This window comes from Xiphias gladius, chromosome 7 (assembly GCF_016859285.1).
Source record: "Xiphias gladius isolate SHS-SW01 ecotype Sanya breed wild chromosome 7, ASM1685928v1, whole genome shotgun sequence".
NCBI lineage: Eukaryota > Metazoa > Chordata > Actinopteri > Istiophoriformes > Xiphiidae > Xiphias > Xiphias gladius.
Genome location: NC_053406.1, coordinates 22,333,976 through 22,478,154, shown reverse-complemented (window position 1 = coordinate 22,478,154; position 144,179 = coordinate 22,333,976). Strand labels below are relative to the sequence as shown.

The 144,179-nt window shown below is 41.9% G+C and overlaps 4 protein-coding genes across 5 annotated transcripts in view; 1 reads left to right on the top strand and 3 right to left on the bottom strand.

The window, feature by feature from the left end:
- Positions 1–139, bottom strand: part of tiam1b (TIAM Rac1 associated GEF 1b) — a 50,170-nt gene extending 50,031 nt beyond the window's left edge. The window contains exon 1 of the mRNA XM_040131307.1: positions 1–139. This exon is cut by the window's left edge and continues 46 nt beyond it. The gene's annotated coding sequence lies outside the window, so the exon portion shown is untranslated.
- An 835-nt stretch (positions 140–974) lies between these two features.
- LOC120792300 (SR-related and CTD-associated factor 4-like) lies at positions 975–25,054 on the bottom strand. Of its 2 annotated transcripts, none has more exons than XM_040131383.1 (18): positions 24,772–25,054; positions 23,267–23,350; positions 22,305–22,349; positions 22,016–22,177; positions 21,803–21,920; positions 21,458–21,591; positions 21,184–21,330; positions 21,013–21,086; positions 19,652–19,748; positions 19,263–19,346; positions 18,869–18,954; positions 18,228–18,415; positions 17,110–17,210; positions 16,895–17,008; positions 16,629–16,785; positions 16,442–16,536; positions 2,118–2,256; positions 975–1,842 (listed from the first exon to the last, which is right to left on the bottom strand). In XM_040131383.1, exons 1-18 carry the CDS (start codon positions 24,799–24,801, stop codon positions 1,409–1,411), a joined length of 2,289 nt encoding a protein of 762 aa, XP_039987317.1. In that variant the 5' UTR covers positions 24,802–25,054; the 3' UTR covers positions 975–1,408. The 2 variants fall into 2 exon arrangements, with proteins under 2 accessions (XP_039987317.1, XP_039987318.1); XM_040131384.1 differs by lacking the exon at positions 24,772–25,054 and adding an exon at positions 24,233–24,742.
- A 5,197-nt stretch (positions 25,055–30,251) lies between these two features.
- urb1 (URB1 ribosome biogenesis homolog) lies at positions 30,252–43,771 on the bottom strand. Its single transcript, XM_040130965.1, has 39 exons — positions 43,483–43,771; positions 43,128–43,267; positions 42,869–43,020; positions 42,656–42,785; positions 42,459–42,555; positions 42,290–42,375; positions 42,077–42,202; positions 41,866–41,996; positions 41,584–41,779; positions 41,339–41,476; positions 41,025–41,198; positions 40,796–40,928; positions 40,561–40,683; positions 40,367–40,479; positions 40,133–40,252; positions 39,451–39,567; positions 39,168–39,306; positions 38,904–39,062; positions 38,425–38,624; positions 38,113–38,331; positions 37,847–38,032; positions 36,873–37,710; positions 36,544–36,748; positions 36,277–36,463; positions 36,133–36,191; positions 35,838–36,025; positions 35,636–35,746; positions 35,480–35,543; positions 35,226–35,394; positions 34,736–34,838; positions 34,480–34,640; positions 34,286–34,397; positions 33,949–34,055; positions 33,566–33,709; positions 33,266–33,375; positions 32,929–33,135; positions 32,484–32,725; positions 31,410–31,988; positions 30,252–30,599 (listed from the first exon to the last, which is right to left on the bottom strand). The coding sequence occupies exons 1-39, from the start codon at positions 43,607–43,609 to the stop codon at positions 30,415–30,417; spliced, it is 6,777 nt and encodes a 2,258-aa protein (XP_039986899.1). The 5' UTR covers positions 43,610–43,771; the 3' UTR covers positions 30,252–30,414.
- Positions 43,772–60,165: 16,394 nt separating this feature from the next.
- On the top strand, positions 60,166–141,636 carry dchs1a (dachsous cadherin-related 1a). The gene is made up of 21 exons (XM_040131723.1): positions 60,166–60,351; positions 66,261–68,081; positions 121,149–121,337; positions 122,038–122,269; positions 122,396–122,632; positions 123,030–124,058; positions 125,040–125,227; positions 125,318–125,414; positions 125,977–126,134; positions 128,141–128,987; positions 131,506–131,745; positions 132,680–132,805; positions 132,966–133,175; positions 133,306–134,172; positions 134,285–134,398; positions 134,480–134,691; positions 135,016–135,167; positions 135,750–135,880; positions 136,189–136,475; positions 136,604–136,745; positions 137,219–141,636. Exons 2-21 carry the CDS (start codon positions 66,282–66,284, stop codon positions 139,801–139,803), a joined length of 9,843 nt encoding a protein of 3,280 aa, XP_039987657.1. The 5' UTR covers positions 60,166–60,351; positions 66,261–66,281; the 3' UTR covers positions 139,804–141,636.
- Positions 141,637–144,179: the final 2,543 nt, after the last annotated feature.

The following is a 144,179-nucleotide window of genomic DNA, read 5'->3' as shown; positions in this document are numbered from 1 at the left end:
GCACGGCGAGCCTCATACTTGGCACGCCGGTGTCGCCCATCCGCGTCTGCGAGTCCGGCCGCCTCCCCTCCAAGGTCTGCCCGTCTACGGACCATGCGTGCTGCTTCCACGCCGCTGACGGGGGCGGAGCCCACGGGCCTTGGAGACGGAGTGCAAGTGGATCACGAGAATGCCACTTATTCGGTCGGAGAGCCAATCGGCTGCGGCTCACGTCGGCACTCAGCGACCGAGACGCACAGTTTTAGGTGAAGTGTTTGCAAACACAGAGAAATGTGCGTGTGTGTGTGTGTGTGTGTGTGTGTGTATTTAATCCTAACGCATTATTTAAATGCTCATTGGTGCAGTCTGTCTGTTCATCCCATCCCCTGCACAAACACACACACACACACACACACACACACGCACACATATACATACCTTTTCACAAATGTGAGCAAAGAAATGTTGCACAGACTGAACCCCATTTGACCAGTCAAAAACAGAAGACGATCATGGTTTAGGCATCAAGATCAAGATCCCGTAACTAGAACCCGGGAAATCCTGGGCATGTTAAGTAGGTCATTTATACATTGCTCTTTCTGAACAACTGCATGTTCCACAGAAGGTGCCAGAGAACTTTATATGCTGAGCGATGTTGTGAAACTGATAGCAACCTGTCATGCAGCACAATTTACCCAGCGTGGTTTTCTTACAGAGAGCTCACAAGTGTCAGATTGATCAACACAAATTAAAACACCTGATCAAATGGAAGCCCCTCTTTTTAATATTCACGGCACACGATCCTATAAGGTGGGATCTTAATGTACAACAGAGGTTGGCCATGGTAACAGGCATTACTCTACCCTCTACTGGCAGGACATGAAACCCTCTTCTGCCTCAAATGAAACCCAACTTCTCTGGTGAAGAATTAAATATCAATGTGGTAGAAAGGAATTTTACTAAAAACAAAATACCAAAAAGGTATGAATTATAGATTTTTTTTTTTAAACAGTCTTCTTCCATACACAAAAACTCTGGTGAGGGAATAAGCTCAAAAATACAGACTTTGTTTTTTTTTTTGTTTTGTTTTTTTAAACCAACTACCAAGATTACAGACTTAAGCATAAACTACACAACTTCAAATATACAAAAAGATAGTAAACAGCTACAAGCACATACAGTATTTACAGCAAAGTCTCTTCTCTGTTGAACTCTACGGAGCATGGACCACATTCAGAACACCCTTTCTCGTTTTTCACTGTTTATTCGTAACTACGAAAAGGTTCTGGTGGTGTAAAATAAAGTCTGAACACAAGCTTCGGCACTCCCAGTGGTTCACATCAGTACTTGTTGAATCAGACGTCCCGATGTTCATTAGTATCTGTCACAGTGGTTTTAGCGTCCTCTCCCCTCAGGTCCAGGTCAACCTCTACCACCTCCCTCTGTGGAAAGGTGGGCACCCGAACCCCGGCCTCCCATTTCGGAAGTGCCTCTCTTCCCTGTCGTCCATGCCCTCTGGTCCCATGGAAGGATGTCGATGGAAAGCAGGGCCACGAGGAGGGAAGGGCATGGGCATTCTGAACCTCTCCGGTCGAAACATGGGTCCGCCGGGCATCATTTGCGGGGGCATGTGTGGCATGTTGGGAGGTGAGAGGAATGGAGGTAGATGAGGATTTCCCATGCCAGGGTGAGGCTGCAGAGGCGGCATACCCGGTCTGGGACTCTGTATGGCTGCTGGGCCTGACATGGTCATCGCCGTTGCTGAAGGAGAGCCCAGCTGGTTGTCACTTCCTACATCTGAAGGTGTGCCTTTGTCTCTTTTAGGATCCTGGATGGAGTCCTCTAGAGGTTTTACACTGCCTGCTGCAAAAAGGATAAGGTTTTATGACCCCCAGTGGGAAATTAAGTATTGTGGCAGCACAAAATCAAATAAAGAAATAAATAAAATAAACAGACCAGAGAGCAAAAGATTAAAGAAGTAACATAAAGCAAAGAACAGTGACAACATTGCAGCATAGATCTGTTCATATTATTATCAAGTCCAAAGAGATCTTTCATTAAACATGACTGCAGTCAAATACCCCCTTTAGATGAAGGCAGAAAAATCCACAGCATTGTCTCCTATATAAATGTCTCACCTGGTGCCAAGTTCGTAGGGTCAAACTCAGTGGGGATGAACGGGGCTCCTCCATGAGGCATGGCTGTAGGGGACAGCATGATGGGACCAGGGAAAGCAGGTGGACTCCCAATGGGTGCTGCCAGTTGAACCGCTGGCACCTGGAAGACAAAGAAACACAATGGCATCCCAATTAAGATTAAAGTTTAAAAAAAAAAAATCAAGAAAGCCCTCTTGGAGCAGTGAACTGAAAGAAGACACTGTATTAATATCTTCTGACTTCACACCATGAGGCAGCATCTCATTTGTATTTATTTTTGTCATGTTTGAAGATGAAAAAAAAAAAAAAAGTCCTCCCCAAGAGTCCCCAGAGGACAGTATTAATCATTCATTATAATACTCCAGAGCTAACCAGTCAAATTACATACACACAAAAAACAAAACAAAACAAAGCCAGACGTACACCATCTCAGGCGTCAAGAATCGTAAGAAGGTACACAACTGTGTGGTGTAGGGGTCAAAAACGGAGGCAAAGACACTCTCAACAGCAACCGGAGGCTTTGTATGGTAAAACAGTCTTTTTTTTTCATTTGATATAATCTGCAACAATCTGTAGTCAGAGTAGAACCATTACTTTTACTTCTCGCTGTATTACATTCTTTAAAAATACTGGAGCAAATCTGCTGGAATTCAGCTCACCCTAATTTATGGACACACTTTAATATTTGGATGTTTACTCTGTACATACAACACTGTGACATGGTGATGCATATTTATGAGGCTGGATGGACTCAATCCCACAATACTTTGCCAGAACACAGAATGATTAGACGACATTACGGTGTCACCAAATGTATCGGTCTTTCACTGCAAACACAAAACCGTCACCAAGTACGGCCAAGTATGTTTACGCAGGACATGATGAATTCTAGATATTCCATTTAGTATGAAGGAGGTCCAAATGCTGAAATAAATCTGTATAAAAATCAGGATTTTCCGTCGGAGGGGAAGAATTTCAGGTTCCAGACAGTTGCACAGCTTTGTAGTCATTTAGTATCGTACTGAAATTTACCGCTGGATCAAAGTACATGCAGCCGCTGTGCTACTTACCCATTGCTTACGCTGACCGCAGTTTGTGACACAACATCGTAACACCAGGCTCGGAACATTTTTTTTTTTTTTTCCTACACGCAGTATTCAGTCCACTGCCGTCCTCCCTCCTGGAAACAATACCCACAGACCCTTTTTACAGATTACAAATGTGTGTATTTAAGACAAAGGGTACAACCACCCCTGACAAACAGGGCCTGCAGTTGTATTTTTGTTAAAAATGTATTTCATTTTGTGCACATCCCTGCATCCCTATTGATTTGTAGACACTAACAGAAGTTAGTAGTCACCCTACATGGTAGGACGTTTGCTATTATGGAGGCAAATTGTAACAGGAGAGTTGGGAGTTTTAACTGGTGCAGCTGTTGGTGACTGCTGAAGGAAACCGACACTTGAGGCAAATTATTAGGATCAAGGATCAAGGAAATTTTATTTTCACATGCAGCAGGTACAGCTACAGTGAAAATTAGCCCCAACCCACCACCTGCTGATAAAAACAGTTGGCCAATTTAATAAACACACAATAAAACATTTGGGAAAAATAGAATATAAGAGGTGTTAAAAGGTATATATGTATAAAATTCCGCAAATACACAATGAACCCAATTCCCAGGGTGCAAATCACCAGCCTAACAATGCTGAACAATTCATTTATTTCCTATAATAGCCCCAAACAACCAAGATGTTAATCTAAGTTTCTTGTTCGTACAAGCATGCCTTTAGGATTTGACAGAGTTTTCCATTAGTTTGAGTTACAGCCAACACAATGGCTTTGCTCCCAGGTCAAGATAATGGTGGAGACCTGGGTAGGGAAGTGTTAAGTTCCTGAAAGGGTACAAAGTTCACAGATTCCTTGACTAGTAGATGAAAACAAACATGCACACACACACACACACACAATAATATAGAGACACGGCCCCCAAACTGCCACTAACTTTAATAGAAATGTATTTACATGTCTTGAGATATCCTGCTGACCGCCAAGCTAAGAATGAACAGAAGCTATGGCTCCGTGACTGAGGTCAAGGGTTTCCTTTTGTCACCAGTGTCTGATAATATCACTGAACTGCCATACACAAACACTTCAAGAGCTACATTGCACAGCCACGCCAATTACTTCCTTTTATCACTGACACACCGTAACTGTACCTGTGTATTCATATTGAGACAACTTTAAATGTATAAAACTCGTTAATACTGTAAAACTTGCAAATACTGATTTGAATGAAACTACCAAAAGTATTGGTAAAGCATGAAGCAACGCAGTCATTTTCTTCCCGGGCCTCTTAGCTGAGAAGATTATAATTATCCTATATCAAGAGAACACAAGCCTTATGCAAACATCCGACAGTGACTTCATGAAGAATATTCAATTTTGAAACATAAGAATGTAATTTATGTGTATATCAAATGGCATGAAACATACACATTGTTAATATATAATCAAATCTATAAATAAAAAGCTATCAGTGTTTGGCAAATGAAGTTTATACTGTAGTTATGATGAATGACTAAAGGATGACAAATGTTAGTAATGAAGTCACCGTGAAATCATATCAAACTTTTCAAAAGTAAACTGAACCACGTTCTGTTATAAAGGTCAGAATAAAGTATGTAAAGTAATTAAACTAAGAAACATTCATTATGCTGCATGTGCTGTACCATTTACTGCACTCATGGGTTATTCAATTTGATAAGAGTTATAATTACTGAGACACATATGATTTAAACATTTATGTAAGAACTTGATGCATTCATTTAATTCTAACTGGTCATTACATCCTAGATGGAAATAACGTGTCATGCATTCAACCTACAACCCCGAATCTATCATTAACACAAATGACATTTCTCTCCATGAGTGCGTGATAACTGCTAAACTCAACTCATAGCCAGATCAGATGCCGAACGATGCCTCAAGTTTCTGCCTTGAAACTCACTCCCTGGAGCCAAAGCTGGCTGTAGGCACACTGGCCACGAAGCAAGTTCACCTATAAATCTTCTTACTGATACAGATTTGCAACATGCTGTGGCCTGTCTGACCTCCCACTGCAAAAAAAAAAATCGGGACAACAAATACACAAAACTACCCCGACTGAGGCATGTGTTGAAAAATGAGCAGCAACAACGGATGTGTCTCGTGTCTGCAAGTCAAACAAATCACGCCTTAGATGGAAAGCATCCAATTCTGATCCAGCTAATCTTGAGCATGTGTTGTGGGATGAGCTGATAAAAGCCATCATTACTGGGATGATCCACAAAGTAACCGTTAATTTTTCATCAACCATACATATTAAAACTAAAGGAAATATTTACAATCCTGTCTGTGTTATTTGATAGAAATCACTTTTCATCTTGACTACTTTTAGTAAACTGACTGCTCTGAGGGGAAAAAAAAAATTAACATCTATAATAAGCCATTCAGAAATATTGCAGCACCTGACTTCTTACACCCAGTCAGGACTGTTCTCTGCAGGGAGATATTGTATGTCAGCTGCCTACCATGAAAGCATAGAAAGCGTGTTTGATCTAGTAACCTGTCCCACATCAAAAGATGTGTGAAAAAACAGGCACAGACACTCAATATACTTTTTGTTTGAACAGAGAATTTGGGGATTTCTGTTATTTCAATGACTATTTTCTTTCCCTGGAAACATCTAGTGGCCATTAGAGGAACTGCAGGTAAGGGTACTTACATTGGATTCAGAATTTGGCAGAGGTGGTTATTCCTTCACTCACCAGGAGCCAACCTCAGGTCAGTAAGTCAACTAGTTCTGATGGCGCAAGCTTTGTAATCTTTACAGTTAAAAAAAAAAAAAAAAAAAGGCATCTTTTTTCCCTTTGTGAATATGACAATAATAGTAGCCTGAAGAGACACGGTTGGACATTGCAGATAAAGATCGGAGTTTACTGGATTTGAGTGTTGCACTCGCTGAAGAATAAAGTGATGTTCAATCACCCAGTTTTCATTTTGATAGTTTGTCTGTTTTTCTGAAATGCCTTGTCACGCTTGGATAGCGGTGTACATTTCTGTCTGTCACAATGTCAGTTTTAAATCCGCCATTGGGGGGCACCAAAGTTGGAAATTTTGGAATCCTACACATAGTGGCTTTAAGCTTGACACTTGTACATGCCTTAATGTCATTTGAAGGGAGGAGGCACTGAGGGAGGGAGTGCAGGTTTTTTTTTTTTTTTTTTTAAGTTTCGGCTTTAAAGTTGCCTACAGCAGCTTTAAAAGTAGAGTTGTTGTTTTTTTTTAAATAAATGACTATAGCTCGATGGATGTGAAATGGATCCAATTCAGATTTTACCAAACTCAAAGACAAAGACTTTGCACTAAATGATTCCAACTCATTACCTGGAAGTATGAGATTATAGAGTATCATTTAGCTACCGGCAGCCAAGAAGTCAATCACAGAGGCAACATAATGACAGATCCCAAGCACCTGTCATTTTTTTTCTACGGGTCCGACCTTTCATGCTGTTTGACAACTACAAAGACACAATTGAATGAAAAAAACAAGCACTTTATAAGTCAAACGGCCTAGATCCAGTCAGTAATCTGGGGTAGCAACAGAGAGCTCTGCTCTTACCCTGGTGTCTTGCTCCATCAGCAGAAAATAGACGATACCAGCTGCTTCATTTCTCCTGCAGGTTAATTCCACAGAGGAAACCCCAACAAGCCAAGTAGCTGGGCGCTGGATCTTTGATCAGGACTCTGATGGGTTTCAACTCAGTGCATTCACTCGTCAATATAATTCCTTTGTTCTTTGTTTATACCTGCTACTTGTAAGCCATGTGAGAAGACAGTAATGAGGCAGCTCTACAATAACCTGGCATGGAGATCAAATATCTTTGATTATTCATTAGTGAAGAAAATGACATGGGAAAATTCAAAGGTCCATTTCATTATGAATGAGCCTTTCATTACCTTTCAACCATTCCACAGTATCATCCAAGAGCGGGAATCCCAATATCCAAAGATCATTTCTATAACACTCACCTTTGTGAGGACTCATGTGAGTCTGATGTTCTCCACACCTGGATATAGACCACTGTTGTATTACTTGATGTAACTGAAGAATTCCCCTCTTTCCGTGAAATGTCTTTTCACATGAAAACGACTGAAAGGAGAAGACTGCTCAGATTTTACATTAGAATCAGTGTTAATGACTGAGCTGCCTGAACCTAATCAGTAAATGTACGAAGGCTCCGGGGGTCAGACCTGTGATGTCTACAACATGTAGAATATGGAGCCTTTTCATGCATGAAAACATGTTCAAAAAAAGTATTATAAAGAAAAACACCTTAATCACTCATTCTCTTTACCTCTCCTGTGTCTAACACACATTCACAAATACTATATATTCATACAAAGCACAAGCGCAAATATGTTAAAGATGCAAAACCTTGAAAACGTAAATCCAAAAGTCAACCAAATGAGTAACTACTATGATATAGTAATTGATGATTAGAACAGTTTTAGTTTAAGCATAAAACTGTATCATAAATCTAAGTGATGGGTCATTTTAATCGTTTAGAAAATGCTGAAACTTTTGAACAAAACTTTTAACTGAGCTACATCCAACTAAAAAAAAACACAGGTTGAGACTGACTTCGCAATTTCTCATCAAAATTCTTCAGCTGCTGGGTAGAAACATCATAAATGCGATTTAACGTTTGTAATTTATGAATTTCAATTTTTAAAAAAGTACATGAACATTTATAAATGGACGGTCTATCGTTTAAGAGCCAACTGTTTAATGTAAAATGTGTATTACTTAATATTTTGAAGATTTAAGGGTTTTACAAATCACATATATCCTGTGATGTGTTTTTTTAAACAACTGTTAGGGTCCAAATGAGAAATGCAAGTTTGATTTATTCAGTTACAGAATGCTAGATTACTGGCTGCTGCATTTTGTAACATTTTATAACTGTATTATTTTACATTCTATATGTCCTTAAAGTTCATGGTGCTCAAACAAAAAAACAAAAGGGGAGGGGGGGGCTTAGGATGCAAAAAAAAGTGACAGATTTTAATATGCTCAATATGTGCACAAATACAGGCACTACATGGCATGTAGAACACAGAAAAGGCCTGATCAGCAGCTAGTGTGGATTGCAATGCTTTTTCTTACGGCTCCCTCCCCCTTTGTTTGAACACTTTCATTGAACTGCATGGGCCTATTTCTCCACTGTTGCTTCATGGCTTCCTTAAAATACAGAGCAAAACACGTTTGCAATGCTGCTTGATTTATTAGTTTTTTGCTGACTATTGCTCTTTTTTGACAGTTTTCTTTGCAGCCCAATTCCATTAACATATATTAATTTTATGTTTTATTTCATGATTTTTGTCTTTTTATTATAGACAGTATAAAAAAGGGGGTCCCAAAAGAACAAAATTATATCAAAAAGGAGACGTGCAAGACAATTTAAATACAGGGGTTGACATTTTGAAATACGGTCCCCGTGTATATAAGTTAAAGAGGTGTCTACTATGTGCTAATTAGCAGTAAAAACTTTTTATGCTTGCCTTGGCTTCCAACTTTGTTTTTTTTACCTTTTCATTCCAGCAGTTTGTGAAAAAGGTCTGCCATTACATTTTTTTGTGGTATCCGCTTTACTTCAACGTGCCTGGTTACCTGTAGGAGCAATAGCAGATAGTTGCACTGGAAATGTCCTGTGATGTTGTCTGTCTGGTTATTTAGGGCTCGGAACATTGTAGAATACTTCATCATCATCATCATCCTCTTGATGCCTCTGTACCGGATGAGGAGCCAATTTTGGCTTGAAATGTTGTGCTCTTTCCAAATGTAATAAAGAATTTTTCTTTCCTTAAAGGGCGAATTCTACAGCAGAAAGTATCTAGTAGTCCTTGTAAAACAAAGTATCTTTGTTTTTTTTTGGACTGAGCACCTTGACATGAAAGATGTGCGTGTTTTGCACATCTGTTTGGTTATTTCACTATGGAAAATTGATAAATACACTACCAAACATGTACCCAGGGATGTAGACATCCAGGGTCATGATTTCTTAAACAATGTCAGTACATGAAAGAAGTTGTTTTAAATTTTCTGACCTTCCAATGAAATGCTGAACTTGTACAAATGAGCTTTGATTTGTGTGAGCTCAGACGCAATCATCTTCAAACAGTGCAAGCGCATTACAGCCAAGATGTGAGGAGTGATGTTTGGCATCTGGCATGAGATTAGGCAGCGTAGGAAGTTGTGTGCAATTCGCAGGATAGTATCTTGGCCTTGCAGTGAAGAACAGATTTTGGTACCAAACAACTCTCCAGACATTTTTACAAAGCTCAATCCTGCAAATTGAGGTGGGACGGGAAAAAAAACAAAAACCCTCTAAAAATGAACCACTGTTGGGGGTCCAGGGGAATACTTCTGGGAAGAAAGGTTTTACGAGTTTAACATGTCAATGGAGCATTCTGATGAATTCTGAGTTGAAAATATGGAATATGGGTAAAGATAACTGCTGTTCTTTTCAGTTTTTTTTTCTTTAAGCTACCGTGGGTACCTTGCAAGAGGTTTTTAAAAAAGTGTCCGAAGCTGTTGTCCCACTGTGTGAGCAGTTATTGCCTGAACACTTAAATTCGACTGCATGCTCACGTGGCGCTGGCTGCTTAGCCTTGTGTGTCTTTCTTGACACTTTTTCGTCCTTGATCACTTCTCTCCTCCTCTCTGCTCCACTTGAAGATGGCTGACAGTGAAACTCCATCCTTTTAGCGGAACATACACTGGCCAAGTCTTGTTCGTTTGTGTGTCTTTTGACTTCCGTACCACACACCATCATGCTTAACAGACAGAGGAGCCAGTCAAAAGTACAGTAGCTGGGATGTTCTGATCCAGGGAGCAAAGGTGATGAAATTCCAGCTTTTCTGGGAAGTTGACACGCACTGATGTTGGATAAAGGACAGCGACACGTCATGTGTGACACGACACGTAAATGTGTGCCAAGAGATTGTTGGTGTGTGGGATTATGTAGATACAAACATAGAAAACAATCGGTGTGGGTGTTTTGATGCATGTCAAACAATGCAGTTTGAACAAACAGTGTCACTGGGCCAAACAAAGCCAGAGTTAGCTGCCTTGAGTGCTCATGCGCCATGTCTTTCATCTAAAATGGCGAATTTTGACAAAAGGTGATATTTGCAGGTATTAAAAGTGGTTAGCCTGGTAAAAGCAACTTTTTGAAAAGTGTCTTAGATCCAAAGAACTCAAAAATCAAGAAATTTGGAGAGTCACTCTGTGGCTATGTAAGACTGCTGCCACGGAACTTTTTGTAGTGATTTGACCAAAATAAAATAGTGGTACACCTACAGACTTGAAAGGCTGACACGTGCAGATTTCTGTAAAATCCCATATTGCACAGATTAAGAGGGCAATTTAAAAAAAAAAAAAAAAAAAACGAAGGAGGCTTAACACCACAAGATTTAACTATGTATCATTTCCAAATTCACATTTTCTATGTTTTCCCAAAGGAAACGCTGTTATATCCAAGATTTGGACAGAAAATATGGCAGCTTTTCCCGCCGCGTCAGATCCAATAGAAAAACCTAAACAACAACATCAAGACCAGTGAAAGCATCTCATCCTTTTAAAGGGATACTCCCTGAAGGTGCTGTGATGAAATGCAGTTCTATATGGTGGCTGGCCGGATGTGACCTTCATAAACAGTAGAAAACGCAAATGTTTCAAATTGTCTTCAAAACAGCAACAAATAAGTGCTTCACTGAGACAAGTCTTTACTGCTTCCTTGTCCATTTTATATTCTGTAAAATGGCTAAGTTGATACATATGAAGGTCCAATGTGCAGTTTACTGATGCCATGTTTCCTGTTATTTTTGCAGAGATAAGAGGGAAACAACTTGCAACATGCATGTGCCCAAATGACTATGAACTTTGTTTTCCCTTTTGCTCCTGTGCTGGAGCTGAAATATTCAAAGTAGAGGTCTGGGTGAGATTACACCAGAAAAGTGTTGAGACCCACAAAGAAGTTTAATTTCAAACCCATTTGATTGTATGCTGCTCAATGAGGAGCAAACATGACAAGGTTTGAGGAAGTGTAAAATAATTAAATATCTTTGCTCATTAACCGCCCTGAATTTGCATTTTGCCATGAATGGCACTGTGATCGAAGCACTGCGGTAAGTTTGACAAAGACCAAGTCATTCATCCCTCACAGCTTCTAGGCCAGGTTTAGCACCAAATACATCTTATTTTGTGTAATATTATGATTGTGCAGGCAGACATTTGGACACACATCCCTATTTGCCCATAGACATTTGGTTTTATTCATTATTGCAAAAAAAAAAAAAAAAATTCATAATTTCAAGTGCTTATTTGAAATTTTGAATCTAATTTCAAGCTGGCATTTCCTTTCCATGAAATACCACTGTATAAAAACTTAAAACAAGTCCACAAAAGCATAGTGGCATCAGTGTCCCCCCCAAAAAATAAATAGTAGTATGCCTGGTCCTAATCATATTCTAAACTGATAAACTATTGCAAATGTTTGAAAGGCTGCAAAGCTGTCGGGCAAAGTACAGCCAATATCTTTTACTGATCCTTTCCAGTGTGACAGAGAAATTGTCATAGCTCACTCACCTGCCTCACAACTGAGTTCAAGACGAGAACAAAAAATGTTCAAATTACCAAAATCTAGGATTGTAGGAATCAGTTATGCATACCTGACATTTGTTGATACCTACGATTATGCCACGTGATATTGGAATAGTTTTGCTATTAGGGATTGTGGAGTTTTTCCCTGATTATACGATCAATGGTTCATGCTTGAGATCCACGTCCAGTATAAAGAAAGGCATATATAACTGGTCAACTAAAACCTGCTGTATGTACGGCAGCACATGGACAGTGAATACAAAAGAGACAGAAACAATTCTGATCCTCCTCTTTAAGAAAGCTTCTTGGGAGTGACAGATGTGATTTGATTATAAGTAACCATTTATCCTTTCATGAACAATGACCCTGGCATAGTTTTGTTGAGCAATATTCCCCTTATCGAAACATGTCTTTAAAAAATTTAAAAGTCATATCTCCTGCCCAGTATTCATTTACAGTGGTTGGTTGGCTGGTTTAGAGCCACATTAGCATAAGTTGCTAACAGTGCTGTCGGCTTACCTTGTCTCCCACTTTGACACTCTTCCTCCAAATTGGACCTTTAAGTCCCACCAGCAGCCTACAGTCAGATACTGTCAGCCTCATGACATGTAAGCAACATTTCTTCCAAGTGAGTTGCTCAGTTTAGCAGGCCTGCTAAATACGGTAGATTGCACACAGTCCAGCTGGATCATGTTTTATTTAAGCCAGTCTGTGGACCATTTATTCACCATTTGGTCATTGGAGGACTTGGGGAAAAAAAGTTTTAAAATTGTAACAAGACTGCTGATTAAAAGTTAGATTTTCACGTCAGGTTGGATTATCACCTGAACTGTTGCAAATACTAATTTTTCACATTTACTCTGTTGCTTCAATAGAGTTATTGCAATCACATTCACATTCATTTTGTATATCCAATTATATTTTATCAAGTTTAGGGTTCACTCCCATTGCAAGAAAAACAGATAACCAAGAAACTGGTCCATCTATTCACTCATTTTCATATTTTTGTTGTCATTTTCTTTTTGATTTGTTGTCAACCACTGGTGGGTGGTTCAGGAAAAGTTTTTTGTAACAGATGTGAAAATATTTCATATACAATTACTGAAAACGTTGCCAAACTCAGACATTCTGGATAACATAGGTTAGTTACTGAAAACAGAGAAAGAGTAACAGAAATGCTTCCCTCTACACATACCACAGTAATTAAAGTTTTTTGTATTACCCACTTTATTTGAATAAGTTAAACTGCACAATACAAGGTTAGTGAGGGAAGATGCAAATATTTTGCAAAGAAAAAGGAAAAACGGATGGATAAGCATTGTTGAATTCAATGCTAATCAGCAGAGGAGCTTATCTGAATTGTGGCAAAGTCGATAAAAACCACCAGATTAGATGTGTCTGCTTATTTTATGACTCTGAAACAACCCTTATGAGGCAAAGAAAAATGTGAGTGACATTGTGGAAAACCCTATTACAGAGTAAATAACCTGATATTAATTAAAGACAGAAACATGAAGATTTCTCTTTCCATAAAGCAGTTAAATTCAGCACTCCAAAATACTATCATATCCCACATCTGTTGCACTCACCTTAACTGAGAAGGTTTTCTAAAAGCACAGATCTTGGGCAGCTGTGACATGAAACCATTACATGACTTCGTTGAGAAAGTGTGACGATAGTTGAGTTCAGTGTTCAAGGCCAAGCCACGACTACACAATGAGAAGAACTGAGTGCTCCCAAACTCGCTTAGAAAAGTACGTTTCTCAAAGCTTCAACATTTAAGTTTAATTATTGACGGGTGACAATTATTGAGCATTTTTGATCAAGTTTCTCTGTAGGGTTGGGTGAAAGTGTGAATAAATCTGATATCTATAATACACTGAATTTATCCAATTTATACTAAATCATAATCAAAGTAAGTATCTTCATATTTCTGCTTCATCAGCATTCAAGGTATCAAATACAACACATATAATTAAACTCTACACGAACAATTTGTATACCATTGTGTGGCTTTTCAAACTATCACATGGGTATATGTTCCATTTAAAAGGATTTGTACACCACCACAATGGATCTGAAATGAATCCATCACAATGCGATAGAAGTGTAAACTTTCAGCTCTAATTCAAGGGGTTCAACAAAAATATCCCATTAACCGTTTAGGAATTAAAGCCCTTTTTGTACACAGTCCCTCATTTTCAGAGGCTCAAAACTAATTGGACAATTGACAGTTTATCAGTTTCATGGCCAGCTGTGGCCTCTTCCCTCGTTATTTCATGACAAGTTAAGCAAGCATAAGGTCTGTAGTTGATTCCAAGTGTTGAATTTTTATTTGGTAGCTGTTCCTGGGAACTGTCAATATGCAGTCCAAAGAGCTGCCGATGCAAATGAAGGAGGCCATCATTAGGCTGAAAAAGCAAAACAAACCTATCAGACAGATAGCAGATACTTTAGAAGTGGCCAAATCAACAATTTTGTACATTCTTAAAGAGAAGGAATGCACTGGCGAGCTCAGCAACACCAAAGGCCTGGAAGACCAGGGAAGAAAACTGAATTGGATGACCGCACAATTCTTTCCTCGGTGAAGAAAAGCCCCTTTCGAACATCTAGCCAGGTCAAGAACACTCTCGAGGAGGTAGGCATATCATTGTCAAAGTCTACAATCAAGAGACCCCTTGTTACCATTGGTAATACTTCAAGACAGACAGGCCAGATTAGACTTTGCCAGAAAACATCTAAAAAAGCCTGCCCAGTTCTGGAACAAGATTCTTTGGACAGATGAAACCAAGAACAACATGTACCGGAATGATGGGAAGAGAAGAATATGAGGAAGGAAAGGAACAGCTCATGATCCGAAGCCACCACATCATCTGTCAAACATGGTTGGAGGCAGTGTTATGGCATGGGCATGTATGACTGCCAATGGAACTGGGTCGCTGGTGCTTATTGATGATGTGACTGCTGGGAGAAGTAGCAGGATGAATTCTGAAGTGTATAGGGCTAAACTATTAGCTCAGATTCAGGCAAATGCTGCAAAACTGATAGGACATTGTTTCACAGTACAGATGGATAATGACCCAAAACATACTGCAAAAGCGAACCAAGGGCTTCTCAAAGCAACAAAATAAAACATTCTTCAATGGCCAAGTCAGTCACCTGACCTCAACCGAACTGAGCATGCTTTTCACTTACTGAAGACAAAACTGAGGGCATAAAGACCCACAAACAAGTATGAACTGAAGGCAGCTGCAGTAAAGGCCTGACAAAGCATCTCAAGGGAGGAAACTCAGGATTTCGTGATGTCCATGGGTTCCAGACTTCAGGCAGTCACTGACTGCAAAGGATTTTCATCCAAGTTTTGAAAATAATTCTTATATTTATAATTATGTTAGTTTGTCCAATTACTTTTTAGCCTCCAAAAATGCAGGCACTATATATAAAAATGGCTGTAATTCCTAAACGGTTAATGTAATATTTTTGTTAAACCCCTTGAACTAAAGCTGAAAGTCAACATTTCAAATCACATCTTGATGGATTTGTTTCAAATTCATTTTGGTGGTGTACAGAGGCAAAACTACAAAAACTGTGCCACTGTCCAAATACATATTTGCCTGACTGCACAGATAAACCCAAATACTGGCCAACAGGTAAATTTAACATCAAATCAGCTGTCATTGCTGGCTGACTATTTTATCTTGGCCTCGACCTCAGCACCCTATTTCAGCATAGGTCATTCACAGTAAAAGGGCTGATACAATTAATACTGACCAAGCCAGTGGGTGATAGCATCACCATTAAGCCTTAATGTTAAATTCTACAAGATCACATCACTATAAGCTTTGATTGCACTTTGTCAAGTATTCTCTTATCCTGACACCCTTTTTATATCACGACTGAAACTGAATATCATCATTCATTTTTTTTAACCTCTATTTTTGGCTGGCATGGTGAGTATCTTTGCTTCAAATGTCAGTGGGTTTAACCATTGGTGAATTCCACCAATAACATAGCAGAAGCATCAGTAATGTTACTATGGTTCTGTATTGGAATAAGATAGGTTGAGCATCAATTTACTGTATAACAATGATTTGACTGTTGACTGGAACTAGGTTTCAAGTGTACCAGTACAAATTTTTTATAAATACTTTTAAGCCAATTAGGACAAGTTATTTCCTGTGCCCATGGTACATGTCCCGATATAAGCTTTCTAAAGCTAAGTAAGCCTTAGAAAGGTGACATGTGTGCACCTTGAGTATTTTTCACTTAATGGGACAGTCTTCAGTACTTTGTTTTCCTTACATTGTACTGAAACTAGAACTTATCACATTACTGAGTGATTTCAAAGATTTAGTCATTCACCTGGGCAACTTCTTTGAATTTAAACTTGCAGTGACTTGTGAGTTTTTTTCGAGAATATGATGAGAGGGTTGTTCAGATAAGCTCCACTACTCATATGCAACAATCATTTATTTTCCTTACTGCCTCCACAAATAAGACTGTGAAGTAAGCCTCCAACACCAAGGTCCTTAAACCAATAAAATAAAAGCACTTGTAATATTAAAAAGAAGGTGTTTAAAGACTGTATTAACATTACCTGAATGTGAGCAGTGACCGTTCCATCTGCTGGTACACTTTCCAATGCTCCATTTACAGCTGCCTGCTTATTGAGGTCCATGGCATTATTCCACTCTGTCAATAATGGAAAATGTAATGACAAAATAAGGAAAGCTGCATCTAGCAGGTGAATCTTGCCCATGCTAAAGGAACAGCTAAGTGTTTACCTGGATTAAGTGTCTCTGTGTCCAGCATACCCCCTTCCCGATAGCTCTCCAACTCCTCAAATTTGACTTTGCTCCAGGGAATGTAGGTAACTCCCCGCTCCACATCCCAGAACTTTTTGTGGGCCGATTTTATACCTTTGTTCAAAGCCCAAGCAATCTAGGCAAGAATGACATTAGGTATATTCATCAAATTATCAAACAAAACAAGTTATACAGAACCAACATATAACTGGAAATAAAAGTAATATGCATAGGGGAACATGTACCTTAACTGGCTTCTGATTGACTTTGTATGACCCCCTACTGAGCTTGTTTAAAGCTGTATAGGCATCTTGTCTGTGAACCATAACAATATAGGCGCAACCCCTCGGAGGAATCATCTGAACACAAAGAGCAAAAAGCAATAGTGAAATACAGGATAACATTAGTTTTAGATCATAGAGGCTTACAAGTAACTTGGATGTGAATTATCCAAACTTACATTGATGGACTCAATCTGGCCAAACTCTTCCAAAAGGGACATCACATCAGATTGCTGAGTTTTCTTGTCTAGCTGCCCAACCCAAAGCGTAGTGCTGCAAACTACAACCAAGAACAGATTAATAACAGTTTTAGCATGGGACTTTTAAATGGGACTACTTAATACTCAGTTTTTATTTTAAAGGAATATGTTGGACAGAGTTTACACTGGAATTTACAGTTTAGTTGTAATATTTTATCATTGTCCATGGGCAACCAGAGAGCATGAAATGGTTGTCACATCTAGTTGTCTGGCTCATGTTAATTTATCTTGTTTCTTAACTTTTGTATCTCTAGAAAACATGAACCAATAGTTTGAAGTAAATTACACTTTATATAAACCCATGTTTGTCTTTACATGGATTTGTGATAGGACAAACCAAAAAAAATTACGTTCAAGAAAATATGTACATATAACTACTTTTGATGTCACTTTGATGTGTATAGACCGGTTGCATGTTATCATTGTGCCCCAAATATGTGAGATTACACTTTGGCAAAAAATTCCATTGAACTGCAACCAGATGTTTCCATGCCAAGCATCAATTTCAATTTCCCTTTTCCTTTTGGCCCTGAACATCTTGTCTTGTCTAGTGCCTTTTGTGTCAAATATGTCCACATTTTAACCATGCACAGGTTATAATATCCTTTGGTACAAGAGGTGAGCTGATCCTGAGAAGTGGACATTTAGATCACAATACAGAGGATTACCAAACAGCAGCAGATTATTCTTCTTGTACAAAATCCACAGTCCTCGTTTTGTGTAAAAATGTATTCCATTGTTTATCTGAAACTAATATTAGGCCTCAGCTCTAATTCAAATTCAGTATAATTTCTGATGCACAAATAAATAGATAAATAAACCAGTTCAGAAATTTCTGATAATGGCAATTGTTTGTTACAGTTAGATACACAGCAATGTTGTTTCAAAATATTATATTGATCACTTTTGAAATCAAAGTGGTTCTTGTCTACATGGTAGATATTGTAGCTGCAACTTGCATGTAGTAGTGATTCCAGGAGTTCTATGTACTGCATCAAAGGTGACATTGACAGGTTTGTTTCGGTTGTAGCACATACCGCTGAGTGTCTGGGTTTTTATACTGGGAAGACCTTTCTGTCTGCGCTCTCTGTCCTTCTCTCTTTCGCTCCTGTCTTGAGAACGAGAGCGAGATCTCCAGCGCTGTTCTCTGGAGTGAGAATGAGAGCGTTGATGCCTTGACCTTCTTGAGCGGGATGAAGATCTTGACCGTCTTCTCCTGGGAGATCTGGAGAAGAGGAAAAAAAAAAAAACCACACACACACACACACACACACACACACACACACACACACACACACACACACACACACACACACACACAAACACAAACACAAAGAGCAACATGGAGTCACCAAGTAATTATGCAAAAAAAAAAAAAATTTAAAAAAAAAATTCCTTTTCAATATTTGCTGAGTAGGGAAATGACAACATGAATGTCCATGACAGCAGCTGAGAGTATCAGTGCCTTCCCTGCACAAATTTGCTCCATGTTATCTGATTTGTCATTTACCCTTCAGCAGATTATCACTCTAGCAGACAATCAAATTATTTCTTAGCCCACGGTGACAAAATAGGATTTGGCAAGCGCAACACATGTCCCAGTAAAAACATGACTGCATTTGAAAATATCTAACTGAAATATTCTTCACCGTTAACTGTGATTCGCACAGCCTCTTACCTGGAACCAGATCTGGATCTTGATCTCCTGCCATAGCCTCTGTGTCTACTCTCCCGTCTCATATTTGAGTCTTCTCTTGAATTTCCCTAATACAATGATGACATAACAATTTAATTTTTCCAAAATTAATGACCAGAGGGTTCCAAGTTCCAATTTAAAGAGCTCACACCACAGGTCTCAAATTCAAATGTGGTACAACACAGAAACTTCCTTGCCGATTAAGGCAGCCATAGCATTGTCTTGTTTCAGCTGTGCCAGTAAGAAAAACTAACTTGTGGAAAAAAAGTTGACATTCAAATGCAAACACAGTGACACTTAAGCTGAAAGCTGAAAGTCTCTCTCTCACATCGCAGACATTCAATTAGGTTCAACTAAATTGGGTCTGAAAATTTACCCGCGATTGTGAATATGCCTCATTTATGGAATGACATCCATCTGGCATCATATAATGTTCACCATGACTCATTCCTCCACCTTGCTGCGGGATGACAAAAGAGACAGCCACAGAGGAAAGGTAAAAAACAGACACCAAAGGGCCACTGACCACAGTACACTCTGCTTGGAGCTCCACACAGTTGATCCTTTATATAATCAAAACATGAAAATTTGAAACATTCGTCATTATAACTTTATTTTTGGCATGACACCTCATAGGACGAAGTTTGAAAAGAGCAACTTAATTTGCTTAAAGCAATTTGTGGACAGCATGCTGTTATTGTACTAAAGAGTTGCTATATTTTAAAGTTAGTTGAGTTATCATATAAAGTAGTTATAACTGAATACCTCTATACCACCAGTCTGTCCCATCATATGTGGATGAACGTTCTCTGTGTTGGGCATCTGACCAGGAAACTGGTTAAATACATTTTCAGGAATGCATCTGTCATGATAGAATATACAAACAGTGAGTCGGGATTTTACAAACCTACAATTACAATAAAAACACATTAAAATAAAACAACACCAAAACAAGAATAATTGTAAGCCTTTTGAATGGCAGACATTTTGACTTGTTGTAGCGCAGATAAGGTTAATAACATCCATATTCATTTGGGGATTCCAGTTCCACAACCTTGGAGTTGTGAATGTTGGCTTACTAAGAGATTGTAATATAACTGAGTGATCAATAATGTTCTCAGTTGCACCTGTGCTTTCAATGCTGTGACAAGTCAACATCTGCGTAATAGGCCTATTACCACTCACTGATGTATCAACTGGTTTTATGCACATTATGTATATATATATAGAAGAACAAAAGAAGGTTCACTGGAGTATAAAAACTTGACACAAGATGTGACATTGTGGATGCTGTTTTGTTTATTCATCCATTCTCTCATTTTCTCTTCTTTAAATTACATCTAGTACTATTTCCCCAATGAAAAAATCCAGAATCAATTAATGTGCAAATATTTTTTGTTTCAAACATTAACTACGAGACACAAGCTGTCTCCTCCTTCACTGAAAAGTCCGTTCTCTGTGTCATTTGCACTGAGGCTTCAAGAGTCCACATTACATTTGTTTAAGTTAAATACTGGATCAGGACTGGCCTTCTAAAGGATTTGTTATGTCACAAAACTGAGATTTAAGGAAAGCAAAGGGTAACTTTCTCCCTTTAGCAGGTGAATGTAAAAACAGCCTTCTAGTGTCTGGACATACATCGTTCTGCACCGTGACAGTAAAACATCAAAGTAAGGGAACAACAATAAACATAAAACTTTTTTGAGTTAAGGGGGACTTTAACCTGCCTCTGCTCAACCTAAAAGCCCACAAAAATGTAGATCAATAAACATAACATTTTCAAAGTATCAACATAAGAGAAATTTTAGTTTACAGAAAGACACAATGATTTTCTTTCTGTAAACTTAAACTCTGGATATACTGGATTCAGTTTAGGACATAACAGTAGATATTGTGAAAACAGTAGTGAATATTTTACTAGATGTTAGCTGCAATGACTGCAAACTAGATATGTTATTTCAGCTGTCAAAGGTGAAATACCTGCAAAGGTGAGATACTGTATACGCAACATGCTTTTAATTGTTAACCTAAAAAACAATGCTGTGTTGTTGTCCCTGCACTTACATAAATACATAAACAGAACACACAATAATTGTATCGGCATAAATGCATTTTATGAAACTCACTGTGACTGGGCACTCTGGTCTTTAGGAGTTATATCCTCAGGTTCATCATCATAGTCAAAACGATCAAGGAGTTTCTGAGGGAAATAAATAAATAAATAAATAAATAACTGACAAAAGTAATTTGGAAATGTACGCAACAGGTTATGTTGTGACACTGAGTTACACCATTACCTCAGCTAAAGAGCTTTTCTTTTCTGTGTGTGCACTGTACGGTTTGAGCTGGGCCACAGGCATCTGGGGAGGGTGTGGTATGTCGTTTGCGATTGTTGTTGCCAGGGTCTTATCTGTCTGCTGGAAGTTTTGGAGCATCCTCTGTAGCTAGAAGGGAGAGGGAGGGAAGGAGGGGTCACTCAGAGTTAAAACAATTCTTTACCTGCCATGATCCAGTAACAAGTGTACGATATTTGTAGAACTGCCGGAGTAAATAAACCAATTTACTGCTCACCTCCTGACCATGGGGGGACTGAAACAGCTGTGCCACAGCAGCTAAGGCATCAGGAGTGGGTAGCTGGGGCACAGCAGTCACAGTTGAGGCACTTGTGATAGGAGGCTGTATCTGTGGTTGGGGGTCAGCAGGAACTGTTAGGATACAACGGTATACAGATACAAGAAAAGGATTAACATCTTTTCATAATTGCATGCAGTTTATGAAACAGTGGACAAAGTACGGGCTCACTTTCCTTGATTCTCAGGTAACACTCAAGTGCATTGTCTCTCACTCACACACACACACACACACACACACACACACACACACAATGCTCAAAGATAATTATATTCATTTCTCTACCTTCCAATGCAGGTGGAGGTACAATGGCTCCATTTGCCATATCCATCAGAGGCTGAATGATGTCCATGTCGAACACACCATTCTTCTGCCAGAGGTTCAGGACACGGACAATTTTGCTCTGAATTTAAAAGAAAAAAAAAAATCCCACTTTTGAGATATTTATTATAATTCATTTTAATTATATAAAATACCAAAAGCAAAAACATAGAGTACCTTATCATCCTCTGGGCAGCGATAAAGATTTTGGAAGGTATCTGTGAAGTTCTTCAAGAATCTAGGCCCAAATACATCCTTGTCAACACCAAACTGATGGCGTGATTGTCGAACGATGGAATCAACCACATACAAACCAGGGACTTTTAATTCTGGCTTGCACTGATGGAAACAAAAAAATAAAACAAAACAATGACAATATATTCATACTGTGTCATGACAAAGGGAATTTGTAAAGTGCACTCAAACGTTTAATATAATGTACAGTAAGGAGCTTTATAGTACCTACCTTCTTGATGAACTTTTCAACTATCTGGACAACATGTTTGTAAAGCTAATGAAAGAAAAAAAAAAACATCAGTCACAGCATATTAGATAATACTTTCATCATCCCAGGTATAACCATAAGGGTCATGAACAACAATGAAAAACTTTGATGATAAAATTGTCCTTTACGACATCAATTGAAAGATTAGCCTGAAATTTTTAGATTAGATGCTAGGTTATCATTTGACATTAAGTTAGATAAAACAATTAATTTCCAAGTTCTTCAAAATGTTTCAGTGCCCATTTAACCCACACAAACATCCCATTACCCAGTCATGTTCAGCTTAATGATGCCCTTGGAAATATCACATCTCAAAAAAAGAGATTGGTTTGCAAAACAGTAAGTGTATTATTCAAACTCTGAATTTTTACATCATTTACTCACAACTGTAGCCTGGAATAATGAAAAAAAAAAAAGGCATTCTAACATTATGCCATAGAGAATTAAGCTTTCAAAGGATTCGGACATTACCTTATTTAGTTAAGCTGAATGAAAACTGGAGACCCATTATAAAAATAAAATAAAAAATAAAAATGTTTGCAGAATTTCTTCAAACGACTAGCACCACAGATTCCAAGAGATATATCTCCATTTGTGTGCTCAATGAATCCAACAATCCACACTAGTTGATATGAAAACGATAATTTATAATTATAATATTCCTTGAGGTAATGCTTATCTATCCACAGGAAAAGCTTTTGATTTTTGCATGAAGATAAATATCAACATCTAGGACAAATCAGGTTAATTCTCATTATTCAGTTATTTACTCTATATTACAAAACCCACAGTTGCTTGTATCACAAGTCGAAATGTTGTGTGTAATGACAATGTCTTATTCTAAAACAACGAAATCAGAATGTCCCCACTTGCTTTTGCCACTCTTTAATATGATAATAAAACTGATACAGTATTCACTTTACCTTGATAGCTTTGATGGCTGACTTTGTTACAGACATCATTTTAGCACGGGATATTGGAGGCTTCATGTCAATCATGGAGAACAACTGATGGGTTTTGAAAAAGAATTATGTCAGTTAATTTTAAAAGAATATATACTTGTTTACAGTAACATTGAAAATCATGCTGTGTCCTGCTTTATAAAAAAAACTAGACAACACAGACACCACAAAACTAACAGCACCATGCAGCCCTTCCTCACTAGTAAATAAATGCGATAACTTTCCTAATCTGAGAAAACAGATGTCTTAAACAAGAATTTTGCATGTGATAAAGCATTGTATGTGTATTTTTTTCATTAACCCACAAATCCAAACAATTTCACATAGAGATTGTCCCCATTCTCACAAGACCTGGTCTTTTGCAACATTTCATTTACTGGAGATTCAACATGTCTGCTCTACAGAAAGGATTTCTGATCTTAGTTTGTGAAAAATTGAGAACTCACACAAAATCATATATGTCTGTAATCATATTCAAGCATCTACGATTGAGAACTGTTATATCCATGAGGGTGACACACTGACAAAGTTTATTAATTACCTTAGGCTCCACCTACATATACAGACATGTGAGGCATTTTTGACCTTTGCTATAGCTTGGATCTCAAAAATGTTAAGCAACTCAACTTCTAGAAGAATGGGTAAGAAATAAAAGTCATATATGACTCACTCACTAGTGGCGAGCAAATGTTCAGTATCTTGATTCATACATGGGGTGTGTGAATCAAGATACTGTGTCGTGCTAAGTTGAAAGTAGCACATAGGTTAATATAGCATGTACTCAGAGGTGACACTTAAAATGCACCACTCCCAATTTCATGCATGATGTCCAACCAACACAAACACACACAAGAAACACAGCAAGGCAAGACGACATGCCTCAGGTGCTAACTAAAATGTATTTACCAAACGTTATGCTTAACTTACTCATGCTGGTGTGGTGTGCGTTAACAACAATAGACTACGATGAACTTCCTCAAAACATGCAACATGAGTTGGTAGCGGGACTAACGTTACCGCCAGCAAGGACTAACGTTACCGCCAGCTTTATTTGTAAACCTGATAGCATGACCCATGACGTTAGCTAGTTATACAAGAGTGGGGTGTAAGGCTACAGACGCGGTTGTTATCCTGTATTCTTCTTGTGACTTTTCACCGTGGTCTCAGTGGTGTAAGTTAATAGTTAGCTAGGCACTGAAATCAAAGGCCTTGTAAGATTAACGTTTAAGCGTTGAACTCGACTGAAGCTAGTGGCTAACAAATTCCAACCAAACCATGTTTACGTTTAAAGCGACCACGTTCGACATATCTAATGTTACTTAATAAATTCAGTTGTTTAAGTTTAATATAGTTACTGTTGACGACAACATAAATTAGCCAACTTAAACCAGCTGACATTAGATAGCATTAACGTTAGCACTTGGGTCTAGCTCTTCGGAGTGGACTAAAACACGAGCAAACTTTACCTCCATGTTGAACGCGTTCACTGCATCCATAATGGTTTGTTGTATTGAAAACCGGGTTGACGTACGTGTATATTTCGTTACTCTACCCAGTCATAACCGTGTGAAGTCATATAGCTACCAACATAACAACCAGCAACGCTTAAATGCTCAATTGTGATTCTAATTTGGTCACATTGCTAGCCAAAGCTCTGCTCTGCTATGATATGCTATGCTATGCTATGCTAGGAATTGCTACTACGCGGTTCCACCCAATGCGTGACTGCGAGTCCGTCGGGGTGTGACGTCAGGGGGGTAATGCTGCGTTCAGGGTTTTCGGAAAAGGGTACTTTGAAAGTATTTGGATACCCTTTTTGTAATCGCTCGCCTCCCAATTTGGTATTTCTTGATTGCCAACAAAGTGACCAACTTCACTGTGCTCTTCTCAGTTAATTCTTAAAAAAAAAAAAAAAAAAAAATCATAAAACTACCTGATAAACACGGAAATTGAACGCGTCGGTCTAACCACGGTTAGACTACCAAGGAGCGACCCTGAACGCGGCCTGTCTGCGTGCTGGGTGCCAATTCGTGCCCGTACGTTTTCTGTGCGTCCCGGACCGTTCCCACTGCAGAGGCGAGGTCAACTTGCCTGTCGCCGTGCTGTTTCTTTTGCGGCAGCGTATATGCGGGAGGTAAACCTTTGAACCGGGGCCCGTTTTGCTCATGTAAAATGAGTGATCTGGGATTTGTGTCCCTAATAAATATAATTGAGAAGCATCAGTGTAAAATGCTTAACCCCTTGCCAACAATGAATTAAACGTGTACAATTAAAGGTTTTCACTCCACTCTGTGGGAGACCTGGGTCAGCAGGCGTCAGCTTGTGGTTTCAGTTTACGTGGCATCCAGGCAACAAAGTGAAGCTCTGTCCCTACAAAGGATAAAACAGGGATTCAGAGGAGGCATTACTATGCGTTGCTTTGGATCATATTAGGGAAAAAAAATAATAGAAGAAAGAAACAAGACGCTGGGTACACGGTATGCTCTCCACCAGAGAACAACAGCGGCCTCGAAAGTCAGATTTTTTGAATGCCCACAGCTGGGATTAGACCGAATACTGTCATCTGTTTCTATTTGTTTTAACCAAATACATTTGTGTTCCAGTTTCACAGGCAAATCACACTCTACAGAGAGCGGCGGGACCTCTGACAGTAGAAGGGGCGATAAGCCTGGCTGTGATGGGCTCGGATCCCCTGGGTTCCCCTGGTGTCTCAGTAGTGTCCCTGCCTGTCTATAACAAAACCGAATACTACTGATGTGCAGTAGTTTTATTTCGGCGTAGACAGAGAAGCATTAAACCCTGGGTGGGCTCTACAGCGACCACTGCTGCATCACTGAATGGTCGAGTGTTTTCTGTCACCCTGAAAAGAGCCCAACATTGGTTTTGGCTTTCAAAGAAGGTTAAATCAATATACTCATTAGGTTCCCAGGGGGTTTTGAACATAAAAAAAAAAGGGATACCCTGCAACAAATCATGGAAACCTCCTTTTATCAAATAGAGTAGCACATAAACAATGCAGGTGTTTAACAACCACTCTGTCCCCTCAGAGACTCATTATCGGAAGGACTGGCCGTGACACTACAAAAGAGTTTTTCAGTGCCTTGGCAGAGTGCCACAGGCAGTGGATGGCGAGGGAGCGGGAAGCTGAGGAGGGAAGACTGGGAGAGGGAAGCTGAGGCTGAGGCGTGAGGAGATGCAGCGGGAGACGGCTTTAGGCCGAGGGGAGGCAGAAAGGGAGGAGAGGCTGAGGCGTGAGGAGATGGAGGCTCGAAGCAGGGACAGTGAGTTGCTTACCTCTTGCTTAATGCAAATTGCAAAGCTGATTGCGACGGACCCCGCTGCTTTGTGAGGACGTATGCCTCAGGCTGTTTCATGAATGGCACATTTTTTATGGCTTTTGATGGATTTATTTTTATTTTTATCAACTTCGTAGCCACTAACGCATTCTTATCCCACTACAGAACAGCAGCAATGGACTGATGGTATTTAGTCAGTTACTATTTATTCTGAACACAGGTTTATGGCTTTACTTGACAAACGTCACTGATAAAGATATACTTTCCCTTTACTTGAAAAGAAATTAAAAACTTTATTTAGTAGTTTAGTAGTTTAACTCTGCTATAGCAATTATGTAAGTGTTCTTAACTGTGATTAACAGCTTGTGTACTAGTACATTTTATACTCAATGAATTAGTTAGTCATTCAATGCAACGCCCACAGCTGTTCATGTTCCCAAGGTTTTTTTTGCTTTTGTTGTTTCAATTTTAGCACCATGAAATTGTCCATGTGACAGTTTGAAAGTCACATAAGTCATTTAATGTTGTTTTATAACCTAATGGATCGGGAAAACTATGTTTGAATAAAATATTAAAATAAAGCTCTAATCAGTCTGAACTATTAGTTCATGACATTGTTTTGTATAATTGGTAATTAATATGTATCTTCATAACTGGGAAAGACACAACAGCCATAACTGAAAAAATTTATTAGAGAAATTTATAAAGATATGTATTTATATTTTTCATAGGCCACAAGAACATAATCTGCCTCTGGCACAGTCATTTCGTTGGCTGGGGTAACTCCACCTACTCTTCAGCCTCTCGAATGCACGCTGGCCCACGCTGAGTGCTTGACTGGTCTGAGTATTAAACAGCTCTTGGTCCGCAGTAAACCAGCTTGTGTCGGAGTGCTGTTTCAGAGGCCAGTGTTGTGAAGGATACCCTGCATGGCCGAGAACACAGCAGCCATTAGCCGATCCACGGATGTTGAGCATCCCAATGGGGAAATCGTCATATGCCCATGACCCTCCAAGTCCGCTGGAATCATCCAACCATGTTGGGCAGCTCATGCTCAGATCCCAGAACACGCCTTTGCTGTCCACAACTGCTTGTAATAAGATAGGCAAGATAACCTTCTCTCTTTGGTGGCTCAGTCTGGCGGTGTTGTTGTTTGATGATTGCAATGCGCACACTTTCTGGTACGCCAGTACACTGAGGAATCCCACGCGTGTGATGGAAAAGTCTGCCGTTTTCGCGAGCTCAGAGTCGTTTGGTGCCACGACAAGCTGCAGTTTGAAGTGCTCTGTTGACTGCTGCGCAGAGCTCGTGCACACAGCGGCAAACAGACGCCACCCCCACCGCGAAAGAGGTCTGCTATAGTTTTGTAGACACAGGGGTTAGCCTAATTATAGAGAGCCAAAGCCACTCTCTTCTGTAGGGGGGGATGCGGAGGCGATAAGTGGCGTCCTGCCCCTTCAGCCGTGGCTTCAGTGTCACGCAGAGACAGGGAAAAGTCCCTCTCGATACCCTTAACTGCTGCAGCCACCGATCGCCTGTCAAAGTAGCTGTATTCTCCCACCACTTGCTGGTCCCAGGACACTCTTGGTCTTCGTCGCACACAATCCTCCCGGAAGGCGACGTGGTATCCGGTTGGGATGAAAGAACAAGCAAGTGATTGGCACAGGAAATTACAGGAAAGGACACAAGTTATACCCCTGAACACATAGAACAGCATGTTGTACTTACAATTACTGAAGGGCAGTAATGAAAAACTATTGTCAACCATGATATGTTATAATCGGAATAATTGTAAAAACAGAAATCAACCAATAGTAGAAATAAACCAATCAATTTGTGACTCTGTAATTGGCAGATGTTTTGTTCTTTCAGCTCAAACTATCTCACATTACTAAGTCATGATAATAGGGTTTCCTATTTTTGGTATATCAATTAATCTCTCACAAAACATAGACACGCTTCATCTGACACTTTGTTAGTTAGATTGTTAGTTTTGAATCGTAGCATTGAATGTGGCTCTCAGCACCCAGGTTTAGTGGAGTTTCTCTCGTCCAGACCCGGTCCGGTTGTCCCGTAGCTGGGGGGGGGGTTATCCGAGAGAAATGAAGACACACGGACGCCCCCTAGTGTCCCGGAGTGTGTAGCACCATGACATTTGAAAACTACCAAGGATCCATCGAAATGTAAAAAAAATCGAAAAGTAATAACAATAATAATGTCGTATAATAAGATAAGGCGTCTCGACAGACCCACTCAGTGATCGCAAATAACGCAGTAGAGCACAACAGTAGGTATTTCTATTGGTCACGTTTCCCTGCCCAGTCGGGTTCCCAAACGGTTTTCTGGGGCCCCATTTAATGGCTCCATCGTGCACTCATCCGGCCAAACCCGCACACTGCATTCATCCGCTGAACTACAGCCATCAGCACAACCGACCGAGGGAGGTGGGAGGATGATGGGGGGGGGGGGGGGCAGCCATGAGTCGAACAGACACACACACATGGAGATAAGGATGAGGGGGACTTTTCTCTAGTCCTTCTGAAATACACCAGACCAACTTTCTACAGATGTACCAAGCAACAGTGATTTTGTTTTTCATTTTTCTAACCTTAATGGAATGAGACAAGAGTTACTTCTCTCCCACACACTGAGATGATGGGTGTAATGGGAAACTCTACCAGCGCTTTCACTTATGAATGGGAATACTATTACGATTATCTTGATCCTGTGGTCGTGGATGAGAGCAAGCTGAAATACAACAAATGTAAGTCTTTACGTTTGCATAATTGTGTATTTGTCTCCTCCTGTTGAATGAATATAACAGCAGTTTTCCCACTTCCCTTTCAGACTCAATTGTTATAATATTTTGGATAATTCTGGCCGCTTTTGTGGGATTCCTCTTCCTCAGTTTGAATCTAATGTCGACCATTGGAAACTTACCAAGGTAAGCGTGATGCATCGTCTTCCAGTGTCTTCACTGCCTTGAATCAAAGCGGAGGGAAGTGGGTTTACAAACTGAGACACGCTAAATGAAGCTAAAGCCACAAAGCTCTACATTAACTTTTAAACATTTTTCTCTCATTATTACTGCAGGAGTCACAGATCCAAAATCAAAGGAAGCCACAGAATATCAGCTGCGTGACCCGAGGCTGAATCTGAACGAGAGCACTTTTTATGGATATGAACAAAAATGTTGAAAACTGAGGTGACGAGCACTAATTCGAAAATGATGGTGATTAAAACACAGCTGTGAAGATAATGCCAGGGGAACGCAGAAATTAGAGATTAGAGATTTTGTAGCTGTGTAAAAGAAGGAATAGCCAGTAATTCTGCTTTCATTCAGCTTCACTGAACACCTACAAATTGCAAGGCTACGTTTACCCATAAACAAAATGTTAAGTAAATATTACTCTGTGCTTTAACCAGCAGTGTGTGTACATACAACACTAGATGTTAAAATGACAACGAGAGCACAGGTACATTATTGTGATTCATCGTGATGGCAGCTTTACTGCGAGGAATCCAACTTCTTGAATTTAGTCCACAACACAGATTGTGTTGTAAAACCCAAAGTTTTCATTTACAATTTCAGACAGTATTAGAATGAGGTAATATAGGAACCATATGTTAAAAAAAAAAAAACATGTACAAATTTGTGACAGATTTGTAAATCAACATTTTATAATAGAGGCTTTTACAAAGTATCTTCAGTTTTTTTACAGTAACAAAACTAGGCATAACAAAATTAACAAATACAGGCTTTCTTGTAAGTGGGTCTATTTAAAAGAGCACTGTTGTGTTCGGATGTCACAGTTAACTCTTTAACGTGACGATGTCATTACAGATGGCTCTGAGGGCTGTTTGTGGCGATCTGGATGCTTTCCGTCGCCTACACTTGGCTCTGGTCACCCCACGGACATGAGACCAGAACAGCTCTGCCGATGTGGCGCCGCTCCACAGCTCGTGGATGTACAGCGACAACAGATACAGCCCTGCTTCTGGAAGGGAGAAAACAAGAGACTTCATTCATTTACATTACAACTAATTATAAATGATTCGTTTTGCCGGGGGACACACCAGAGTGTCATTATCTGGCTTTCCAGATATTGACAGCGAAAAAATAAACACGCACTTAGTCATGTTTTTATAGTTCGGTTAGTATGCATGTGTCAGAGAGACTGTGTCAAAATCAAGTTTCTGCTGCATGCCTGAGTGCAGATTTCCATCTGTCTCAATCAGCAGCTGGGAATGTTTGACTTGTCTTCACGATTTGTACTTCGAATGGCTTTTTTGAATGATGCTTAGTAATGCAAAATGTGATACACGCAGGGATATGTAGTTAAACTGATTTCTAGTAATGTAATTAACCAAAATTGACTGACTGCACTGTTTTGTAGGAGCAACACTTCACCGACACTTAGTATTTGATGGGAGCTACAATAAAAGTTGCAAAATTTAACAATGTCTTTATCCAGTTTCATAGTCCACTGCTGAATTGGACTAGGTTTTTTTTTTTAATGTTATTTTAATAACGTAATAACAGTCATAGGACACACATGCCAGTTTTCTTTCATTCAGTACATTTAGTAGTTAATTTAAAAAAAAAAAAAAAAGCAAACATTTTCAACAATGTTCTTGGGCAACCCTGCTCTTAACATCTCTGTGACCCCAATTAGTCAGAGATCTTGTGGTGATATGCAGTGGAAAATGGAGTATTTAAGTGAATTAGAGTATTTTCACTCTAATGATATAGTATTCAGTCACAGATCTGTGAGTCTTGGTCTGTGAATAAGGTGGCAGGCTCTTACCTCGTCTAGACTGATCATGAGTGTCTTCTGGCAGGCATGCAGAGATGACTGCCTGGTGCAGCTCTGGAATGTGGCCTTGGGTCTCCAGTAAGCGCATCATAATGTTAGTGAATCGCTGTAAGGCTTCCCCTCTTGCCACAATGCTGGAGTGACACTGAGCTTCAAAGGCCTGGTGGTAGAGTCGAAGGAGGTCAGCTTTCAGGCCAGGATCGAGCAGCACAACGTCCACAATTTCCCTGTGTTTAATCACAGCCTTTTCAACCCAGTGCAAGAAGTCCTTTGTTCTGTTTTCATCATACGAGTCCTCCACCAAGCACCTCAGGGACCACTTGGTGAGCAGGTGCGCAGTATCAATGGCCAGCTGTCTGGGATCCAGTTTGTTTCTTGGCTGAACCTGCTGAGGTTCAGAGAAGGGAAACACAGGCTCCCAGTGAACAAAGATACTTTTGAGGTAAAATTTACACGCTGTCAGGGGACTCTCTCTTTGTTTCTCAGTTTCAGCATCTTCTGCCAGGTTCTCTTTCTGTGTGCAGGCCTGGGAAAAGGAGACTTTACTTCGGGCCTTATCTTTCCCCATCCCTGAGGAGGAAGAACAAGACCATGTTTATCCCATTAAAAATACATTGAATGATTTAGATACCGTGAAACAGAAGAAAGCTCTAAATTCTCCAGTTTGTAATGGGAAAAGTATGACATGTCATGACATCACATGTAATGGCGTGATACTTTTGAAGCCTCATTTCTGTTCATTTCTTCACAGAGGAGAGAACAGGGGGTTAGCAAAGGAGCAGCAACTCTGGAACGGCTATTGACCAGAGCTGTTGCGCTAGGGTTTTGAGGAGTGCAAGCTTTATAACATGGGCTTTGCTTCATTGTAGGCCCTGAAAGCCCAATATTAAATATTAATCGTAATTTTATGGGTATTAATGGAGGCTTTTTTACTCATTACCTCCTTTTAATTTAGGTGTTTACAGTATTTTCTCCACCTCTTAGAAAGAAAGACAACCATGACACCATTTTACAAGCTCCTTAGTGTGATAGAATTTGTTGAAGGACACAATCAATGGCACTCACCCAGCAATTCCTTCACTTTGCACTTTTCAGACAAGTCTTGGATTTGGGTAAAGAGCGCCTTGTTGCGGGACAGGGAGGCCCAGCAGAGGAGCAGAGCGAGGGCTTCGGTGCAGGAGAGAGAGTGTGGGTGGAGTGTGAGCCGCTCGGCCTGTTTGTTTGCATTGAGAGCTGTCCCACGATGCTTCAGTACGGAGCAAAGGGTCTGCAGGAACAGGCTGAGCTGAGCAGCCTTCATACCCAACCTGACAGGAGGAGGTCAAACAAACACTGACATACTTGACCAGAAGACAGTTAACATTTATTATGTGTGAACCTTTGTCAGCAACTTCTGACAACAAGTCCTGGTTGAAGAGCGAATTGAAACTTAAGTTAAATCACATTAACATTTTTTTCCACTGTGACTGCCTGGCACTTTTGAACGTATCCGACAATTACGGTGCTCTACCTGAGGCGTCGGCTGATAGTTGATGTCACACAAAGGAACTCATTGATCAGTGGGAGAGGGAGACACTTCACTGAGCTCTGAGGTTTCTCCCCCGTTGACGAGGAGGTTTTCGCTCCATCCACCTGCTTCTCCTTCTGCCCGAGGTTAGTAAACCACAGCGCGTGGAGCAGATCTATGATGGCACTTAGCAGATGCTGGTCCCGAGTCCTGAGGAGGATAATAAGTACAGACCGATGTGGAAAATATGAAAGTGACTGAAGAGATTATTGTAGTAATGTGAATGACACTGTCAAAGTAGAGAGCCAAAATTAAGAGCGGACCTTACTCTCAAGCTTACCTTTTTTCAACCACCTGTATCATCCAGGTTAGGAGCCCACAGCTTTTGATGAGGTCATAAGCCGCCTTGGTCACACGGGCTGCCTGGCACAACACCCTGATAATCTGTGCCTGGTTGAAAAATACATGTGAAATAAATCCAAACTAGACATAACTCTGTTTTTTGCCTTTTCCTTATGTGTTTTTCAGAGCAGCTATTTATGCTTATGTTCCTTATATATCCTTTTTCTTCACAGAGTTTAAGACTCTGTCATCCGTCTTGACTTCCCCATTAATGTGTCGAATCATTGTGATTCTGTACCTGGGAGTGTTCATCACAAAGGGGGCTGCTGCTGAAGCCCAAAAGGCTCTGAAAGATGCCTTGTTGGTTGCACAAGTCATAGCAGTGTCCATCACTTATCCCTTCCTCCAGCACACTCAGGATCCACTCGCGTTCCATCTTGTGCTGCAGAAAATAGCAGACGGTCAGTAATACTCCCACAGCTAACACCCCGTCACAGAAACAGATAACATCAGTCTAAAAAAAGCCTGAGCTAAGCAAAGCAAACAGATGAAGGCTGAAAGTTGTTGATGCACAAAGAGTTTATTTGGACAGTCGTTTATTTGTTCAGGGTAAAATACACAAATCGTGATTAATGACTTGTTGAACAAGAAAATAAAAAGCAGTTTACTGTAACACTTTACCTCCAAGTCAAAGCCATAGAATAGCCTGAAGAACTCAGGGACTCTTCTGAAGTCCAAACTCTGATGGGACAGCAGAAACCTGTTTAAAACCACATACATGTGGTCCTCTGGGAAACCAGGTAAAGAAAGGAAAAAGGGTCAATGATCCTGTGGGCAAAGTCGGCTATTGCGTTGGTAACATATTGTATATAGGAATGAAGCAAAGCACACAAAAAGAGTGAAGTTTACTTCCTCGTTAGTTCAGTCTAAGACAAGTCTTTAACAAATATCCTAAAGTAAATATCATGGGTCAAATGACCATGGCCAGAGACTAGCTCAAGTTTTCAAGGTTACACACCAGGTTTTAGCATCTGCTGAGCCGCTTTCGCGATGTAAGTGGTCAGGACGAACGGAAGTCTTTGATTCTGCTGTCGAATTCCATTCTTCACTGTGTCCATCAAGTACAGCAGCTGTTTGACAAACACAAGCCCATCAGTGTTTCTGGAGGTGACTCCTTTCAAATACTCACACGCCAACCCCCTGTCACTTTACCTGTCTCTTCTCCCTGAACCGGGCACCCTCCAGGTGTTGGTAGAAGCAGCTCAGCACGTGGTACGCTGCCGCTCTCACCTTTGCGTCGTAGCTACTTAGAGCCGTTACAGTTAATCCAAGGGCGTGGCTGGATACAAACTTGAGGCAGTCAATAACACACTCTGTCACGTAGAGGATGAAGAAAGCAACACATGTCAGCCTTGATGACCTAAACTGATGGTTAGGCTCCATGACAACAGCAGTTAAATACGCTCACCTGGCTGCAGTATGGCGCTGAATAGAGGCAAAAGAAAACAGGGATCGTACAGATCCCCAAGATCCTTCAATGCATCATTGTTGTACAGCAGCTCATGCCCTTCCTGTAAGAGAGCAAGAAATTTATATTAAAGGTCAGTTCAGCCAAATAACAAAAAACATTGTTTCACTGACTACTGATGGTATATAGCCATGCACATATGTGAGGTTTCATGATATCCCAACTGGGATTTCTGCAAACCGCACCAGCACAGTGGAGGTGAGTGGAATTTCATTTTCGCTGCTCAAAGAAATGAAAAACTACTTTTGAGAAACTCGATCCCTGGTTATTTCCCAGACCTCACTGCGGACAATTTGGAACTACTTCCAACCAAAAAAAAACATAGCTCAGATATCTCAAATATGTCAAAAACTATCTGCACGGCGAGACACCAAAAAGGGATATTTGAGATACTGTAGTTCTGGAAAGTAAATATGACTTAAATATCTACCTGAGGGATGATTCTGCGTTGCTGGGGAAAGTGTGCAATAGTTTTGAGCATCCTGTCAGTTTTCAGCAGGGCCAACAGGTCGTCTGAGCTCGCCTGCTTCCACAGAGAGGCTCCCAGGCTTTTCCTGGTCTTGTGGTGCTCCACAGCTGCCGGGCCCCACAAGAAGGATCTGCCGTTGAAAACTCAAGCTGAGTGTTTGCGACGGACAAGCGCACTTGTTGCATGTACAACGTAAAAATGCGAATGTAACTTACTGAAACTTCAGCAGACTGACGTGGTTGCTTTCATATTCGCGAAGAAGCAGCAACAGATTCTGATCTGCAAAACGACACAAGATGTAAGAAGAAAGGACGACAACACACACAAACACAAACACAAACCTTCCTAAGTCCTTAGATTTCATGCTTTACCTGAAGTATTCAGGGTAGCTCCATATGCTCCCAAAAGTATGACAAAATGATTGATGTTACAGACTGCTGGGCATTTCTTCACCAGACAGAGAAGAAGGGACACTAACGCTTCTGAAATTACAACAAAATAAACATGGTTGTATTCAGTGATTGAGGAGTAGGGCTTTAGGTTTGTAATTTAGTCTTTTTCTGTGTATGGTACCTTTAGCCTGACATCTGCTAGGCTCTTCATCAGAGTCCAGCATGGTTGGCAGGAACAGAGAATGGCTGCTGGTCATCATGTGCAGTGTGGATAAAGGCAGCAGATTCTTCTGGACCTCACTGCCGCCATAGATCAGTTTCAACAGGTGGCTCAAAGTGTTCAGGAAGTGGTGATCTCTGTAGCGATACCTAGAGTGGGTGAATATATTTTTTAGGTCATTCATTTAAAAAAGAAAAAATTATCTGATGCGACAGTGTGGATCAAATGGCAGAATGGATTTCGACAAATATCTTACTTCAGTCCGTTCCTGACAAAACTGTTCCACTCAGATGCAGTGATGTCTTCAGCTGATGTCTGTGTAAAAAAAAAAGAAGATAAATAATGAAATGCACAAAGTAAAGCCATACATGTAGAATATGTATGAGGAAAGCAAACCCACTAGGAGCCTGTGCAGTTTTTCCAGGATGCTCTGCTCCTGCTCTGAGGGCGAAGTAGCCTGGTCTTTAGAGTGACTATAAGAGGTGATGAGACACTTGAGAGCAGCAGCTGTGACAGACTTCCTCCAGGTTTCTTGTTCTTCTGGGCAATCAGCCAGTTTCTCGTTGATAACTTCTACTAGTTGCCACCTGGAATACAAAAAAAAAAATCATTTAGCTAATACATTGTGACACTGATAATTTACCTTTTGTCATGAGTTCATTATTACCTTTCAAAACTGTCCACTTTCTGTAGAACATTGGGCAGATCGTTGATCAAATCCCGGATGTCCTTGATGTTCGCAGCGAGCTTGATCAGACTGGCCAGCGTTTCTGCAAGCTGGGCTCCAGAGTCTTCTGTCAGGTTTCCCAGAACAAGTTGGGACAATTTGGCGAGTAGTGTTTCCTTCAGGGCTTTTAAAACTTCTTTTTGCACTAGAAAAACACAGTAATTGAGCTTATCCAAATCAATATACAACAGGCAATGACTGAAAAACGAGTGACATGAATTCTGTTGCTGTATACTTTTAGACAATAGAGAACCTGTCTTAGTACAAACCATCTTTGGGTCTGGCTGGGTCATCTCTACTTGCCACCTGTAAGTAGGTATTGATCAGTGGAAGGAATCTTTCTGTCTGGTCTGAGAGCTTCTCCATGTTTGCCGGCTCTAGGCACCACGCCTCAAAGCAGAGGCGGTGGGTGGAGGAGTTCTGCAGCAGCAGGGAGCCGATGGCCTGAGTGTCTGAGAGAGGCTGCTGGAGACAGTGCAGGAGCACATCTGTGTGGATGAGTTTGGCACTGCCTGGCTCACTGGACAGAGCCTGGAGCAGGAATGCCTCCAGCGCAGGGCTGGAGCAGGACAACAGCAGTGTGCCCAGGCCGCGGAGGTGTGCCTGCGTCAGAAAAGGGCTGTGGTCCTGGGAAGGGTTAGATTTACTCTCTGTAAGGATCTGCAGTGCTGCCTGACCATAGACACTAAGCTTGTCATGTGTGCCCTCAATGCTGGGAGAGATGAGGCTCTCCTGGGGGAGCAGCAGCAACTTGGAGACCACCTCTCTCAGATGGCAGGAGTCCATGTAGCTGTGCAGAGACAGGAGGCCCTGGAAAGGTCTGGACTGTGTCTTTGCAGCATGAGAGCCCTTCTCCATCAATTCCTTGAGAGCAGCCCTTTCTATAGCCCCCAAGTAGTTACTAAGAAGCTCCAGATGACTCAGATCACAAAGAATGGGGGCGCTGGTCTTCAGAAATGCTAGAATGTCATCAGTCAGCTGAGCACACAGATGCTTTAGTCTGACAGGGTTCAGAGTATGAGGAGGCAAAGCAGAAAGCTCCAGAGCCAGAAACCACTGCTCCAAACATGGATGCTTGAAGATGGAGCCAAGAGCCGAAAGAAGGATCTGAAGAGAAAGGGGGTGACATTAGATGTACTAAATTCAAAATTAGTAGAAATGAACCTGATATTGTTGGTCATACTTTGACCCAAAAAAGGATCCATCAAATAAAAGTCAGTGTGAAAGCTGAACTTTTTCTAACCTGCTCTTTATCGGCTTCTACTGTGGTCGACTGGTTGCGTTCCAGGAAGAGGTCTGATCCTTCTTGGACGTTCTCGACTGCTGGCTCAGGCTTTTTGGTCTCCTGAAAGCCTTGTAGCTCGGTCACCAAAACCTGGAGTTGTCCCATTAAGGTCTTCAAAAGGGCAGCTCCTATGTCATTGGAGAACTGTGCAGAGGAATATAATGTGCTGTGAATGCTTTTAAATTAGCAATTTACTGAATAGTGAGCTTGTCTTGTGGTCTTACCGTGCCAAAGTTTTCCACTGTTGATTTGATGTAGAGTAAGATCTGCTTGATTGCAACTGGAAACTCAGCCATCGACATGAAAGCTAGAGTTTCTTCCACATTTTTCCTGAAGGTGTCCTCAAGCAAAGCGCTTGGCCCTTGGCTATACGCAGTTTTCATCAGTGCAGTGTATGAATTGAGGTTTGGCAATCCCTTCGAATGGCATTCAGAGGACCTGAACTGCAAAAGAAAGGGAATTGCAATTTTCTACATACGGAAATTACAACATCAACCTTTCAGTTAAACACTCTCTTGGTGGCACCAAACACTGACCAGCTCTTCCCGGCACTTCTGTGGCAGCCATTTGGAGTAATACTGATGAAGGTGTATGATGGCGGGATGAGGAGAAGCAGAGAGTTCAGAGGAAACAAGCTCTTTATCGTACTGCAGCAGTGCCAGACAGAGGGGAAGCGGCTCTCTCTGACAGTGCAGCACATCGGAGAGCACAGCAGATAAGTACTCATACACCACTCCTGAGGGAAGCAAAGACAGATTGTTATCAACATTACAGCATATAATACAGGTAATTTCAAAATACTTATCAGAACAGAGAAGACAAGTCAAGCATACATATGAAAAGTTGCACTTTTGATGGAGCAAATTCTTAATTGTCAAGCTGCAAAAGAAAATTTAGGTGTGCATTAACACTATAACCATTTTTGCCATTTTGGCCCCAAAACAAGTTCTCCCACTCTCCACTTTTTGATTTAATATGTTTACTACTGGTCTAAACTGCGGCAGACGTGCTTCACCTTGGTTTGCTGGCAGTTTGTTTCGGGCCTCCATAGCAGCAGGAACCACCGCACTGAAGGGGAAGGTTTGGATAATGAGGTCTTCACTCAGAGCTGGGCCGAAATCCTCCATCTCACCGTCATTGCCCTCCATAATGACATCTAGCATGTCTAAGACATCTACGAAACACATGGTCGGATTGAAAAAAAAAAAAAAAAAAAACATTTCACAGACATATTTATGGCTGGAAGAAATCAACTTGTATTCCATCTTGAAATGCTCACCATCTATGTGAGAGACAGGGATACTAGCAGTGTCGCCCTCCTGGCTACTCAGGTTGGCTTGCAGATAAGCTGCCTCCTGGACCAGGCTGGCAACCTTATCTGTGTATGCGTAGGAATTGCACACCAGTTTCACCAATACCTAGAGCAAGAGACCAGGAGTTCATGATCAACTATAACTACTATGTTACTATTCAAAATTTCTTATTTTGTCTAACCAACAGTATAAACAGTAATATTTAGAAATGCTGAGATTTAAACAAATACGTTACGTAGATGGACTCACCCTCTCCAGGAACTGGATAACAGTCTCTTGTTGGTTCGGCTCTACTTTGGCCAGCTGGTCAAGCCAGAGTTCAAGTTCAGTCCAGGTGTACTCAAACACCCCACTGTCCTTTAGCACCTGAATACAAGGCAGGAAATACAGAACAGCGGTTGCTTTTTCCTAAAACGAAGTTTTAGCAATACTGTTGGGAACAAATTGGTAAAGTTAGTGTGAAACTCTTGCAGTTAAATATTAACATACGTATTCCCTACGATGCTCTCACTTCATTAATCTCATAAATATGCGGTTTTTACTACAGTATTATTATGCTTCAGGACAGACTACTTTTCTTGACTGTAGGGACTGAACCATCCCCCGGTATAGCTGCTAACATGTCCAATATGAAATAATAAATTCTTCAAGCTGTCATTTTACTCTTGAGAACTACTGTGGGGATTAACATGTGCTAATGTATTTTTAAAAATGTGTATTTGAGTTTTTGTTGGAATAATATGTTGTTGATTATATGTCCTTCTAAAGTATGGAGAAAAATCCCACTGTTAATTAGGGGTAAACAATGATCAAGTCCAGTGCCTGCCTGGTTGGAAGATTTGGTGTTACTTTAAATATCTAAATATCTATGTCTCAAACATAGTGCAAACTGAAGGCAAATGCACAGAGGAAAAGGGGAAATGTTCCTTACCTTAAGAACCAGCATCCGTGTGGAGGTTTTCAAGTGGCTGCTGCTACTGCTGACAAACATTTTGAGAAGCAGGTAAAGTACTGACCTCTCTCCAGACGGTGATTCCGCATCTGCAACATCCTGGGAATACAAGCGACATCGAACACACCATAAACAAAGTTGATTACAAAGCAACAACTATCATTGAAAATGACACTAAATAGTAAACTAACGACAACATTTTAACTTCTTCACCTGTATGCGGAACCAGGAGAACTTGCTCGCCGGGAGATCCAAGGCCAACTGCAGTATCTGATACTGCAAAACCGGGGGAACTTCTTCCCTCATTCCTTTCTCTGACACAATCCCTAGAGAGGCAAGAACAATGATTCAGCTTTAAAGCCTATTGTTAAACATCACAACAATACTGAAAAAAAAAAAACCACTACCTTTTAGGAGCTTGCTGAAGTCAAACTTGCACTGGTTAACCAGATGCGGCACCACTTTCTGGTAAAGACAAATGACCTGAAGAATCAGAGCCTTGAGCAGGATGACCTCCGCTGTCTCAGCACCTGCTCAACATAAAATACAGGAGTCAGTCAACTGACGCTGCTTTTCTTTTCCCCTTTGTTTTAGAGGACTGATCAGCACAAAAATATATACATTTACTGTAAATGTAATTACCAGGCGCTTCATTTTTATTATCCGTCTGTTCAGCACTCCCTTCTGTTTTGGCCTTTTTTTCCTCACCGTCCATCTTTTCCTTCTTGCTAAGTGACTGCCACTTTGCAACTATGCTCGTCATATCGGGCAAAATCTGGAGCAGAGGACAAAAAAGTGGAGACGCGAGTTGTTGAATGGTGCATCACCATCATTTGTGTGAATGGTGACTGCCCCTTTTACTGTAGCTTGCCTTGCTGAGCGTCTCCCTGTACTGCTGCACCAAATCGCCCATCATGTCGAGGGTGTATAAATCTGAGCTGTGCCCCTCAGACTTGTCCAGAAGGTACTCTATATTCCTGTTGGCCCTTTTCAAGATGAAATTCATCATGGACAGAGTTGTGAGCTGCACTGCTGTGTTGGCAAGCTGTCAGATACAAGAGGAGATACTCTGAAAACATATGCCCAAGTACTATACATTTTCAAAGTTTTTTTTTTCTTTTATTTCCTCCACATTGTTGACAGTGCTAATGAATTTATTTCACGAGGCTACTTTCGGTTACTTACGTTGAGCCCTTGTGTGAAGAAGGCCTTGTTACAGACAGGAGGAAAAGATATCACCATAATCATGGAGAGCAGGCGAGGAAGAGGGATGACCTCACAAGTTTGAAAGACTGCGGAAAGTTCTGGTTGGGCCTGATAGATCTGAAACAAAAATGCCAACAGGACCATTATTGTCTTTTAAAAATAGAAAAAAAGGTATTATCTAATGCGGATGTCTCAAGATAAACAAACACACCAGAAAGAATTACCTTTTTAAGTAACCTGACATTGTCTTGCCAAGCACTTTTGAGGCGGGGGGTGTATGAATACTGAGTCTCTTTGAAGTATCTGGCCAGCATATCTGGGCTAGATTTCAGTACGTCCACCACCAGCTCTGCCACCAGTTCGTCTTCCGTGGCCTGCTTCAGCCCCACCAAGAACTGAAGCAGGACGATGTTACCAGCTCTAGAAAAAGACAAAATCCGACGTCAACGCGACGGGGTTTTCCAGAGGAGTGGCGAGGCAAACTTGACATCCTACAGATGACTTACCTGCCGGCTGTCCCAAAGCTGGCATCATGAAAGCTGATTCCGTGCTTACGAGAGCAACAGAGGTCAAGGAGGAAGCTGTGGACAAGTTCCCGGACGACAGATATCCCAGCGCACTCTGCGTTCTCCACCATCTTGCAAAAAATAAATAAGCCAATTTTTGCTGACAGAGCGTTTGATTCAACAAACACAAGAGAAAGAGCAACTAACTTACTCTGTTATCATCAGTGGTTGCATCCACAATCCCATTCCATTTATACAGAGACGCGATGTTGGCCAGTACAGCAGGAGTGAAAAATCGCACTTTCTGTGTTTTACTTATGGCCTTGTTTAGTAAAACCTGCAGAAAGATAAAATAACGACAAATATAATTATCAAACCCACACGCTGAGTTTTAAATGGCACGTGCGAGCCGCTGAACACTTACCCTAGACTTCAGCGTGGACAATATCAGATTGACGAGAGACATCCTGTCCTCCTTCAGACCCGTACCCAGGATCTCTGGCAGGAGCTCTGACACACCAAACAATACATGTCAACAACACGCCGCAGGTAACAGTTCCTTGAGTAAAGTGTAATACATACATAATCATTACCTTTGATCTCTAATATCTGTCCCACTGTGGAATTATCTCCGGACACCAAAAAGGACAGCACAAACTGGATAAAAGCCATGCGGACATCAGGTCTTCCCTGGGAATTTGCAGAGAAAAATGTGAGCATACATATCTACTGAACCCAACAACTCCATTACAACTCCATCAGCCGAAAGAGACAAATGCTACAATCACACCTTCTTATCTCTTCTCTTTGCCAGTCCAGCCAGAGCTTTACTGATGTGGATGTGACTCAGGACTTCTCTGGCAGCTTCTGGACCTTGAGACACCAAGGCGGACAGGAGACTGAGGCACTGTCGGACAAACCTGTGCGCGAGGGGAAAAGGCACATTTTAAAGGGTGCTGAGGGCCGACGTGGAGGTCCCCGTGCTGGGGTCAGCAGAACCAACCTGTGATTTTCTGACTGGAAAGATCCCTGCAGGAGTTTCATGTAGCTGGATACAGTCTTCTTCACGATAGCGTTGCCGACTGTGTTGAAGTGGCACAGGTCACTGGCTGTCCTCAGAAGGATCATCTCCAAGCTCTCAAAAATCAGCATCGTCTGGACAGAGGCAAGATTGGATCAGGGATTCACTCGTCCGAAAGCAGACAGCCAGCCAGCCAGCCAGTCAGTCAGTCCCATCCACCCTGAAAAGGACCTCAGCTTACCTCACTCTCTATGTGCTTCTCTCCCTCCAGCAATTTGAATATTTCTGCACACTCCATGGAGATCTTAATATAACCTTCAACCACGTCGTACAGGTCTGAGCACGGCAGCTTCTTAGCGGTTGACGTGAACGTCTCCAGTCCTGCAGGCGATAAAAATGCAATGGTGAATCAGAGGAGAGGAGAGGAGAGGAGAGGAGAGGACAGGAGAGATCTGCAGACACCCCAGGCAGGAGGGATGGCGCTCGAACGCTGACTACGCCGAAGTGGGGGGTGGATGGATGGACGGACTCAGAATCCCTTCTGTGAGAAAAGCGAGCACTGCTGTAACAACGACAACGCGTCCATCTACACTCACCCTTCATGGCTGTGGTGGGTTCCTTGAGCATGGCTTTAAACACGGTCCCATTGAACTCCGGAACTTTTTCTCTTTTCACCGGAGCGTTTGGCTCCTCCGAGCCTTCGCTGCGGCGCCTTTTACCCATTTTGATATGTAGAAGAAAACAAAAAAAAAAACCGGTAGCCACTCGTAGTTTTATTCCCGCTGCCCTGCCATAAAAAGCTCTGTCACAGTCACCCACGCCGTGTTGTAAACAGAAAGCTGTCCAACGGCAACGTCGTCCGGTCGGAAACCTTTGTTCTGCCGAACTTCAGTTCCGCACCCTTTCTCTTCCGTTTCCCTCCGGGGAAAGTGGTTGTTCCTGCTCCAGCCTCTACGGCTCGGTAGACCCGAAGCTGCATTACCGCTGCATAACTGATTGGGCCGTTAATACCTCTTCAATAGAGATATACTATGTTTTATAACGCACACTTAGACCTAAAGACCCATTGGAAACCCATACACGTCTTAAGGGGCAAAATGCATAAAAATGTAGCGCTGTATCCAATTTAGCAGCTGTTTTTGTCTCATTGAATTGTGAATTTATATGTTTTATGTATTGTGCTTGAATATTATGATGAGTCTTCATATACATTCTGATGAAGTTATTTCAGAGACAACACAGACGTCATCCACTTTATAGAAAGCCCTCACACTGACACTTACTAATTATTTAACAAAAAACTGTATTTCATTTTGTAAAGCTCTGAGATTATAGTCTCAGTGCATTTTTTTTGTAGTCTTCAGTTTTCAACAGGCCTTGTTTTAGTTTTTAGTCGATTACAGCATAATGATTTTGGGAAAACACATTTTGCTGAGACCGTGTAGACATAGCTGTGGTTTAGCTTTGTAAGCCTATTTGTTGAGTATGTGGTTCTCAACCAAAGTGGAGCCTCCTAACAGTTATTCTTTCAAAAAGCCTTTGCAGGCATTGCCTAACCATATCTCAAACTGATAAGAGCCCAATGCTGTTCAGTAACGCATTTAAAAAGACTAGGTGATCCGAAATATAAAATCAGTTTTTGTCAAGTCGTGGCTATCTTTACATTGTCGTCTTTTAGTATATATTTGTATATTTATTAGAAGGTTATGAGAAGGGAAAATCAAGCAACTCATCTGGTGACTGCGCTCGAAGCTTCATAAAGCAGGCTGCATTATGTTTGGCTAACACAACACACAAAGACTGCACTTCCAAATGATACACCTCTGCTGTCAGCGATTGCTGAGAAAGGCAGTAATTGTTATTATTTAGTGGCGTGAATAAGATAAAAATCTTTTCTCCACAAACACGAATGGCAGCGTAAAATCTCTGCAGTTTGCGTTCTCGTGAATAAATGTACTATTTTAGTTGTCATTCAGTCACATGACCACCAGGGTTCACCTTTGCTGGGCTTGAGGATTTTGGATTACGCCCAGACTTTTTACTGACAACTGACTAACCTGTGGACTGGCACACAGCAGCTGCCCAGATTACACGAGAGGCTCGATTGATCAGATACTATCCGGTCCACAGACATGCTGTGAATCACTGTTTTAAGCTGGTTCAACATGTTTATTTTGTAAAAATAGTCAAGTCACCGTGAGGAGCTTCCAGATCCACTATGGTAAAACACAATCGTTTAAGATCCACTGTGAGGTTGGGCCTGCAGGCAGTCAGCTATTGTCTGGGATGTTACTTGGGATCCTGGTGATTTGATTACAGGCTCACTGCGGTGCCTGCTATAAAACACATCTGCCTGTGCCGCACGGACGGCCAAACGCTACTTTAAAGGCATTTTTAGAATAAAGGTCTTGAATTGGGCAAATAGGGCTATGTCTGTAATACAATTACACTCTAAACTATTTGTGATTTGACAGGGTGGAGCATAGTAAAAGCTCACTCTCAGGTCATGCTTCAGTTTTCACAAGCATTACACAGCTCCGGCTAATATGCTGTCAGATTCCCATTTTTTTGGACATAGTCGAAAGGGATTGGAACCCATTTATTAACCCCTCTGCGTCGTGAAGCTTGTAAAGTTTCATTTTTATTTATAGGAAACAGCATAAGTTACAAGACCCTGAAACTCCTGGCTTGTCTCAAGTCTCATGGTGTTCTTGAGGGTGCACGAAGTGTAAGCGCGTTGCAGCTTATCCAAAATTTGATTGTCAGCTTGTTCACAGCTACTGACTGAACAGACTATTTAGCGAACAAATGCCTGCGAGGCATGGCAAAACAGATTTAAATGTATCTTTAATCATGGTGCAGGGATGTAAAACTGTCTCATACAATATGAAAAGAGCTGCGTGAGAAATTAGTAAAATATCATGCCGAAACTGGAATCGCAGAGAACACAGAAATCATTCTTTCCCCAGCTAACGCAAGACAGCGTTATCCTGGCAAATCATCTGGCTTGGCAGTCAAACCTGATGAAAATACATAAGTCTTTAAATTTTTATGCTTTTCATCATGAGTTAAATTTGAATTTACTTACAGCTGTTTTTGGGATTACTGCTATTACAAACTGTGTTCATACAAGCTCTAGTTAAATTTATAATGTTTGGTTTGTGTTTTGACTCCAGAATTTCAGAAGGCCATAATGCGGAACAATGTTTATAAGACTAGAAATTACATTTGTAATAAAAAGTCAGAAATAATGAACTAAAACTGAAGCCTTTGCTCGTTTCATTTTAGGCTGCATGGAAATAATCTTAATCACCTGATGTTTAGAAGAAAGGGTCTGTTTCCTTTTTCTGGGTTGTACACATGATTTTCTCATTTTGGGGAATTCTCTGTTTCCTAGAAGCTGTCAGGAGTGCTGCCCAGTTGCATACTCGGGGTGGGAATGAGTAGCCTTCTAGCACCTGCTGCCTTTATCTGGGATCTGACTGAAAAAAGACTCTGTGAATCAAAACAAGCCTGACATGGCGGTAATTCTACTTTTTTTCCCCCTGCATTTTAGAGTTCAGGACAATAGAAAGCACAGTGACAATAGGAAATTTAGTTTTTTGTTTTTTTTTCAATCTGGCTCCCTTTTGAGACTTTGACCTAGCTTTGTAAAGAGGGTCCTCGGTGAGTTGCTTACTTGACCAAATTTTATTGACATTCGGATGAAATTCACTGTTGATCTCCAACCTCCGTGTGATTGCACTCTTTAGTCAATGCACCACCTGTAACACCTGCATTGTACGGTAAATTGCTGCCGAGGCCTGGGAGACGGACATCTGCATTCAAGACGGATGAAGGGAAAACACAGCACCACGGTGACCTTAAGCTGTGCACTGTTCACAAGTTAGAAGATATCAGTTCCTTTTACATGCACTAAATCGGTGTTTATTTGAACCTCAAGTCATGGGTATTTAATGCACGAGACAAAAATCTGCTGTGCCGCCTCATTAAGACCTGTTGCTGAAGTGCTCCCGTTGGATGAGAGAGGAAGCAGGAGTGGCACAGCTACGCAAAGCCTTTTCCGGTCCATAAATGCCATGTTTATTTTTGAAGTTCTGGCCTGACGTGCACTGCCTCCTAAAACACCACCTCTGCGAAACCAATTGTTGGGTGTCACAACCTCGGTCAGGGATGGTCGGGCCTATATAGCCCTGGGACGTAGGAGCAGGATGTTCATCGGTTCAAAGAGTTTTTAGCCACGTGTAGCTCAGGCAGAGGGACCATGTCGGCAGAAGAGTAAAACATCTTCCCTCTTTTGCATTGGAAAAGACCAAAAGTAATTTTTGACAAGTCTCTTTCATAACACAATGTGCTACGCCACTCAGCACTGATATGTGATGGAAAAAAACCTTTCAGCATAGAAATAAGTAAAAGGTAATTTTGCTGAATATGTTCGCATGGATATTTTTATGAGTTATTGTTCTTTAAGGTTTATTACCTTTGAGAGATTTCCATTTCTTTGACATAAAAGCGCACTTTAAGATTCCACACTTTTCTCTTTCCTTTCGGAGCAACTGTAAGGTTATACACTCTACCTATCTGTTTCCTATTCCTCTATTATGATGCCAGTAGCGCAACTGGACCTGGATAGAGATGCTGGGTGGTTTCCAAAGAGTTCTTTTCCACAGCTGAAGCCACTTTACCATGCCTGTTTTCACCACGGTGCACCACGGGCCCTTCTGTGAGGTTGCTGTGCTTCCGTTGTGTGACTCTCAGAGCCTCTCTGCCCCTCCCCGTGATAACACTGCAGCCGGTGCTGCTGAAGGATCAAAGATCACCCCACGCCTAACAAACAGCTAGACACTAGGACTATCAGAAACATCTGGGAGTGGTTGGTTGCAGCTGTTGGTGCATGCCCACATCCCTGAAACAATCAGGACTCAGGCCAGATGTGGAGATCATCTCACGTAAGGTACAGATGTTTCTGTTCCTCAGAGTCGCTCACCACAAGGAGAAGTAGGATGCTTTCTGAAGTCCTATTAAATTTAGACTGTTTGTGCTGCGCCCAAATTGGGTTCGGTGCCTTGGGATATGCCACCGGCTTGTGGGTTGTCACTATTCAGCAAGCTAATTGAAAACAGTGCTGCTTGCAAAATGCTTATGGAAAACAGAGCATAAAAATGTTGTTTTTTCCAATTGGGTTATTGTGAACCACTAAATATCACCTGGTCCGACCCTACCGACGTTATCGACGCGAGAATATTGCAGAACTTTTTCATACATTTTACATGATAAGCACTTGTATTGCAATCTGGAAATATGTCGCCAGAATCTGATGCCTGTTGAACTATTTTTATGTTTCCCACAGGACACTCCACAAGGTCCCATAAGCTCTCAGTGTCAAATCCCAGCCGCTATTCCGCCAGACGTAAAAGTAAAAGTAACAAAACCACAACAGAACAACACTCCTGTTGCGTCGTTTAATGTGAGGCTATGCACCATATTTTGTGAGCTGATATGTTTTTATGTTAAGTGTCCCACAAAATGTGTCACTGGTTTTGAGTTTATACATGAGGGGTTCAGACACTTTGTCTATTATTACTTCGATTTGGAAAGAAGTTTTTTTTATATTGCCTGATCATCATTGCCCAATTCATCATTTCACTCTCAAATAAGAGCTATTCTGCTGCTGCACTTTGTATATTATGTTATTTGAAGAAACTTTTGACACACAGTGCAATGTCCAATGAGCGATGGACATAGAGCATAAAAATGCCAGTGGCTTTGTGTCAGTGTCCAGTCTTGTACGTGGTGCCTACGAATCTTGCTGCGGACATGTTAATGATACATAGACATGAAGATACCTACGGAGTGATTGCAGAGTTGATATATTAATGCACTGGATATGATGCTAATACCAGACCTGAGGTGGTCTGGAGAGGGTCTTCCGCTCCTGCAGGCTCCCTGTGGTGATTAGAAAAACACTTCGGTGGATATTACACCCTGTTATTCTTTCCCTCTGCTGTCTCTGCCTGTTCCCTCTCTCCGCACACCATTAAAACAACATCTTTGGCCCAGGCTCACCGAGCGCAGCAAAGTTCAGTGAAGTACCCTCACCGTGACCCCCTCATCCCCCATTCTCATGAATGAAATGGTTTTGTTCTGTACATCAAAGGGAGGTCTTCTGTTTATACTGGCTTTTACTTTCTGTATACTGTATCTCTTCCTCGAGGTTTTCCCTGCAGTGTGAGCATGATGAGTTAAATCCTTCTTATAAGACTTGCGGGCCCCGATAACATCAGTGCCCCTTGATATCCAGTTGTTTTTAGTGTAGAACCAGATGATCCCCCATTGTTGAAGTCCCATGTCTGCTCTGCTTTTGCTGCCTCTCTGTCATCCGGCTGTCCTCCAGCTGCCTGGTGGTCTACAAAGAGGCTTAATGTGGAACCATGCCTGGATCCAAAGGCCTTTAAATCTCACAGGGTGGTTACCTGTCAGAAAATGTCACTGTAGAATGTTAGTTGAATCCCGCATTTATTACTTCCAGATATAAGACTGTAGAATGGTGTAGGACAGTGTGAGCAGATTAATGAAGATAGTTAATAGGGGTTTCCTGTACATCAGTCAGCAGATGTGAAGTAGCAGCTCTTCCTGACAGTGATGAATCTCTCAGAAGCTTTTCTGTGGGCGCATGATGCTTTAATTATCGATCAGTCACTTCGTTAATTGGAAGCCACGGGGAAAATGATCATCTGAATGTGAGCCATACTTTCTAAATTACATTTTCCAGATAGGGGCATACCTCTACAGTAGAGCCCAAGACACGCTGGAGGGATCACATCTTTTAGCCAGCCCGGTAGTAGGGGATCCCTCACGAGGAGATGGAGGCAGTTGGCAGGGGGAAAGGACGTGGCCACCACAGCCACGACGGGGTTAAGAAACTCCGAGGTGCAAGGAAATGTCAGGCGAGTTTTGCATGTCTTGTTTGTTTATAAGGTTCTTTTGGAATAACTGGACAGAAACTTCCAATGTTTAAAGGAGCTGGACTGGAAGGAAACTTCGGAATGAACTATAGATTTTAGCAAGTATGGGGTTCTGGGATTCTGGGTTCCCCTGGTGGAAGAAGAGGGAACAGACGATTCTAATCTAGCTAAACAGATTTTGTTTTCCGTTGTTTTTTCTCCCGGGAGATAATTGAAAGTCTCTTATTTGACTTGCAAATTGTTTGACTGCGGGTGAAGTGGTTTGCAGGAATGCGTATGTGCGTATGAGTTCAAAATTGAGCTTGTAACTTAATTGCACATTTCTCGAGTGTCTAGTTTGGCCCAATGCCTTCAGTTTAATTGGAAAAAATATATACCCCGAGGGTTTCAGCCTTGGAAGCATCGATTCTGCCCTGGTAGCTAGTCTATGACCTCACTGACACGCAGAAGCCCATGCATCCCGAGCTTCTCTCACCCTTCTTTGATCATATAATTACTTTAACTCTTACGACAGCCTTGCCATTTGTTAATTATTTGGCCGGAGGCGTTGTGCTCTAGGTCCCTGAACTGATGAGTCAGAGAAAAAAAAAAAAAGGCTCCTTGTGCTTCTTGAAGAGGATTCGGGTTCAAACACTCCGGGATTCATCAAAGGTTGAAAAAGGGGATGTGGTTATCCATTGTATCTGAGGTTATGAAATAATTTCTTTCACCATTCAAATTGTTATACGGGCATATTTATCTGTAATTTCGGACTCCATACTTTGCCCGTGTATTTTTAGTTGTGGGCTCAGCAACTGGTCTTTAGAGTGCTACTGATTAAAGTGTTTGTGGAAACCGACGCGCATATGCCTCCGACAGCATCGTAGCAGCTCTCTTCACGAACGTCCGTGCATGACTAACACTGAGACATGACATGCTGATGTGGGATCTTCCCATGGGCCACTTATATATTAGATTTACTCCCAGTCACCTCCGTACTCCATTCCTCTTCCTGAGGGTGCGCTGGGTTTCTATGACCTTCCTATTAAGCTTTGTTCCTAAACTTTTGACAAGCATGCCTTATGTTTCCCAAGATGGGCTTATTTTACACAACAGGCTGTGTTGCATGCAAAAGCAGTTTTCGCTTGGGTGATAGATCATAACTTGACCAGCTGTCCAGACTTCAGAAAATGGCTTTACATAGTCACAGCTGTGTGTTAGTGCCCTTTGATGTCACTATATTTCTGAGATTCTCACGGTACGAATATGCGGTAAGATTCCTACATTCAACAGCTGAGCCCAGCCAATGTAAAATAAAAGTCTTTATAATTTGAAGGCTTTGCCCCAAGGACAAACACAACAGACACACTGAAGCCCACGGAAAATACATTTTTTGAATGGTGTTCAGCAAACAGTCAAATCAATCACTCAAGGTGCCAGCCTTTCTTCATACAAGTAAATGCTCAGTATATATTTATAATGTCAGCAAACAGGCTGTGGCATGAAGTCTATCAAGAAACTATTGCATCTTGTGTTTTAAGGATTTTACCTGCCACCTTGAAAACATTTCCCTTTCCACACCTGAACTCATGCAAAAATATAGAAATATAAATTAAATATAACGATCAGTTAATCTTATATGATGTGAAAACTTTTATTGTAGTCTCATTATTTAATTCCGGTTTTGTTCTTGTGAGTTTTGTATTTAATACAAATGAAAACTTGTGAACACATGTGCATTGGAGATTTTTGGAATTTGCATTGCTGAAAATTTATGATGGCCAAAGGATGAGGGAGACAGTAAGTGTAGGATGTTGACCGTACCACGCTGGAGAGGGTTTAGGAAACCCGGAGGATAAGTATAGTTCTCTTGGCAAGAGGGTTTCAGAAAGCTTCCGCTGCTTTCCATCATCACCACTGGGAGCTGATGAGGCCTTTACTTTACTCTCCAAAAAGATGCATATCTCCAGCGCGCACTTCCTCAGACAGATAGCCAGCTACACTTGATGCCTTATCCCAGATTGCTGTTGGGGTTTCTGCTCATGGCTGAACGGTGATTACAAAAGCACTTCCTTCTTTATCTGTGCACCTGGTAGCGAGTCTGTGGACGCCAGGATCTCCATGTTGTTTTTTTGGAAAACAGCACAGTTTTGGCTCAGTAAAGGCTTCGTGGTTGATAGTGCAGGCGAATAAAAAAACAAAAAACAAAACAGTCACTGTTATTAAAAAACAAATAAACGGACCATAAGTATTAAGCTTCTCGACAAAACTGTAGGAACAAAATGAAGAAACCATCAAAGGTATATGGATGAGTTAATTAATCCCTCATATATTTAAAGCAAACAACAAATTTTGAGGCAACCCTAGTTTTCTGAAGGGCAACCCTGTCAAGTAATAAGACTATCAACAGCTTCCACATTGTTTTTGTTGAGTTTTTTTGTTTTCTTTTGTTTTGTTATTTTGAGTTACAAATAAAAGATAGGAAAGTGTAAATCCTGAGTCCTATGTTTTGAATTGGTTTATGAATGTCATTCAAGAAGCTGTTTTGTATTTGCATCTCCATAAGGAACTGTTTACCATTTCTAACCACTCAGCCCTGTTTCTTGTTATGCAAATGTTCGCTCGTGAGCACGACCATATGGATCATGCGACCCTTGGACAAAGTGTTGGTAAAGTTGGCAGCCTCTAGGGCTGGTTCCCCACCCCCAAAATACATAATTGGCAATCTGACATTCTTTGCACATATGTCCCTTTTTGAAACCATAACCGCAGTATAAAATAAATAAGTCCTACTGACATCTCTAACAAGAAAGCTGTGCTTGGACCCATCGATGTGCCGACGTTGCTCAAAGGAACCTTGGCAACCTCCAGCTCATGTGGAGCATAATGACACCAACACTTCTTTTGGCAGCCGTATGTATTAGGTCTGCTTCCTCAATTGGACTTGATTCAAGGAGGTTAACTATACACGGACATTCATCATTTTGTTTTTGTTTTTTTCCTGTTAACTCAAACAGGGCCATGGACTACTGGCTGCAAATATTTATTTACTTTTAAGAATTGATTGTTTTTTGTCTGTGTGCTGACATCAGTTAACAAATTCAGAGGAAATTGTGAAATAAGATGATTTTTTTTTTTTTTCTCCCACTGCCATAATAGAGGAAAATAATTAATTGGTGAGAGGAGGGTGTGGGTCATTTATGTTTCCTGTGGAGCCAACTGAAAGCTTCACATCTGCCAAAGAAAATGATCAGAGCAACAGACTCATGGCAGAGGAAAACAGTTTCCACTGTTGTTCCACCGTTTTCAGTACTATTGGCTGTGATCTGCTGGTGTGGTCAGGACATGCAGTTGTAACAGGGTAAGAGTTCAGTCAGGCTGCCTTGGTGAAGAGATGAAGGAATTCACCTAGGCTGCTCTGCGCTGACCCTGGTAGCGATTGTTCGCTTTAGTCCCCGGGCTTATTGCCTCAGTGTGCTTCGAAATGACAGACTGAGCAGGGTCAACACTTTTTCTTAAGTTTTCTTAAGTGACAGCCTTGTGAAGTCTGGAGTAATGGGATTAGGGTTTTTTTTTTTTTCTTTCCTCAAAGAAACGCTTGCTTGAACAATTTAATTGTTTTGGGAATTCCAGGGCATCCCTCTTCAATGCCGTGCATTCCTTTCCCCGGCAATATAATGCGTTCCTGGAGAATAAAAGTGATCTCCATCAGAATAAGTTAGACTCCCTACAATGTCTGAGGAATTTTCGTACCGCAGGAGAACGACATGTTGGCCTGTGTGATTGATAGTGTATTAGTCGTAGAGCATTCACAGTGGACAGCCCAGTAGGTTGGGATTTTTCTGAAGTGGGTGTCATTGTTATAAGCCAGACTGCTGCTAACTGGGCGAGGGCACGAAGCAGGCCCGATTCCGTGTAGCTTTTTCGAGCAATGGCGTTTGAAGGAAAATGTAACATATTGATATATTTGGATGTTTACTGTAAATACGAATGCTTGGGTTTGGCGAGATGGAATCAGTACATATTCACTTTAAACAGCAGAAGCGACCAAGGTTTCATTTCCAAATCACAGTAGAGCTGCGCCTTCCAACAGGAGAATTCCTCTTGCTGACATGCTGAATTATTCACATGCTCGGTAGTCTTTTTAGCAGAGTTCAGCTCCGCTCCTCTGCTTACGTGAGAAGCTCTTTCCCGCATGACTTTGTCCACTCCAGACCTGCTTCTGAGACGGTTATCAAAAACATCGTATGTTAGATTAATCCTCATTAACAACAGCCGTTCGTACAATCCTTGTTGGTCCACCCACTTGGCCTATTTTTAGCCAGGACAATAAAAACACTTGGTGCCTGACTGTGATGACTGTATACCCCTTTTAAGATCACAGGATTAAATAAAGTTATTGTACGTTGGTTATTCAGCAGCTTGTCCCCCAGTAATCTCTGAGACCCCAGTAAAGTGTAGCCACAACTCCATTTTCTTGGACAAAAACAGATTAAATCCTGTAATATCAGTCTTTACACATTACATCTGTATAAGTGCCCAGCCTGAAAAGGGGTTAAAGAAACATAAAATGTACCACTGGATATTCTTACTTTGTTCAGGCTTTATAAATAATCTTTGTGCTGTGTACCCACTGACACCCAAAAAGCCTTGTTCCGTTGTACTCAAATGTTTGATTTTCTAAATCTTCTGACGACCCCTGTCACACCAGGATGTGAAATTTTCCAGGTGTGACCAGTTAACTTTAGGAATTCAAAGGATACACCAAAAAAATATGGGCCAAAAAAATAAAGGGTGGAGAGCCTGTAGATGTTTTGCAGTAGCATCAAACTAGAAAAAAAAAAAAAGGATATTTCCTTTATTACTCAGTGGATGAACAGATTTGACCCATCTAGATACAACATGTAGGAGAAAAACAAAGGCGTTGCAGGCAACTAACTGGCTCTGACCAACCAAAACAATATTTTTATGGTTGGTCAGACTTTCTTTCTTTTTTTTCTTAGCATTTCTAGTACACACAAACATTTGCAGAGCAGGCAGGGTCTTCGTCAGCAGAGCCCTGCTTTGTATTTATGTAGTCACACACACAGTCGCACCTGGGATTGGCTGAGCACAACCACAGCTTTCCTCAAGAGTCCCTGAGCACTAAATGTTGAGGAAGAGCGTGGTCCTGCCAGAAATGCTTTGCCTCCTGGGTGATATTCTGCAAATGAACTCTCTGCATGTTTTTTTACCTTTTATTCAGACTGGAAATTTCTCTTCCCCCCTGTCTTCTGTTATAATGTGGACTACGGGCCCGCAGTTTACAATTCGTAGAGGGCAGTGGCGACAGATGCCAGCCGGTCGGGGCAGACGGCCGTCCGTTATGGGCCGGGTTCTGTTCGAGGTTTCTACCTGTTAAAAGGGAGTTTTTTTTCCTCGCCGCTGTCGTCCAGTGCTGGCTCATGGGGGAACGTTGGGTCTCTGTAAATATAGCTATAAAGAGTGCGGTCTAGACCTGCTCTACGTGAAAAGTGCCCTGAGATAACCTCTGTTACGATTTGCCGCTATATAAATAAAACTGAATTCAATTGAATTGAAATTTAAAAACTAAAAAAATGTATCCATGACGGTATACTGTATAAAGGGGGGTCATTTTTGAATCGTTGTGAGCAAACAGCTGTGAGAGCAAAGGAAACAGAGATGTCCTTTTTTCTGGTGGCTCAGACAGAAAGAAATAAAGTTTTCATGCCGGGTTCACAGAGAGGTTGAACCCAGCAACAGCGGAGTTGACGGCAGGATCACCTCTGCCGGCAGCTCTTTCAAATACGTACAGTATACAGCCATCCCTTTCATGTTTTTAAATGTATCTAGCAGGCAAAATAAAACACAAATTGGACGTGGGGTAGAGCCCACCAAACATTTAGTTTTATAGACTGTTAATCTACTTGGTCTGGAGTCCTCTATGTCCCTCAGTGCAACAAATAGAGAATTTATAGTGACTATTATTATCATTATCATCTCTTCTTACTCCCTTTATACCACCATGGTAAACTGCCTATGTTTCTACCTACAGTAAATTTAGATGATGGATATCATGTCGTTAGAAATCTGATGACTCCATAGGCCTTGATTTCAGGATCCAGTCTAAAGTATCACAAAGAACTTTTTTTTTTTTTTCCCCCTTTGCATGAAAGATTTATAGTTGCAATTTTGTGGAGTCAGGAAGCAGTGGTAACACTAAACAGAAATCTATAAAAGATCTTTTACATCATGATTAACCATAGGATGACAAAGAGCTGGTACTCCTGGATTTTTTTCTTAACCAAATGAAAACCACCTGTGCACTCAATATCTAATATCCTTTGGAAAGGACCATGCAGTGTTGGTCTACGTAGAGTATGTAGATACATACAATACACACACACAGTATGTGGAGATATAGGCAAGTGGGCTTTAATACAGTGCAACCAAAAGTAGTCTATAACTTGATGGGGTACTGATCTCAGGTCTTTTAATTGTCACAAAGTGTGTAAAGTACCTTCTGAGCCTGTCCCGTTCACATCGTTTAGAGGTAACGTTCAACCAAGCAAAGCTCATATTTCCTCAAATAGCACAGGATCTGGAGGAAATGGCCCACTAGTGCTTCTGGTTAGTGTTTTGTCTCAGTAAAAGTCTACGTTAGACCTCTGCTCGTGCACACGCCGACCCCCCCCCCCACACACACACACAAACACCACCGTGGTCTCTCCATCAAATGTTCTACCCAGTTCGCCCCAAAAACATATCGTCCATTGTGCTCCGATCCAGAATGGGGCTGGAGCAGGGCAGCAATGTGTAATCTTTATCCTTATAGACACAAATTGATCCGGGACTTATATATGTATACTATGAGTATGAGGAGAAACGAAATACATGCTCTATTGGCTTAGGTAATAACTTGCGTGTTCTATGTCATTTAGAAATGCTACAATCTTAACAAGAGATTTGCCCATAGTCTAATATCATAAAAAGAGTTCAAATAATCGATTCAGAAGAAGAATTATTCCTTTTATTTACTTGATAAGTAAAGATGTAGGAACAGCTGAATCCTATTCCCATTGTATTAATATTGCATGCTGCAGCCCAATAATTATGGACTTCAACGACTGTGGTGCAAAGCTAAGTTCGTAATGTCTTTGGATGCGCTTTTGTTCTGGTTGATATGAATTCCTCTGGTAAAAAGGCCTGTCACACACTTAACTTTAATCTTGATTAAACTCGATCTGTTTATTATTTCTTCCATGGACTTTCAGCGAGGCTAAAAGAGCCAAGCTCTGTGGTTTCCCTCTAATCCATGTCAAATGTCACTAAAATAGCTATCACAGAAAAAAGGCTAAGACCACAACCTTATGATGTGGACAGCATCTAACCTCAAAGTAGAATTGCAGATTTATCCATCATTACAGCACCTTGGTTTTTTTTTTTGTTTTAATTCAGGGCCTCCCATGACTCACGGGAGGAGTCGATCAGCTCTCAACCAACCAAGACAAGGCACTAAAGTCAGTGGATTTTATGCACTGGACGGTCTCTTCCATGGAAAAAAAGAACATGAGGGTAAAATTAATGCGAATTAGGTTTTAAGATGTAGAGGGCAAAATCCGAGCTTGAATCAAAGTTGTACTTTTGCATGGAACTAAAGCACTGATGCCAAACGAGCAACAGATGCTCCTCTGATGTTTGGGGGCAATTTATCCACAGTGCAATGCTTAATCTGCCTGCTGTTGTTTTATTTTAAAAACCGTAAACAGATGAATCAGGTTGACATTTTTACATCCAGCTTCAGCGCAGGTTTTCATCTTTCGTCAATTATCTGAGCTAGAAGAGACAATTCTGGCAAGCGAACATTTTGTCCGATTAGCATGCTGTCAGCAGGATATTTGACAATCCATTGTCTTGTCGACACAAGACACCGAGACAATTTATGACATTTTTGAAAATGTATTTGTACAAGATGAAAAGAACAAAGGATATTTGCAATATAAAATGCATCTTGATAATACAGAGAATTTATCACTTGTTTTTGCCTGATAAAACACGGTGACAGACTAAACAGATAGTGGGTCCGAGTCATAACTTGAGTTGATATTATGAAACAGGCCCACGTGTTATCTAAGAAAATACATTAAAAAAATAAACAAAGTCCATTGTTTTCTATACAGCTCTGCTATACATCTTAGGACACTGACATTTATCAAATGCCGTTGATGACTCCACATTTTTCTCTTCTTCTTACTTCATTTCATACAATCTGCAAACATTATTTTGTCTACGGCGTTCCATCGAACTCTGTTTTATTTCCTCTTTTGATCCTTTGCGCTCCAAATCACAACTATCTTATGCACAACCAACGTAGCCAAGCACGGTGCCACATTAACGGTGTGTGTTGTCTGTCTCCCAGTTTGTAGACTATTCTGACTAAGCAAAAAAAGACAAAAAGAAAAAAAAGAAAAAGTCAAAAAAAAAAAGGGTTTCATCCGATTTTGTGTTTCTGTGTGTGTGTCCATCTGAATGTATGTGTGGCATGGCGTGTGTGTGTGTGCATGTGTGTGTGTGTGTGTGTGTGTGTGTGTGTGTGTGTGTGTGTAACTTGGCCTCCTCTGCTCTGCTGCCACAGTCATAACGGGCAGCTGCCAGGGCTGGAACTCACTCCACCTGGTGATCCAGCAGTGCACAGTGTGGGAGCGGGGGAAACGTAACCAGGTTGCTCGGGGGAAAAAGGTTCGTTCGGGGGGAAGAAATGTTGAACTGTGGCAGGGAGTTCTGATCAAACTACCCCCCTCCCCCCGAAAAAAAAAAAAGTTTTCAACTATTATATACTGTCACTGTATTTAGCAAATAGGATTTCATCTTATATCATACACTGTTATTTTGCTTCACCAGGGGTGAATCATTAAAAAAAAAAAATTGATCTTTATTGATGATAGCAACAAAAGACAATAAACCTACAAAACAAAAACAGTGAATGAAAGCAAGATGATTAGTTGCATGCATTCACCCCGCTTAAGCAAACAGTTTCCCAACAAAAAAAAAAGAAGAAGGCTTTGTTGTTCTCCTTTCATCAGTCTAAATGCAAAGCGACAAGGGTTTAACACGTTTGGGAGCTTCAAGTGATGGAGGATGGAGCGAGGCAGGGCTACGGCTGCAGCACTGTTGGAGATAAAAGCAGAGCTCCTCCCGGGAGCTGACTTTAGATGTAAGCTATGCCTCTTGCGAGGAGAGGTCAGGGCCATTGTCCCTTTCCTCGACTTAGATGGAAACCCCCCCCCCTCCCCTCCGGAGGCTTCTTGACTTCCAACATCTGGAGGAAAGCGCCGTCTGCGCGCTAGTCAGGCCTCCCTTGGGACGCCTGACGGTTCCCGCGGAAGTCGTTTTTTGGTAGGCGTGTGTCACGGCGAGCCTCACCGTGGCACCTGTGAGCCGGGAAAGCAAAAAAGCGCTGATATCAAACCGAATCGAACAGTAACACGCGGCTTAAAGTGCCCCAAGATGCACTTGGAAGTCCCCCTGGCAGCAGAGGTAGACCTGCTAGAACAGCTAGATTAGTTGGACAGGGTGTAGTATATCAGCTTTGAGTGTAAACCCTTACGAACCTTTTTTCCAATGTGCCTGCAATGTGCTTCATTCAAGATCCCCTCCCTGTTCTAAACGCTGCACCTCGTTAATGTGCGTTGAGGATTTACACTGTAACTTGTCCCCATCATCCACTGAAAGTTGCCCCCAACAACATTACGCTGTGATCTCGAAATTCCCCTTCAGTCCCCCCTGTTACGTCCAAACTGGCCCGTGTGTTGCTCTGTTCCTTTATTGGGGGGGGCACACCCAACCCCAAACTCGATTTCGAGACTTTTTTCCAACTTTTGAGACACCGCCGGAGCCTCCGCGATAAGCCACGCTCGCGGATTTTACACTTCCCTCTGGTAGAGGATGGTGGCACCAAAGTTCAGCGGGAACCTGGCCCCGTCTCTCTGCAGTCGGCGTGGCTCCTTGTGGTGGCAGCCGCAGCGGCAGCAGCAGCAGCAGCAGCACCGCCACAGAGGGGAGAGGCAGGAGGTTGCGCTCCGTCACGTGTTGAATAAATTAGATTCGGAGGGGGGGGGGGACGTCCATCGCCCGGCCCCACACTGCTGGGTCCCAGTCAGCGCGCTGCGGCAGTGTGTCTCCGACCAGACGGACGAGCAGTGGATGCCGATCACGTCCGCTGGAGGAGGACGACGGGAAAGTTTTACAATTCACAGTTTTGGTTTTGGTTTTTTTTTTTTTCAACTTTCGGCGGCAGGGGGATTGGGGAGAAGTCCGTAGGAATCTAGCAAAGGAACCAACTGCGTGCAGCGGGTGGCATCTCCACAGCCGCTGGCAAAGGATAGCGGGTTTTTCTGAAGTCCCTGAGATGGATGTAACTTTCACTTCGGGCTCTGGCATCACCGGGGAGCACTGAGGCGAGCTTGGATGTTTTGAAACCCGGCTCGTCTTCTCCGATCTACAGCAGGGGGACGGATGAATGTGAGTATCCGCCACGGCGCGACTCAGATCTCTGACGGGACGGAGTTGCCCATCACCGCACTTCATCCACAGCCGCCCGTTTCCCCCCTTTCGCCCCTTTAGCGTTTAACACACTTCCCAACTTCCCCGCCGATCCTGCGCCCGCAGCAGATATTTTCTAGTGGGAGGACTCGTGTAAAACTCACTGACTTAGGACGTTTGCTACTTTTTTTTTTTTTTTTGTTGCAGACCGGTTTCCATTTCTTTCATGCCCAGACTTTCTATGCACGTATCTATGCAACGGACGCACCGTTCCGTGGCTTTCGGGGATGCAGCCCCGCACGTTTAGGATTTGAAATCCTGTTACGAAGTTGATCCAAAGAAACTGCCTCGACAAAAAAAAAAAGCCTTAAAGCAGGCGATTTCTATAGTAGTCAAAGGGCATGTGGTAATGTTAGTTTACAGGTGTCACCCTTACATTGCAAAAAAAAAAAAACTGTTTCACAAGGATATCACCAAGTAATAGGATGACATGTTTTCTACTTGTGCACTGAATGTAACTCTGCAGTGTGTGTGTGTGTGTGTGTGTGTGTGTGTGTGTTTTTCGTAATACTGCACAGAACAAGCTCAGCCTGCGCGCAGACTTTGAAGAGCGGCCAAATATTTGAGCTGCGTGTCATGTCGCGCTTTTTCTTTTCTTTTCTTTTCTTTTTTTTTTTAAGCCCCTCCGAGACATTCCTCTCAAATTGGTCAGCCTATGGAGTTATTGTGTTGTCCTCCGATTGCTGCCCTTCGCCGCCGCCTCCAACCGGCCTCTCTGTCTCCCCCATACTCCACTGGAACGCATACCGACCGACTGCCCATCGTCGGCGCACTGGCGTTGCACTGGCCGTGAATAGGTGTTCCTTTCCCCTCAATTAATAAATGAGTGAAGTCACCCCCGGGCTCCGTCGCCGCGCACTTTACTTGTGAATGGGATGGTTGCCATGGTGCAGCCGCTTAGTTATGCTGCCTTTTTATTTTCTTCTTTTTTTTTGACTTTAGACACAACATGGGGTGCAGGCTCCTCCTTTCTTTTTTTTTTCTTCTTTTTTTTTCTCGCCACCCATTGTCAGTCCGGGGAGAACGGCGGAGCCCCGCTCTTAGTTTAGCTAAGTGTGCCACTTCTGCAGTTTTCAAGTCTCAATGTGCTCAGATACATTGTTGGGCGAACTGGCCAGACCATGACAGTGTCCGTTACCACAGAGGCTCTTTTTCAAAAGATGTAGTCGTCGGTGTTTTTCCTCCATCCATCCACAAATCCATCTGCCCATCCACGCGTCCATTTCTGTACCTGCTTAGTTTCTCGGCAATTTTTTTAAAACCTTGGGTGGTAAGTGCTGTCCGTCTCTCTGCTGAGTCTAGAGCCTTATTCTAATGCGTGCCACTTCTCAGACCCTGGGCTGAGTTAAAGTGTCTAAGTCATAGAAAACAAACAAAACAAAACCAAAAAAAAAGGCAGCAACGATGGACAAAAACCAAAATCTAGGCCTCCACAGCTTTTATAAGAATCCAAGGATTAAGTCATAAACTCCTAGGCGCAGTGCATGAAGTAATCATTTCACCAGTCTTGTCTTTATAGCCTGCATGTGCTGTTGATGAAGCTAGTGTTCCAGACTTTTAAAAAAAAAAAGGAATGAAAAACACCAGATACGCTTCTCCCAGGTCGGCCACACGAACGCCACCCAGAAAGTTTCCCTGTTGCCGCACCGTTTGTCTGGAAATTGCTTGGCTGTAGGCACTGGGGTTTTGCCCATCTTCTCGCGGCGTTGCCATCGGTGAAATAAGTCGAGTGTGCATCAACCATGGCCTTCGAGGGTGTCGTGCCAGAAGACTGTCAAATTTTGGAATTCATTTTTTTTTTTTTTTTTCCCTTTCGTGACTGACTCTTGTCAGCTAAAATAAACCATTTACGTCAGGGCTGAACAAAGAACAAACTTATTCTGGACACGCTCAAATCGGTCCCTGTCCTCTTCAGAAACGTGTATGTGAAGGTGCACGTATGTGGTGAACTTTGACCACAGTAGTAGTAATGTTGTCCAAACACTTTCTTGCACCCCTGCTACTGTAACTCGATGCACACATGTTTTTAATGATGCAACCACTTGTACTGCAAACGCAATATCGGACGGTGTCATCTTCAAAGGCATAAGGTGTGTGTTTTTTTTTTTTTTATCTGGAACATCTTACACAAACAGCTGAACTAACCCCATGCTGTTCTTGCTGTGGGAAAGAGATGATCCTTCTTGTCACAGACCCTCAAAAAAAAAAAAAACCTTCAGCTCACCGTGAAAAAGTAGTCGGTGTGTTTTCCCAATACCGTGTTTGTTATGGCCAGGGAGAGCGTGTGCATCTGAGGCCCGCGATGGCTTTTCCTGGCCTCTCTACGCGCACCGGGGCCGACGTTTCAAAGACTAATGCAGAGCGCAGAGACGTGGCACTGGTGAGAGGCAATAGTCTGGCAAACATTCAGAGGTTTTTAGTTCGCTTTGTGCTAAGCCTGTCATCCTCATGTCCAGTCGATCTGCAGTTCTGTCTGTGGTTTCCATTATGGCTCCATTGAGTTTTAGGCAGCCTGGCATGTTCTGGAAACCACAGAAGTTTTCTCTGAGTTAACTGGAATCACGACATGGAATTAGAAGCTCATTTTACCTAGTCGGTCACTATAGTTGTCCCTCTTGACCTGTTGGTGGTGAAAATGGGTTTTTCTTTTATGTTAATTGAAGTAGTGCAGCTGAAGTACGGTATTTGCGGTCAGGTTTTTGATGACTCTGTATAGACTTTGACCAATATTTGTGCCGTATTTCTGTAGATCAGATACTCTGGTTAGATCAGGAGAGCATCACATTGAATTTGCAAGTGACTATCTCAAATTGTGTGTAAGATATTGGCATAAGGTAAGCATTTGACGGTTATTCAGCATGGGGGCATTTCCCAAGTTGTGCCCTCTCCGAAGAAATTATATGACTTGGCCAGTTTGGTGTGTGGCAGATCCACTGCATTACTTGTGATGTTTAACAGTTTCTTTTATTCTTCACTGTTAAAATCATATTTACATTTCATGAGGTTTGGCATTCCTCAATGTAATGTGGGTATTGGCTCATGGAGGGAGGCAGCAGTGTTTGTTCAGATGTATTGCCTATTGTAGGTCTTTCCAAACCAACGGCCTTCTTGCCTTGTTAGTAGTATAAAAAAGACAAATATTACTTCACAGAAGAATGAAAAGTGAAAAATAAATAAGCAAATGTATTTTCAGCAATCATGAAAAAAGGATATGACACATTTTGCCAAACATGATCTAGACCACAGTGGAGAGGGAGAAATGAGCCCCTGATGTTCCCAGCATTCGCTGCTGCCATGGATTTTTATGCTGATTTCAGACGTGCTAGCAAAGTGCTCAGAATGAGATCCGCTGTATTCAAACAGAGGTTTCATTCTGCATGTAAATCCTAGAAACCTTGCATTTGGTCGGTCGACTTGGTTTAGAGGATTCAAAAGAAAACTGGGTCAATGCCACAGTTACACCTAACAGTGCGGTGTATGTGATGTGTTATAGACGCGTGTGCTGGTTTTAGAAAAAGGTCACCTCAAGGAAGCTTTTATTAAGTGCAAATGAAATATTTTTGTGTCCATGCGGAAGGTACATGGGGTTAATCCTCCAGTAGTTACATCATTTTGACAAAACTCTTCACCATTGTATAACTACCAATGGGAGGGACTCAACATGATCCGGGACAACGATGCAAGGAAAACAGCTGAATCCAAGCCACGATGGGATCGACTTACTAAATGCGAAGGCTTTCAACCATCAGCAGCTATTCCAAACTGTTTTTTCCGAATTGCCTTCCCTGGAAGCCCTACGCACGAATAGGTTGTTGCCCTTTATATCCTCGCTGCTAACTGGCTTCTAACTTTCAGACATGAAACTCTCAGTTTTAGTTGCCTGTGTAGGTGACAGCGTTTATCATATATTTGGTGACTTCTTAGCTGTACGGTGCAGAAATTTCTCTGTAACTGCATACTGAACCTTTTTAAACCATATGTCCTTCTCGACCTGGTATTGTGCAATTAGCCTACCCGTGCGTGTCTGCTGTATCCATTTGGCTGCGCAGCTCTGGCAGAGGTCCTCCGCCGTAGCTCAACCAGAGAATGCATTATTTCAGTTGTGGCATTTGGACTAAGATTCTGGCCTTGAAAGTTATTCTTTGTGCCTTGGAGTAAGCTTTGTAAAAGTGCATCCCCAGTGTTGCAGTAAAGTAAATCAATACTGAGACTTTAAAGTTCAAGTGCTGTCAAGATGTTACGGCTGTCATGGATTTGCTTATATTTTAGCAAAAAGCAGCGCTCACAACGCAACCAAGCATATGGTATGTAAGGCTGAATTTGTAGCGCTCGCCTTTATGGTCCTGTTGTTTGCATATTACAGTCTCTGTGAAAGTAATATGAGTTAGGAATGAATGCAGCAAATTGGTCCTTGGCTTTCATTTTTATTCCTTACTGTTAAATAATGAACTAGAATTGAACTAGTAACACAGAAAATATGTTAACAGCGCTGATTTTCATGTCAAAATTCAAAACAAGTCATGCTCCAAGGTTTCTCACTACTCACACTCAGTTGAATTCAAACCAATTTATGAAGTTAAAGTTAGTATCTTCTGTGTTGTGGGCTCCGATTCAAGGCAGACTGAAATTAGCCCTGGAATCTTATGTGCTTATGGCCAACTTCCAGCAAACCTCAATTACAATGCTGCAGAGCCAGAAAAAGGGAGAGAGGTAGACTGCATGGAGCCTTTCAACTCCGCTGTACAACTCTGTCACTCAAACACACTGTCACCACCGTGGCTGAGACGGATGGCCGCACTGCGTTCAGGGGCACATGGGAGGCATTTCGTGCACACACACACACACACACACACACACACACATGCAGACACATTCTCAAAATTTAATACAGTATAATGTGCTTCTGTATATATTTCCTCAAAATTAAAGCTAAATTTACTTTGCAAACAAGTCATTAATTTAGGCCGAACCACAGACATTTGGAAGCCGGTCTCTTTATTGAATGAAAATGACACAATTTTATGTGTGCCAGACACTTAGTGGTTTTGGATTATTCTGCAGATGGTGACAGTCTTGCTGAACAAGTTCCACATTGCTACACAGTGTCCCTCAGTCTCAATTACCAGATCCTCTGCAGTGGTGCGGGTCCACTGCCAGAGTACCTATTGTTTACGCAAGGAATTCTATCACCCTTGCTAATTTAAATATCAATATTTTGATTTTTTACCTCTTCATTTAACACTCAGACTCTTAATTCTCAAAAGTATTGGAAGATAGATGTGTTTTCTTGGGGAGAGTTAAATATTTGAAATGGTTCTTTGAGAAGTGTTTCAAAACTGCGCACTCCATGAGAGTTAAATGTGGTAGCAGACATAAATATTAAATCCAGGACCTCACCTCCTAGACTTACATGAGAGGGTGCTGCTATGGTGAACACACCGGATAGCCTGGCAAAAGTGATTCCTGCAAATTTTTAATTGGAGGTGAATAGTGACAGCCAAAGACTCTCTGTCTGAGGTAGTACGTCGCGGCCTGTGGTTTTAATGTTTCTTTAGCAAAGGAAAGCTTTCTGGTATGTAGGAGGAACAAGGTGTTGACTTATTAGGTGAACTAAGAAGTGCAGAAAAATGTTATATGCAGGGCCTATTGTATGTGCTGTGGTTGGGAACAGAGCCCATAAAACATATGGGAAAGTGTTTAAGGCATATACTTCTTTTTCTTAAACTAACTTACTCTGTATTTTGACACAGAAATAATACACCGTCTCTCAGTTTCTGCTGTTGTCAGGTTTTGACATTGCTCAGCTTTTCCTCTTTGTGTGTCTCCAGGTTTAAAAAGAAGGAGCCAAAATGAAGACAGCTGCCAAGGGTTTTGGGAAGTCTATAATGGACCCTTCGCACCGTGAGGGTTGGTGGAATACAAGGATAGTGCTGATGGTGTATTTGGTCTTGGAGCTCGTAACAGTCCATTCACCCGTGGTCCTGGGGACCCTTGAGTTACAGCTAGATGAGGAACAACCAGCCGGCACAATTGTAGGCGACATCAGTGTCGGACTCCCTCCTGGCATCACAGCATCCCTATACTTCATCTCAGACCACGAAGGAACAGGCGTGGGCAGTGATTTGGACATAGATGACAGCACGGGCATTATTAAAACCGCCAAAGTTCTTGACAGGGAGCTGAGGGATAGATACAACTTCACCGCAGTCACCATGACAGGTGTGACCGTGGAGGTGACCATCAAGGTGAATGACATAAATGACCACTCCCCGACGTTCTCAAGAAAACGGGCAATGTTTAAAATCCCTGAGCAGACAGCCATCGGGACCAGGTTTTCTCTTGAGCCGGCTGTCGATGCTGATAAAGGCCAGTTAACGACACAGGGTTACCTTATCAAAGATGGAAATGTTGGCCAGGCCTTCACCTTGGAGACCAGAAGGGGAAGCAATGAAGTTCTCTATCTGGACTTGGTGGTCAATGCCATTCTAGACAGAGAGAAAAGATCCACCTACACTTTATCTTTGGAGGCCTTTGATGGTGGTTCCCCTAAAAGGACTGATGAGATGACATTAGATATCACCGTACAAGACATTAATGACAACGCTCCTGTTTTTAACCAGAGCCGCTACCACGCAATTATATCTGAGAACCTCCAACCAGGAAGCAACATCCTGCAGGTGTTTGCCACAGATGCTGATGAAGGGGACAACGGGATGGTGCTTTATGAAATCAACAGGAGACAAAGCGACCCAGACCGCTACTTTGTCATCGACTCTCGAACCGGCATCATCACGCTCAACAAGCCGCTCGACTTTGAGATGAGGAGAGTCCATGAGCTGGTGGTCCAGGCACAAGACAACGCAACCCAGCCAGAGGTGACCAATGCCTTCGTCACCATCCACGTCAGAGACTACAATGACAACCAGCCCACCATGACCATCATCTTTCTCAGTGAGGATGGGTCACCCAGAATCTCAGAAGGTGCACAGCCAGGCCAATATGTAGCCAGGATCTCAGTCACTGACCCAGACTACGGGGAGTATGCCAACGTCAATGTGTCGCTGGAGGGAGGAGATGGAAAGTTTGCCCTGACAACTAAGGATAGTATCATCTATCTGATTTGTGTCGACCAGATTCTGGACCGGGAGGAGAGAGACACCTATGAGCTGAGGGTGATGGCAACAGACTCAGGCACGCCTCCTCTTAGGGCAGAGTCGTCCTTCGTCATCCAGGTGACTGACATCAATGACAACCCTCCTCTGTTTGACCAGCCAGTGTACAGACAGGTCATCCCCGAAGTGGTGTTTCCAGGGAGCTTTGTGTTACAGGTGACAGCTAGAGACAAAGACCAGGGGCCCAATGGGGACATTAACTACAGCATCCTGCAAGGCCAAGGTGCTTACTCCAACTGGTTCAGTATAGACTCTGTTACAGGGATTATCACCACTCTCTCCCAGCTGGATTATGAAAAGAACCCCAATCCCAGTATTACAGTGGTAGCCAGAGATGGAGGGAAACCACCCCTGTCCTCCACTGCTGTGGTAAACATCGTACTTCAGGATATAAATGACAATGAGCCTGCTTTTGAGAGAAATTTCTACAATGTTTCCATCAAGGAGAACACAGCTCCAGGGACCTGCATCCTCGAGGTAGGACACTTTCTTGCAGATTTATTTCATTTACAGTTTGTCAATCGATTGATTTCGTAAACACACTCCCACACTTTAACGCTGAGCTCACGCAAGACTAACCTCAGGGGCAATTGTGAAGAGCATAACAAATGGAATTTTATTTAATAAAAAGTAGAGGAATTTGTCAGACTCTGCTGATTGCTTTCATTCCCTATGAAGAGTTATTTTTTTAAATGGTAAAGTTATTTAAATTGGACTGCCTTAGTGAGGATTCACCTGTGGTTTTAGGCCAAGATGATCTCCTTTTTGGCTGTCCTACACTTCACCTCTAAAAAGGTTTCCAGGGTAACAGAGGCAGTGTAAACTCCTCTGTCAGCTAAGGCACAAAGGGGTTTTTCACATAGTCGCAGGCAGAGACAAATTCAGGGCTTTATCCAAAGAAATAGATGTCACTTCACTCTCAAAAGGCACCTTAATTAGGCTAGTTGACCGTGAGAAAAAATGGCTATAGACGACAAGATGAATTAAAGTTCAGACAAATTACAGCACCCCCAGTGACTGCGGGCCTTTTGTCATTAAAAAGTATTGTTTTCTCAAGTTGTCTTTGGCCATTTAATTAAAAAGACGGCACTTAGAAAAAAAAACAGCTCATCCGTTGCTTAAGTCATTCAAGTAATTTCTCAAGTCACAAAGCTTTTTTAGCCTTTTTACAAGCATAGAGGTCCATACAAATTCTGTTTCACAAGTGACTGCAGTAGTAGTGCATGGATCAAGGAGTTGGATACAGAGTGCAGTCCAAACAGGGGGCCCAGCAGACGGGATCTTGGCCCAGGGTTTGGCCTTGAGAGAGGGAGGGGTGAAGGGAGCCGTAGGCCCTACCGCGACTCCTGGCTTGAATGCAGAAATAGAAGCTACGAAGGTTTCTTGTGGGAGGTCCCCTAATTATAAATCATAGGGACCACAAGGATAAGGAGAGAGGGAAATGTACTGACATTGATTATGGAATTTGGAAAGTGAACCAAAGAATAATTAAAAAATGTATGTTTTGGAAAACTTTAAAGCTCTATGATCACTCTTTCCATTGTGGGTTGAAGTTCATGTTCTGTGAAAATATCTGAAAGCCCATAATTTGTTTTCTTTCAAACCAGAGATGGTCAGACTTTTGTCTTCCCTCCTGCATTGTCTCCAAAAATCATTACTACCTGCTTTCAAACAACTGTCAGAGTATGACAAGCTTGACAGTGGCCTCACAGGGTCCAAGTATGAAGTAGTCCTTCAAAGCTACTGCTCTCTGGCCTCTCTCGGGCCTGCCTGGATGCTGCAGACGTGTGTTTGGCGGGCCATGTGAGAACAGACTGCTCTTACTCGGGGTGCCAGCTCTACATCCAAACATCTCAGCAAGACATCTGATGACTGCCTTTTTTTCCTCTTTTAGATGAAATTCCCAATGTCCCTTTTTCCATATACAATGCTGTCCAAAAACCATTACAACATGGGTATTGTGATCATTAATTCAAATGTTTGAAGTGGCTTGATTTTTTTTTTTTTTTCCCTCTCCTCCGCAGGTCACCAGCACAGCAGTTCATGATTATTCTAATGTGGTCTGGCTCCGTCGTGCTGTGACTGTGATATTTTGTCACTTTCTGTTATACATCATTTGGTTTATGGGTTATAATTCAATGTGTGGGGGAAAAAAGATAACTAAAAATAAGGAGTTAAGCCTATTAACACCAATCAATCTTGTAATTCAATATTTAAGATCTACTGCAAAGAAAATAGGTCATTCTTGAGAGGGGAAATCAAATACGACATGAAAAAACACATTTTAAGAACCACGAGCTCCATTGTGGAATGTGTTTCATGAGCCATTACTAATTCTGTTCTCCATTATTAGTTTTCAATCTGTGTCCAACTTTACAACTTTTCTGGATTGTGTGGCAGTCAAATATATCTCTTCCACCGTTTTATATCTCCGTTTTACACTGTGGGTTGCGAGGATGCATTGACTCAGGAGGTACTGTTACATTGTATTCAGCTAGTGTATGTTTTATTTAAAAGTCCTCCTAGAGTAACAGGAAAGTGAACAAGATGACAGGAAAAAAAAATCATTATTTCAGGGTCATTTAATTTGGTCATTAAGCATAGGGGCTTTTGATTCCTGACTTGGAGGAGGAAGAGTAATATAAGATGTCATTAGGGATAATGATGCACATCAGCCAGCTGTGATATCGCAAACTTTACTAAAGCAAAACATGTCCGTCCTGGCTTTGAGAGTTATTTGCCATTTATTGTCATATGTGTTATATGGGTATTGATATATCAATATAACATATTGATTTATACATATATATATATATATATATATATATATATATATATATATCTATATATATATCGGTATATGTGATATTGTTGTGGTTTTTGGTTGGTTCGGAGTGTGTCTCCTCTAAGAATTGTCCCTCTGTCTGTTTTGGGGGGTCGTTCTGGCTCCAGTAGAAAGGCGAGAGGGGGTCTCCAGGCAGCTGAGGGGGAAATGAGCCCTGACAAGCGCTGGCATGAGTGGCGGAGGTGACATGAGCAGGGGGGCTTCCTTCTCTGTCCGTTGGTGTGTTCCTCTCCAAAATTCTTATCTGATTTCACTTCATTTCTCATTAGCTGGGTGTGAGGAAAGGGCAGACCTAGCCCCCCCAATGATCATGACAGAATGGACTGCTTGTCATTGCTGCAGACCCCTTAGCAATATGAGATGAACACTGATTGCTGCTGGTGCAGGAGCAAACATTTTGCCATTTTTCTGTCTTGAAGCTGTAACTCAAACTTTTGCATTTATCTGCTCCTTTGCCGCCCAAAGTGCTTCCTGTCTCGGTGATGTCTTGGCAACTTTTTGACTAAACACATCACTTCCATTGAAAAAACACAGGTGATATTTTGTAGGATTCTTGTGCTTTGGCTAGGATTTCTTGTGTGCAAAAATACTATGAGCCTGCTACTTTTAGCTTAGATAACTACAGACACAGAGTTTTTTTAAGCAGTGTAACATACAGCACAACTCAAACACATTCATTATTTCACTGAAATCTTTAAGGCAGCCTAGTTGAAAGAGGTGCCTCAGTGAAGTGGCACTCAGAATAACGTCTCCATTCCTGCCAACATAAAAGCAACCAGTCTATCGGGGGAAGAAAAATACACATAATCGCCCCCGAGAGAAGGTATGAAAGATTCAAAAAATGTGTTTCTGTCCCACTAGTGCCTCACAGTTTCCACTGACTTTTTGTACAATAGTGACCACCACCACTAACTGACAGGCAGGTGCTAATAACACTGGCCGCTGCAGTGGTGTGAGGTAATGATTTTCATAAAAGATTTGGTGTTCACTGTTGCTTTTGGTCCAGCTTTCTCAGGGGACTTTGGAAAGCCGGCATTGTTGACATATATCTTGTTTTTCACAATCGCTGCCTTTATTATATTGTGTTTGCAAGAATACCTAGTTTACATTCCCCGTAGAATAAACTCATTCCTTCATATTAAAAAAAGGAATAAGTTAAAAAGTTACCCTCAAAGTAAATTGATAAAGTTGACAACGTGGCATGTGGGATTTGAAGCAGGAGTTAGTTTGTCGTCTTCTGGTTTATTTAAAAAAGAAGCCCCATTTGAAAAATTTTAACATTTATGTTTTGTCGCACTCTGCTCCTCCAAAAGTGTTTTCTCTCAATGTTTTAGCTGCTACTCTTATTTTTCAACATTATTTCCCCAGCAGTTCTCAGTCTCATTTTGACTTCCACCCAAACTAAAGTTCTGCACAACAGCCATGTAAACTGCAATGACTTGGCGACCGAAAGGGACATCTGACCGATCAATCACTCTCTCCTCATCGCCACGTTTTCTCTCTTTAATGAACTTCGCTAGCTTCGCAAGCCCGGGCTTTTCAGAGTATCCAAAGGCTTCAACTTTTTGTAATTAAGTGAGACTAACTATGGAGATGAGTGAAATTGCCAGTTTCAGACTGGTATTTTGGTACAGATACCATGTAATTGATTCTTACCAGACATTTTTTTGGGGATGGTTTGTGTCAAACAAAATGTTCACTTGTCTGCTTTAATACCAGACTGGCCTTCCCGTGAGACTGGTTTAGCTTGAGGTGAGCTGACTCTGCTTTTGGTCTCCTCTGTTTCTTTTTCCTCCGACTAACTACCAAGCTTCACTGTGGCTCTGTGGTATAACAGTATTTTCAGGGAATGGTAAAATTGCAGGAAACTGGATGTGCTACTTAATGTGTTCGCAAATGTAATACTTCCTTGAGCACTTACTCCTGGGCCTAGCAGGGGCACTGAAGCGAACATAAACACTGATGTACATCTGGATAGAGTGTGGGTGTTCAGGTCAAAGTTGCTGTGCTTGAGACAGCTGAGCGCATTTTATTGTGCTCAGACTTCCATCAGCAAATCCACTGCCTCTCTCATTTCAACGGCACAGGAAGAGGGGAGAGTTTTGGTGAAACTTTTAAAGTTATATGGTTGAATACAGAAGCTAGGAGGGAATAGTGCTCATTAGGGAAAAACCAAAGCTGTAATTGAACACCAAACTTTTAAAACAAAGTAGAGGGAACACTCCATTTAAAAAAGTGTTACTGTTGTGTTCGTTCTAGGGCTGCGTTTTCATTGTTGATTAATGCCATGATAATTGTTTTTGGTTAACTGTATGTACATTTCAGGAAGTAGCAAAAGATGCCCATCACCATTTCCTAGAGCCCAAGATGACATCAATTAAAAGGATTAAAAGCAGAGAAAAGCAGCAGGTCCTCACATTTGAAAAGCTGGAACCTGTGAATGTTTGGTATTTTTGCTTCATAGATGACTTAAGGAATGTATCAAGCAAAATTTACAGTAGATCGGATGAGTGATTCATTGATTAATCATTTCCGCAGCAGCAGTAGTTTGTTTATGTCAGATGGTTGTTGTTGCTTTGGAATATTAATAGGTTTCTTTTATTCGTTGTCCAAATACACCACGAGACAGTAAATACAGAAAATGTCCTTTAACCATCACCTGCTCAAACTTACATAATATATAAAATTGTTGCTGTGTCATACAGGTGCAACCACCAGCCAGTGATGTTTCTCAAAACATGCAGCGAGAACTCTTTGGTTGCTGCCTGTTAGGTGAGGGCTGAGCGGTAAAGCAAGCGGCGTTTACAGGACTTCAGAGTGAGTGTAAAATGTCAGTTTTTGAGCAAAAGCAAAAGTTTTGAGAGATAAAAGCCTGCTGGCGGGGTTTCCTGCCCGCATCTGGCAAAGAAGGAAGATGGGCTTATATAGCCCTCTCGTGGGACAAGAACTTAAATTAGTACAGTCTGCCTGCCGGATTGTCTGCTGCAGGTGTGGCAGACCTCTCGTCACTGCTTCCAAGTTTCTATGAAAGAGTGTGAAAGTAGTGAAAGGAGAGCTAGGGAGAAAGAAAGCAGTTGAGTCTCTGGAGGGACAGTCAGCCTCCAGCTGCTGTGACAAAGCTCCGACTCAGCAGCTGCATCCAGCTGTTTATCCCTCCTCTAACGTCTCTCCTCTTTGGGGTGGGTTCGCCCTCACTCTTCCTGTCTCTTTATCTCTGTTTGTCTCTCTTTACTCTTTCTCCTTGTCCAACCAGACTTCTTATCTCTTCCCGGTTCCCTTTCCCACACTGCTGTGTCCCCTATGTGATCCGATTACACCTCTTCACTTCCCTGTTTCCCTCCGGACTGGCGAGATGCGGATCGGAGCAGGTGAGAGCAGCACATCTGCCTGCCTGGGGACGCGCAGGCCTCCCTCAAGTGATGTGAACACACTTCCTCGTGAGTCCAAGTCAGACCAGGCCCTAAACTTATTCAATTTGATGATGCAAGAAAAACATGGGTTTAAATTACCAACAGAGGGAAGTCAGACTGCAGGTGTGTGTGCCTTCACAGTCACGTTGTCACAACGCTGTATTCAGGCTCAAGAGGAACACATTTGCTTGACCTCCATAGATGTAGACAAATACTCACTTTGCCTCCCTGGTCCTTCGAGACGACTGGATGGGAGAGGGGGGAATAGACCGAGAGGCTCGCTGTGACGAGGGCTGCCAGGCCTTCTGTTCTCACAGCCCGTGGTCCCCCCGCACATGTGCAAGGCAGTTGGCGCTGCTCAACAAGATGGGCATCAGGAAGCCTCATCTGCTCGAGATATTCATTCTGTTCCAAAGCAAATCTGTGCTAAATCATCCATCCAGTCCCCTGCTGTCCATCAGAAGCCACCAGACTGGAAAGCAGACGATGACTGACAGCTTGCCAGGTAACAAAAATCAGTGAGCGGGAAAGTGGATCCCAAACAAACCGCAACAAATCATTTTTGGTGCAATGATGAAGTAAAGGTATTGTAGACTGGTACTGCTAGATACTCAGTCGCCACCATGTTGTATTTTATTTACTCATGACAAAAGTGCCTCTTCCTAGAAAAGCATGTGCTATATATACACAGCCCTAGAATATCTTAACCACTGAGAAAATTGTCTCCATATCCAGAACTTCACTGTTACAAGGAATGCGTGGCTTTCGTCTGCCAGCAACCTCAGCCCCCCCTTTTGCTCCAGCGTTGCTGCTGCACTGACTGCCAGTTGAAATAATGATCGAGAAGAATGTTACTGAGCCCAACAGGCGCATGGAAAGAGCGGCGCATTCAGTTACCGGCCGTGTGGTCAGATCGTCCCGTTTCTGCTCTCAGTTATATCGGGGTTGGTCAACAACGTGGTCTGAATAGGGCTGTGAAGGTAGCCGAGCATAGGGATGAGTCATAACTCAGATCCCCGTGTGAGAAATCATTGATAGCGGGTAGTGTTTCAGGAAAAGGGGTGGTAAAACAGAAATGCAAAATACAAACAAGGCCAGAGGTAAAGACTCCGAAGCCAAGGCTATCTCTCTGTGTGGTCAGGAAGATGTGGGACCTACACTGAGGCCGTTAGAGCAGGATGTTTTGCAGATGCTTGTTAACAGCAACGATGCTATGAAAGCTCCCGGCTCCTGTGTGGACCACATTAGCCCCCAGGGCTGGGCATTGAACCTCAGTACGTTTTTGGTGCTGGCTGAAATGTGACCGTCTTTGTATGAAAGATGCTCTCTGAGATTCGTATTCCTCCTCATGCTTGCTGAGACAGTTTTTTGGATTTAAGTCATTATTTTGGCAGTTTTGCATTGTATTTTTTTTTAAAGCCAAAGTCCTTGTGTATCTGCTTGTTGTAAGACGGTAATCATTTTTTTCATGTAGGAAGTTGTTTTTCTTACACAATGAAAAACATAGTTGTACTCCCTGAAGAAATCGAAAAAAGTGTTATTTTGTTATTGATGTTTAGATATTATACTTATTCAAATGATATGAAGCAAATAGTAGGTTGTATAGGTTGATTAATGAGGTAGCTGATTAACAGAAAATGCATTAACAGCAATTTTAATAATTGATTAATGGTAGTCATTTATCAAGCAAAAATGCCAAACATTTTCTGGAACTCATACCTGGCTCAATTCTAGTGAGGAAGTAGTTTTTTTTCAAGCTTTTTAAGACAGAAAAAAAAAGATAGCAAAAGGGAGAGAACAACAAACCAAATGGAGAAGAAGTTTGAGGGGAGAGACACTTCACTTTTACATTGCGGTTAGCCAGCGTTGTCTGTCTTGGCTTCAGACAGAGAGGCACCCAGCCCTGCTCCAACCAGACTCCCAGTCTGCGTGTACTGATGCTCCAAGGTGGTCCACCCTCACACTGTTGGTTGACATATCTTGAAGCCTTCGCCACATCTACCAGAAATGACCCTTGTGTTATAAGGGAAGACATCTGTTATGCCTTATCTATTCTAAGGTAATGCATCCAGCCTGAAGATTAGTTGTAATAAGGAGACAACTGCTTAGCTTAGCACTGACGTTCTCTGAGTGCTAGGAGGTGATTTCAAGATTTAGCGGGGGAACTAATTACCACAGGGTTATGTACCTCATCAATAAGGCTAATTTGCTCTGGTGCTGCAGAGTTTATGTTGAGAGGGGTGGGCTGCTTCTTTTAACCGGCGTGTTGAAAGGCCAAATCTTTGTTTAGATTGTTGTGTATAGCCTGGTGCTGTGAGGAGCCTGGAGGCAGCATGGGGAGCAGTGGGACTCTCTGCTGTAATTAGGCAGAGATGGTATGCAGGAGTGCAGGACTCAAGATGTGTGATGTGGTATCGGAGCAGGCGAACAAAAAAGCCAGGGACCGGGGCGTGCGTATGTGCGTGTCGTGGTGCAGACGGGGTTTTAGGGTGGAAGAAATTCTCTAATCAGTGCCCTGGTTTCCTCCCAGATTGCCTCACAAATGCATCTTGTGGGATCCAAAGTATCAACATAGGATTCTCAGGAGCAGGGAAATTTATGGAGCAGAAATTATTTTGGATGCCCATTGACAAACTAAAACGATGCACGTCAGTGCTTTGCGCCACCTTTCCATTAGAGCGTAGGTTTAAGGCTGGACATGCAGCCAATCTGATCCAACCGGGGCAGAACCATATTGAGTTACAGCACCTTGGAATGTGAACTAAAAAGTACTGACCTAACGTTTCTGTGCTTTTACTTTGAATGGCCGATGCACACTGTACAGAGGCTCTCTTTCAGGCCTTCAGGCGCGGCTGATCACCCTCAGAGGATGTATGAAAAAATACTTCATGGTTAAGTGCCCAGAAAAAGTGCGTATTCATCTCACCCCTCAAATCGATGCAGACAAGGACCTGGGCAGAGCGGTAGTCGGGATAATGGAGAAACAAGTTGTTGATGCTTTCAACACGTCAATGAATCATTGCTAGAGCTGAAAGCAACCAGACATCTGGTTTCAGAAGCCACCTCCAGTCAAACCTGGCTGTGTCTTTATAGAGGATCGCTGGAAATGATGCATAATATATTTCATCAGATCCCCGATGCAACTACAAAAGCCTCAAATCCCAGTTGCATTTCTGTCATGTGCTACAGAATACTGTATCATCTCGTCTTTGAACATCCGTTGCGCTGGATCCATCTGCCCATCTTTACAACCAAGTGACCTTTTTAATCTCCTGTTCTCTTAAAGCTTAAGGGAACGCTCTCAAAGGTTCATGTTTTGTGTCATAGTTGTGAGGTGGCTTGAGTACAACCTTGCTCACATGCGGTGGGCGGAGGTACTCACATGTAATCTCACTGAACACGACTCTTGGGGTGTGCAGATGTGAATGATCTTGGTTCGCAGACCTGTGCAGAGTTTTGGTTTGGTGCCTGGAGAGAACTAAAGAGTCACCTGCTGCCAATTTTTTACTATCAACAACTCATTGCTCACAGGCCCTGATTAGCCCAGACAGCGGATATGGTGATGAATGTAGCATTTTACCCTTTGTATGTGAAGTCACGGTATGCTGGAATAACACTAGTCCATTCGAAGACCTGCCTTGGACTGGATAGTTTGTCTTTTTAATTCAGGAGAAGTTAAAACATGCGGTGGGGTACAAAGGTCTGAGACCACTTTCCCAAAATGGGGAATGGGTTTGATTGTTTTGTTTCCCTCTTGTGTTCCATTCGTAGCTTTCTAATACAACCACAATCTCCCAATGCTGGTCTCAGAGCAGGATTTGCTCAAGTTTACTTTTAGCTTTTGAGGAAGGGGGAGTTACATCTGCAACTCCAGTTACATTTTCCCAGTGCATCAGGAGCACAAACAGTCACACTTTCAATCACAAACCTGCTGGTCCAATGTCTTGACAATCGTAGTCGCCTGACTATTTTGGCTGGCGATTGGAGTACAAGAAGCAGGCAATTTCATCATCACTAGTAAAACAAAAGCTTTGATTACAAAAAAAAAATACTGTTTCAAATCCAGGAGAAGCGGCTGAGTGATTTTTAAAGTTGAGTTTTGACAATATCTGAGGAGTCTCCAGGGCTCTATCCAACAGATGTGTGGTCTCTGAAGCAAACAGAATGTTAGATAAGACAGTTCAGATGTAGAGTCTCTTATTTATTGTGCTGCAGGATAGATAAGAATCTCAGGCAGAAATGTTCATATCAAGAAAACGATTTAATTTGAAAGCAGCTGAAGCATGTGTAGGATTTTGAAATTGTACGCTGTGATTCTAGCGCAACCCCTGAGATGTAACCCTCAGTGCTGTGAGCATCCTGTGATGTTCATGGTGTCATGTTCATATTCTCTCTGTTGCATTAGAAATGTCACTCATCAGCGTGTCCGAAAGAAAATAAAATACGACTTAAAACATCTTAACTCACACAAAGCATTTCATTTATTAATTTGAGTGCTTACGCTTCAGTTCGAGAAGTTTAATGCAATGACATGGTGCTTTGGCAGTCACCTTTTTAGAGAACAATCATGTTCTGTGTGAGTAAATCATGACCGTGCAGGGAAAGATGAGAGAATAATCAGGCTTCTTTTCTGGCTTTAAATCTCAGCCAGTTTCAATCACATCCTTCCCCTGTCACCATTCCTGTCATCGCTGCTACTGCGCCATGTTTGATTCATGGGCCTAACTTTGCATATATTCTTTTCTTACCTCAAGCATACAAATTCTGCAATCTAATGGGCCCACTTGTATCTTTGCAGTTTTTATTCTCATATTTCCATGGAGTCATCTTTGAAAGATTTCACTCCTCAGTATGAATTGAACTGTGCGGAAGTCTTCTGCTCATGTAACCTTCCTACCTTAACAAGAGCAAAAAAAAAAAAAAAACACATTTCAGATAGCGGAGTCAGTTGAAGTTTTTCTGCAGCCTCAATTTACTCTGCTTGTATATTTCTGAAAGGAGGGCTTTCTTTGGGAGACTGCTCTGAGCCTCTCTCCCTCCTGCAGTTCTGTAAATGACTTGTAAACAGGCTGTTTAAGTGCGAAGTCACCCTATGCCCTGTTGCTTCCGCTCTTTATTCATCACACTAACTCGCATACACATAGAAGTATGGTGAATGTTTTTGCTGAAGAGCTGGGGGAAGGGCACCATTGCTGTTGAGGGAAGGGGCCAAGACATGCCCTACAGAAAGTTAGTTCAGCAAGAATGAAAAATAGACAGGGACACTGTGATGCAGCTTATTTATTACACATAAAGTTTGAGTTTTGGGATTCTAAAATGGGGCTAAAAAAAGACTAAAGGAAAAAAAGAAACGTGAAGATGCTGAATGGAAACCCGAGATGAAAAAAAAAGGATGGTAAGAGGAATAACCTGCAGAAAGTGGAAAATTATTGAAACAAATGGGGAACGCAGAAGGAGGAAGACTGAGAAAGAAAGCAGATGCTGAGATGGAACGGGAGCCGATTTGCCTCATGCGGCGCGCGTGCAGACGTTGTGTGTGGATGAGGCTCAAGTGGTGGTTTGTTACCATGGCAATATTGGGCAAACAGGGAGGGAGGAGAGTGGCGTAAACAAGAAACCCAATCAATTTCACAGGCAAATCGTCAACCCCCGAACTGACTGTTTTTTCGTCATAATTGAATAGGAGTATTTACACGCGAGGGCAGTTCCTAAATGAGTCGTGGAGAGATGAACCTTGAAATCTCAGTTGCTTGCTCGTACAAGCTCATTTCATAGACTTTTGTATTTCTTATTTTTTCAAGGTACTGGATTGCTAAGAGTTAGCTATCCTTTTTCCAGAGACGGCCTCACAGTCTCAACTATCACATGACATTATCAACACGTCCCAGAGGTCTGGGGAACATGTAGCAGGGCCCGAGGATGTTTGTTTGGAGATAGAAACATCATGATCTCTTGGCTAGGGAAGGTACATTTATCCTGGTGTATAAACACAGAGTATAAACTGAACTATCAGATGGATCTATATTGTATATCAACTGAGATTTTCATTTGTAGGGAGGGAGCGGTGGGTAGCAGAGGAATGACAATGTTTATTCAGCATGTTGTCTGTGGCTGGGCCTCTGCATCTGTCATGAAGGACCAGACGTGCGGCAGAGTTCACAGGGCCTCCTTTCTCCCAAACTCCAGCTCTGCCAAGACATCTTTGTCCCTGCTTTTTGTCTCGCTGCATGGACGTCTATTCACCCTGTCGCCCCTAGCTCTCCTGGGTTCTGATAACAGATCAGGGGCATCCTAACGAAGTGCCAGCATGATTAGATTCATTTTGCCTTTCTTTTTCCACTTGGGAGAGAAGAGCTATCAGTCTAAAAAACACTTCCCTCCAGAAACAGACTTATCCCACACCTACATCCCCCTGTTGCCTGGAGCTGCCAGACTGTTGCTGACATTCGGCCTTTATCTCCCACAGTTTGGCGATGTGAAGAAACAAACACAAATCTGTTATCTCAGACCAGACAAAGCCTATGTGGGCACTGTGGAGAACAATGTAAACACTCAAGGAGAGCTTTCATTTGCCTGATGGGAGTCTGTCTGAGGAAAGATGATGTGTTTGTCTGAAATCTAAATTTCGATGAAATAGTTAAAGTTATAATATTCTTGTTTTGTTTAAACTGAATTCTGGTGTTGGGTCTAGTTACTGACATAATAGTTTATATTGCTTGGGTATTGGGTGAAGCAATGTGCCAAGTTTCTTAGCAGCTGTAAGATTTTTCCCCTCTCTTAAAATCTCTAAGATGTATTTAAAAATGATAGTAAATCATCTTTTCCCTTCTTCAGACAATCAGATGGACTGAAAAAAACTAAATAAAAGGTGTAGTGCACTAAAAAAATGAAAGAAAAATTGTGTTTTGTGAGGGGGTGAGAGAGATGAACTATGTAGCAGTTTGCGTGCCAGTGTGTTCTTTTCTCAGTCTGGGAAGGTGGGACAAAGCTGCAGGATTTGGCCAGTGTTTGTGCAGTAGGAGAAGGGTGCATCAAGATGAGGCCAAAGCACACAAGCTGAAAAGATTTTTGGCTTGGACATACAGGAGACGATGCTACAATCACGGCAGATACATACCCAGGGACCAGTGGGATCTGAAAGCAATCCACGACTTAATTGACCCAATTCTTTTCTGTGTGTGCTCGTGATTGGGTTGAAGTCATAAAATTGGCCTGCTAATGATAATATATGACAGGACGAGCACTTAAAGATGTGGGCTTACTGAAGGAAATTAGGTTGTGTTGACACAAGACACCCTACACAGCAGTATCGCGTAGAGGAGACAACTAAACAGTCTTAATTCAGCGTGACGTCTATAGACGTTGCTACGTCCCCCAGTGCCCAGTAGGGACCGATGCGCTTGCTAAGCGCGAGGGTGTAAATGATTAAATGAATAAGGCACCTTCGTAAAACTGATCCCAAGGAGTTGGCCCTTCACATCACTTTGTATGACGAATTGCGTTACGAAGCGTGGAGTAAAACAACAGGTAAACTGTGGGACAGATGTAACCGTGGCAATTGGTAGACACGAGACTCATTCGGCTGCTGAGTTAAGCCACGTGTTGTTTCCGTGTAAATGCATGATGCCAGTGAAAAACCGGTGGTACCCTCTTCTTTACCTGAGGTGTGCTTGCAAATAAGACAAGTATAATGTAAGACTAGATATAGCTGGGGACAGAGTGATGGTTCCTTTATTTTATCTTTGTTGCACATTCTGTGATTTTTAAAACTGCCATGAAAAGACAGTGTAAGGAAAGCAATGGTCTTGATAGCCAGATGGAACTTACGTCTATGTCTTTGCTCCGTCATCTAGCAGTGAGAGGCAGACTGAGTCCGCACCTGGGCAGAGGGTGCTGTTGACACTTGAGCTCCACACTAACCGGTTTGGGACAGTTGTTCAGTGGCGTAACCTTCCGCACAAAGTGCACAAACAGTGGCGCAGGAAGGTGGTGAGGGTGTAGGGGGATGAGATGGAGCCTACGTGAATGGATAAGTTACAGTTAAGGGACTTGACATTCTGGATCCATGAATAATGACTCGCCGTCCAATAACGCCTCATAGTTAAATTTTCATTCACCAACTTCATGCAGCAACTGACTCAGCTCTAGCGTCTGTTTTTTAAGTTGTGGGAGACTTGGACCGATGGGGGGACTCCTGCAGGATTTTGCACTGTCCGCATCCTGTTTGGCTTGGGCCCTGCCTGAAGGGAAATGAAGAATGATCTCCTTTAGGTTGCAGGCCGTGATTATGGGAATAACTATATGAGGGAAGACATACTTACAAAAACTGTGCCAGTGGATATTTTGTGTAGCTGTGGCAACTGCTACAGATTTGGCTTCGCAGCTTCCAGGCCTTTGTAGACCATTTTGACCACTTAGGTCATTTGTTATTTTCTAGAGAGATTCTTCTCATCTGTAGGAGCAGCTCTACCATTTGGAGCTCTAGTGCTTTGTTGAAATTGGCACTTTTTAAGAACTCAGCTGATTTATTACAAACAATGGTGAAGTGCTTCAGTCTTTTCCTTAAAGTGAGTTGATATTTCAGAGAGGTTGCTGAATAGCGATTTAACTTTTAGTTCCTTGACTACAAATCATGTATAGTTTGAATTTTTGCTGACAGTTTTCAAATGCATGCTATACAGTTTCAGAATTTGGATGTTTTGGGTTTTTTCTCGTGTCCTTCCAGGCAGCCTTTGTTTCCTCTTCAGTTATGCGTGGCACGGAAATCAATCAAAAAGACATTTGAGACTTGCTTGAGTTGTGAAATCCACCACAGCAGACATCAAGTCTGAATTCATTTAGTCAAAGTCACACTGTTATTACATGGTAACGGGCTGAGTCCAGATTGATTTGAAAAGTTTGCACCATGTTACTGCAAAACAAAAACAAAATTCTTGCAGACTTGATGGATTACAACATTCAAGCATGAAATGTAATAATGGAAAACAGTGGAGGCCTGCAACAAGAGAAAAACACAGCAAAACTTCCAAGTGACATCAGCATTGTTTTCAAAAATGTTTGGTCACATTTTGCAAACATTGCTGTGATATACATGTGACTTGTGTGAACTGATCCTTTCAGGCCTAAACAAGGTGCTCTGGATCATTTTCGTTAAAAAGTCCCGTCGTCCTTGGGGACACAGCCTTTCTTCTCTCCTGGAGATTTGCTGCCTGTGAGTCATAACGTTTTGTGATTTGGTAAGGGGAGAGTTTTTCTTTCATTAGCGCTCATAACTGGCAAACAGCTGTGGTGGTTTTGATTCGACCTCTCCTTTACTGGCGCAGCTCTTAGTGCTTTGCCTTCTGCGAAGTTCATTACTGGTTTACTGTATGTAATAAGCCTTATTAAAGCGATCCCAGTGGTACTCACTCCTCTGCTCAAAGGGGCGAGTGGAGGATTTGGTGTGGTCTCCCCGAGGCTTGGGTGGTATGGAGAAAGGGATTAACGGTGTGATGTCAGAGAGCTCTGACTGGAAAGAGTGGCATGATATGCTCACATAACTGTGTTCACACTGGACACTAGGTTTGTTTCCAATCCTCGCTTAATCCTGGGAATCTTCAGATGTGGGCACTGAAGGAAGCCAGTGGAAATGAACACAGTTGCAGTGGTGTGCTCTGTGGATGACAGAGAGGAAATTGCTTGCTCATACAGCACCGAACTAGTTCAGGGTTTTCAAATCCTCTCCAGGCTCACCCAACAAGCCTTTATTATATAACTCTCTACCTTTTGTTTTCTATTTCCTAGCTCATTGGACAAACAAAAACAAAGAACAGAGGGGAGACGGTCTTTTTCCTAAGCTCAGTGTCAGACTAGATGGATGAATCAACGATTCCCCATATTCATGCTGTTCTGCAAAGTAAATTGTTCGAAGGAATTCAACTCAGCTGGGACAGCTCATAGAATAAATGCTTTGAAACTCCTTTTTCGAGGTGCAGAGCTAATTGAGCTATGGCTGTTCGCAGAATGATGGGTGATACTGAGAGAAAAAGCCGACTGATTCTGAAATAAATCGAATAATTCCTTTACCTCAGCACCTTTTGACCCTGCTTTTGCCTTTTATTAAGAAAAGCATTGCCTCAAGTGCTAAACAAATATAAATAGTTCCAGACCTTTAGTGGTGTTGGGGATTATTGTGGTCATGCCCCCATGTTTCACCCTCACACTACTTACAAAACTTACTGTAGTTACTGTTTGTTCCAATCTAGAGTTCTGGTAACCAGTCCTAATTAAGGTTTTATTTACAAGTACAACAGTGTCCTTTCTGCAATGTTTCTTTTAACCCGGAGTGCTAATGTGCAGTGAGGGTCTCTTTAGAAGACCAGTCTAGACCCTTTTCTCTCTGTGAGGTTGCTGTTGCCAGGCTGTTGAAAAAATGTTGGCGGAGTTGCCACAATGTGCCTGTGTAGAATGACTGATGGCACAAACACGACACTGCCTCCGTCTATGGTGACTGTTGATGTGCGACAGCCGCTTTATGATGGTAAACTACTTTCCTGAGAGCTGAGGACCCCCTGCTAACTTGCCAGCATAACCACATTGTACGTGAATTGACTCAACATGTTGGATTAGCTGGTTAAATACAGTGATCGTTTCCCTCAAGAGTACAATCCTGACATTTAGGGCATTAGAATACCAACAAAGACTGTTCAATCGTTCTCAGGGCTTGCTTTTCTTGTTTTTTCTTGGCCCAGTGTGAGGAAGATGGCAACCTGCATGTTAATCATGTTTCTCAGTGCAACTCTGGGTAAGAGGTTACATGTTAAGATTAAACAAAAGCTTAATGGGGACAAACGCGAGAAACCGGACAATTTTTTTGTACTACAATGTTTCAGTTGTAGATACAGATAAATAGCTTGTGTGCACAAAGGTTAAAGCACTTCGAAAATATACACTGCATGGATACTGCCAAACCTGTGACAGGCAGCTCTAGCCATCTTGGCAAGTGTCTGCGCAAAATAAATACAGCAAGAAAGAAAGCGGAAAAAAGCACAGTGAATATTGGGATCCAAACCAGAAACCAAGCTGTGTAGGTTGTTTCGTTTTCCTCTGTCATACACACAGGCTGAAACACATCTCAACACCATGGAGGAAGAGGACAGTGGTAAAGAGATAGACAGAGAAGGCAAAAGTGGAGAGTTTAAAAAAAAAAAAAAAAGAGCGAGAGAGGACTGAGTAGGGGAGAAGAAAAAAGAGAAAGCGAGAAAATGGAATAAAAATAGGCTCATGATGGAGCTGGTGTCTCGATGAGGCAGCCCACTAACCTCAGAGGCGCCACACTCCCTGGCTTATCCCAGCCCAGCGAAAAAAAGGAGGGGCCACACCACAGATCTTCCTGACTGCCAAGGCTCCAGCGCCAGGCCGACTCTCTCATCCTGTCTGGTCGTGGGGGGGCCAGGCACCTAAGACTTTGAAAGGACACAAAGTCCTGCTCTGCTTTTTCTGGATGACACGGTAACCTGCCTCAGGGCAGGAACAGGGACGAGCTCCCAGCCCGGTGTCACCAAAGACTTGCAGGGTTTTTTTTTTTTTTTCCCCACGTGTGTGACTGCTGGGATGGTTCTGTTGGTTTAGCAAAGTTACCGACTCAGTGTGGGAGCCGGTTGCTACTGGGTCAGAAGCCTGACATTTGAACTGCCCAGGCAATATCACTGCGTGCTGAAGTGTAGGTCACATCAATCACAGCAAGTTGGGATCCGACGGAGCGGACACGAACCTGGCAGGAGGTCACTGACCGTGGAGTAAAATTCCACTTCCTGTCCTCCTGTGCTTTCCAAGGGGATGGCTGCTGAAAATGAGAGTGTAGTAGACACTTTGATCAATTTAATCATCAGGTAATTACTTACATTTTCAACTTGGAAAATCAAATTACAATCCAGAATCAAAAATGTGTGTGATCTGAAATAGATTTCAGCCTTGTACAGGTTGTCTCAGGTGGCAAGGGACTGCCTGGTTTTAGACCAGGTGTCTGCTTTGGAGAGCCATTGTAAGTAAAACATACTTTGTGCTGCATATGAAAACAACCGAGTCTGATCCGTCAGGAAGTCGACACTGTCATCTGGGAAACACTGACGGACAAAGAAGGGAAGAGAACTAGACAGCTCAACATTGTTGCTCATCTGGAGGATATTGAGAGGAAAAATATTTTTATGACTGTTTGAAATTTTACATATTAAGCGGATTAAGGGGGCTGTATACATATATTTTTCCCTCAATTGAGAAAAAGAACATCTGGATTGCATTTGTTGTGTCCTACAAAGAGTATTGCGCTTCTTTTGATTCGTCGCTTTACAGCCAGACAAAGTATTCTACATAAAATGTGAACAAAAAGACGGGGTATTTTATTGTTGTTTTTCTCCTTTTTGCATCTTTCCCTCTTAAGGCAAGTACATACAGTATACTGTAATTAGCTGGCCGAGAATTGAAACCTATATTTTTCAAAGCCACAGAGGTTTAAAATTTGCTGAACGGTTGCATTGCTTAGTTATTCTATAACAGGGATTTGTAAATTGAGTCTTCCTTTTGTTACCAAAGATCTGCAAGATTACGGAATGATCTCATTGCAATTGACTCTCCAGCTCCCTTCCTTTCTCTACAGAACAAGGGGAAATGTTGAAGGACTGAAGGCACTGAAGTAAAATATCTATTATTCCGTTAGGTTCTGTGTTTGAAAGGGCAGGTTCATAGGGGCGAGTTTTTCTTTGCAAGTGTTTTTAAAGTTCTCGCCTACAGTGAAATTTTGTGAAAGTGTGTGAGCCATTTTTTTCTCGAATGGCCGTACAAAGGACATACAGTTGTTAAGATACAGAAGAACGCCTTTTGAACAGGTTTGAAACGATGAAAATAGTAGCTGTGACTCATATAATATAAAAATAATATTATATAAAATATCATTCGAGTTTAACAAGCAGATCACACTTCATCTCACTTCTTCAGATCTATGTCTGCATCTTTTCCAAGTCAGAGAGTTAATTCTGAATTCGGTAAATGTTTTTTTTTTAAATCAAAGATAGCTCACAAAAACAAGTTTCTACTACAGCTGACACTACTGGGAGCCAAAACACACGAGTGAAGTTGAGTAGCAGTTGAGTTGAGTATTTTCATCCAGCTACAAACTCTCAGACTTAATCACTCAACACCCAAGACAAAATGGAAGCCACAAGACAGCACTGAAAACCATTTTTGCAACTCTTACAGTTAATTTTTCAGCGGTCTTTGAAAATAATTAACCTCAAAATACCTCCAGTACAGCAAAATATATTGCTCTAGACCCCATATTCAGTGGTTTTTCGTTAAAAAATTCTAATTATTGGAGCAAATGAATTTTCATTTCTGTCCATGTCACACTGGTGTTTTTTATTTACTGGGGTCCTTGATAACACTCCTGGGAGAGTGCAGAGTTATAGCTTTAGTCAAAACCGCCCAGTTTGCACTTTAAGACCTTTTCATCTGGTAGCAATCTCCCCATGAGCAGTTTCAGCCACCAAAAGCCCAATCCATCAGCCACTGTCATGTGCCGCAATGAAATGTGAAAGGGAGTGTAAACGCAGAGGCATAATGTTCTTTTAAAATGGAAAATACAAGTTTAAACTTCATTTGTGCGTAATTGCTTTTTGGACGAACTGGAAAAGAAGGAGATCGATTCAAAATTCCCCTTATTTATTTTAGGATGAACACTGAGCATTAAATGAGACACGTTTTCCCTTTTTAAACTTGCTGCCTGCTCATTACTCTTAAAATAACAATGGTATTACAGTTGCATGTGCTGATCTCATTCATACACAACAGATTGGTTTTAATTGGTTCCTCTTTCATGTTTCATGAGACTGTCACCACAGTGTGTTCGGGTTTGATGTGGAAAAAGAGCAGCAGAGTGCATAAACTCCAATGCAAACAGGGAAAAGAGGTGCCGTGTGCATGCAATGTAAGTGATTGTTGCCAGATTATATGCACCATATGCATTCCTTCAAGAGAGTAGACCGTATTTCCTTTTTTATGAATTCTTCCCAAAGTCATCACACAGTGGAGCCATATTTACCTACACCGGTTAACTGGTTCCATGTTTTTCACTTCACATTGTCTTGAGCCTGTGGACAGATGATAGCAGCACAGCAGGTCGTAGAAGGACAGGACAGCCTTCAGCAATCTCCCACACAGAACAAATCATATCCGCTCAACTTTAAGGAGAAAGACCAGGGATAAAAGGTAATACTAACTGTCTGTCTAAACAGATGAAAAGCAGCCTAAGAGCATGCAGCCTCCTCGCTCCTGCCCCGAGCATTGGGCTCACGGTCAGTGCCGTAGCGCGTCCCCTGACGGAGGTCAACGGAGGGCTGCGTCACGGGATTATGGGCTGCAGGACGTCTGCCCTTGCTAGACCAAGAGAAGGAAATGAGAGGTGTCTAAATAAAGCCAGTTAAAATGAGTCAGACGAAAAGTGAGCAAGCCTGTCTCTCCATTATCTTGTGGCTTGGGATAAGATAGATGGGTTACTCGCTGAATGGGATAATAAAGGGGTACAGAGAGGTAGAGGGAAGGGAGGGAGAGGCAACAAGAGGAGAAAGAAGAGTAAGTAACAGAGAGAGACAGTGACAATCTTGCAAATCACAGCTGTTGGGAACACAAGCTGACTCCGTTTTTTCAGCATTTTTGGATGTCTCCTGTGGAGGAACGAGAGCTGCAGGGTTAAAGTGACCCGCAGACAGAGACAAGACAATGTAAGACTACACTGAGGCAACAAAGACCAAATACACCAATTCTGGAGTTTTCTATGTGCCAATTGTTTGTCATTTTCACATAGTCTACCACATTGTATTATTACGCTTCAGATAACTTTAGCGGACTGATACATTCAGAAGATGTCAGAGGACAAAACGGCAAGATTCAGGCTTAGTCTGGCTATTGAGCTCTAGCTGCAGTCAACCCAGATCGGGAGTAATCAGGCTTAGAAAATAGATGGGTAGATGGATTGTATCTTTCACATCACCGAGATGTGCCAGAGTTTGAAACCCTTTGTTTACTGGAAATACATTGACTGTGAGGAAGGATGGATTATCTTACTGCCTATGCTGCGTTTTTATCTGTTGCTTTGCACTAATGCAGAGAAATCAGAAAATGCACGGCGTTCAGCCTAATCCATTGTTTTCATATAATTATCAGTTGATACTGGGGTAAAAAAACACACACAAAATATAAACAGCTAGATCTCTTCTTCATTTCTAGCAGGGTTAGCAATAACTCCTGGGAGGCAGCACTGAGGCATTGGATCAAATCTCACTTCTGCTTTCACCGTCATGTCACAATAAAATCATAATGATACGTCAAAGATAACAACGGTGCTATGTGATCCGCCGCACTGACATACAAAGTAATACACAGAGGGAACTGGAAGTGGCAGAGAGTTGACTTTTTCAGGTTGCTTTGAAATTATAATGACCATGTCTGTGAAGGTAAACAACCATATATCAGCCTTTCACCATTTGGGCAGAGGTGAATGCTAAAGTTATAGGTCAGAAACGCAGACTGCATTTTTTTTCAATTTTTTTTTGGGGGGTGCGTGTTGCTTTTGTTTTCTGTCTCTTATATATGGCTTCATTTACACAGAGAACTTTGAAAAATGTTAAGAACCTGCCCGGTGCTTTACGCTGATGAAATTGATTAACCTTTTTGGTCCTTTTCGTTTTCTTTACTCACGTAGCTGTGAGTGCTTTTACCAGGGTGAAGTGAGGCCCAGCAAGTAGCCAGCAGTAAGCAGCTGCTTCTCATCTTTCTTTACAAGCATGCGTGTTATGGCTCTGCTCTGATTGGGTATCGCGTAACCTCCTTGTATCTCCTGAGCCCTTTGAGACCGTGTTATAGGCACTGGCTGTGTCATTATTGCACCACAGAGATCTCTGGACTTTGAAGAATGGCTCATGGCAGAATAGATTTTAAATGCATATCTCTCTGTCATTTATTGTTTTGCTAAGTAGACTAAGCCCCACGTAAATTACGAGAAGGGGGGGGTGGAGGGGTGTAGGTGCAATTTTGAGTGAATGAATACGTGATGTTTTTCCAAATACAAGTGATCATAAATGTGTTGAATTTGACCGTTGTATACTGCAGTAATAGCGCAGATACAGACAGGTATCTTTTCCAATCTTGCGTGTCAGAAACACTGTTCATGAAATTCAAATTAAAATCAATGCCCAGCTCGCCAAGAGTATTTCTCCCTTTCTCTGTGGTCAGGGGTCACTCTCTCAGATATAAACCCGGTCTCACTCCAGGCTCAGGCTTATATCTGTTGCTCTGTTTTGTAAGTTGGCCCTCTCCATGGCTCCTCCACTTCCCGCATCCTGCGCGACGGTCCTTAGGGTTGTTTGTGAAATGGAAGTACGCGCAGGACTCCTCTGGGACGTAACAGAGAAGGGAAGGTCTGTAGCCCCCTCACCTTTGCGTCCCCAGTGGCTCAGTGAGCAGTGGGCTTGCTCTCGTGGTCATTAGACTTCTTCTGTGTGGGTGTTTGTCTGAGAGAGGGGTCTTTACGTTTGTTTGTTGAGGGTGGGCCTTTTTGCTTTTTTGCATTAGAAGTAGATGTCACATTGAGTTTGTCCAGCATTCTGCTGAGGTCTGGCTAGACTGGAGAACAATATTTTTCCAAGATTGCCCTGGAGTCCCGGTAGCCGAAATGAATGGATGCTGCTGTCTAAGCTTCTGCCCATTCCTGTTGTTGTTCCTCTGCGTGGTCCTTTCTTGCTCAGTCCTTTTACTATATCCGTGCAACAATTTACAATGAGCATATTTTCCAGTTTATACGATAATTACACATTGTCTGTGACAGCCTATCAGTCTGACTTTGCCCCTTTAACACAGCCTGCAGTGAGGTTTGCGTACTGATATCCTTATCTGCGGGATCCACCAGGCAGACTGCACGAATACTGTCGGACTGAAGGGTGGGTAAGATATAGTACATCTCCGGCACATAATTTCTGTGGTATTATTTGTAATTCATTTCAGTTGTGCTTTGCGCAGTTTCTCATATTACACCCCACTAGAGTTTCCCTCCATGTCCCGAAGCTGAATTGCCTTTCAGGCTTGTTTGAGCTCATCAGACGTAGAGGCAGATTTTCTTTTCTGGAAAAAATTAAGAATCCATTTATAACAATAAACTAAACATTTTCTTGGACGAGACATGAGGCAATGCTTCACTAGAGGGAAATTATCCTGCCTAATTTGTTCTCAACAAAAGATCAGGGACGTCCCACGTTCCTCGCCAAGGCATTGAATCTATAGCATGTGAAACTAAAGAATGTGATTTTAGTAGCTGGTATGAATGAGGGCTTGTTTGGGTCTGAAGTGAAGGTCTGCACAGGCCCACCATGCTATGAAATCTAATAGTTCCCATGCTTGATTTCTTTTCTCCTGTTTTGTTTTTTTAAAGCTGCGAGTGAGAAAGTGTTGTGGGCAGTCATGCACACCTCCAGCGGCGGACTGAGTTGGGTTGGCTCGGTGGTTTCTCCTGGCAGAATGCATAGGTGGGAGTATCCGTGACCAGGCCATGGCAAGAGCAGCGCATTTGGGTTGCCAGCTTTAGCACCAATTCCATCAACACCCGCATGTCACATGTCAGCTGCACTAATCTGGAGCTGACAGTTGTAAAAATAGGGCTGTTAGGTGGTAGATCTCCCTTCACTGACTGGGCCTATGGGAAGGCCCTGCCTTAATCCCACAGTTGTTCCCCTGATTGAAAACAAATGCATCCTTCATCACTGCTGTCATCAAAGCCTAAATTCCTTACAATGTGTTTGATGTATAAAAAAATCTTTAACATATGTAAAATTAATTGGTTCGGTTTGAACATAGGTACTTCTTCTTGTGGTGAATTAGTTATGTAAAAATAAAACTGTAGTGTGATGTGAAGTCATTGCAGCAGCGTGTTACTGGCAGCTGTTTTTAATTGATTTCTTTTTTTTTTGAAAACAAGTTCTAGGATATGACAAACAGCAGTAGTACAGACAGTATTAACTTCTGGCAGGGACAAAACACATATTTAGGCATAATTATTAACAGAAGAAAAAACAAAAAAAATTCTTATAAACAAAATTAAAAAAAAAAAAAACTTCAAGGCATGAAATAGACTTTTGAGTAGCAAGAATATAAATCAGATACATATATTCTGTTCTTGTCTGGCCACAGATCATCAGGGTGGGTAAGGCCAAGGGTGAGGGTTCACAGAATGGCCAACGGTAGGCTCAGCAACTCGGCAGGGCCTGAAACACTAGTAAGTCAAAAGCATATTCACTACCCCAAGCTGTGCTCCACGATTCTCCATCAAATCGGGTTTCTCCAAATGGAGTAGGAAAAAGTAAAACACAGAGAGGGTCTTTCCCCTAGTCTTCCACCTCTGCTGCTCTCTCCAGTTCTACTTTTCTCTTTTCATCTGGGCCTGGAGTGATCTGTTATATCCATTAGTCCGAGGAGGCCTATGGCTCTGTGTCTGAAGGGATATTTCAAACTGTTAGCAGTGTATGGTCTATTGGCACACAACATCACGCAGAGATTTGAGGCATGGGCTTCAAAAGAGAGGCCGCTAAAAGGCTGACAGACAAAGTGAAAAGAGTCCGTAAGCCAATAACAGTAGAGACCATTTGTCCCAGCTTTGACATTCAAAAATCCCGACAAATGATGTTAATTTGTAATTTGCAGATTAATACCAGATCCAATTTCAGTTTTCAATTTGCTTTTATCCTAAGTGTTTAGAGGAAAAAGATACTGGAGCACTGGAATTCTGAACAGCTACGAGAAAATAAGGAACATGGTTGCACCTGAATTTCTTTGGGCCATAAATCGGATTGGACTTCCAGACCATCCCACCCCACCTGCTTTACTTTTCAAATCTCAGTAAGCCGTGATCACGGCTTTGTGCTCAGAATTTAGAAAAAAAAGCAATTAACTACACAAACTTCTTTTTAAAATAGGTTAGAAAATAATTCATAATTTTCAAATGGTCGACCATTAGGGGACCCCTGCTACAGATCACGGTGGCTCCAAGCTAGGCCATACACAGAGCGTTTCTTCCGTGCAGAGGAAGTCATCGTGCTGAAAGAGAAGATGGCAAACGACTTGACTGACCCAAAGGGATGGATGTCCAAATGACTCTACCAGAAAAAGAGGGGGAGAGAGAGGTCAAGATGCTACTATAAAACTGATTTGACCTTTGAAATATGTTCTTTTCAACAAAATACACAGGATATGTGAATCCAGTGACTCACAATACCTGCTGTCAACATACAGTGGTTATTTCAGAGAAGACAGAAATACATGAAAGGGAGTATTTCTTCTTTCATCTTTTGTCCAGAGTCAGTGCCGTGAAGCATTAAATAAAATCTTGACATACTGCAGTGAATTTGGGCGACTGTTGAGCCTTGGCTTTGTTGTTTTATGTATGGGTGGTTTGTTATTTCCGTTGCCTCCTCCACCCTCTCCAGATCCCCATCCTATGTCTCGGCTCTGTTTGGAAGTGCACATTGTTGTGTCGCTTGTGGTGTCAAGCAGCAGGTCCACCAAAGCCATCCAGAAGCCAGGCCTGGAACCGTGAGAAAAGACTGCTATGGGATTGGATTAGCTTTTGAGCGCCACGTTGCTTAATTAAGGAAAATGACCCGGGAGCAGAGAGTGAAGCCATTGTCCACACAGTGACAAAGTCCCTGCCCATCAACAATATCTTTAACAGGATTTCACAAAGTACGCCAGGCGTTCTTAATTTGTTGGCTTAGACCACGACAGAAGGCCCTTGGCAGCTGAAATGTTGTCTTTGCTTTGTTTCGCTGTGGCGAAATTTCAAACACTTCAATTTTGGAGAATCAAAAAAAAAAAAAAAGAATTTTGAATGGCATTTGCTCATAAGAGTAGCAAGTTTTGTCTTAGCTAAGCGGTAGCAGAGCCTTTTTGGTTGCTGTCTGATGATTTAACCTTCATTTCCATTTAGCCAGCCAACAGCTCACACCTGCATACTATGGCACAGTTCAATGCATTCATTGCACATGTGAACAGTAGCTATGGTTCACTTGATTATGTGTGCGTCCCTCCTTTCAATCCTCTTCTTTAAGTCTCTGTTGAAGAAGGATGTAAATGTGGCTTGGTATTATGAGGGTGACGACCCCGCGGGGTCTTCTGAGAGGTTCAGCAGAACCAATGTGACCAGATTACTTTGCATTCCTCAGTGCTGAATGGCACTCTCTGGAAACTATTACCTGGAATTACCTCAAATCAAAGACCTCTTCCTATTATCTCAGCAGGATCAGTCAAAGCAGACCACTCTGTGACTTAAAATAACAACACTGCATACCCGTTCCCTTGACAACCAAAGTGTTTTTGTTGAATTAGTCAACCAAAAAAATTTTTACAAATCCTGAAAGTTGTAGCTATTGCGGCAGTAATATATCAAAGAAAGTATTTTGCCAAAGCAACATACATTAAAATATTTTAATCAATCTTTTTAAATTTACGCATTGCTCGTCAAACAAACTAATGCAGTAGGGTTATATACAGTAGTTTACCAGTGGGTCTCAAATAGGCGTTCAGATATATTTTTTTTCAGCCATACCCGCACACACACATGCAGACTGCTAAGGCCCACACCTGTCAGTTTTTCTCTGCAGCCTCATGTCTAAATCACTGCTAACACCTCCTGACAGTGGCTAAATATTGCCAATGGCTCACCCACTCATCATGCCAATGAAGATGTGTCGGAGACAGTGGTGTGCTTTGTGTCTGCAGCCCGTGGAAGACAGACTGACCCTTGTGCACCAAACAAACGGTCTGATAGGACGACTACCGTATGAAAGGAAAGCTTATTCTAGCAGTGGATGGCAGCAAGCAGTGGCGTAATGTTTGGAGAAGTCCCCTCCATAAAAGTGGATATTATAATCATTACTGCAGGATTGCCACACCCTCCGTCCAGTCTGAGGTAGAATTGAACTGGACGACAGTGTGAGAGTTCCTATACTGTGTCTGTGGTAACGAACTTAACTGATTCATTTCTCAGTTACCATACTCTGTACTGTACTCATATCTTTTCATTATTGTTTTCTTTTTAAGAGAAAATGCACCAGTAAATAACAAGCAAGAAGCTTAAAAATCTTGATTTAAACTGAACCTTGGCCACTGTGTTTCACGAATGCAAAGCTCAGATGGGTTATGCTACAGAAAATACTCACTGTGACCAAGTCTCTTAGTGGGTACGTATGTGTATGCGTATTTTCGCCACCCTGTCATGTAATACGTATGCATATGTTTCTAAGTTCCTCTTTGATGTTTCTAAATCTCAACCTGAAATTTGGTAAAGCATGAAAGCTGCCTCTTTCTTCTCAGTGCTTCTCCACCAAGGCCTTTTGTTTTTTTTCTCCCCCCACAAGTGTTCATGGTTTCAAATTTCTCCTTGACTTACAAAGATCTGGAAATCTCTGAGCTCTTGACTGCATCTGGAACATTAAGTTCACGTGCTCCGGGATAAGGATTTTGGACATATCTTCACAGCTTGGTTTTTGTTTTCATAATTTTTCATTTTATCTTTTATTCAGTTATTTGTTCTTTAAGAAGAAAAATGAAAAAAAAGTTTCAGCAACCGATGGAGCAAAGATTTTGCTGCTTTGTAGTCACTGAGCAGTACATTTTAGACAATGGCAAGGGGAAAAGGAATAAATGAATTAGATCCCCCCTCATGAATTCATTTTGGCTATGTTGTGGGCTTTTGACAGTCTTCGTTTTGGACTGGTGTTGAGTCCCAAGCTACTTATATCGGGGCCTCTCTCTTTAGGGAGGTGAACAACAGCTCAAAGACGAATGATCTACTAGCTCCATAGTACTACGACCAGGATTCCTGGGCAGCTTGCCCACACAATTGAATTTCTGTGGCAAGATGTTTGTGTGTGAAGGATTTGAATTTTGATAGCGACGGAGGGGTTTGCATATATGCTGTGCTGGTGAACAAAAACAGAGAAAGTGTAACTTTAACTTTTACATAAGTGGATACTGAGAGAGAAAAATTCTAACAATATGTGGGAAAATCAACATCTTGTTTCCATTGTTTTGTCCTCTTTATCTGACTTTAAAATAAGTCAGCAAAACACAGGAATAGTCTTTAATTTCCCCTTTGATTAGATTGGCAAGATACTCTATTCCTTCTTTGGTCTCCCTCCAGTAGGCTTGTGTGATAGGAAAAGGTCCTAATCCCCCAGAATAATGGGGTCTGTTGTGGGGGAAAGTCTTATGAGAACATATGGTCACAAAGTGTGTGGTTCCTTGGTCATGCCTGGCAGTTTTTAACGGGATCACCAGAGCACAGCAGTCTTTTCTTGAGTCAATCCTCATTTGCATAAATCTTAAAATGTTGAGCAAATATCGTACGGCAAATTGGCTAATGATCCTCTAATTATGTATGTCTGTGATTCTCAAGAAGCACGTTTTTGTTACACATTTTGCGACGTGAGTTTTTTTTTTCTTTTTTTTTTTTCCTGTATTAAAATAATTTAGTCACTCTCTTCTGGTTAACTGCTCTGAATAGCTTAACAGTTCGCCAACTCTGTGAGAAAGGACATGCACCTATCACCCCCCCCCCCCAAACCCTTTTCTGTAGAATCTGCTGTCTGGACAAGGTGTGAAAATAAGTTTTTTACTACAGGAACTCTACAGTCTGTGTCCAACACCATCAAGATGGGAGCAGCGAATAGGTTTTATTCCCCTGGTGGTCATTTTTAACTAACACCGCACTTGGGGTGGGACGAGCATGTAAAGCCCAACAATGACCTACTGTTCAAAATGTACATCATAAAAATGTCAGTTAGGGATACCCACAGGAAAACATATTAAAAACGAATGGGCCCCGAATCTGGAGAGATGTGGCCTCACAGTTGTAGGTTATGTGCTTGATGCCTACAGTCCAGCTACTAGCACAGCCTACCCGAGCTACCTTTAGCTACCTAGTAACGTAGCGGGCGTCCCTGTCTAATCTAAACAGCTTTAGTAGTTGTGCACTCACGCAGAGACACGTTGACACAGAAGTTTGTTTGACTGCTTTAAAAACAGCTCTAAAGCAGGTGTGAAACTGATGATTCCGTGTCTCCGTGAAAATGTTAAAATGAGCTGAAAACATTTTGATCATTTAATGCACTCCAGGAAAACATTGCATTGTAAGAGTTGTAAGATAGAAATATTGGACTGATAAAAAAGCTTTTATTTTTTTATTTTTTTAAAGTTAATATATTAAGTTGGACTAAAGCTGAAGAGAAAAAAAACCAACAGTGACAAAAAAAAAAACGAACAAACACGAGAGCTAAATCCCCACCTGAATAAGCACAGGTGTCCATTTCAGATTTCGACTGTGTTGACCTGAACAGTCTAAGTAGGTAAAATAACAACAAAGCCTACACAAAGGCCACATTTCTTCTTGCTGAAGCTATATGCGTGAACGTGACAAAAAATTCGCACAGGATGAATTCGCAGACATGTTCTTCGATAATTATGTTGTCCTCTTGCTTCGCTTGTAAAAATAAAACCACATGCTATGAATTGTCAAAGTGGATATGCAACCGTTTCTTCTCATTGATGTGTCATAGTCACTCGAACATAAACAATTGTCATAGCTAATGTGCCTTACTCGGTGAATTCTAAGTAGAGCAAACCTAAATATTACTGTTAAATGTAAACTCTATCTATCTGTGATCACTGACATAATCCTCTCGAGTCTGTCTGATTTACAAGACCCTTAAATAAATACATGTACCTACTGTGTGTCTGATATGTATCCAACATAGACCATACTGTACTGTTTATAAGATGTGAAAGATACTCTAGGCTCCTTGCTGAAGTCACTTTTCAGTGCTGACTTGGGCTTAGCTTCCCCACCTGCTGTTTTCACATCAGACATCAGTTAAAGAATGTAAAAACATTTAATACCACTTCACCTTCATACAGTTAGGTCCGTAAGTATCTGGACAGTGACACGCTTTTCATAATTTTGCCTCTGTGAACCACGACAGTGGATTTGAAACAAAGCGATCAAGATGTGATTCAAGTGTAGACTTTCAGCTTTAATTCAAGAGGTTTAACAAAAAATACTGCATTAACCGTTAAGGAATTACAGCCATTTTTATACCTAGTCCCTCATTTTCAGAGGCTCAGAAGTAATTGGACAATTGAATGACGTTTCATGGCCAGATGTGGCATGTTCCCTCATTGTTTCATGAATGATTAAGCAGATAAAAGGTCTCGAGTTGATTAGTGTGACCAACAAAGAGGTGTCGATGCATATGAAGGATGCCATCATTAGGCTGAAAAAACAAAACCAACCTACGAGACAGATGGCAGAAACTTTAGAAGTGGCCAAACCACAATTTGGTACATTGTTCTTTAAAAAAAGGAACCCACTGGCGCACTCAGTCTCTGAAGAAAACTGAAGTGGATGAATTCTTTCCTTGGTGAAGAAAACCCCCTTCACAGCTTCTAGTCAGGTCAAGAACACTCTCGAGGAGATTGGTGTGTCATTGTCAAAGTCAACAATCCTGAGACGCCTTCATGAATGTAAATACAGAGGGTATATCACAAGGTGCAAACTACTGGTAACACTCAAGAATAGAAAGGCCAGATTAGACTTTGCCAGAAAACATCTAAGAAAGCCTGCCCAGTTCTGGAACAAGATTCTTTGGACAGATAAAACGAAGATTTACTTTAACCAGAATTATGGGAAGAGAAGAGTGTGGAGAAGGAAAGGAACGGCTCATGACCCGAAGCCACCACATCATCTGTCAAACATGGTGGAGGCAGTGTGAGGGCATGGGCACGTATGACTGCCAGTGGAACTGGGTCGCTGGTGCTCATTGATGATGTGACTGCTGATAGAAGTAGCAGGATTAATTCTGAAGTGTGTAGGGCTGTACTATCTGCTCAGATTCATCCAGATGCTGCAAAACTAATAAGACGGTGCTTCACAGTACAGATGGATAATGACCCAAAACATACTGCGAAAGCAAACCAAGAGCTTCTCAAAGCAAAGAAATGGAATATTCTTCAATGGCCAAATCAGTCACCTCACCTCAATCTGAGTGAGCATACTATTCACTACTGATGACAAAACTGAGGACAGAAAGACCCACAAACAAGCATGAACTGAAGGCAGCTGCAGTAAAGGCCTGACAAAGCATCTCAAGGGAGGAAACTCAGCATTTGGTGATGTCCATGGGTTCCAGACTTCAGGCAGTCATTCACTTAAGAGGATTTTTATTCAAGTATCAAAAAAGATTCCTTATAATTATGTTGATTTGTCCAATTGCTTTTGAGCCTCTGCAAATGAGGGACTATGTATAGAAACGGCTGTAATTCCCAAACGGTTAATGGGATATTTTTGTTAAACCCCTTGAATTAGAACTGAAAGTCTACACTTGAATCACATCTTGATGACTTCATTTCAAATCCATTGTGGTGTTGTGCAGAGGTAAAATTACGAAAATTGTGTCACTCTCCAAATACGTAGGGGCCTAACTTTAGGTATGATTAAACCTTAATCTTATATTTTTGCAAACTTAACCTCAAATCAGTATTAAATGGTACTGTCAACCAACACCTGAGCTATGATCAGGCAAAATATTTCTTACTCTATTTGTCTTGCTGAATCCAGAGTAAACACTTTACATTACACATAAGCAAGTGCAGTATCTTCAAGGTGACACTTTGACAGCTTTGCATCATCTAGTGACAAATAATTCCAGTATCTAATTAGTAATCGGTCCGTCTTGAAGTGGCTCATAAGGCATCGCAGATACCACCGATCGCTGATACTACATCCGTGGTGGGTGGAGTGATAACGGGCCACACACTCAGATCCATGCCGTCCGCTTCTTCAGCACATTGCGGGACTGCTCTGTGTTCATTGCTAATATTCTCATTAGGGCCAACGGGACGGCCGCCCAACATGTTTTCACAGCCGGTGTGTGACATCATCGCATTTCAAAAGCACCTCATAAACACATAGTCCTCGGCTGAGGTCGGATCTGGGAACGCTTATAGCCACCCCTTCGGCCGCCTAGTCATTGTCTCTGCAGTGACAGTGATCTAAGAGACCATGAATGATGAAGGCAGCTGAAAAAAGTATGACATTGAGGAGTTTATAAAATATTTTTAGATCTGTGTTTAAATAGCTCCGCAGTATCTTTTCTTTGTTGACTTGAGCATTAATTACTAATGTTCTCCCTGAGCACTCTGGGTACCAGGCTGTACTATGTTGAGAAATTAGATTTATGCTGCCATTAAAGATTTCCTGGAATGTCTACAAATAATCCTTCCTTTATTTAAAAAAAAAAAAAAAAAGAAAGAAAGAAAGAAAAAAATCAAGCTCAAACCACAGTGAAATACAAAGAAAAGCTTAGAAAAAAAGTTAGTCTCTGGTCAGCCAAAAGGTCTTAAGTCAATTCACAATAATAAGACTAAGGACTTCAAATGTGTGAAGTGTGTTTTCCAACAGTGCTGTCCTTTAAACCTTTAAGCAAGGCCACACTGTGTGCAGAACATAAAGTGAAATACCTCTAAAACTGAGGCTTTGTTCTCAAAAGCGAGCATTTGGCAAAGAAATAACCGTTTTCCCCACAAAAGAGGTACACAAGCAGTTAAACAGCCTGTTGGCCCCGTGAATTATTATGTGCACACGCTGCAAACGGTTGCTGATATCATTCCTCATTAATTATTGATCACTGATTGAAGCTTTTTCTCGGAGTTGATATTTTTGGGTCATCATTTGCACTTTCTCACTTCAGAATCCGCGTTAGAAAAAAAAAAGAAAAGCTGCTGGAATGAGGGATTTGATCTGTGAATATAAAGATCAGAGATCGAGCATCAGTTTGAATTTTCAGAATATTTCATTACTGCGCATTTGATTTTACAGAAAATTCGGAAAATCTGCCTGTTTTATCATGCTGGACAGGAACTTGATGCAGTGCCCAAGGTGGTAACTACATCAGCTTTTAATTCAGACGTTTTGGTGATGTCTGCTGCTTTTGTATATTATGACACTGATATGTTTCAGAGGAGATTAGTAACAGTTCTTTTTCATACTCAATAATGTACAACGTATGATCACTTAGTCATGCAATCGTGCACCTGGTATTCACAGTTTTACTAGTTCCCCTCTCCGAGCATTGCCCTCTGAAATTACACGTAATCCTTTTGAGGAGAGGTTGATCTGCTTATCATTTTTGCTACACACAGAGCCAACCCCCCCCCCCAAAGAATCTATCATGTGACATCTGAATCTTTAACCCATCAAATGAGCTTAAGTTGTACTGGTGAGGCAAAGTTTGAGAGATCCCATGACTTGCCAATAATCCATAGTCCCCATTTCCCATTGGCTTTTTGGATTAGAATATGTTTTCTTTGTGCCATTTTTTCTTTTCTGCTATTAACACTAAAACAGCCCACATAGTCTTGGGTTTCTTTATGAAAGCCACAGCTAATCCCTCATTACCCCACATTTAGGCATTTATTGAAATGTTTGCAAGCCCTGTACGTGGTCCTGCTGGATGAGTGGATTCAGCATTTCACCGTTGAGAATTTCTCGTGCATCTCGCAATACATGCGTAAAGATAATGCTTCCTTTAGTAGCTCTTTGCAATGACCTGTGCAATCTCAGGTTTTTTTTTTTTTTTTTTTTTTGGTGCTTTCCCATATGTCTCTGCCATTATGCTTGTCTCTCAAAGCCAGGGCCCCTCACAGCAGCCGCAGTTAAAGACACTTTTGTGAGATGCTGCAACCTTTTGTAGCTGAAGGGAGTAGACTCTAGTATGCTGATGTAATCTGTTAAGGGGAAGGAAAACATTGTATAGTTGTTGCTGAATGAGCCCTGGAAGGCCCCAACCTCAGAGGAAACTGGGAACAGGGGGTTGGAGGATTAGAGTGTTTTCTCTCAGACTTTGGCTTTACGTTTCCCCACTTTCTACTCATAGTTTTTCCCCCATTTCCTTTTTTTTTGTAAAGGGTACTAAATTTGCTCCTGGCCTCATTGTACAATGCACCCTTATACATTTTCAGACAAGTATGACTGGCAGATGTAAACTGTATGTTTTAAATGGAAATACAATGGAAGATCTCAGATCAGTTTTGCAGTCTATGTTTTTAGACCCAAATCAGTGCAACAAAACAGAAAACAGAGGATATCAACACAAAGATCCACTTCAATTTTTGGAAAAGAACCTCAGACTGAAACTGTAAGCATGCGGTCACATAATGGTTATGCATTATCTTGAGTGTTGTTGGTGTTCTTTAATGTGGCTTTATTTTCCAATTCCAGTGCTTCCTATAAAGAGAAGACATCAGCAGTTTTTTAAACCATAATAGAGTTTAAACCATAATTTCGCTACCCTGTCATGTGAGCAAGATGCTTACATGAGTCTTGAGGTCCACAGTTTTGAGAGAATTGTAGAGGTTTTCCATGCCACATCCCAGATTTGTTGATTTCCTACTGAAAACCAAAGCCGGGAAGTACAATAATAGATGGGACCAACACGGACGCGTTAATATCTCAGGCAACAGTACTCAACAACATGTGATCTATTACAGGGATTAGCCATAACGTTTTCATGAAGACGGTTGTGTCATAAGGCCGGGTTAATCAGCACCATAGGGGTGCCGTGTGCTCCGTCTGTTTCAGCAGCACATTTTCTCTCCCACTGTTATGCTCAACTGGGTCACGTTTATCTTCTTCTCAAAACCATTCCTGCTCTTCTAGAGCAGTTGGCCCTGTTCAGTTTCAGTCTGTAATGCATCACTTGTTCCTGGAAACAGAGACATACCAAATGAAAAAAGAATGCTCCCTGTAGTTTAATGACCCTCCTCTTTCGTGTCACAAATGGAAAAGCATCGCTCTTACTTTCCTTTCATCAGAATCAAAATCTCTGTCTGCTGTTTATTTTTATTTGGTTGTTTATTTAGTTAATCTCTCAGCACTTCTTCCTTTGTGTGGCTGGCTTAGAGCTGCTCTGCCACTCGCACCAGCTCATCCACTACCCACAAAACCAGTGACCCCAGGGCGGCCTTGCTGTGTTCATCTTGGCTCTTCTCCCATTTCAGAGAGGCACTAGAAACGTAAGACACGGGGGCATGTGTCTTTTAGGCGGCCTATCCTCCCTACTACAGGACTTGAATTGCTTAGTAGCCCCTGTCATTAAATAGCCTACACCCCTCTTTGATCCGGTCAAGGTCTGTGTCCTTCCTCGCTACAGTATCTGCTCTGCTGTTTTCATGACCTCTCCTGTATGCCTATACTGAATTATCACTGTGACTGCTGTTATCTCCAAATGAGGAAACGCCTCAGCTTCTACGCTAACATCAAGCTTGAAATATACCGACAGATTTATATCAGCAATAGGCTCCTCAGAAGTACAAAGCAGCCTCTCACACGCTTAGGCCATTTTTCATGTAATAGGTGCTGAGAGAATCTGTTCAAGTTTCTGCCTCTAATATAAAAACCATATGAGGATTAATCTGCAGTCAGTTTAGAAGCAATAGCACATACCTGTAAGGAGAAAACCCATTTGATCATAGTTTGCTCCTTAGTGTGTTACAGTAGAACCCAAAGAAGACAGAAAAGGCCAAGAATGACTGTGATGGAAAATGTCTTTAAGCTGTAAAAATCGAAGAGGAATCAAAAAGAAGCTGCTGAAGTAAAGTCACATACCCTTTCCTCACAAACCCACATTTGCCCAAATCTAAGTCTGATCTGTGTATGGACAGTCTGTTACCTATGAGGAGTGGCATTTTAAAGTGGAGCAAAATACCAAACTGTCTCATCTAATAGCAGCAAACTCGAGCTCCGTTTTGGCTCTCGGCCCTTTGGTATTTCACATACAGTAATCACTGTGCAGGTAAGTTGGTAAACAAGATAGGACACCACCATTTTTTGGATACAGTTGCAGTTAACTTGCCACTGTTCGAAACAGCCTCCTGTAGTTCACGACTGATCTTTAGTCTTTAGCCCTTATTTTCCCTGCTCATTTCAGAAACACTTGACTGCACCGTAACACCCTCACCATCTTCCTCTTTCCCCAGTTGGATAGACAAGAAAGAGAAACGGTGACCTTTGACTGTTGTTGTGTCACACTTTGTGACACATTCCACTCCTTCCGATAAATCTTCCTCAGAAATCAACCTTTGATTTATTTCTGCCATTGTCACAGGGGTCTAGAGTCAAAGCGCCCGACAGAGAACCACAGAGGTTAGAGCTCAGGGTCACCCAGCAGGATATGATACATTAACCCATTCAATTCCTGTGTAATGTCCTCTAACGCTGCTCTAATAGGCTCATTTGTTTAACTATAATGGGCGTGTTTGAAAGACTAATATGCATGACCATAAATAATTTGGTCAACTGAACAATAGCAATTGCAAGAGACAAGAACTAATGTAGAATAATGAGTTTCTCATCCACACATAGGACCACTGCCAAATGGTAAGGTGCACATCAATGAGGTGTGAAATATACTCTTTGAATTTGTGAATCAATTATAAGTACATGTATTTATTCAGAATACAGTCAAACCTACATATAGAATGTTATCCTGCTTCTAAGCAGTTACGAGAAAGATATGCTTCAGGAAAGAGGGAATCTTGTCTAGGTTGTGTGTTGGCGCTTTTTTGATTGAAATCAACCATTGAAATTGCATCTGATAACTGCATATTTTTTAAACATAACTAATGATTCAGAAGTAAAACTGATATCCTGTATTTGTGAGTCGATTGGTGGTGGTTGGAAGTAGAGGGCATCTTCTAAACCGATTTTAGATGAACATTTTTTCTACGACTAATGAAAAATGAATCTTAGTCAATATGTTTATGTGTTAATTGTCTTACATTTTTGCAAAAAATTAAATGTTTACTCTCATAAGTGTGAATGTTTGTCCGTTCACTTTGATAGCTCTGTGGTAACTGGTTTGCAGCAATTTTCATACCACTGTTTTATCTTATCATTTGCATGTAAAATGTCGCGCATTCAGTCATACAAAAGTAGCAGTTGTTACTTACTTGTTCATTAATTGGATCAGCCTTATTGGAGGTGGAAAAGCATCCACAGCAAGCTCCTGTGGATCAAATAATAGAGGCGTAAAAGAGATACTGACATCAGCAGACAGAAATATTTTAGCCTCCAGCTGAATGTACGTCTGATGATGACTGATTCTCCAAAGTATGGTATTCACACGAAACAGGTGATGATGAAGCTGTGCTGGCAACCGATTATCTGCTCTCACACAGGAGAGGATTTGAAATTAACCATAGCACCATGACATATGTTTTGCTGGAATCTTGTCCTACCATAACCAAACTAACAGCAAAAGTTCACATTGAACTTGTCGAATGTATCTGCAGATAAGAAGATGATACATGATGACCCATTCACCTCTCTATGTGTATGATGTATGCATTCAGTTTTAATGATGATGTTTCTCTGCTTTGTTCCTGAGATCACTTTAGCTGAGTGCAGTTTCTTTGGTTTGTTTTTTTTAATCATTTTCATTACTCATAGAACAACTGGCCACAAATTCAGACAAAATGAAATGCAGAGGATGGCTGGAAATGGGATTTCAGCCTGGCCAATGAAGCACTGACTCCAATATCTAAATGACGGAGTGTGAATGCTACAGAACTATAGCGCAACACATTAAAGCATTAGGCATAATGTTGTCTTTTGGTTTGAATTTCTTGTTTAATAAGTGGGTTCCTGCTTGTGGCTTATTTGAAGATCATGAGTTGGTCTGAGATGCCCTATAATACCATACCTCAGAACATCAGGGCAGTCTTTAATTACAAAGTCAGAACAACATTAACTTGGATCATGGAAAAACACAAAAGACTCCCGGGAGAAGTTAGGTGCCAATTCATCTGTGATTTATATTACCTTTTCTTTTTCCTGTGCCATAATTCACTTGTCTGCCTCAACGTTGCTATTAATGATGAAGGCAGAGGAACCACATATGCCTCCCTGACTCACTAGTGGCGGGTGGCTGGCTACCAGATGAAAGAAAGAATAGATGGTCTCCAGGCCGAAGGTCACGTAGGGCAGCTGGACGTTTGGCTGACCTGTGACCCAGGACCTCACATGTTAGTTAGAACTTTCTGCTTGATTGGATTAGATTAGGTATGCTTCGTACTCCTTTCTGTGTAAATCACGGTCACACAGATGCACAAAGTCTCACAAACATGATCATGTATTGTGTGTAGAGGTGGGTATGGGTTGACACTTGAGACCTCTCAGAACTGGAAAATCAGTCAATTCCAGTCTCTTAAAGTTGCACTTCTATTAGGTATCAACCATATGCTGTTGTACATGGCAAACAACACCAGCAGTACAAAGCACAACACAGAGCTTACGGCCCTCTAGATACTTTATTACATTTCTGAAATTCCTTAACACACAGAGAAGATGTGGTTTTAGCTTTAATCTGTTTGAGGATACCAGGACAAGAAAGAAATTGAAAGAACCATGCAAAATTTTGGGAGAAATAGGCTTATGTACAGTCACTCAATAAAGTTTTTTTAAACATTTTCACTGTGGCTGGTTTTTATAGTGTGATTTCATCATTCTTATTCATTTATTGTGTATACTGGCCACTTCAATGTCACAGAGCCTGTAGCCTATATCAGCATGTATTGGGTAGAGGGCAAGAAAAAACCTAGGACAAGTCACAAGGCATGTTACGATGGGGTGATATTTATACACAGTAAGGTCTTGGCCTCTGATAAGCAGAGAAATAATTATTGTGTGATCAGCCATGTCTGTTCGTTTGTTGGTTTGCTTCTTTGTTTGTTTTGCTTTGTTTGTCAGCAGAATTACGCAAAAAGTACTGAACCAATTTGCACCAAACTTGGTGGAGGGATGGGGCAGTGGCCAGGGAAGAACCCATTAAACTTTGGGGCAGATCACTTACTATGAATTACACTTATCCCCTGAAGTCTTGTGTATGTTCTTTGACATTGGCCTTGGCGGAGGTCTGTGCTCTAGTTTTCTAGTTTGTTTTAGTCAGTGCTTTAAAGAGAGGAGATTCAAATGAATATCTTTCTAGTATCATATATTTAAATTTTTAGATGCTTGGTTTTGCTTGAGCGGCGGATATCTCATTTTGGAAGGAAACCTTTCCCTTATTTCAGGTGAAAAAAAAACAAAGCCCTTAACCGAGTATATATTGGTTTGGTAAGGCGTAATAACGGCAAAACAAATCTGTTAGGTTTGTAAGGCATGGCCTCTGGAATCCTTCATATGCACTGTCTCCTGTTCTCATCCTACTCCTCCCTTTCAGCTGTAATTGAAAATATCCCCATTCCCTTTGGGTAATCATAATGAGACACAGTCAGATTTTGTAGCCAGGAGTTAGTCTAGTAAGGCCCTTGGCCCATCATCTGCTGCCCAACTTTACCTTCCCTTGTTGCAGGTCATGGTTCTTTTGGGAGAACCTGACTGCTCCCCATGGGTAAAGACCTGGCTACCACGCTACAACTATCAGTCTTCATCAGGAATGGGCCCAGCTCTCTCTGTTTGGTGAGGTGACTATCTCACATTCAAGCCACTTCAACCACATGGTCTTTAAGCCGTTCTCAATCTGGTCCCTAATCTGGGACCAATTTTCTTTGGGAGACCTATTGCTCCCAACAAAACAGCAGTTGTTGGAGGGATCTGGTGAGAGCAAAATAAAATGAAAAAGATGCAATATCCTTTATGTAAATATATTTTGTATTTTATATATTCAAGCCATAACAAAAAAGGAGTGCATGATCTGATTGCATTGAAGGGCTTTTCCATCAAGCTCAAGCAGGAGTCCCAGTTTAATGAATTGCAGTGATCATATTAAATTGTTTTTGTATTATTTCTAAGGAGCTTTGGCAAAAGTTTTGATTTTTTTTGCCAGGGTTTTGCAATATCTTGCGTTAAGACTTCTAACATTCCCAACATTGTGTGGTGGTTACTGAATCAAACATTCCATTTGAACAAATTTCTTTTAGATTTCAGCAAAAATTGTTGGAAAGGTAAATGGTAAAATACTATGAGTTTCTGTGATTTTGGTGATTTGAAAATTTAATCCTGTCCTCTAGCAATTCTAAAAACTAACAACATATACAAATACATGTGTTAACCCCTGATTTGCAAAAACTGACCGAGTGGAAAGCTAGTTTCATCACCAAGCCACTTTCCACCAAATGCACACAGAAGGTATTTTCTTGCCCAGCTGGACAAGCAATTAATACTGAAGCATATGTCCAGACACTTGATGATAACAATCCTATCCTATGCAATTCTCATTGCTTAACAAAAAGCAGGAAATGTAATCACTGGACAGTCTCAGGCTTGTGGATAAGTGCTCTTGGGTAGCATGTGAGGTGAATTTGAGGTGTGTATGAGTATAACATGGGGATCAACAGGGGGAAGTCCTGGCCATAGCTCAGCTTTTGTGTATCCCAAACAGGTTTTTATCTTTCAAATAGATGAAATATGTTTGATTCAAACTTGTGTGTGTTCCTTTTAAGAGCTTGCGTGAGTGTAATCTTGTGGAGGACATGTTTACTGTGGAAGTCCCTTTTGCTTTGAGAAACAACTGAAGTGCTCACTGACTACCTTATGTATACTCAGAAGGGATTGTTTGAAATGAATCACATGAAGGAGAGGACTGGACATGTATACAAGATAAAATATAATTACCCTATCACCTAAATATTTTGCTGAGAACTAAATAAATATGCTAGCAAGGAAATGAAACCCACCTATGGCTTTGGAGGCTCAAAAGAATTTGTGTGAAAAAAAAAAAAAAACTGCCCCATGAATCAGAGCAAACATCTCAGATGGTAAACATTCAAATATTGCATAGTAACCATATTGAACATGTCAAATAGGAAACAGGCTCTAACATAACAGAAATCGTTGTAGTTTAGGAGGTGACGTAGGTTTACAGGCATGTGGAAAATCTGCACGTGGAAATATGGAAGATCTCATTATCACATTTCCGAGTAAGTTTAGAACAAGATAAAAGGTGTAACAGTGATGGAGTGCCAGTATCCGTATCCATCTCCGTGTGACGGAGTCAGAGTTTTATGTGAAGAACAGCTGTTGTTTGTTGTTGGCAGGGAACTGTTTGGAAAGTTACACTACATATTCCGTGTTTGTCTGTGTGCACTCATCTGTCTTATCGGCACATGATTCTCTGTCCGCTCAGGATGAATCTGTGGTAGTGTGTAATTATGTGACTCAGTGAAACAAAAGAAAGAAATCTAAACAGACACTCAGCTCTGCGGACCGTCTCCATTGCCAGAGAGTGTGTTGTCTTTATGTGTCCGACCCACGTCTGAACCAGAGCTGACTTCCTTCAGGAATGGGCTTACAGTGAAACAGACTTTGCTGGAGAAACGACGTGCACGCCAGCACCCGGCCTGTGCAGTCTTCATTTGTTTGCAATGTTTATCCGTCAGTGACAGAGTATGTTTATATGTATGGTTCCAGTAGGCCTTCATGACCCCAATGCCCATATACACCCCCACCCCAACCCCCCACCCCCACCCCCCCAACACACACACACACACACACACACACACACACACACACACACACACACACACACACACACACACACACACACCACCACCACCATCCCTTACCTTGCAGAGAGCCGCATTAGTGAGTGATTCAGTTCTCTTTCCTCATGACTGATTACATTACTACAAGAGTAGCGCAATAAAAACTGTGGCTTTAAAGTTCTAGTTGGAGCAGGGTTGTTATCACCCCCTTCTAAACAGCAGGTTTACAGTAACACTTGCATGCCCGAATGGTTACATGGATAATGAAAATCACAGAGTCCATCACTATGGACAACCCTTTAGGACATGCGAGATCTCTCTTTAGACCTAAAGTGAAGTGCAAATCAAGTGGGAGCCCTTCCTTGTTTGATGTAGGCAACATCACTAATTAAAAATATGGTCTCTTCAACAGCAAAGATCATATCTGATCTCTCAGACAAATGTGAGACAACTTTAAAGTGCTACTTAAATGTGTCCTGTAGACTGTGTAATAACTGCTGTCTGAAAAAATACAGTGTTTTGGTTATTTCTTTTGTAATTGGCAATATATTGACCTATTTGTGTGTTGACATTGTCAGACATTTTTATTGGCATTAGACTTTAGGACAGGCATCTGAAATGGATGGGTTAGGGTTAGGGTTATATAAAGCAACTGAACATTAACTTCTTTAAACATGCTTTTAACCATTTAACTGTGTAAATACATGGTCTTCATTTGACTGAAAAACAAGATCAGACCCTCAACGGGGTCGCAGGGAAACAGTGGTTCTCCGATGAGAATGGATGATGGGCTGACTGATTTCTTACCCAAGTGAACATTAAAATAAGTGTTGTTGCCACATGGCAGCAGAATTATGGTCAAATTAAATTGTCTCCAAGCCACATCATGGTAGGAAAGTCTGTCGACTTCATCATTATTCGGAGGTCCCAGTGCCTGGGATGAGAAAATTGAGTAATGATGTGGTCTGTCACATAGTGGAGCCACTGCCTAATGCATTTTGAGAAAATGTAGGCACAGTGCTGATGATCTAGTGATTTATTTGCATCTGACATCACTGAAGTAAGCGGCTCTCACAAGCTACTTCAAGTACCAACCTTAAAGACACCAGCTCCTCCATGTATTCTATTTCTACAAGACAAATGAAGTGTTATAAACACAATAAAATGCAATTTAGAAAACTTAATTGTGTGTTAAAAAATCTTCACGCTTGATTCGCTGCAAATATAGAACAGCTTCCCTTTTTTGTTTGTGTGATCCTCCTATGAGACTCGAAAGGTCTAGACACACTAGACACAACATAAGCAACTACACACAGTGACACAATACTCTGTCTCTGCTTTCCAAACTGTCTGTTTTAATTACTGTTTTTAAGCAAACTGAAATGAAATTACGATGGCAGTATGACTTTCAGTAAACACGTCCTTCATACTGGGTGACTTCGAAGTCTCTACTCAAAAATCAACCACCTAAGAATGTCTGTGTTTCATCTGAAAGATGAAGGCAGTTGAGAGATAAAGTTTTGGTATTTCATTAGGGCTCTACTGGTGCTGTATAGCAACAGCTGCAGAGGTTTGGAAGACTCAAGTCCCTGCCACACCACAGATCTGGCTCCCTCTGCTGTGCTGGGGGAGCCGGCCAATCCCCGTCTGACTCTTTTAACTGCTGACCTCAGCAGGGCCTCGGGGACAATGCTTGCACACAAAGTGAATACTGCTTGTACATTTGTGTCTACGCGTCTGTGTCCATATCTTTTGCATAGCCTGTATCTGTAAGTGATTCTGTGTATCGAGGAGGGTTCCTTATGCGGGTTTAAATCTTCCTTGAAAAAATATTAAAGCAGAGCAGAAAGATCTATCCAAACTCTGAACACAGACGGGACAATTTAAACCTGACGTCTCCAGTTTGTTCTTCACTATTAGTGATTATACGTGCTGCTTTGAGTTGAACTCTGAATGAAAAAAAAAATACATTGTGGTTGCACGGTACTTGATTTGAATGTCTCTAAGGAGAATAAGAATCCACATCAACATGGCGTAAATGTGACTCCACTGGTCCTGTAGGAATGCAGTGGTCTGTGTTGCCTGTTTTGATCAGAAATAAAATGAAGGACAGCTTGATCACAGGAATAAAGCAGCCTGTACTGTAGACCTGGCTCATAGAGAGAAGACAGGGCAAACTCCAGTCTCATCAAACAGGCTCATGGATCTCTGGGAACCAGGGTCCAATCTTGCTCTGTAACCGCATCTGTGCTGTGTTTGTGCATGCCATGCTCAGTGGGCATTCTCCCACCCACTGCAGGCAGCTGTAGCACTAGCCTAGCCCACATCAGTACTCCTGCACCCCCGTATGCTGTGCATGGTTCACATTAGCTCCCCTCCCACCTACCCAGACCCTGGGATCCACCGCCTGGCGTTCCTCAGCAGACCAGAGCTCAGTGCAGCTATTGGATGGCTGTGAGAGGGATGACTGGCTGAAACAGAGCCAAGCTAGAGCCTGACAGGGCCAGCTCCATGGGTATCTGATGCGAGGTCACCTCCCCTGGTAGATGTCTCGTGAGAGTGGATCTCCTCAGCAAGCTTCTAGAATCAGTTCACCTCCCACACAGGACCTTGGGCAGGACTTAGAGGCCTTTAACAGGCTCTACTGGTGATTTTTGTGGTGGTTTGGGTTTATTGGAGGTTGCTTCAGCAGTTTGCGCTGATGTGAATCATGTGAGAGTCAATCACTGTGTACTGTCATGTCAGATTTGAAAATGCTGCATTTATACTAAGTGCGTTTTAATGTTTCCATTTCACGTTTACTCTTTGCATTAGATTGCTCAAAATACAATGTGAAAAAAAATTCTGCAAAATGTGTGTGTGTGGGGGGGCTAATGTTAAAACAGTTTACCTCCATTAGAAATATTAAACTGGGGTAAAAGGTAGACTCCTCCAACCCACTTGTGTATTGTAAATCTTCTAACCTCCATCATGTATGAGATTGTCATTCAAAATGACTATTCTGACAAATAACTCAAACTAGCAAATTTCTCTTTGTTTTATTTCTTTTGGCTAACCAGTGGTCAGCATGCATAAGAAAATAGTGGCAGGTTTGTTTCTCCCAACTGCCCTTTGGAAAATGAACAAGCTTATGTCCTGAGTGGGACCCTCTCACATGGGTGACCGAGCTGCCTCTGTAATTCCAGGTGGCCAACAGTAAGTGCCAAACACACCACAGTGCTGTTACACCAGTGTAGTTTTTGTCATATTTATTTTTCTAGACAAAGTAAGAATTTCCTTGAGAATTAAACCTGATATTGTGTGCAAAGATTTTGTCAGTGGTGGCAAAAGCTGCACATTATGGTGAAGACCTCCCCAGCTGTGAGCCTACACCAAGATCAGAAACATGTCTGGTATGCAGGCCTTTCCCAGGACCCCCCGCTAACCTTTCTATCCATGTGCTTCTCAAAATTAAATTGAAAAGTTTTTTATTTGGTCCTTCTACAGGACATTTTAAATAAGAGCTACAAATCAAATTCTCTCAGTTTACCTGTTGGGACCATGGGTCATATCAAACACTGACTGGGTTAGTACACACCAGAGGGCCTCGGAAAACGTCTTAAAGTTGTTTTCAAGGTGTTGAAGTCATATTCCTTGGTGATGACCTAGGACCTGCTTGTAGACACACAGTAGTGCTATACACAGAATCTTTTTTATAAAGCAGCTACATGTTTGTATCTATCCTACTTCCTTGCCCTCAGTAGGCCTTTCTGTCATCATTTTTGGGATAATAATAAGTACTGAATTAACCTGCACAGATAGTTTAAAAGCTGAAAAATGGTACTGCATGCCTGGTCTTGAATGCATCTTCCACTTCATGCAGCTCTGTTAGCTCTAACTTTTTTCTTTAGTCGCACAGTGTATCTCCTCTCTGCTCATTTAGCCTTTTCTGGAACTCCTTAAATGGTTTGATGCTTAATCACTTCCAGATGCAAGGTCCAGATGAAAGACAGACGCTTCAGTTTTAGAAGAAAGTCTAATGAACGTTTTAAAAAATGCAGGCTACCTAACTTCTAATAGCTGAAGTTTGCCACAACCCTTAAGCCGCAAACTACAAAGGGTGCTTGTATATATTAAATAAGTATTGTGAGACTAAAAAACTTTGGAACCCCCGACAGGTTCAGAAACACCTTGAGGGAAGTCTGAACTCTACTTACAAATGAAGAGATTTTTTGTTGTTGTTAAGTGCTGTCTTTACTTACAGTACATATAGACCCAGTGACGGGGTGCTTGTTCACTAGACATTCATTAGGGCAAATTTAAGATAATGAATGTCAAGCTGTGACTTGATTAGGGATTGAGTTTTGAAACACCAGTCAGTCTTGTGCTGGAAACTTTAATGCCACTTAACAGGTGGAATTCTTGACATTATTAGTCGACAGAAGTGCATTTGCTCCAAAGCGGTAGTATTAGCTGTTCATTTGAAGTATTTTCTTTTCTTTTTTTTTCTTATAAAAAGTGGTTTCTACAGGCATTTAACTCTAGCGTGATTTTCAGGTAATGACGATAGGGAAGTACCAGCAATCCTGCACTTAAGGAGGGCACAGCAAAGCTCTCCAAGACAGTATTCTATTCTTATGAATGGAATAAAATACTACACTCTGCTGTAATGCCATGGCATTTATAATCTTAAAAGAAAAGAGCAGAAATTTCTCGAAAACAAACAAATCAATCAAATTTGTTGAGAACTATAAATAAAAATTTTAGTAAACAAGCCTTGTTTTTTTGATAGTAGACCTTCCAAAATTGTCCTTGGTAAAACATTCTTTAGGATTCTGGCTTGGTGTTCTTAAATTGCGTGACCTTCTACCCACTTCAAACACAGAAAGTCTTTCATGATGTTTTGACTTTTTTCCAGCAATGTAGTAGTTATGGTGAGTGATGTGTGAGAGGATAGGAAAAAGATAGAAACCTCATCCTGTCCTGTGTCTGCACTCTAGCACCAAGTGTCATTATATCCCTGTCTGCTATATTATCTCTCCTCTGTTCCTCTGCCAGATATGTGGACCTTACACCATACTAAGCTGATGACCTTAACCCAAGTCCTCCACATTTATGTCAGTGTCCTACACAACCAGAGAAAGATGAAGAGCTTCAGTTCATCGAACCATTGTTGACTTAAAAAAAATCCTTGTGACAGAAAGTAGTTTCCTGTATGCATTAGAAGAGCTGAGACAATCCCACGCAAAGATGCTAGGACGGTAGGACCCGCTGGGGCCATAAGCTTGGCAAAATGGTACTTTCTTGCTGCAGACCAGTCAAACAAAATCAGCCAAAGGTTAGTTAGACCGGGCAACCGAATTATTGAAGATCATGTAATTCTGGAAAATTTGCTGTAAAATATTATCTGTTGTCATGTTTGTCCTTCATCACACGTGTAATGGAATTTATTAGTTTTAGTCTACAGTTCTAGTCTGGTCAAACCATTAGCCGTGCAAGGAGAGTTGGAACCCATTTCCGTAGTGAAAGGTCAGTTCTGGATGATATGATTTGGCAACTGGCACATAGCTGTATATTTATGGAGAAATCAGTGTGATTAAGATGGTTACTGACCTTGACAGTTATATTCTGTTTCACAGGGATACCCCAATACAGCAGATGTATTTTAATGGACATCTGGACAGAGAATATACTTGACAAATCTGGAATAGATTGTCCATGTGAAGTCATGCAGGGATAGTGAGGGAGGTTTTGTGAATTTGAATTGCTAATAATGAATACAATTCTATATAACTGTTTGTTCTGTAATCACAAAGAATGTGTGGCTGTGGTAATGCCAGTGTAATGTTGCTGAGGCTTGTATAACAAATTATGCAAAGGATAATTGAGAGCTGACGTAAAATTTTCATTCAGAGGAGTCATGCTTGAATTGCTGTATTTGAGTGTCTCCCATGAATAGAATTTTACTGGTAGGCCACACACAAAGATTTGCTCCTTACCAAAAGGATTTTTTCCCAAAATCGGTGGGGTTTTATCCTGGTGGTGTCGGTGTATTAGGCCATCCATACCTCCAGCACTTTGAGTTCACATGAACCCTGTGGCCTTTTGTCTTGCGATGGCTTCAGGTCAACATTTAGCTTTTTCCAACACTGGCACATGATAAGGTGTCTCAGAAATCAACACTTCAAATCGTAGACAAGAAATATCAAAATCAACCCCCTTTCTTTTCCAAAGTTAAACTATCGCGCAGCTGACAGTGATACTGTCAAAATACAGTGCAAGTAGCCACTTCTCCTTTACACTGGCAAAGCTACGCTTGTGCATTTTTAATGAGCTGCTGTTTTTGACTTTATACTTAAAAGTACTAAGATTACCAGAAATAATGGGGATACACAGCATTCCATGCCCCTTCCAAAAAAAACTTTTTTTTAAAATCTCAGAACCTTGTTCAAGTGGTGTTCATTTGACAGCACAGTACAGTGTAGCATAGCCTAGTCTTTTAGCCAGGAAATAGTGCCTTAGGGAGACCACTGTATCTGCTTTAGCTTTCTCATACTATGTGGACCTACTCTGTATGCATATGTAGACTAGCTGAGGGACACAACAAGGCAGCTGGGATGATACACAAAAACGCAAGAAATCACAGGCCACAGTTTGGCAGTATCTAATGTCACCATTTTGTAGACCTTACACATGTCTTAAACTATGCAGTAAGGTTTCAGCTTTTTGTCTCCTGAGTAACCACAAAAAATCTTTCACATATGGTTGGTCGGAATCCAGACAACACTATCTGTGCGGCAAATTTTTGGAGTTTTGATATATTCATCAACAATGTGTGGGCTTCTTCCTTCCACCGGGCTGGTGTTGTCTCTGTCTGGGTTTTTAATGTGGTGGTGGACATTTCACAAAGTCTCTGACCTGCCTTTCTGCTACTTTAGCGGGGAGTGAAAGAGGCCTTTAGGAGGTCTCCGCCTCGCTCTCTTCATCTCTGCTTTCCTTAGAAGTGATGCCAGGACAATAGAGGGAGAAGAGTGTGCACGGCTTCACACCAGCTGTGAAAGCTCAAAGCAATGCTCAGTCCAGATTTCTGCAACCCCGACCACTCAATTGATTTCTTTGAGCCTACGCTTTCCTCTTTGCCTTGTACTGTCTTTTAATGATCTCCATGTCACTCCAGCAGTCTATCGCATGCTGCTTCTAATTGCTCTTTTGGAAGTCCTTGCTATTACAGGCTTAATTGGTCATGACTGTGAAACTGTCATCAAAATTATGTTTGATATTTATTAGTTGGTATTATTGAATTAATATCTGGAAAGTTTCCACTTTCGGGGAAAAGGCTTTTGACTGGGCTTGATATTGCTGTTAATCTCTGAACAGATTTATATGAATTCTGGCACTACCGCAGTTTAAGCTACTCATCATAAACATGGCAGCTAAAATCTCTCTAGTGGGTAGAGTATACGGCCCTCTCACCTTTCGTCTCCACTGTTCAATAAACAAGGTTGTCCTCATTCTAGATCCCAAGGGGTGGAAACTTGTTCCCGTTCAAATCCATACTGATCTCTGTAACTTAAGCACTTCTTTAAACCCATTTCAGCTGCCTGGCCAACTGGCCAATGTGTCACATATGGTGCTTTTAAGTTAGAGCATTCTTAAAGTAAGATAAAAGCAGGCTCAGTCATAAATTTGAGTTTAAGAGATATAGAAATGTCAACCAGTATTTTCTCAACATTTCTTTATGCTACAAAGTTGCAGAGTTTCATTTCGGCCAGAGTCACAGTAGCCACTGCTGCATACTCATCTGGGCCTGGTTTGTTTGGAAAAAAGTTCCCGATGAATTCAAAGAAGATTTTGGTGTAATCCGAGTACAGAATTAACTTGGTCCCGCTTCTTTGCCCCACAGGCATCCTGAAATTGTGATGAGCGATGATTTTATTCCCAGTGTTTGTACATTTGTGTCTTTGCTTACTCATCTAAGGTGCACTCAAAGGATGGGAGCACGCAGAGTTTGATTGATGTGTGTGATAATTTCCCAGTTGGCAAACATTTACATGCGCACTCCGTCATTTGCGGCTTATTTAGATTGGCAGAGGTACAGTTCTGATTGGCTGGTTTCACTTAAGGCTACGTGAGACAGATTTGTTTGACTGGGCACTCCTAAATACGAGAAGCGTGATTAAAAACTACATTGCCTTCATTTCACCCCTTGTTGGCCTCAACGGTTTCGGCTCTACATCATTCATTTACTCACAGGATTTTGCGCTAGTTCTTTCCATGGCGGAGCTTTTTTGCATGGCTGCACAGTGAAGATGGGGAGCGGAGCAGTAGCTTGGGCAAATAAGGTCACGCTGACATATACGTGTTTGCATTATCCACAAAAGCTTAAGTACAACAACTGGAAAGCTAGAGTGGTAAAAAAAAGTATATGACAATTGTAATTCTAAAACTCAACTCTAAAAATAGAAACCAACCAAGTCTTGGGCTTGTTCTTTTCCAGGCTTGGCTTTCCCTCTCAGACCACAGAGTGAGAGGACATCTGATGGGCCAGAACACTGTGGAACATCCAAAAGCCTCGGGATCATTATTCCATTTGAACATATTATACATAAACATGCAAAGGCATGTTCTCTCCTGTGAATCCTGTTGATTTGACAGTCAGTCAGTCAGAAAGTCTCCTCTGGAAGGCTCCTGGAATCTGATGGGAGAACCACAAAGTTGCCCCAGTTATCTTTGGATTCCCTTAGCTTGTTTTACTAAGGACTCGGCCAAACGTTGCCTTTTCCCTGCTGATAAGGCAGCTCCCATCATGCCTCACTCAAAACATGGAGTGTAGGGAGAATACTGCTGGCTGCTGCTGATGATCTAAGATTACGCCTTCTTTTTAACTTTTAATCCAATAAAAATGCAGTTTGTATAATACCTATACATTACAGTGGGAAGGGTAAAAAGTCAGTGGGAAACAGAAAGAGAGGCCCCTCGTATCCATGTCAAGATGGCTACTACAAAGTTGTGAGCGGTATTTTTCTCCCCCCTGCAGGGCTGAGATTTCCTACTTATGACTTGCACATCTTCTATTACTTTTCTAGTTTCAAATTTTTCCTTTTTTTTATTTTTTTTAAAGATTTACTATATGCCCATGTAGAGGAGGTTGTATCCTTAATCTGTTCACTGCATGTGAGTACATATGTTAATAAAAAGAATGAAGATTAGACAGAAAGATGGATGACTCATTGCTGTCATTTCGGCTGAACTGCAGCGTTACGCAAGATCCCAAGCAAGCTTCAATCTTTTTCCAAGACTTTGTAAGCATCTTGTTTCATCTGTTACACTCACTGTGTTATTGATTTATCCTAATCTTTTTTTTTAGGAGGTTATCCTAATTTCTCAGGGTTCACGGTTTATGGTCTTGCTAATTGTCCTGCTCGTTTTTATTTGCATGTGGTCTCACGTGTTATTTCATATGGATGACTGGCAAATTAGAATATCCTGGACAGGGAAGCCTCTCCGTTCCAGCAAGATGACACTGATATGCTGCTATTAACCTATAAATGAGAGTGCAAGTGAAATCGCAGTCTCTGCAGATTCCAACATAGACTGATTGCTTCAGGCATTCCACTTACAGTGGTTAGGATTTATGCAAATGTGATTGTGTGGTTTATTATCTTACAGTGCATTCCCGGAAAAGTCGTACACTTAACTCGTGGAACATGTCGTTCTCAGGTTTTCAAACCACATATTGCTCCAAATATCCTTACCACTTTACACAGTACTTGGAGCACTGGGAGAAGTGTAATTATCGAAACAGCAGATCCCCCTCATGTAAATTAATTTAATGGTGCACACGTCACTCAATCCCCTGTCTCTGCTGAACTTGTTCTTAACAGAAAAGCTCAGTGTCTATGTAGCACACACTTAACCACTGCACTCTGCTGAAGTTGAAACTTTTTAAATGTGCAATGTGGATTGTAAGTTTTACTGTGTATCATTGTAGATTCATAGAGTGAATAGAGCTCCAATTCCCACGGAATTGAAAGTAGCTTTCATTTTCTTTTTCTCTTTCCTTCCTCTTTTCTTCAACTTGTCCAGTTTGTATTTCAAAAATACAAATGTTGGCTTTCTAATTGTGATTTTTATGTACTGTATGAGGTTGTACTTTGTAAAAACGTTTTTTATGGGAGTTAATAGCTAAAACGGAAAGCATCATGGAGTCTCCTTAAATAGCCTGTTCATTCAGCGGCTGCCACGAATGGGTCAGTCACAAGAGAGGAAACAGATCTGATGGGAAATGTTTGTAACATATCACCATGCTTTTTTTTTTTTTTTTTTTTTTTTACAAACCCAGGTATTCATGCTAAATTGCTCCTTCAACTTAACCTCCTTCTGAAACTCATCAAACAACTGTGAAGAAAACAAGCACATAAAGCTGTGGGGTTGTTATAAATAACTTGTCCCCCTGCAAAATGATAAAATATTACAGTAAACTGCAGCCTCCGCACATTAAAAGATGGAGTAGCTTTCTTGTATTGCTCTTGGTTTCCCCTTTCCTCATGTGGTTTATTATTCTTCTCTTTGGCTTGCATCTCTGCCAGCTTTACAACTCCCTCACTCCTACACACCACTCACCCTCTGTGAGGAGTTACAGTCAAGAGTGTGGGGCATGCTCTCTACTGAGTCCCCCGTCTGCCATCTGCTCAGGAAAGAGTTGGAGGCTGAATTACTGCAGCTAAACCTTCATCACCTCAAATGAATGATTTCCATCTTCTCACACTCATACCAATGCCATCAAAAAGTCAGCTTTCGATGATAAGCATGGCTTGCCTTATTTTTCTTGGCAATGTTCCTGATGACTACTCCGTTTTACGCAGAGGTGGCTCCCTGCTGCTTAGCCAGAGCTTGATTTGAGCTACTATTTCCCTCCAATTAGTCTTTTCCTAAAAAGATCTGTTTGTAAAAGATGGGAAAAAGGAGAATTCTAATCAACTTGTGAGGTTTAATCCTACTGTAATCTCCTGCAAACTGCAATCCAGACCCAACACTTGCAAACAATTATACAGCTGGTACCTAGAGGCCCGATCTGATTGGTCTGTTTGCCTTGCGCCGTCTTGGGAGACCCTGTAGTAATTGAGTCGGCTCCCTGGCTGATGGCTTGTGAGCTGCTTTTACAGCTCCAGCAGCTCCAGCCCTCTGTAGATGTGTGGTGTTATTAAAACCAGACCGCAAGCGGGACATTACATTAGGGTATAATGCGCTGCAGTGAAGCATACCGTGTGGTATCCCACTGTTACCCAGCCGTCCCTGTCACTGTCCTTTGCAGACAGACGCCACTCCTGAAGCAGGCAGTTTTCCCTGCTGGCAGCCCTCCCAGAGCCTGTAGAAGTCATCCCCCTTCCTGCCAACCCCTTTCATTCCCTCAGAGCCCCTTTCTGCCAAAGGGCCTGTTTGGCTCATGCTCTGGCTCAGATAAACAACAAAGAATGGGTCCAAAGATGCTTTCTCAAGGCACCTGGTATGGTGCTCTCGTTTCAGTTTGTGGATTGCCATTAGTCTTACATCCCCGTAATACAATTTGGATTTGATCTGCTGTGGCTTTGGAGTAATATTATTAATGAGTATGGAAGCTGCCAAGTTTATCCTTTAAGATATTTCCCCTTCCAATTTGATAAATTGTGATTTTAATGCACAATGTTTTCTTCTCTCTAGGTGACTGCGACAGATGCAGACGGCGGCTCCTTTGGCTCCATTACCTACTCCCTTGGCACCGGCATTAACAGCGCTGTTCCCTCTCAGTTCACCATCGGCAAGGAGACTGGCCAGATCTGCACTAGCACTTTACTAGACAGAGATCAAGGGCCGTACAGCTACGACTTTACTGTTACTGCAGTGGACGGGGTGAGCCACTGCATTTTGAAATCATGCTTAATATGAATCTGTTGAGCCACAGAGTAATCCTATAAACACAGCAGCCGTGCTTTTAATACTGACAGGAGAGCAAAGACATGGCCAACTGTGCAGAAAAACTTTTAATTGGAGCAGCCAAGTAAAAAGTAAAAGCTTGAGTGGCTCTCCATGGCAGGCTTTCTCAAAAGTTAGTATAGCATCCTGTTCGCTTTATGCCAGATAATACTTAAAAAACAAAAAGGGTAAAAAATGAAACAAAATTACGGTGTTCATGTTAAAGTAATCAAATGGAGAAATGCCTCAACTGTCAGGCAGTAATATTTTAACAAGTTGGACTGCCGCCTCCCTCGTTTTTGCCACCTGGTCCAAATGAAAAGCTTGCACTGTATTTTCTGCAAATGAAAAGCCCATGAAACAGATTGTTTGGTTGAGGTGAGCCCCCTCACCCTCCACAGGTCATGACATATTGCTCTTTCCCGAGGGAAACTATCAATCTGTATCCCTGCACGAATCTGCTGGGACTATATTTTAAAGGGTATGCTATACATCGAAATTTTAACAGGGTTTACTGCTGCTTTTTACTAGCACCATTAATGTGGCTTAAATCCTGCTTTCAGGTGTGTGTTTTTTTTCTGTTCATGATTTAGTGTATGTGAAGGTATAACAATAGAGCTTTTTGTTTCCTTTGCAGGGTGGACTGAGTTCAGTAGCCTATGTGAAGGTAGATCTGGTTGACATAAATGATAACAGACCCGCATTCTACCCAGTCAGCTATGCTGTTAGTTTGAGCACGCAGAGCACCCCTGGGACATCTGTTGTCAGAGTGACGGCCTATGACCCAGACTCAGGCGAGAATGGCAGAATTACATACAAAACAGTACCTGGAGGGGCTTCCCCGTACTTTACACTCAACAAAGACACAGGTTGGCACCAGTACTTTTCCTGTTCCTGCGTAGACTTTAATGTATTTTTATGATTTCGGTTATTGATTTTGGCCAACCATTTCATCCTGCAATTGTAAAAATAGCCTGTTGGAACCTTTTTTGTAGGTGTGATCTCCCTCTCTCGGTCCGTGTACGGGAAGGCCAACTCCGTCATTCCAATGGTAATCTCTGCTCAGGACGGTGGGGGTCTGGTTGCCCTCGTCAACGCCAGAGTCAACATTAGCGTGGTGGCAGGGCTGGTGGCACCACCTGTGTTTGAACAGACTCAGTACTATTTCACTGTATCAGAGGACGTCTTGCAGGGAACAGTCGTTGGCATTGTCCAGGCCAGCAGTAAGACAGGTGGGGACTACAGACACATGCGCTCTCTTCTTCTTAATCACTCATTCACTCACTCACTCACTACATTTGACTCCCTAAGCCCATATTGAACAGTTCAGTACACATTTATCAGTCGCACTAGATCATGCTGAAAAGAGTTGCTTTTCTTCTCCCTGTACCACTTGTACAAATAGGTGTTGAGCCACTATACACACCTAACTCTGAAATAACATCAATCAAAAATTCCATTTCACAACTTTGTTTATACAGTCATTTTCTGAATTTTTAGAGTTATTACAGTCATGAAAATTGAAAAATTACATCTTTGGAGTACGCTCTTATTTCTGTGCTTTTAGTGCAGACTTTTGGGCTGTGGTGACATGTCTCTGTTTTTTTTTCCATCTTTCTCTCTTTGCAGGAACCTCTAAAGATATCTCCTACACCATCAGCTCCGGGGACCCCGCAGGCTACTTTACAGTTGATCCTGACACTGGGGCCCTAAGGACGGGTCTGCCCCTGGATCATGAAGCCCAGTCGGCTCTTGATTTGGAGGTGCAGGCTCGCAGTGGCAACCCCCCTGCCTTTGGCCAGACCCGTGTCCACATTACCATCGCAGACATCAACGATAACCCACCCGTTTTTCTGCCCTCCTCTTCGGAGTCCCTGCTGCTGCCAGAGCATACAGAAATGGGCACAGTGGTGTATCGGGTCCAAGCTGAGGACAGAGACTCTGGAGTCAATGGACAACTCACCTTCGACCTGTCTTCTCCAAGTGGAATCCAGAGGACCTTCAGCATAGAACGTAGCAGCGGAGAGATCCGATTGGTGGGGGGTCTCAACTATGAAAACAGCCCCCGTTATGACCTCCAGGTGATTGCCAAGGATAGCGGAGTACCCCAGCTTAGCGCCACCTTCATGCTTGTGGTTCATGTCCAGGCGGAGAATGACCAGGGACCTGTGTTTGATACCCTCACCTACCGTGTGGAATTAAAGGAAGGTACTCAGATAAACACACGCTTCCTGCAAGTCAGGGCTCTAAACAGAGAGAACCCTGGCTCAGGTCACTTTAGTCCCCTGGCGTATCACCTGCGCCCAGACGGAGATGCCGCAGGGTTTGGCATTGCTGCCGACAGTGGCTGGCTGTTTGTGAAGAGTGCCCTAGACAGAGAAGTCAAGGACATGTATCTTCTAACAGTGCTGGCCAGTGCAGGTCATGGGCAGTTGAAGAAGACGGGCAGTGCCACAGTGCGGATATCGGTGACCGATGAGAATGACAACTCTCCTCGGCTCACACAGGAGAGGGTCTTCATGGCTGTGAGAGAAAACCTGCCTGCAGGAACAGGGTTTGGTCACGTGTTGGCCACAGACCGAGACGGTGGCCCCAATGGACGCCTCAGCTACCGCTTCCTGCACCCTGACCGCCACTTCCAGATAAACTCCCACACAGGTTAATTGAAAATTTAATGTATTTGCAGTCACAACTACTTTATTGGATTGAAATGTTGAAATAACGATGTGGATTGCTTAGGTTTGCATCATTGGGCAATCAAAGAAAGCCTGTGTAGTCATGCAAAAAACCTACTATATGTATTAAGATGTGGGAAAGAGAGAGATGCTTAAATAATAACAAAACAGCTGACTAGTTTTTTAGCTGACTGTAATTTCATGCTTTAAAAGATATGCTCGTTGACAGAGGAGCTTGCACAAGAAAAGAAAGGCAGCGCAACTAATATTATTTGTTGAATTTTGGATTATGTGAAATATCTGCCTTCAGAAGATACTGGAGCATGTCTGACCCAAAAATTAAAAAATCGGTTTTATTACACTTATTATACTTTACTGTAGGTTAAGCTAAAACCGAACCCAAAACTTAACTGAGATAAATGAGCATATAATTATTTTCTACATGAGCTCAAAAATCCTCCATCATTGTGAAAAATGAGCTGTCATGGTTTCACACGAAACATTTTTTATTCTTTGTCATCGAAAATTGAAATTACATGTGGAAAAAATACAATCAGTGTTTAGTCAACTCACAGAGTCATCTCTAAGAGACAAGAGACCACAGTTGCCTCTTCCCCACCGTCATAAATTAGTCAGATGATGGTGACAGCAGCACTAAGCATCTTGCTGGACTCTAATTGGCCTGTTGAGCCTGTTAGTCTGTGGGTGGAGACTCAGACTCTGATCTGTGATCAGTTTCTGGCTGAGTTGTCAGTCTCTTCAGCATTTGCCAACCCTCCCAAAAAATCTTCTATTTGTGCGTGTGAGAGAGTGTGTGTACACACGTAAACGAACATCTACACACTGTGCACGTCTGTTACTTGTGTGTCACAGATCAAAGCCTGCTGGCTCTCATCTTTATTCCAGTGCTCTGGACTAGTACCTCGGCATAAAATCCCTCTCATCCACCCCCTTCTCTCCCCAGGTGAGATTAGTACAAGGACGACCTTGGACAGAGAGCAGCAGTCTAGTTACCAGCTGGTGGTGGTGATACAAGACGGGGGTTCACCCCCTCGTAGCGCCACGGGCACAGCCTTCATCACTGTACTGGATGAGAACGACAATGACCCCACTTTTACCCACAGCCAGGCAGGAAAAAACCTCATCATACAGGTGATGCCAAAAGACCAGAAAAAACAGTTTGGAAAAAATTAAAAGCCTTTCATGCCTTTAGTAATGTCTTTTTGTTCTTTTAACCCATAGGTGACAGAAGGCCAGTCCTCTGGGGTTTTACTGGGGACGTTGCAAGCCAAAGACACTGATGAAGGGGAGAATGGCACTGTATTCTACTCTTTGTCAGGTACAGCAGCTGCAGGAAGTAAAGAGAGTTCTCATCTGCAGAAAGTGCTTATTGAAAGATTTATTATATGCATATAAATGGGCTACGTGCAGTGGTTTAAGAAACTCATAGTACTCCATGAGCTGTCCCGATAATGGATGAAGGGAATAATGTATATCAGGACGCCTTTAAGGGCCTTTGTCCACCCAATTAGAGGAAAGTTTTTCTGTGGCCATGGCTTTTATTGTTATTTTTCATTTTTTAATTTTTATGTTTTTTTGTTTTTTTTACACGCTTGTATTCTCGCTATTTTACTGTGTTTTACTTTGTTGTTTTAGTGTAAAGCACTTTTTAACTGATTTTCGAAAAGAACCATGTAAATAAGAGAGATCAAGATTGGTATCCATGCATGTAAATACTGTAAACAAATGACACCATGGTTGAGTCGATCAGTAACTTTGGTCTAAAAATGGCTTTGATTTAATGCTGACAAAATGCTACAACTGACTGGCTGGGTTTGTGTATTCAGCCTCTCCCACGCACATCTTCTGCAGTGAAAGTTTGGACTCTCTTTCTCTCCCAGGTCCCAGGGCTGAGCGTTTCTCTTTGAACCCAAACACTGGTGAGCTGCGGTCATCATCTCCTCTCAGCCAGTCAGAGCGAGCCGAGTACACTCTGGCAGTGACAGCCACTGACAGAGGAATGCCCCCTCGCAGCACCTCCTGCTCCCTCACCATTCAGGTCAGACTTTCACTGGAGCCCGGCCAGCACAAACACCCTCACTACTCACCTATTTAATATCAAAGAATAGACGCGGGGCTGAGAGGATCCATGTTTCTGGGCCCCTCGGACTAGCTGCAGACATTTCAGCCTCACTTCTGACAAGCCTCCCTCCCATCCCCTCCCTTTTCTTCCCCTGTGAATTTTCAAAAGGAAAATTTTCTATCTGAAATGGAAAGGTGGGTCTGAATCAAATACTCCCAGCTGGCTTTTGATGAGGGCCAGCTGTAGACTGCACTGATCAAGGTCATACTCAATGACTTCAACACTTTTTTAATACAGTAGCCCTTTTTGCAAAGAGTGGTGTGGCTATACACTCACATAAAACACAGCATTGAAGGCAATTCATTTAATATTTAATATAGAACAGAAAATGGACACAATGGAAGAACCCTGGAAGGAACATAGACTTATAGGTTCCAGGAAAATAGAGTTGCCGTATAAAGAGATCCAGTAAGTGCCAGTGTAGTTTTCCTCCTTTCCAACAACAAAAAAATGAAAGTCATAATTATTAGTTAATGGGATTAAATAGTGCAGTGTTGCTCTTGCCCTGTGACGTATTTCTGGTATTATCCTTCAATCATCTCTTCAGACTGATTTACCAAATCCACAGATGATAGGATGGGACGATACCAATTTATTTATAGAACACAATTTGCAGCGTGTCATTTAAGATTACACAACAAACATAGCTTATTTATTAAGTGCCTACTGCTGGAACTGTGCTGTAGGATGCCATGTGAGAGTATCCAAATCACCCCTTCATCATACAAAGCATTGTCAGAGATGCTGCTGAAAATGTGATCAACAAAGCCTCTCCACATCCCTCTCCCTATTTACAGCTGCTTAAAATTTCTCAATCATGCCTGTCTCACAGAAAAAAATATATTTTATTAAAACAATGTGTAATGTGTTACTTACGGTACTCTTTTCATACACAGGAGAGACATAATAATGCTTAATACTCTTAATCTGCTCATCAAAGGAAGTGTAAAGCTATACATAATTTTTGCGTCTGTACGACACCACAATGAATTTGAAACAAAGCCATCGAGATGTGACTGAAGTGTAGACTTTCAGCTTTAATCCAAGGGGCTTAACAAAAATATCGCATTGACACTGCAAAGAAATGGAACATTCTTCAGTGGCCAAGTCAGTCACCTGACCTCAACCCAACTGAGCATACTATTCACTACTGAAGACAAAACTGTGGCTAGAAAGATCCTAAAACAGGTAGCGACTGAAGGCAGCTGCACTAAAGGCCTGGAAAAGCATCTTAAGGGAGGACACTCAGCATTTGGTGATGTCCATGGGTTCCAGACTTGGATTTTCAACCAAGTATTGAAAATACTCCTTATATTTATAATTATGTTGGTTTGTCCAATTACTTTTGAGCCCCTTAAAATGAGGGACTATGTATAAAAATGGCTGTAATTCCTAAGCAGTTGTTTAAGATGTGATACCCCCCTCAATTAAATCTTAAAGTTTACACTTCAATCAAATCTCGATGGCTTCATTTCATATCAATTTTGGTGGTGTAAAGAAGCAAAGTTCCGAAAGTTGTGTCACTGTCCAAATACTTATGTACCTCTAACTCTATATCCCAGTGCTAAATTCAATCCTTCTCACCATATCCTTCTCTGATTGTATTACTTTTATCATCTATTATTTTTCCTGGCAGTGACATAAGTATCAGATTAACTGTGATTAATGTTAGCAGGCGTGTTATTCAAGTCTATAAAAACCTCTTGTAGCTGGTTTCATTTATTCCCAGTGAACACATACCTTACAAGCGAGTGGAGTGGACAAAATCTGGTTTTGCTTTGCCTGAAATCCATGAAATATTTTCATTCTTTGTCTTGAAAATTGTAAACTTAAGTTGCCCCCAGGCATCTAAATGAAGAATTAGATCCACTGTCATGTTGCTTTGTCCTCAAATACTCATTCAGTGTTTTTTTTCACTGCAGGTTCTCAGCATTAACAGACCTACTTCTAAGACCAATTCACTCTCCATATCTTTCAACTCTGTGGAGGACGCCAAGCCTGGTTCTGTTATTGGCTCAGTCCGCCTCCGTGACACAGAAACTCCAGAGGAAGGGGAGGTGACCTACACAGTGGTTGGAGGTACAGACCGAGATGGAACCTTTGTTGTAGACCGTCTGACTGGGGACGTTTACCTGGCTCGCCCCCTTGACTATGAACGAGACACACGCTACACCCTGCAGATTGAGTTGGATGACTTCTCTCAGACCCCTCCTAGCAGCACCCTGGTCCACCTGGGCATCAATGTAGAGGACAGCAATGACCACGGCCCTCAGTTCCCTGAGGACCCGATCACCATCGTCATCTCTGAGAGCATGGTGGCCGGCTCTTCTATCTATACTTTCCAGGCCACGGATAAGGATGGCAGTGGGCCCAACAGCGAGCTGAGATACTCCATTCTCCAACAGTGGCCAAACACCCCTGGTCTACTAAACCTCGACCCCTCCTCTGGGGTTCTTTCCTTGGGCCAGGAACTTGACCATGAGGTTACCTCCAACCTGATCCTGGTTGTAAAGGCAACAGACTCAGCCCTGGATGCCAGCCAGCGGCACTCGGGTACTGTCACAGCGAGGGTGTATGTAACCGATGAGAACGACAATCCACCAGTGTTCAGCTCGCCAACAGCCGTCAGTGTGATGGAAGACCAGCCGGTGGGCTTTGTGGCGTTGTATATCATGGCCAGGGATGCAGACCAGGGGGAGAATGGTAGAGTGACTTACAGCATCCAGTCAGGCAACTCTGGAGGAACATTCAGCCTCAACCCTAACACTGGTAAGTCCGACCCAGTGCCAATGCAGGAGGTAGTGTGTGCTTTATGTTGCAAGGCAAGTAAAGATGTGGATGTCAGGGTGGTGGATGGGTTTTGTTGCATAACTGACTTACCAGTAGACCAGTTTGCATCTGATGCCTAACAATTAGTGTTCTCATTTTTAGCCACAAATACAATCTTTTACTAACCATACAATATTGTAGTTGCCATGCTCATATATTGTCATATATTGTTAAAAAATTATATCATTGAACATAAGGTGTATTCAGATGCAACGCAAAGAAATGTCAATGCATATGTTTCTCTTGGACAGAGGGAAGCATACATACACAGCATGAATATATTACACGTTAGCATCAACATTTTTATTACTGCAAACACTAGATGACTACAATCATTTTACAGGGTATTATCAGGAAAGGTTTTGAAATCTTGGGCTTTCCGTTGTTTACTTATTTTCCACTAGGCCCACTCATTTTTTGTCCTGTTTCTTTATACTAATTTCAAAAATTTTCAGCTTGTTCTCTGTATATTCCCAGCACCTGACTTAAACATCACTGTACCATACAAATCCCTTACTCAAGCTGAAATACTTTCAGTTTAAGTGAAAAAGAAAACCTGCACCTGTTCACCCTTTTTAGCATTTGTGCCACCTCTAAATGTATTTTACTTTGCATTGCATGTGTACTTATTTTTCCATGTGCTTCCGCACAGGCCCCCACCACAATTGCCAAACCTCCCCCTCCATAAACACACACAAACTCTTATAATACTTTGCTTATTTCTAAGTAAAGCACAACTCTTGCTTCACCTATCATGACTTATTTCTCTCAGTTGGAGGCCAGACAGACTGAGAAGCCTGCCAAATATTAAACACACACAAAATCGCACACATACATGCTCAAGCACAGACATGTACACACAACCCATCATCTGTTATTGTTGATCTATTCCCATGAAAGACGAAAGAGCCCCCTGCTTGGGCTTCTGGGAACCATTAGAGAAGGGATCAGTTACGAGTGTTTATGTGTACGCACATTTATCTGTGTGTATAGGCATGCACATTTGTGTCTTTGTGCTTGCATGAGACTCTGTCACTTAGTCAACACTGACCTTGGGCTATTTGGTCCTGTGGGCTTTGTTGTGGTGTTTGAGACGCGTGTCGACGTTGGCTCCGCCTTCCCCTTCAAATCCCCAACCGGGATGCCCCCAGGAGCAGCTCGGGGGTGGAAACATTCAGGTCTGTCATGTCACTTCTGCTCCAGCCCAGTTTGTGCACTCATCTTGAAGTGTTTTCATGCACACTGGTTATTTGTTAGAATCATGACAGTTAATCCTCTGAGCACCTGGTTTGCTCCTGTTTCGGGGTCAGTGACCAGAGACCTGGGACCAACTATACACACTCTGTTTTCATTACTTTGGCATTACAGTTAACCACAACAGAGAAAACTATCAAGCTATTATTAGGAGTCTATAAAGTCACAGAGTGAGTCACATTCTAATCGCTCGTTGCCAGAAGGGAGGACGTTAATTTCACTTTTCGCTTTTGGAGCAAAGGGAGAATGCACTTGAGATATGGTGAATTGTCTCTCTGCAAAAGACAACACCATTCAGGGATTAACACATCAGATGTTGATAAATGACTTCTGCATGTAAAACAAGAAAGATGTGTTTGTTGTTTGAGCAACCTCAGCTAACCCTTTTACTGTCGTCCAAAGTGTTGGCGCCACAAACCCCACATAGGCTTATGATGTTGGAATTGAAAACATCCAAAATAAAAACTTTCCCCTGGTTCCCACTGTTTTTTTTTTTTTCCTGCCCATGTGTTATCAGTGACCAGGGATATGATAGGATCACAGAGGAGTCAAATTTGGTGAAAATATTCCAGCCTGTAACTCTTACCAGATTAAAATCTTAGGGGCAAATTATCTCAGTCCTAGAAAGATACAAAGCGAAAAACACACAAAAAAAGTTGAAAACCAAAACGGCCCCCTCTTTCTTTAACAGTTGTAGCTCATTTTAAAGCATGAAATTGAAATTGAATAAATGCAAGCTCTACCCTCTTAGGGCAGGATAATGAAAAGGCAAGGGTGCCCCTAATTTCTACAGAGCACGGCAGGCCTGGCTGTTGCGTGTCTAGAGCGTGTGTTTACTGCTTCTTTCTCGATGGCTGCGGCATTCTCCAATGGAAAATCTCATAAACTGTGGCCAGACCATTGGGCTGTTACAGCAGTGGTGGTGGTAGCACACAGGTAGGCAAGGCTGTGTGTGTGGACGAGATTAGCCCTGATTTGGCCCTCACACGGCAAGTTTTCACACTTGCTTTTTAAATCACTTGACTACACATAACCGTGGAAAGTGGCATGTTTTACTGCCTTTGATAGCATGCTTTCATACTGTAGTTGTTGTCAGTAACTGTCTTTGGGAAATAGGCTGTAATAAAGTACACCCACACACACACCCACACCCACACAGAGGAAATCTTGCCTCACAGTTCACCCCTGATTCATCTCTCTACAGGATCTCTGTCTATTTTCAAACCTCTGGACCGTGAGGAGCAGGACATCTTTAACCTCACAATAATCGCTGAGGATCATGGGATACCCCAGCACTCGTCCAGCCAGCTGCTGTGTGTCCATGTGATTGATGTTAATGATGAGGTGCCCTGGTTTGAGGAGAGCCAGTACGAAGCCCAGATCTCTGAGAACCTGCCTACAGGAACTAGTATACTGAAAGTGTCCGCCTCTGATCTGGACCAAGGTGAGGCATACAATGTGCACTCACTTAGTTACTGGAGCTTTAGTTCATATAATCCTCTTTTTTAATCAGTAAAGCTTTCCCAGTGAGCACTGCTTTGGTAATTCGCAATTCAAAATAAGGATGGGTTAAAACTTGGTTGGAAAGTTTATGTTTTAGTCAAATTACATAAGTTACATATAACCCTTGTTTCAGTGTCATTTAAATGACTATATTTTGATGTGAAACTGGCCCTAACTACATATTGAAATATTATAATAGAAATTCATATTATATAGCATGTAGTTACATGTAACTTAAACATCTAAAAAACTTTTCAACAAAATTTTGCCTGATTTTAACAAGGACACAAACATCTTTTGAACGACCTAAATCATGCTGTATGTATGTGTGTGGATTATGACTTAACAGATACCAAATTGTGCTGCTTCAGCAATAAAGTCAAAATGCCTGTAATTATTGTCAGCGTCCATGTGCTGAGTACGTGTTCACATTGCATTACATTAGCTGTTGTTTTTAATTGAGGACTACACAGGAGAATGGGGGAGGGAGTACAGAAAGGGTGCATTCCCCTTGACTTAGTCAGAAGCACATAAAACAGAGGGATTATAAACTTTCTCTCCAAAAGCAATTAGTGAAGCAAACAGGTGAGGTTGCCAGACTGCTTTCTGTTAGCACGCAATCTGGCATCCAGACACCTGGGGGAGGGCCGTCACTGCCAAATGCTTAGACAGCAAAACTAATGACAAACAAACAAATAAGTACACAAGCTACTAACAAGAGAAATCCAAATACCTTCTAAATTATGGTTTTTGTGAAGTATTTACAGGTCACACGAATGAACTTTTTGAGCTTCAGTAACATTTGGTTATTGATTACATTTTTTTACAATCCAATTTTGAATTAAAGCTTAGTCACTATGTGTGTTTCGCCGTAGGAACCAATGGGCAGGTGACGTACGGTGGTATCTCAGAGGAGAGTTTCCGCATCAACCCAGTGACAGGTGTCATAACAACCACTAAGTCGCTGGACCGGGAGCTCCAGGAATACTACACTGTGACAGGTACTGCCCTCTGAATGCCCTGCACTGTGACAGATAAACATGACTGCTTTGAGATACGTAATATAAAGAGTTATTTTCTGATATCCAAATTATTTGTGTGGCATTCATTATCTGAAATCACCATTAACACTGTTACGTGTTTTTTCTCCTGTTTTGGCAGTTTATGCAAAAGATGGAGGCCTTCTACCCAACTATGCCAAAGCGACAGTGAGGATCAGAGTGCTTGATGAGAATGACAACGTCCCTGTCTTTGGACGTCTCTACTATAGTATAGAGGTGCCTGAAAACCTGGACGCATTGCCTCTGTTCACCCTCAGAGCCACTGACCCAGATGCAGGAGACAGTGGGGAGAAGAACTACAGAATTACAGGTGAGAACTTGTCTTGATGTACCCTTCAGTTTCTTGACGATCAGCTCAAGTTTTATCATTTTACATTCCTATAATTCAAGGCAGTGATGTTGCAAATTCAGAAAGCCATTTGTAATTGCTTCACTTGCAGCTGGAGATCCGTCTGGAGACTTCCACTTGGACAGGCGGTCAGGTGTGTTGTCTACCTCAAGGCCTCTGGATCGGGAGAAGAGGGCTGGGTACACACTAACGGTCACAGCTCAGGACCAGGGCCACCCCCCCCTCAGCAGCACCACCACCGTGGAGCTTATTGTTCTGGACATAAATGACCACAGCCCCCAGTTTCAGAGCAGCAGCTACACTGCAGACGTTTCGGAAGACGTACCCATTGGCTCACTGGTCCTGGAGGTGAAAGCCATTGATCTGGACCAAGGCCCCAACAGTCAGGTGCTGTACTTTCTGAGTCGTGGCTCCCAGAGCATGTTCATCATTGATCAGAACACAGGCCGCATTATCACAGCAGCTCCCCTAGACAGAGAGAGAACCGCCTCTTACACCTTTGAGGTGTGTGCCACCGACTCCTCCCCAGCTAACCCACGGAACTCCACTGCTCAGGTGACTGTCTACATTCAGGATGTGAACGACAATGCTCCCTTCTTCATTCAGGACCCACTTATTGTGAACATCTCCGCGAGCAGTGCGTCTAGCCGCCGAGTGCTGGCCACCATGAGGGCAGAGGACAAGGACTTTGGGGCTAATGGCTCTGTTTTTTATCGTTTTGCCAACCCTGTGAAGGGCTTCACCATTAACTCGCTGACAGGAGACATCCAGGCCACAGAGAAGCTACAGACTCTGACCCAAAGCCAGAGGACTTTGATAGTTAAGGCCATGGACCAGGGCAACCCGGCTCAATCTTCCCTCGGAGTGGTTATCATTTATATTAGGGAACAGAGTTACGGGGGGATTCGCTTCTCTCGCACAGCTAGAGATGTCAGTCTGCAAGAGAACGCTGCCAAAGGTTTGCATGATATCATTAAATATCAACCTTTTATTGTGGAATTTGTGAATGTATGATGTAAATAAAAAGTATAATTAAAATGTTTCAACAGAATGTGTTTTTCACCTTATAGGTACAGTAGTAACACAGACTCAGGCCCAGTACCCTGACGGCTCTCAAACTGGTATCAGCTACAGTATTTTCAGTGGAAACAGACTGCAGTCTTTTGGAATTAACTCTATTACTGGTAAGTGGCGAGATAGCGGCCTACACTACAAAATTATGTTTTCCAAATCTACAGCGACTCATTGTTATTTTTGTGAATTAGGTGAAATATGGGTCCAGAAATCAGAAGGACTAGACTTTGAGGAGACCCCGAAACTCCGCCTTGTGGTGAAAGCTGAGACGGCATCCTCCAGCTCCTACATGGCTGTCAACTTAATCCTGCAGGACGTCAATGACAACTTGCCACGCTTCCAACTCCAGAACTATGTAGCCTACATTAGAGAGGCACAGGGCTACGATTTTCCTATTATCCAGGTGCAGTAGCCTGTCCCCCACATGTTTATTATAGTTGGTTGTTGTTTAAGTGTGAAGTTGTAGATAAGAAAAGCACTCAAGCTTCAAAAATCTGGGTAGTTTCAGCACTGTAATGAAATGACTGTTCATTTGCCTATGTTCTCAGTGTCCCAGCTGAATATATGGAATCATTTTTGTCATGAAGCCAGATCCCATATATAGCCCATTTTTATGAACTCTTGACTTCCAAGTCAAATATTGCTCACTAGCTCATGTTACACTGAAACAGCTGTTGCAAATATTTTCTATATTTTCATTACCAAAATGGGGTGGTCATTTCCTCAGGTTGCAGCAGATGACCTGGATCAGGGTCAAAACGGTCAGGTGACCTACTCTATCAGGTCATCATCCATGAGTGGCTTGTTTAAGATTGACCCACTGACCGGCAGCATCACCACTGCAGCCATAATGGACAGAGAGATCTGGACGCAAACAAAGTGAGTTTTTCTCTTTTTTTCTCTTTGCACATCCTGTCATGTGGTTTCCCTCAGCTCATCTCTGCCCTTGACATATGTATGTTCAAATGTTTGTTGCTGTGATAATATCCATTGCCTCTCACAAACAACTTTCCTTGTTTTGATTGTAAAGCTCATTTTTTGTGCATATTTTCATTAAGAATACCCATATTTTTTTTTAAATAGGAATGTATCAGTTTAAAGCTAGAAGACAGTACTAACTGCACTGTAAAAGAGGTCAACTTTTAACAAGGACTGCTCAAAAAATGCTTTCAGTTATAGAAAGAGGAGAAAAATTGGGAGAGAATGCAAATGAGCCGATGATCATATTCAGAGCCTATCAAAGTTGTTGCCCTGAAGACTGTATTTTAAAACCACATTTTAAACTAATTTTGTTTAATAGATTTAAAAAAAAAAATCTGATTACTATTATTTTTTAATACGTATCTTCTAATGTTCATTCTGAAACAAAAACAGGCTGATCTTGGTGGGGGTTGAAACGTTACGCAACCATGTTCATATAAGTTATAAGTTCAGACACTGACATTCATTTTGTGGCACCAGGCTTGTTGTTACGGCAACAGACCGGGGAACCCCGCGGCTGGCCGGCTCTGCCACCCTCACTGTGATCATCATCGACCTCAACGACAACAGTCCCATGATTCCTCTGCCTCGGGAGATCAGAGTGCCTGAGGGTAAGTCAGCTTCACAAAGGAAGTTAGTACAGTGATCTAATCGTAAAGCCCTCACATCACCCTCCCTGGCAACTCACTCAGCAGGGTTCAGTGAGAAACGTCTGACCCTATTATGAAACAAGCTATTGCCAAGTTCCTCTGTTCATTTCCTGTCTATTAGATCAAGGGTTTCCAGAACAGGATATTTCTTAGTAAAGATCAAAAAAAAGAATGTTTTTTTTCACTTAGAGTCTCTGTGCTTAATTTCAGCTACAACCTAAATATTTGCTCTTCTCCCGCTCTCCCACCTTATTATCACACACGTACAGATACTCTGATTGGCACAGTTATCACCCAGGTAACGGGGAATGATGTGGACTCAGGGCCAGCCCTCTCCTACACACTACACCTGGATACAAACAGTGAAGGCATGTTTGGGATCCATCGTTACGGAGGAGGGGTGTCTCTGACTGGCCCTCTGGACTATGAGGAGAGGACGTGGTACACGCTGACCGTCCGCTCATCCGACTCTAAACATCAAAGCGAGGCCAACCTCACTGTGCTGGTGGATGATGTGAACGATAATGCCCCCATCTTTACTCAAGACTTGTATCAGGTACAGCTGCTTTTACACACCTGTTTTCACACCTGCATACACACATTATAGAGTATTGGCATATTTGTTAAATTGCTGAAGTATCTGTTATGGATATAGATATATTTATATTATGTTTTTCTCATCAGGTGACTGTATCAGAACACCTCCCAGCAGGCAGCCCAGTCATCACAGTAACAGCCACAGACCGTGACTCTGGGGAGAATGGGAAGATTACCTACAGAGTAAAGTCATCAACTAGGGGTGCCTTCTACATTGATCCAAGCAATGGTAAGATTACTTTGTGCAAATTTATGGCTGTTTATAACCGTTTTCTAACCAGAACTCCCCTTAATTACCCTTCATAAAAAAGTTTGATCCCCTAAGGCTCTAGATGGATGCACATTTGGTGTTTGGACACATTTGCAACAGGCATTGCAAAATATTTAATCATTTTGTTCATTAAAAGTAATTGAAAGCTAGATTTAATGTTTTGCTTGAGATAGCATCTAAAAATAAGTGTTATAAAAGAGGACTCCTTTTGACTCAAGCTATTCTGTCTCCTATTCTCAAATGCAATTCCTTTGTCTCAAACAGTTCCCTCAAACACTGCGTTCTCGAACCTGGTATAGTGTTTACAAAAAGTAACTGCATTAGCAAACCACCATGTATAATGAACGGCTTTGATAGTTAATTTGAGGAGCTCTAGACACAGGATTAAAATAAAGGTGCCTTTTTTTATTCTGTTATTCTTTTCCTCACAGGGACTCTTTTCATCAACCAAAAAACAGAGTTTGATTTTGAGAATCCCTCCATCCTGGTGGTAATTGAGGCGCAGGACCAGGGCACTCCACCCCTTTCATCCATTGCCACTGTCCAGCTACAAGTGTCTGATGTCAACGACAACACCCCCATCTTCCACCAGTCAGAGTACAGAGCCACTGTGTCTGAGGATGGGCTTCCGGGATCAACTGTTCTGATTTTAGAAGCTGTAGATGGCGACCTGTCTCGGGACAACTGTGGTTTTGATTTTGCCATTGCCAGCGGCAACTCAGGTAATGCCTTCCAGATTGAGAGCAGCGTGCGCTTCTTGGAGGGACAGGGCTTCCAGACAGTTGGCAGCCTGATCCTGGTGGAGGAGTTGGACTTTGAAGCAGTGCCGAGTTATAACCTGACTGTTGTGGTATCAGATCGTGGAATCCCTCAACGTAGCTCCAGCGTGCCTATCCTTATCAGTGTTTCAGATGCCAATGACAACCCTCCAGCTTTCAGCCGAGCAGAGTACAGTGTGGTGTTGAGTGAAGGTGCAGCAGCAGGGACAGAGATCTTGCAACTATCTGCAACAGATCCAGACTCTGCTCCCAATGGAGAGGTGCAGTACTTCATAAGCTCAGGGGACGAGACAGACCTTTTCCATGTGGACCAGTGGACTGGAGCCTTGAGGCTGCAGAGACCTCTGGACAGTGAGAGACAGTTGTACTATATGATTGTTATCAAGGCTACGGATGGTCAAGGGCACTATGATTTGGCCCCAGTCAGTATCGAGGTGAAGGACATCAACGATAACCAGCCCTTCTTTCCCCTCAATATAGTAACTGCAAGCATCAGGGAAAACCAACCCCAGAATGCCTTAGTCACCATGCTTCATGCAATCGACCATGACAGAGGTGTTTTTGGACAGTTGAGGTACTACATGTTAGACAACTCTAAAGAGGGACGAGAGGCCTTCCTCATCAACCAAACTTCAGGAGAAGTACAGACTCGCTCTACTTTTGACTTTGAGAAGGTAACCTCCTTCCATTTTGTGGCTGTTGCCATGGATGCTGGCAACTATTCTGCTACTGTAACAGTGCAGGTTTATGTTACAGGGGAGGATGAATATGACCCTGTTTTCACATCCTCAGAGTTCTTATTCGAAGTGCCTGAGGGAGCAAAGAAGGGTCAGATCATTGGCAAAGTACAAGCCAGAGATGAGGACGGAGGCGTGGATGGCATTGTCCTCTACTCTCTAGCAGATAGTTCGCCTTATTTTGAAGTCAATAAATCAACAGGAGCAATTTCCCTAAAAATGGACAGCTACAGTAGACATGTAAGTCGCTCTAAAAGAGAGGTGCGTCTGATGACACTGGATGTGACTGCTCACAGCCCTCTGGAGACTTCCCGAATAGCAGTGGCTAAAGTTACCATAGATGTGACCCAGACATCCTTTGGTCTCACTACAGACATGAATATGCTGCTCATCAGCGTCATTGCAGTTTCACTTGGGACCATAGTCATACTAATAATAATTGCTGTGGCGCTATTTTTTGTTAAATTAAGACGTCAGAAGAAGGAGCAAAAAGCACACGGACGAACACCAACATCAGGCACTCTGCTGCATAAGCTTGAGGAAACAAAAATAACAGCAAATGAAATGATTTACCATCAGGCCCTTCCTGGATACACAGCTAGTCAAAGTGGCGGTGGCGGGGGTCCATACACTCGTGGAGGATCCCTGGATCCCTCCCACTCTAGTGGGCGTGGCTCTGCAGAGGCAGCAGAGGATGATGAGATCAGAATGATTAACGAATACCCGCGCGTGTCAAGTATCTCCTCTTCCATGCAGGAGCGCATCTCTGCCCGAGGTCCGGACTCCGGAATCCAACAGGATGCAGATCAGCTATCGGACGTGTCCTGTGAGCCTTCCATAGACTGGTTCAAAGGGAAGAAACTGGGCAGTCTGAATAGTACTTTATTAGCTGGCCAGGTGCCAGTCTACAGGGATGAGGTGGGTGGGTATGTGGGTGTGGGACGGGGACTCAGCATCTCCCACCCTAAAGACTATACTTTCCCAGAGGATGGAAAGCCTACTGTGGATGGGTCTCTGACAGCCATTGTAGCCAGTGATGAGGAGCTGAGGGGCAGCTATAACTGGGACTACCTGCTAAACTGGTGTCCCCAGTTCCAACCCTTAGCTAACGTTTTTACTGAAATAGCACGTTTAAAAGATGAAACAGCTCCTCCTCATCCTCGCAGGTCATTTCATAACAAAGCAAAGGCCGAGTCAAGAATCGACCCCCCACCTCTCATAACTTCTGTGGCCCACCCCGGGGCCAAAACTGTACCTCCTAAGCCCGCTGTAGGGAGGACGTTCCCCAACTTGGCCTCTTTACGAAGATCTCCTATCAGTGGCGAGGGATCCATCTCCTCAGTCGCCATGTCTCCAAGTTTCTCCCCGTCTCTCTCGCCGCTGGCAGCACGTTCTCCTGCAATCACACCTTTCAGTGTCTCGCAGGGCCCCTCTGCATCCATGATCAGCACAACTGAACACAATTTGGAACACAGCGAGGAGGCAGAGCTGAGGATTTAAACTCTAAAGACAAAGCTGAAGGGTGAATTAATACTGAGTCATTGCTGTCCCAGGCTTATTCTACTGTATGACCACAGGAGCTGCAACCTGATAGGAGATAATGCTATTCTCTTTTTTGTCCTCCTTCCTAACAGAACTCAAGGTTAAAAAAGTTAGTTAGCTAAAGTTGTGGTGCTTACTGGAAAAAACGGAACTACATGACTAACAGGCCAAAATGGACCATGCCTTTTGTGTGTGTGTGTTTGTGTGCGCGTGTGAAAAAATCTCCTTATTCTTCTGTTGATCAGTGTTAATTTGCACATTTGAATAGGGGTTCATACATGATGTCAATATTTTGTACAAAAGCATTGTCTATATTTTTATACTTATATGTGGTTTCTGACAAGAAATGGCATTAAATTGTCAAAAAAGGTTGCTAAAACCTCAGAATATATTTCTATATTTGTATATTTGTAGTTTGTACTGTATACTTGTTTGTACTGTAAGTTGGTTTTTTCTTGTGTAATTCTTGTTTTAATTTTAGGTTTTAATTCTTTAAAACCTTGTGGTTTTTAATGAAGCTCGTCATTAATGCTTTATGAATTGGGATTCTTGTAACAGATTGTTGTAAATATTTATAGAAGAAGAGACATCCTTGCTTGAACAAATGAAACATCAGTCAGAATAGCGTATGGTGTGATCAAATTTTCTACGGATCCAGCGTTTGATCTTACATCAAAAGGTGATCATGAATGTGAATTGTTGAAAAGTTGTCTTAGTCCTCAACACACGTTCCTTCATTTTCTGCAAAGGAAAATTAAACTTGACATCCAGTGATCCTATCCTTCGGGTGCCCTGGCTTTAATTTCTCACTACGAGCCTTACTGCTTTTCATTTTGCATTGTGAAAATAATTCATGTGAGGCAGAACATCGAGCAGCTATGTATGTAAAACTGTTTGCTCTATCAGCAGCCTAATCATTCCAGAGAATGTAAGCAGGTCTTGGTCATTTGTCTACTTATCTAATGTTCCTCAATAAAATATTAAAGAAACATTACTTAAGCTCTAAAATCAGTGCTACCTTGACACTGACATTTGCAGCAGGTTTTTTCTTATTTCTGTCCAGATCAGTTTTGTTGTATAGATTAACTGCGAAACTGTAATGAATGTTATATTGGACCACATTTTGTTTCAATAGCACTATAAATAATACTGTATGGATTAACAAATGTTACATATGGTATGTTGGAAGTTTGACAAAGTGTATATTTATGAATGTTCAAACACTACAAGAGAATGTTTCCTAGTTAACGAGAAGAAATTCATGTCATGTACATGTTCAGCCATAATTCACACCACACTTTTACACAGATGCTTACGCCATAAATATATTCATGATCATAACTGTGTTTTTGGCCGCCTTTTCAAAATAAAATAATGTGTAAATTTGTATTAATAACTACCTAAAATTCTCTCTTTGACTAAATGCAGCATTGTCTCTCCTTCCAAGTATTGTAAAAGTATTTTGTTTGCTTAATCCCCAGTTTTAGACTCTTGACAATATTATATGTTAAGCAACACTAACATTTTACACTATTTGTATTTATTATATAGGTAGACCTAAGAAGTTGAGAGATTTGGTAAATTATTTACAAGAATTCTGTTTTGACCATGGCCAAATATACATGAACACTACCTATTTGATGGAATGAAGGTACCTTGTTGTTTGTATTGTTTTGTATTGAACAGTATTACCTACCACTTACATTTCATGTTTGTCCAAACTGTGTGTATAAATGTGCCATAAAGAAGAGGAATTCCTCCAAATGTTCTCACATATCATTCAAGGCTTGTCCAGAGAATTGTTTTGAGCAAAGTGCCTGATTAAAGTACTTATGTGAACACATTGTTGTTCTCTGTCACATCTTTCTCAGCTCAGAATAATGGTAATCTATGAAAATGAAAAACAGTTATTGTGTGCAGTTAATCCATAAATGTGTACAGAGTTGTATGGTTTTGGGTTACAAGTGAAAGATCCCAAAGGTTTTTTTTCAAAATAAAAGTGACATTTGCTAAAGCGTAACACAAGACCAGTGTCCTACCCCGAGGGCTTATAAACCAGAATCCTCTTAACATTGATGTTTTGTTGTTTCAGACACCTTCACAAGGCTCAACAGTATTTTCTGGTTTCCCAGACCTCCAAATCAAAATACTGCTAAAGTCACTAGCACTACCCCGTAACCCTGGCCTTATACCTCGTATAAACATTCAAACTCAAAACTCCCTACTATCCCAGGAGTAATAGGATAAATGGACAAATGCGGGCCTCAAGTAGCCCATCCCAGTATTGTCCCAATCTTAAGAAAAACATGTCTTAAATGAACAATATTGGATTTAATGATAGCCATTAAGTGTTATTTAGAACTTGATAGGTATATATGATGTAAGGCAATCACAGTACCATTACAAAGTTATTTGAAGTAATGACTTTGCAGATACCCTCACTTATTATTGAAAGCAGCCATGAAAAAAGCCACATTTCTTTCTGTCTGATGCTCTTGTGGAGCAATTTTCCAGCATAGACTAAGACAAAACATAAGACTTTTAAATAGCACGTACATGGAAAAAAAGGAACCGTCAGGTGCTTCACATGAAATTTTCAGTTCAGCCTTGTTCCATTTGTGTGATATTTTTTTGGTCAAATTTGCTCCACATTAACATGGAGTCAGCCTTATTTCCGTTCCACTTTTGGGTTCTAATGTCCATCCATTTTTGGATTCCAAAAAATCTCATTCACTTTATGTTTAGCATCATGTAATAGTGACCACACCAAACCCCAGGTCTTATCTTTAAGCATATGCAACGGACGTTCTCACAACAATTCTTGAATTATTACTACTTCTCTGTTATTGTCCCTGCCCTTATCTTTGTTATGCTACTTTAGAAATGTAAGTCTATTTTGCTGTTTCTGCTAACTGTTCTCAATTTCTATTCCCCAGATTATATAACCCGTAAGAACAGCAGGGTAAAGAAAGCAAAATTAAGAAATCTGTGTGTCTACAAACAGGCTTTAGTGTTAACTAGAATCTTTCCAATTGTCCATAAAACCTCTATGGTTAAAACTTAATACCGGCTCTCAATTGATATGTTGACGTAACAAAATCAGCAAAAAGACTGAAGACTTTGATCACTAGTTTTACTCCAATGAATTTTTCAACACCAGAGTTTAATTAGTGTAATAATCTAAACTTTTCTCTCAGGCCAAATGCATTGGTCAGATAATTCTTTTGAACTTGTTGACATTTCAGAATTAATGCATGTCAATAATGTTCCTAAATTGTGTTGTTTTTTAGTATCCACCCAACCTGACACGGGAACTCATTGCATCACTCTCATATTGCCCAAGGCTGGACAACACTCCTGCTGCCTGATGAAACAGAGCTGAAACTGGACTAGCACTGTTTGTCCGCCCCAAGGCCTGCTTCCAACTGGTTATGGAGTTGAAACCTAAACCTTGTGGTATTCTGAGCAATTACACAAACACTGAGGTGAATACATGCGAGTATATTTTTTGTCCCTGGACTGGAAATATGGGCGGAGTTGGCTGAATTGGACAGCCGGTTGATGATACACACAGTCTGAGTGTCATAGCAGACTCAGGTCATGAGATGAATGCTGTGACCCAAAACGAGCACCTTGGATCAGAGGCCAGGATATACACAACATAACCCAGATGATATGAGTAAGAGGGCAAAAGCCAAGTCATTACTCAAAGCTTAAATTAAAGGCTCTGAGTAAACCAAATGAAATCTACAATTTTCCCATCAACACAAAATGGATATACTGGAGGTTGCTCTGTTAACATGCAATCTTCAGTGCCAGGCTGCCCTTTTCCCTGCACTGACTCAACTTCTGCATTTCTTATAGAGTTGTCAATGCTGTCATGCTTATATGATTCTGAAAATCTTTGAACTTGCAGTTTTTTCAGCAGTCTTGACCTGCTATTCACTTAGTTTACTTAATATTAAATTCCTGTGTTTGTTAACCCGGATGTTAATCTCATATTTTTGTCCCTCATGACCATTGTCCATAAGAACGTTATATTCATCATATCAATTGCAAAGATTGGGGAATCACTGACTCTGACAAGATTAAAGCTGATTGAGGCATAGAGAAATTACTGACAACTGCATCCTCTCTTTATTGTATAATGCAACTCAACAACAAGGGAAAGGTGTGTACATTGCCACTTTGTTTTTCAGATTGGAAAATGGTAAACAATCGTCTCATATTTGCCAATACCTCTGTAGCATGCGCACAAGCTAAACCTAAAGTGAACTCCAGCCTGACATTGGTGTAAATAAATCTGCACGTGTGCATGAATAAGACATGTAAGT

What these genes read in the sequence shown, in the direction of transcription:
- dchs1a (XM_040131723.1), top strand. Translation starts at nt 66,282, where the DNA reads ATGAAGACAGCTGCCAAGGGTTTTGGGAAGTCTATAATGGACCCTTCG. An exon ending in GGAATACTACACTGTGACAG is followed by an intron (nt 132,806 to 132,965) that starts GTACTGCCCTCT and finishes CTGTTTTGGCAG; the next exon opens with TTTATGCAAAAGATGGAGGC. An exon ending in GCAAGAGAACGCTGCCAAAG is followed by an intron (nt 134,173 to 134,284) that starts GTTTGCATGATA and finishes TTCACCTTATAG; the next exon opens with GTACAGTAGTAACACAGACT.
- urb1 (XM_040130965.1), bottom strand. Translation starts at nt 43,609, where the DNA reads ATGGGTAAAAGGCGCCGCAGCGAAGGCTCGGAGGAGCCAAACGCTCCG. An exon ending in TCTTCACACAAGGGCTCAAC is followed by an intron (nt 41,199 to 41,338) that starts GTAAGTAACCGA and finishes TGTATCTGACAG; the next exon opens with CTTGCCAACACAGCAGTGCA. An exon ending in TCAGCAGATGCTAAAACCTG is followed by an intron (nt 34,056 to 34,285) that starts GTGTGTAACCTT and finishes CTGGTTTCCCAG; the next exon opens with AGGACCACATGTATGTGGTT.
- LOC120792300 (XM_040131383.1), bottom strand. Translation starts at nt 24,801, where the DNA reads ATGGATGCAGTGAACGCGTTCAACATGGAG. An exon ending in AGTCCCCCCATGGTCAGGAG is followed by an intron (nt 21,331 to 21,457) that starts GTGAGCAGTAAA and finishes TCTCCCTTCTAG; the next exon opens with CTACAGAGGATGCTCCAAAA. An exon ending in GACCAGAGTGCCCAGTCACA is followed by an intron (nt 19,749 to 21,012) that starts GTGAGTTTCATA and finishes CTATCATGACAG; the next exon opens with ATGCATTCCTGAAAATGTAT.